This window comes from Bufo gargarizans, chromosome 5, assembly GCF_014858855.1.
Source record: "Bufo gargarizans isolate SCDJY-AF-19 chromosome 5, ASM1485885v1, whole genome shotgun sequence".
Classification (NCBI taxonomy): domain Eukaryota; kingdom Metazoa; phylum Chordata; class Amphibia; order Anura; family Bufonidae; genus Bufo; species Bufo gargarizans.
Genome location: NC_058084.1, coordinates 213460421 through 213604599, shown reverse-complemented (window position 1 = coordinate 213604599; position 144179 = coordinate 213460421). Strand labels below are relative to the sequence as shown.

The window sequence follows — 144179 nt, the reverse complement described above, 5'->3', positions numbered from 1 at the left end:
TTGCAGCCAGGGCGCCATCAGTGACATTGTACCTTATGCCTTTTTAATGGAGTGTGCAGTGCGTCGTGTCATTGATCAAGACACCGAAGAGAAAGAGCTAGAAGATGAGGAAGTCACAATGCTGAATAAATTCCCGGGGGGGCTACTCCATCTGAGACAAGTCAGCTGGAGTCTGAAGAGGAGGAGGAGGATGGTGGCTGGGTGGAGGAGGAGGAGCAAGAAGAGCAGGCTTTTCGGGGATCCCTTGTGTTGTCTGTGGCTGGGGAGAGGAGAATGAGGACGACATTCTCCTGGGCGATAAGCAGGAGCCAGGGAGCTCCACTGCTTCCAATTCCTTCATGCTCCAGTGTTTAAAGAGGGACCCCCATATAAAAAGCATAAAGGTCAAGGACCTGTACTGGGTGGTGACGTACTTAGACACCCGGTACAAACACAAAATGGCAGACATATCCAGCATCACAGAGGGCTGTCAGAATGCAGCATTTCCAGGCCTTGCTGCGAGAGATGCTGCATTCTGCTGTTGCGGGCACTGGCAGAGGAATTTTCACCTACAGCGAAACAGGTACGGGTACCAATCCTACCGCGCCTACAAAAAGTGGGCGTTTTAAAGATGTGTTGGTCACTTCGGATATGAGATCAGTCTTGCAGCCAACCCATTTACAGCCGCCCTCTGGATCCAGCCTCAGGGAACGCCTAGACCGACAGGTGACCGACTACATTGGGTTAACTGCCGATGTGGATGTTCTGAGAAGCTAATTGTTGGGGCCTGTAACAACAGAATCCAAAATTCTGTGCTGTCAGGTGAATGCCTATTGCCTATTGGTCGACAGTTACATATTTATCCAGTGACTGTACTGGCTGAAAGTTAAATTTTTTATCTCTAGCCACATAATTATACCCTATCTCACTCCTCTGCCTCTCATTATGGTGGCGTATGAACCGCATTCACCATAAGGACCTTTTAATGTCACAGGGTGACTGTGCCCCCCACCCCGTACTGTGCCCCTCACCCCGTACTGTGCCCACTTATACCCTGCATTGTGCCCTCTTACCACACTCTGTGCAGTACCCCTAGTCATTCCCTGTACTGTGCCCTCTTATACCTTTTATCCAGTCACGGTATGGCGGTGTTATCCGGTCACTGTACAGAGGTGTTATCCAATGTATGGCGGTGGTATCCAATAACTGGATGCCCATACCTGTATCCCTTTTTACCTGCCCACGCCATCCTTTTTTAGACCTGTCATGACCGGGAAAAATATGCAGATTGCGGTGCTAAGGACCTTTGCGCCACAATCTGTGTCAGAAATACGCCTAACAAGAGACGTATTTCTATATAATAAATGACCACGTAATTGTATTATTATTCAGGGGTAGGGCTAATATCTTTATATTATATAGATTCTAGTGTATTATACTGTGCCCTGTATTTCCCAGTAGAAAATGATCCTTGGGAAAAACAGTCTTCATCCCTGACCACCAGGACAGGACCAGGTAGCGCTCTGTCAGTACATGGCGGCCTCCCCTGTCCGCTCCGCTGCTCCGCTGTGTACTGGTGCTTATTCTGACACTAGGGCTGTGTTCACATCCTATTTTTGCCATCCATTTAACGCATACTAAAAAGTATGCGTTAACAGATGCCTCAGACTGATGCCGTACAGTGGCATCCGTTCACCATACAGTTCCAACGTATACATTTTTTTAAATAGACTCTGCAGGATACAGAAACGTGGAGTGCTGCACATTTTTATACATCAAAACGATAGGAAATAAAACATTTCTAGGCTCTAGCAGGGCACATTTTTGAGAGTTTCCCTTTAAGACACATAAAAATGGCCCCTGATTAAAATACAGATTTTTTTGTGGGAATTTTTGCCAATGATCCCCCTCTGGTATATCACTGTCCATGTTGTGGGACTATTTGTGCACTTCTAGTAAGTATTTGGTGGCTGCAAATATGACCTTTCAGGTTCGCCTGCCGTTAAAGTGAATGGGGCACGCCGCGAACGCCCGGTTCTCGAACAATGTATCGCAAAATGGCGAACGTGAAATGTCCCGGCCGATGTTCGTCCATCACTATTGATGAACCTATTACCATTTGTGCCTTGCAGTTAATTCCTCTTTAACCCCTTAGGGACACAGCCTTATTTCACCTTAAGGACCAGTCCATTTTTTGCAAATCTGACCAGTGTCACTTTAAGTGCTGATAACTTTAAAACGCTTTTACTTACCTAGGCCGTTCTGAGATTGTTTTTTCATCACATATTGTACTTCATGACACTGCTAAAATTGGGTCAAAAAAGTAAATGAAAATGCCAAATTTACCCAAAATTTGGAAAAATTTGCAAATTTCAAAGTTTCAGTTTCTCAACTTCTGTAATACATAGTAATACCCCCCAAAATTGTGATGACTTTACATTCCCCATATGTCTACTTCATGTTTGGATCATTTTGGGAATGATATTTTATTTTTTGGGGATGTTACAAAGCTTAGAAGTTTAGAAGCAAATCTTGACATTTTTCAGAAATTTTCAAAAACCCAATTTTTAGGGACAGTACAGGTCTGAAGTCACTTTGCGAGGCTTACATAATAGAAACCACCAAAAAATTCTAGAAACGACACCCCTCAAGGTATTCAAAACTGATTTTACAATCTTTACTAACCCTTTAGGTGTTGCACAAGAGTTATTGGCAAATGGGGATGAAATTTGAGAATTTCATTTTTTGGCCAAATTTTCCATTTTAACCCAATTTTTCCACTAACAAAGCAAGGGTTAACAGCCAAACAAGACAGTATCTTTATTGCCCTGACTCTGACATTTACAGAAACACCCCGTATGTGGTCGTACACTACTGTACGGCCACACAGTAGGGCGTAGAGGGAAAGGTGGGCCATATGGTTTTTGGAAGGCAGATTTTGCTGGACTGGATTATTTACAGCATGTCCCATTTGAAGCCCCCCTGATGCACCCCTGAAGTAGAAACTCCTTAAAAGTGACCCCATCTAAGAAACTACACCTCTCAAGGTATTCTAAACTGATTTTACATACGTTGTTAACCCTTTAGGTGTTGCACAAGAGTTATTGGCAAATGGGGTTGAAATTTGAGAATTTCATTTTTTTGCCAAATCTTCCCTTTTAACCCATTTTTTCCATTAACAAAGCAAGGGTTAACAGCCAAACAAGACTGTATCTTTATTGCCCTGACTCTGCCGTTTACAGAAACACCCCGTATGTGGTCGTACACTACTGTACGGCCACACGGCGGGGCGTAGAGGGAACGGAGCGCTGTGTGGTTTTTGGAGGGCTGATTTTTATGGACCGGTTTATTTACACTGTGTCCTGTGTAAGCCCCCCTGATGCACCCCTGGAGTAGAAACTCCCTAAAAGTGACCCCATTTTGGAAACTACGGCATAAGGTGGCTTTTTTTGGGACTATTTTTAGGGTACATGTGATTTTTGGTTGCTCTATATTACATTTTTGTGAGAGAAGGTTACCAAAAATTGAAATTCTGAAATTTCATCTCCATTTGCCATTAACTGTTGAGGAACACCTAAAGGGTTAATAAAGTTTGTATAATCAGTTTTGAATATCTTGAGGGGTGTAGTTTCTTAGATGGGGTCACTTTTAGGGATTTTTTACTCTAGGGGGCATCAGGGGGGCTTCAAAAGGGACCTGGTGTCAATAAAAAAGGCCATCAAAATCGGCCTTCCAGAAACCATGTCGGTCCTTTTCTTTTGCGGCCTCCCTTTTACTGATACAGCAGGTTACGACCACAAATGTGGCGTTTCTGTAAACTGCAGTATCAGGGTAATAACAATAAACTTTTGTTTGGTTGTTAAACCTTGCTTTGTTACCGGAAAAAACTGATTGAAATGGAAAAGTGCCATAAATAGCGGTTTTGGCACCGTTTTTTCTTTTTTTTTGACCGTGTTAATCTGGGGGGTTAGGTCATGGGGTATTTTTATAGAGGAGATTCTTAGGACGCGGCAATACCTAATAAGCCTACTTTTTTTTACAATTATTTAGGTTTTAGACTATATTATCCTTTTTGATACAAAAAATGGGTTTTTTTGCACCTTTTTTTGGGGGGGACCGTGTTAATCTTGGGGGTTGGGTCATGGGGTATTTTTATAGAGGAGATTCTTACCGACGCTGAGATACCTAATTTGTATACTTTTAATAAATTATTTTAGTTTTTACAATTTTTTGGGGTGTCTCAAGTCTGAGAACCAGTTTTTAACTGATGTCAGTGCTAAATTGGGATATAAATTTAATACTCCATGGAAGTGTGGTACTCCCTGAAGCAACCAATAATGCAGAGTCCCGGATGATCGGGGCACGTGTCACATTGAGTAGTGGTGTCCTTCCATATCCCCTTCCTGGGACACACTCTGCACCTTTTTTGGGTTCGTCCATTCTTTCCAGTATGGGGGACCACACCTGGAAAGTGTTGGCCAGGGACGATTCGGGCGCCTACAGTTCCCGAGGTACTCTGGCCTGCTCTTTCCCGGTCCGGTCCATAAAGATCAGGGCCTTGAAGCCTGCCTCATAGAACTGAAGGAATGTCCCTGTGTTGCCAGCGCTCCGGGACAGCACAAAAGATTTGTACATGGCAACCCGTACCAAGTAGACCGCAACTTTTTTGTACCATGCCCGGGTTTTGTGCATGGAATTATATGGCTTGAGGACTTGATCAGAGAGATCGACTCCTCCCATATACCGATTGTAGTCGACGATACAATCAGGCTTGAGGACCGTTACCTCGCACAGGGACAGGGGTGATGCCGTGACCATGAATTGTGGACAGTACAAGGACATCCCTTTTGTCCTTATACCTGACCAGCAACAGGTTTCCAGTGGTAAGGGCACGGGTCTCACCCCTGGGGATAGGTACCTGGAGGGGGAGGTCAGGGAGGCCGCGTTGATTTTTCCGCATGGTCCCACAAGCGGACGTGGATCTGGCGGCAAGGGACTGGAACAAGGGGATACTAGTATAAAAGTTATCCACGCAAAGGTGGTAACCCTTGTCTAGCAGTGGGTACATAAGGTCCCACACAAGTTTCCCGGTAACACCCAGAGTGGGGGGACATTCTGGGGGTTAAATACGGGAATCTCGCCCCTCGTATACACGAAACTTGTAAGTGTACCCTGAGGTACTCTCACAAATTTTGTATAGCTTCACACCATACCTCGCCCGCTTGGAGGGCACATACTGGTGGAAAATGAGTCTCCCCCTGAACGCAATGAGAGACTCATCAACCGCGACCTCCCTTCCAGGTACATAGGCCTCCATGAATTTGGCCCCGAAGTGATCGGTGACCAGCCGTATCTTATACAGACGGTCATGGGCAGGATTACCTCGGGGGGGACATGCTGCATTATCTGAATAATGCAGACATTTCTGGATGGCCTCAAACCGGGAGCGTGTCATGGCCATACTGTAAAGTGGGGTCTGGTAGAGGATGTCCCCACTCCAGTACAGCCTGACACTGGGTTTCTTGACCAGGCCCATATGCAGCACGAGGTTCCAAAATGTCCTTATCTCGGCTGCACTGACCAGCATCCAGCCACCAGGCGTGGCCAAAAAGGAGCCCGGGTTTTAAGCAACGAACTGTTGGGCGTACAGGTTCGTCTGCTCCACCATCAGATTTACCAGTGGGTCACTGAAAAAATGACAAAAAAAGTCATATTCAGTGTAGCCCACTGTGGAAATCTGGATTCCTGATTGGCCTACAAAATCAGGACTCACGGGCTCGTATCGCTCTGGGGTACACCAGACAAGTTCACCGGCAGGGTGCTCCGGTGGATTTAACTGGTGGACCGGAAAACTAGTACAAGCCCCAGAGCTGCTCGTACTAGGGTAGGCCACAGTTTCCCTAACATGGCGGTCCCCTTGCTCCGCCTGGCGGCGTCTCCGCTGCCTTGGGGGCTCATCATCATCGCTAGATGATGAGGAGGACGCAGATGACAACAGGAAAGTGGGGTCATACTCGTCCTCACTGGGACTCTCGGAGTCGGAGGCAAGCTGGGCGTATGCCTCCTCAGCCGAGAACGTCCGGCGGGCCATAGGGGAGTGTGTGTCTGCGTGTGTATGTGCGTGTGTGGAAATCTTTATTTGGTGTGCGTGTGTGTGGGGCCACTGGTGTTCACGAACTCACCCTAGAACTAACAGAAAAATAATTAACTAAAAAAAGGGCAAAAAATATGGGAAAAAAATTCTAAACCGCTGATCAACCATCCGAAGTTGATCAGCGGTGGGGTGTGTGATGCGCTAACAGTGGCCGGACGCTAAGAGTGCCGGCCACAATCAGCGTACACAAAAAAAAAGTAAAAAAAAAAATCCTGCCCCCAAAAAAAGTGTGGGGGGGCAGGGGGGCGGCGGTGATCGGAAACATACATGACGTACCGGTACATCACGTGTCCTTAAGTACCAGTCATGTACGTCATGTGTCCTGAAGAGGTTAATCCAATGATTTGAAACCCACATGAAATGTTACACCTTAGTAAGCTTTAAATCACTAGTTTAAATCTGTATTCTAAGGCTACATGCACACGAACGTTGTTTGTTTCCGTGCCCGCTCCGTTTTTTTTGCGGATAGGATGTGGACCCATTAATTTTAATGGGTCCGCAAAAAACGCGGACAGCCTACCGTGTGCTGTCCGCGTCAGTATGTCTGTTCCGCTGTACCGCAAAAAAAAAATTGTGCATATCCTGTTTTTTTCTAGTTTGCGGACAAAGATAGGCATTATTACAATGGATCAGCATGTTGATAGGATGGAAGAGGAGGAAGAGGATGAGAAAAGGAAGATTTATCCATATAACCTTTTTTGTGGTGGAAGGGGTGCATGGGAATACAGTGTATATAGTACATTAAACAACACATTTAAAGTGCCTATGTTCATCCGCTTTCCTCTGGTGGAGACAAGAAGTCTGGAGCAATCCAGGCCTTGTTCATTTTTAGAAGAGTCAACCTGCCAGCAGGCGGATACGCTTATGTGTTATAATGCCACCAGCAGCACTAAATACCCGCTTATAAAAAAATGCTGGCAGCGGTACAGGCCAGCACCTCCAAAGCATAGAGCGCCAGTTCGTGCCACGTGTCCAGCTTGGAAACCCAGAAGTTGTAAGGCACTGAGAGATCACTGAGGACAATGACACGGTCTGCTACGTACTCCTTCACCATCTTCCAAACGTTTTTCCTCCTTGTGACAGTAGGCCGCGCATCAGGGTGAGGGAACTGGCAGGGTGAAACTTTCCCAGGCCTTGGAGAGTGTTGATTTGCCTCTGTTGGAACTGCTGTGTGTCCCCCTTGTCTCCCCTCCTTGGTTGCCCAAGGAAGTACGGACTTTGCCGCCAGTGTTGTCAGCTGGAAATTTTGGGAGCAATTTTTCAACAAGGATCTTCTGGTATTGCACCGTTTTGCTCGTCCTCTCCACCTGATGAATGAGAGATGAAAAGTTCTCTTTGTAGCGGGGCTCAAGCAGGGTGAACACCCAGTAATCTGTGTTGTCTAAAATGCGTATAACATGCGGGAAAGGCAACCTAACATGAAGTTAGCCATGTGTGCGAGAGTACCAACAGGCAAGACTTTGCTGTCGTCATCAGGAGAATAACTCTCAATGTCCTCATCCTCTTCCTCCTCTTCTGCCCACCCACGCTGAACAGATGGAATTAAACTTCCATGGTGCTACCCTCTGTAGCGGAGGCAACCGTCTCCTGCTCCTCCTCCTCGTCCTCCTCTTCATCGTCCAATTCGTGCTGAGAAGACGGACAGAGGTTGGTCTGGCTATCACCCTGTGTAATGTCTTCTTCCCCCATTTCCACCTCTTCCACATGCAAAGCGTCCTCCTTAATTGTGAGCAGCGAACGTTTGAGTAGACACAGAAGTGGGATGGTTACGTTGATAAAAGCATTATCGCCGCTCACCATCTGTGTTGATTCCTTATTGTTTCGTAAAACTTCACAGAGGTCAGACATCCGTTCCCAGTCCTTGCTTCTCATTAGCGGAAGCTGACTGGAAAGACGACTACCATGTTGCAGCTGGTATTCCACTACTGCCCTCTGCTGCTCACAAAGCCTGGAAGACACGTGGAATGTGGAGTTCCAGCGCATGCTCACGTCGCACAACAGTCGGTGAGCTGGCAATTGCAAGCGCTGCTGTAGCGTTGCCAAACCGGCGGCAGCTATAGATGACTTTCGGAAATGGACACAGATACGGCGCACCTTCACCAGTAGCTCAGGCAAATTGGGGTAGGTTTTGAGAAACCATTGAACCACTAAGTTTAAGACGTGGGCTAGGCATGGTATGTGTGTGAGCTTGCCGAGCTCCAAAGCTGCCACCAAGTTACGGCCATTATCACACACAACCATGCCTGGTTGTAGGTTGAGTGGCGAGAGCCACAGCTCAGACTGGTCTCTTATCCCCTGCAACAGCTCTGCGGCGGTGTGCTGTTTGTCCCCTAAGCATATCAGCTTCAGCACAGCCTGTTGACGCTTCCCCACTTTCTGCAACACCGTCTGTGACATTATAAACCGCCAAAACCATCTTAAGCATGGATCCGCTTTCAGCCTTGACGGACTGCATGCAGGCTCTTTCACTGGAGGTTGCAGAGCTCCGTAAAACTGTGTCTCAGTTTCAGGTGACCGGTTCTGCTTGCGTTCATGGAGTTTGTTCTGAGCCTAAGATCTCGCTTCCGGATACCTTCTCTGGGGGTAGTGAGAATTTTGTTCGTTTTAGAGAGGCTTGCAAACTCCATTTTCGCCTACTTCCTCATTCTTCTGGTGATGAGGAGCAGAGGGTGGGGATAATCATATCACTGCTCAGGGATAACGCTCAGTCTTGGGCCTCTTCACTGCCGATGGGGGCATGGCCCCTCCAATCAGTGGATGAATTTTTTGTAGCTCTGGGTCAGATATATGATGATCCGGATCGTATTGCTCTGGCTGAATCTAAACTGCGTCTTTTATGCCAGGGTAAACAGTCCGCAGAAATATGTGGGCTAGGCACCCGCAGTCGAATGGCCAGACAGAGCGCGTCAATCAGAATCTGGAGACATATCTGCGCTCTTTTGTGGCGGAGAATCAGGAGGATTGGTGTTCTTTTTTGTCCCTTGCTGAGTTTGCTTTAAATAACCGTCGTCAGGAGTCCTCTGATAAGTCACAATTTTTTGGTGCATATGGGTTTCATCCGCAGTTTGGGACATTCTCTGGAGAGGGGTCTTCTGGTTTACATGATGAGGAGAGATTCTTGGCTTGATTCTAGGTGACCCTAACTCCCTCCGTATTAAGTGCAGGGAGACGGTGGTCGTGTCCCCTCACTATTATAGGGTTTTCAGGTGTCACTCAGTCTAGGTACGTGGACATGCAACTTTCTGTCACAGAGATCTTTGCATGGGCTGAGCAGTCAGAGAGAGCTCTAGGGCTTTAATAGGGCTCACCCTTTTATTCCTTAGTTTTGGATCAAGTCAGTCGGATCTTTATTTGTTACTTCTTGTTTTCTGCAACACCATCTGTAACAGGACCAGGCTGAGCTTTGGCTCTTGCCACTCAACCTACAACCAGGCATGGTTGTGTCTGATAATGGCCGTAACTTGGTGGCGGCTTTGGAGCTCGGCAAGCTCACACACATATCATGCCTAGCCCATGTGTTCCACTTAGTGGTTCAGCGAATTCTCAAAACCTACCCCAACTTGACTGAGCTACTGGTGAAGGTGCGCCGCATGTGTAGCCATTTCCAAAAGTCATCTATAGCTGCCGCCGGTCTGGCAATGCTGCAGCAGCGCTTGCAATTGCCAGTTCACCGACTGTTGTGCAACATGAGCACTCGCTGGAACTCCACGTTCCACGTGTCTGCCAGGCTTTGTGAGCAGCAGAGGGCAGTAGTGGAATACCAGATGCAAAATGTTTGTCGCCTTTTCAGTCAGCTTCCACTCTTCACAAGTGACGATTGGGCATGGATGTCTGACCTGTAAGGTTTTACGCAACTTTGAGGAATCAACACAGATGGTGAGTGTTGAGGAAGGGTTGAGACGCATGCATATATATACATATATGCATGCAAACACGTGCGTGCATGTATGATATATATGCATGCATTAATCACATTATAGGAGGATGTGCTCAGATGCTCCCAGCATCTGCGCACATCTGCCCTTAGCGGCCCACAGGGGCTCATGGAGGCCCTGTGGGATACATGTGCCCCTTATAATGTAGGGGCCGTGCCTGTGCCCCTTATAATATAGGGACCGTGCTATATATAGATAGATACAGATAATCTATCTATAAATCCCCCTTAATATGATGTGCCCCCTTATATATAGCCCCATATCATATAAATCCCCCCCTACATGGACCCAGATGCATCAATGTTAATGTGCCCCAAGCATTCACATTGATGTAATCTGAGTGAAGGCGCCAGGATGACCAGACAAGGTTCGGTCATTCTGGTGACCTCAAAGGATTCAAATTCTAATGAATTTGAATCCTTTTGTTCTAATTATCTGCAGCCCTGCTGGAGATAATTACGCATGATAGAAGAAGGGGAGAAGCCAGGGTTAAATGCCAGGGTTAAATGCCGGCGGCCCCAGCACTCCGGCAGTTAGGGTCAGGGCCCCTATGTAGAGGAGAGCGCGTCCTGCGCTCCGGACGAGGTAGGATCGGGACCCCCATCTGGAAGAGGAGCGCATCCTGCGCTTAGCAGGGCGCCTGACCGGACCCCCCCCCCCCTGCCGTGACCGGACCTCCCCACCTGGATAGGAGAGCGCATCCTGCGCTCAGGAAGAGGATCCCTGCCGGACACCCCTCCCCATAGGAGATCGGCGTTAACCCCTGGACACGAGCATAAGTATCACCCCCTTATTATCCCCTATCTACCCTTTTAACCCCTAATCCCTACCTGATTCCCCTGATTAACCCCTGACCCTCCACCACACAACCCTTCTCCTACACCCCTGATTACCCTAGTCCCTGCCCTGTTACCCTTGCTGTGCCTACCACCCCTGATTTGCCTTGATTGACCCCTGGTGGTTACCCTGGTCCCTGCCTTGCCTGATTCCCCTGGTTAACCCCTGCATTCCCCTGGTTAACCCCTGATCCCCTGGAACATTTGCAGGGTATACTGTGTAGCCCTGCAATACTGTATTTGTGTCGGTGGCCTGCATACACCCCTGCAGTGCCACCGTTAACCCCCGTTGTTACCTTAGGGATAGTATATAGTCAGGTGGAGTGGGTTGTTATATACTTGTATGTGTGAAATGTATAGTTAGTTTGTGGGTGGAATTTGGGAACGTGTAGAGTAGTTTAGGATTGTATGTTTAGTGCTGTATTGTTAGTATATTGTGTGCGTCAGGTATTAATAAATATTGTTATATTTGTACCCTTTGTGTAGCGTGTACTTGTTAGCGGTAGTTAGTACAGTAAGGCGCATGCAGCTAGTGTAGCGATTAGTGTAAAGCATAGCGAAGGTATATTGTGTTATTATTGTTATAAAGGTATAAATAGGTGGAGTCATCACTAGAGGGCTCCTCCTGTTTATGAATATTAATTATCGATATGTGCATAAATATTGGTGATTAATATTCCCCCTTTACATTGGCGAGCCAGGCCCACTGCTTGGATTTTGAAATCTGTGTTTGGTTTTGAGGTTAGAGGTCGGCTATCCTGTGAATTGTCAGGCAAGAGAGACGTGGTCAGCGGTCTGAGCGTCTAGGAGAGACGTGGTCAGCGGTCTGAGCGTCTAGGACCTGATAATTCGGACAGGTAACGCGACTCTTCCTCACAGCACCAAACGCAGATCAAAATCTTTAGCAGAGAATCTATGTTCTATCTGTGAATTCATATTTTGCTATTTGCTTTGCACGGTCACTACATCGCTTGAGTGATTGCGAGGGAGAAGAGGATACGTCACTGGAGGAGATCCATCTTCGTGGGAGCAGCGTACAAAGTCAGGCTGGTTGGGAAGAAGCGATCCGGGAAAATGGACTTCTTCCAAGCAGCTGCTAGGACGAAGAGGCACGGCCCCAAGGAGAAGATGGACGCTCATCAAACGGTGAGTATGGACTTCCCCACACTGCAACAGTTGAGCAGACACAGCACATTCAATCCCATCCTCCCCACCACATACAAGTCAGCAGAAATGCTGTGGTCCGATTTGTTGGCACAGGCTTGTAGTTATGACAAGCTTCGTGTGAACAAACGGATGGTGTTAAACAAGGCCACCAAACAGCTTCAGATGCTGGCCAAACTCGTTCATACGTTTGAGGCTAGCATCTGTAAGCCAAAGGAAGTGGCGCTGGTGTCTCAGTCAACGGAGACAATTCCTCCGGCCGTTCACTGCCAGTGCTGTGCCAATAATTCGGACCAGGTTTCGGCATTGCGGACACAGCTGGCGGAGAATGTGCAGTCTTCTGTTGACCGAGATGCGCAGGTGGCTAGGTTAGAGTCACAGTTAGTAGAGCTGCAGAGGCAGAAGGAGGAAATTGAGGCTAAGTTGACTCAGTCTTATACTGAGGTCAAGGCCTTCAAGGAGCAGACTGCCTCTACTAATGTGACGGTAGCCAAATTGAAGGCTCAGGTTGCTGTAAGCTCCCAGATTATGACTGGCATGCAACAGGTCATCACTAATTTGGTGCCAGCCCTTTCTTTTCCTGTAAAGCCAGGGTCGAAATCTCCCAAAACTTTGCCCTATGCAGGGCAAAAAGGGGGGAGAGTAGTCTGTGACAGGCCAAATCATCAGAGCAAGCCTGTCCAGACTAACAGAGATTTTTCCCTGACTTTGGGGAAAAGGAAGATCGTGAAAAGTGCCTCCCTGAGGATGGAGCAATTCAGGGAGCGCGGTTGCAGTGTGGACGGACCTAAGCCACACCGGGCAAACATCAAATGCTTTGCTTGTGGTGGCTTGGGTCATATAGCGAAGCACTGCAAAACACACAGGACAGAAAGCCCAATCAGGTGCTTCAGGTGTGGGAACAAAGGACACATTGCAAGGAATTGCCCTTGTGCAAGTAATTGCAATGTGTCCAGTGATGGGATGCAGGTAACAAATGGTGCAGCGGGGTCTAGTCAGCTTGGCCATAAAGGGGTTACCTCTCGGCAGCATCATCAGCGGCTGAGGGGTCAGAGTGGCCAAGCTAGGCTAGGCAACATTTGACACCCCTGTACACTGTTTGTTCCCTGTACATATCCATGTTGTGTGTTTTTGTTGTCTGTTGTAACGTTCTTCTTGATGTTAATGGTGGTCCTTGTCTATGAGTGTGTTCCACCAGGCTGATTTATGTAGTGTTGTAAGTCCCGTCTGCTGTCTTGTTTCATTCTGTGTCCCCTTGGAGTGGAGCAGTGTTATACTGTGGATCGAGAATGTATAGGTTCGCGAGCAGATAATGTCACACGGGAAATCCTGCTGGTCGGGAGAAGGCATAAGGACCTTCTCCATGCAGCACACAAAGGATGATGTGATATTATTCTGGGCAACCAGGGTCTCGGATCGATACAGATAACACTGTTGTGCTCAAGGTTTTCGGTAGGGCTGTGTTGCGCTGGGGACTGGGGCGGACAGACAACATTGGTGTAATGTTGTGCTGCGCACTTAATTCTAGTCCGAGCAGGTAGCACAGCTCTGATAGGGATTGGACGCAGAGTGTTTGGCAGCAGAGTGTGGACTGTGTTCTTGTGTTGTGGGGTCCTGGGGAGCCAGGGCATGCCTATGCCATTGGTTCTGCGGGCCTCCACAAGATGGGATCACAGGGGGAAATCAGCCTGGGTGCACATGAGTGGACAGGGATACGGTGCCATCGATAACAAGATGGTGCTTTGTCCACAGAACTCCAGTTATCCTAGTAGGGCGGCCATCCTTATCTGTTGGTGCAGAGGGATGTGTAGCAGAGGACGCGCTCCTCTGAAGGTAGGGTGTTCAGACACCAGTGTTGGGATAACGAGGGGTCCTGTGAGATAAAGGGCAGCCCACTACCTTTCTCTACCCATGGGTCAAAGGTATTGGGGCTGGGAATTTTTACACTTAATCGCACTGTTAGGGGAGAAATTCCCCTGGGAGCGCCTGGTATTTTCTTCTGCCATAGGTTTTATATGGAGCGATAGAAAAACCCAGGAGAGGCCAGCTACTCCCCCTGACACTCTTGGGAGGCTCCAGAGGATCCCACTGGATTTTGGCAACCAAGCGACCTCTGTGTTCTAGAGATGGAAGACTGTGCCACAATCCAGCGGGAGCAGTATTTAAGGCTCTGGAGGAAGATTCGGAGACGTTCGGGTGGAAGAACATATTATCACTTGTTTCACCCAGTGAAACTTCTTCTGGTTCTGGTGATCGTCATCTACAGTAGACTGTGTATCGTAGGGTCAAGGGACTTATTGACCAAAATACACCAGAACCAGACAGAACTTTACAGAACTATCCGGAGGAGGAGGCTCAGGACATAACTCAAACATTGTTCCTGTAGCCAAATATTGTATGGACACACTTTGTTTCCTATGAGGGTTCGGGACGTATAACCTGTACTACCCTGAAACCCCATAGCACATTGTATTTATTGATTTTGTTTGTCGGTCGATTGTGTACCCATAGACACTCTAGGTGCAAATGTGTGACAGCCTACATTTGACTGTACACATTTACATCCTATAGTCGTTTCCCATTGACACGGGGGTCTACGACCTACCTGTGTCTTTGGAGGTAGAGAGGAATGCCAGGTTGCATGAGTCTCTATGGGTACACACATAATGGAATTTGGTGGTGTTGGGAGGGACATGACATGTATTTTGTGTGAATGGGGATAAGGTTAGGACACGATAGGGACAGGCATCCTTTGTTGCCGTTTGCCACCTTGAACGGTGAAGTTCTTAAGGGAAGGGCTGGATGTGTAGTGTGGCGGAGGTGTTCTCCGCAGTAGAATTTAGGTACTATGACGTCACCGCTTAAGAGTCTGACCTGCCTTGTAAAGACCTATTAATCTGTCCACGGGAGAACCGCACCCTTCAAGATGGAAACGGATATTGGATTGAAGAAAGTTGGGACTGAGGTTGTGAGGGTGAACCCGCTCCAGATGCCTTGGAGGCGGGCCATACCTGAAGATCGGCAGAACTACCGAGAGACTGTGGGGGTGTGGTCACTCCAAAGTAGGGGTGGCCGACACCAAGAGACTGATCAGGAAAGGCCAGTTAAAGACTGTGAGGGTGAACCCGCTCCAGAATTGGGGGGGGGGGGGAACGATACCTGAAGAGCGGCAAAATTACCGAGAGACTGTGGGTGTGTGGTATCCTAAAGATGTCAAGAAGAAGACGATGTATCCGGTGGACGGAGGAGTAGGTTACGGTGAAGGGCAGGTCGGAGGAAGCTGGATTAGGGATGTCTAAGTACCTAAAGAACAGTGTGCACTACAGTTCTTCATGCAGCGACCAGTCCGCAGGGGCAATATGTGAGTGTTGGTGGGCCGAAGGGGGTAGTAGTTGTCTACTTACTGTTCTGTAGAGCTCCTTGGTCCGGTGTGCAGTAAATGGAAGGACAGCACCAGTTCCCCCAGGGCACACTCTGTTGTCTAGGGACTCCCGCCAGATGGTGGTAGAGGTGCTCTTGGTGTGTGGTTTTTAAGGCAGGGTCTCTGGTGTTTGTGACGCCAGAATCGTTAGATGCAAAGGTAGGTGGTAGAAAGAATGAGGAGTCAATGGTTGTAAACAACAGAACTTTTACTTAATTGTCTCAGGGTAGTCAGTACAGTTAATTTGTAATTAGCAAAAGTAATAATCCAAATATTAGCTCAGCTGTAATCCTTGTAACAGGCTTGGCAGAAATAGCTTGCAGAGTTTCCTTTCTAACAGGTAGGAGTGATTCCTTCTTATTTCTGTCTACACTATGTCCACACTCTAGCAGCCAGGTACTGCATATAATAACTTCTTACTTGTAATTAGCAATCCACAGTGCGGTCTCCCTAACGGCAGGCAAAATCCTCTGCTACATTATTTGTACAGGATGCTTTCATAAACTCTGGTCCACAATGTCCATAGAGGTACAGTTAGGTCCATAAATATTGGGACATCGACATAATTCTAACATTTTTGGCTCTATACACCACCACAATGGATTTGAAAAGAAACGAACAAGATGTGCTTTAACTCCAGACTGTCACCTTTAATTTGAGGGTATTTACATCCAAATCAGTATAGGAATAACATCAGTTTGCATATGTGCCTTCCACTTGTTAAGGGGCCAAAAGTAATGGGACAGAATAATAATCATAAATTAAACTTTCACTTTTTAATACTTGGTTACAAATCCTTTGCAGTCAATTACAGCCTGAGGTCTGGAACGCATAGACATCACCAGATGCTGGGTTTCATCCCTGGTGATGCTCTGCCAGGCCTCTACTGCAACTGTCTTTAGTTTCTGCTTGTTCTTTGGGCATTTTCCCTTCAGTTTTGTCTTCAGCAAGTGAAATGCATGCTCAATCGGATTCAGGTCAGGTGATTAACTTGGCCATTGCATGACATTCCACTTATTTCCCTTAAAAAACTCTTTGGTTGCTTTTGCAGTATGCTTTGGGTCATTGTCCATATGCACTGTGAAGCGCCATCCAATGAGTTCTGAAGCATTTGGCTGAATATAAGCAGATAATATTGCCCGAAACACTTCAGAATTCATCCTGCTGCTTTTGTCAGCAGTTACATCATCAATAAATACAAGAGAAACAGTTCCAATGGCAGCCATACATGCCCATGCCATGACACTACCACCACCATGCTTCACTGATGAGGTGGTATGCTTAGGATCATGAAAAGTTCCTTTCCTTCTCCATACTCTTCTCTTCCCATCACTCTGGTACAAGTTGATCTTGGTCTCATCTGTCCATAGGATGTTGTTCCAGAACTGTGAAGGCTTTTTTGGATGTCATTTGGCAAACTCTAATCTGGCCTTCCTGTTTTTGAGGCTCACCAATGGTTTACATCTTGTGGTGAACCCTCTGTATTTACTCTGGTGAAGTCTTCTCTTGATTGTTGACTTTGACACACGTACACCTACCTCCTGGAGAGTGTTCTTGATCTGGCCAACTGTTGTGAAGGGTGTTTTCTTCACCAGGGAAATAATTCTTCGGTCATACACCACAGTTGTTTTCCGTGGTCTTTCGGGTCTTTTGGTGTTGCTGAGCTCACCGATGCATTCCTTCTTTTTAAGAATGTTCCAAACAGTTGTTTTGGCTACGCCTAATGTTTTTGCTATCTCTATGATGTGTTTTTTTTTTTTTTTTTTAAGGCTAATGATGGCTTGCTTCACTGAGAGTGACAGCTCTTTGGATCTCATCTTGAGAGTTGACAGCAACAGATTCCAAATGCAAATAGCACACTAAAAATTAACTCTGGACCTTTTATCTGCTCATTGTAATTGGGATAATGAGGGAATAACACACAGCTGGCCATGGAACAGCTGAGAAGCCAATTGTCCTATTACTTTTGGTCCCTTAACAAGTGGGAGACACATATGCAAACTGTTGTAATTCCTACACTGTTCACCTGATTTGGAATTAAATACCCTCAAATTAAAGCTGACAGTCTGCAGTTAAAGCACATCTTGTTTGCTTCATTTCAAATCCATTGTGGTGGTGTATAGAGCCAAACATTTTAGAATTGTGTCGATGTCCCAATATTTATGGACCTGGCTGTATGTGGTAATGGACAACCACGCGTATAGTAGTCCGGCTGTGTCCAGGTGCTTTTAGGCTTCTCCCGGTCACTGGTGCAGTGGAGTCCATAAGCTAAGGCTTCTTCTATCTCCACTAGACTTTCTCTATATCCATAAATTCACTCTGGTCTGTGCTAGGTAGCTGTAAGGATGCTCTCCCTACTCGCTCAGCTTGGCCAGGGCCAAGGGACTAAAATTAGCAGCTACATACTGAACTTATATGGTTCTGCTCCTCATTCCTTCACTTACTTCCTCCCTTCTCTTCTGCCTTGGTACACCCTAAGATATAGATATATACATATATATATATATATATATATATATATATATGTGGCGCCAGCACCACCTAGGGGTGAATGTTTGTAATGACATGCTCAAATAAAGCAGCCTATTATATTGTGTGAAATGTTCTTGCCTCTACCAGTAGTCTACAACTGTAGTGGGCGGAGTAACTGGGTCGAGTGGCTTGAGTAACTGTTGTGTGGTTGGGGTAGCTGGAGTAACTGTGGAAAGGTTGGACTGGGGAGAGTAACTTTATGAAGTGGGCAGAGTAACTGTGTGGAGTGTTTGGAGTGAGTAAAAATAGTAAACATTACACTAACCAATTGATTGATCAAATTTAAAAAGTGCACATGGCAAGCTTGATAGAGTGAAAAATGCATGATTTATTTATATAGCAGATTTAATTGCAATGTTGTTGCCAAAAGTGCTTCACAGTTACATTAAAACAAACATTTATAAAAACATTAGCAGCTGATTTGTGTAGGTGGGCTTTAAAATAAGGGAGTGGCAGCAGTTTAGAAATCATATCCTGATTTTTCAGCTCACACTCTAGCTTTTGTCACTCTGCTGGCTGCTCCCACACCTGGGTTCCTATGGCAATTCACTCTACAGCAAGGGCAGAGAAGAGTGGTTAAAAACAAACTGCTTCAACTTGCTAACTTCACTGGCGGTTGCCATCTTCAAACGGTTGTAGTTTAAAAATTATAAATCCTACAGCGAAGAGTAGGATTTTATATTGTGAGAATCAAAAGACCCAGACCTACATTTTGATTCACAGTATGCCTCTGAAATATTAAAAATAAAAAGCACAGTCGCAGTTTAGAAATTGCCCTTCAAATTTGAGGTCGCTAGAGTGGAGTTTCAATGAATGTCAATGGGCGGCATGTGTTGCAAACAAATAATCATATTGTGAAAATTATCAGGACTATTTTATGGCTTAGCCGTGGACATTTTTTGGTGGCAGCAGGGATAGCTGAACGTTTTGATATATTATTTGTGTAGGTGGACTTGAAAATGAGGGAGTGGGGGCAGTTTAGAAATCATGTCCTGATTTTTCAGCTCACACTCTAGCTTTTGTTAGCTCCTACTCCAGTTTTGAACATTCCGCTATTCATTCCTATGGGACCAATTTCTCCACAATAACGCAGATATTTCATGAACCATTCGGCGAAACGTTCCACAAAGTAATAGCATACCAATCGGGAACAATCCACACGTTTCCGTATATTACTGTCTATGTAGTGTAAAAACTGTGGGAGGAGTTAGGGTGGTAAATTTGGCTTTAATAATAAGAATATATATGTGAGATAACAGTACGTGGTCTTGCCATGCAAGAACACTTAATTACAGTTCACACAGAAATACATTGACATGGTATAATGCATGTGTCCAAAGTTATACAGGGCCCCACAACCATCACGGAGTGGGACACTGCATTCGCAGTACCCCGATGGTGGGGATAGACTTTCTTGAGGAGAATTGGCACACAAGGCAGCTGGTGCCAGTGCAAGGTACCAGAGGTACAGACGTAGTCAGCAGGCCAAGTCATAACCAGGAGCAACAGTGCAGGACCGAAGGATGAGGCAGAGGCAAAGTCAAACAAGCAATAGGTCAGGGCAGGTGGCACAGGTACAGGTCAGCCAATCTCGGTCGGCAACAGGAGAGTCGAGGAAGCAGGCTAGGATCAGGTATACAAGAACACAAGCACAAATAACAGCAACCTTTGCAGGACACAAGGACCTTCGACACCCAGGCACCTGGGAAGGGGGCTGGACCACTTATATAGGTGCAGGAGGGCTAGGATTGGTCAGCACAGTCACATGTGCTATACCTATAAATTACAGGAAGTGATCTGCAAGGACAGAGCCCAGGATGCAGCAGTTAATGGAGAAACACTGGCAGCAGATGACCGCCGAACAAGGAGCCTGGGACCGCGACAGTAAGAAGGGGAAAATCACAAAATCATTGCATTTACATGGGTGAATAAAGCTGTTATACTTTTCATTATCTAGGAGTGCTATTGATTCCTTTATTATATAAGCAACAGATCGTACATCGAGGTCTGTAAATGCTGCCATCCTTCTGCATTTATTTTTCTACTGGGTTTTGTTCTGCTTGGATTTGATATGTTACTTTGTTTGTTATGTCACTATAAGGTGTCATAGCCCCACTATACCATTAACGCTTATAAATAATATACCCATAATTAATAAATATATATATATATATATATATATATATATATATAAAATTTATAAATATATGTGATATATATATCCATATATTTATATATGTGATATATATATATATATATATATATATACACACACACACACACACACATATATATTACTATGCAAGCCTTCTACAAGATCATTAATAAATATATTGAAGAGAATAGGGCCCAATACTGACCCCCTGAGGTACTCCACTAGTGACAGTGACCCAATCTGAGTATGTACCATTAATAACCACCCTCTGTTTTCTATCACTGAGCCAGTTACTGACCCACATACAGACTTTTTCTCTCAGTCCGAGCATTCTCATTTTATATACTAACCTTTTATGTGGTACAGTGTCAAATGCTTTGGAGAAGTCCAGATACACGACATCCATTGATTAGCCGCTGTCAAGTCTAGAACTTACCTCCTCATAGAAACTGATTAAATTAGTTTGACATGACCGATCCCTCACGAAGCCATGCTGATATGGCGTTATTTGCTTATTTCCGTTAAGATACTCTAACGTAGTATCTCTCAGAAAACCTTCAAACAGTTTAACCACAACAGATGTTAAACTTACCGGCCTATAGTTTCCAGGCTCTGTTTTTGGACCTTTTTTGAATATTGGCACCACATTTGCCATGCGCCAATCCTGTGGGACATTCCCTGTCAATATAGAATCTGCAAATATCAGAAATAAGGGTCTGGCTATGACATTACTTAATTCTCTTACGGGGGTGTATGCCATCCGGTCCTGGCGATTTGTCTATTTTAATCTTTTTAAGTCGCTGTTGTACTTCTTCCTGGGTCAGACAGGGCACTTTTAATGAGGAATTTATTTCAACATTCAGCATGTCATCTGACAGTTTATTTTCCTCAGTGAATACATTGGAGAAAAAAATATTTAACAGCTTTGCTTTCTCCTCGTCGCTTTCTGCGACTCCCCCCTCATTAATCTTTAAAGGGCCGACACCTTCAGATTTATACTTTTTAACATTTATATAATTGAATAATATTTTAGGGTTAGTTTTACTCTCTTTGGCAATTAATCTCTCGGTCTCTAGTTTGGACGCTTTTATTTGTTTTTTACATGTTCTATTTTTTTCCTTACAGTTTTTCAGTGCTTCCGTGCTACCTTCCTGTTTTAGTGTTTTAAATGCTTTCTTTTTGTCATTTATTGCTTTCTTTACAGTTCTGTTTATCCACATTGGTTTCTTTTTGTTCCTTAACCTTTTATTCCCATACGGTATGGTATGTACCTCTCACAATGAGATTTTAGGATGCTTTTAAAGATATCCCATTTTGTGGCTGTATTTTTATTTGTGAGGACTTTATCCCATTTAGTTAGGCCTATGGCCTCTCTTAGTTGGCTAAATTTAGCTTTTTTGAAGTTTGGTATTTTTGTTCCTCCCTGTAGAAACGCTCTTTTGAATGATAATTGGAAGGTTATTACTTTGTGGTCACTATTTCCCAGGTGTCCCCCGACCTGCACGTCTGTTGTTCTGTCAGGCCTATTGGTTAATACTAAGTCCAGTATGGCCGTCCCTCTAGTCGGGTCCTGAACCAGTCGGGAGAGGTAATTGTCTTTGGTTATTGCCAAGAACCTGTTTCCTTTATGAGCTATACAAGTTTCAGTTTCCCAGTCTATATCTGGGTAGTTGAAGTCCCCCATAATAACCACCTCATTATGATTTGCCGCCTCGTCAATCTCATTTAGTAGTAGATTTTCTGTGGACTCTGGTATATTAGGTGGTTTATAGTAAACTCCTATTAGTAATTTATTATTGTTTTTAGCGCCATGTAGCTCTACCCACAGTGACTCCACATGTTCATGACCCTCACTTATATCTTCACGGAGTGTGGGCTTTAGACCGGACTTTACATAAAGGCAGACCCCTCCCCCTCTCCGGTTTTGACGATCCTTTCTAAACAGACTGTAACCCTGTACATTAACTGCCCAGTCATAGCTATCATCCAGCCATGTCTCAGTTATTCCCACTATGTCATAGTCCTCCTCACACATCACTAATTCCAGTTCACCAGTTTTATTAGTCAGGCTTTTGGCATTAGTATACATACATTTGAGAGGTTTATGTATATTTTTTACCCTACACCTTTCCTTCTGAACTGTTCTAGTTCCTCCTTCCATTCCTCCCCCAGTCCCACTACCTTGCCCCCGGTCTCTATCTGCACTATCTTCCCATCCTATAACATATACTTACCTGAATCAAGCATCCAGCTACGTCACCGGACTCTCCACCTCCTTACCAGCGATGCCGGAGTCTTCTCTTCCGGCTGTAGGGCTGACGTCATCGGCGCAGGCGCACTGAGGAAGGAGCAGCCAAGCAAGTATCCTTCTCTCAGAGTGCCTGCGCCGAATGAGAACCGGTACAGCACAGGCGCGGGATTTCAGCTGCAGACAGGGCCAGCAGAAGGAGGAGAGCGCTCACTGGCCCTGTCAATCAAGTGGAGGAGGGGGCATTTTTTTAGACCGAGGATGCGGCGGCTACCAGCAAGTCCGCCCAACTTGCTGGTAGTGAAGAAATTAGCATATCACAAAAGTACTATTTTTAAAGAATTTAAAGCACAGCCAGAGGTAGGAGGGGTATATATGGACATTAGCAATTATATTAGGTCCAATACTGAAAATTGCTGTTTGGGGGGTGACAGAAGGCCTTTAAAAGAAAGTGGTTGCCGAGAACCAACTTCACAAGCATTGCAGACTAGGCCTGGAAAAGAGTCCCGGCCACCTGAGAAGAGTCCTGGTTATTCATGAATTCCTGCTCTCCCTGCCCACCTGCTGATGATTGAGTCTTCTACCTAGTTTTCTCCCTTTCTCTCTAGGAGAGAACTGCCAATGATCAGCAGATGGACGGGGAGTGCAGGAGATTATGAATAACCATGACTCTTCTCAGGTAGATTTGACTCTTTTCAAGGTCTGGGCTGCAATAATTAAGATGCCGGTTCTCGGCAACCACCTACTTTTAACTCATGAGTGACACACTACTGAAATCAGCATTTCTATCACAAATTTATGCTGCCCTCAGTGAGGTCAGCATAAAGTTGATGACAGGTTCCCTTAAAAAAAAATTAAATTTACTTCTAAACTTCTAAGCCTTCTAACTTCCTGAAAAAATAAAATGACATTTACAAAATTACGCAAACATAAAGCAGACATATGGAGAATGTAAAGTAATAACTATTTTATGAAGCATCACTTTCTGTCTGAAAAGAGAGAAATTTTAATTTAAAAAAATAGTGAATTTCTCAAAACTTTTTGCAATTTTTTTTTTTTATGCATAAGGGTAAAACGTATCAACTCAAATTCACCACTAACATGAAGTATGATGTGTCAAGACAAAACAGTCTCAGAATGGCTTGGATAAGTAGTCATTACCAGATAAACTGACACATGTCACATTTGAAAAATGGGGTTCCTGCATTTTGTCTAAACAGAGAATCCTCCACCTACCAGGTTTAAAGTTATCCCCAAAAATAGAGTCGAACACATTAGATGCAATGAACCAAGAAAAATGTATAAGAGAGAACTGAATCTAACAAATCGATTTGTCTCATTAACCAGACTTTTTCTCCTGTGAGATGAAGAAGCGCCCACCTGCCATATGATTGACAGGGCCGGACATCCGATCCTGTCAATATCCTTGTTGCGCAGCTGCATATGCTCAAATCCAGCTTCGGGGGCAACTACTGCACATGCGCCACTACCCGTTGCTCCCAAAGGTAAATTGAGTCGCTAATCTCCAGTATAAAATCAATGTCTTACACTTAGAAAGCAGTTTCTTCAAAAAGACTGTAAAGAGGAATAAAACCTTTTTAAGCCTCTTTCACATATGCAGTACAAAAATGGCCACCATACGAAGTACTAAAATGCCAGAGTGATACCTATAACCAAAATGATCCCATAGTTTAATATGGAGTCCAATTTGCATCCAGTGACATCAGTTTTGCTACCAGCCCCCTCACGGAGCTGGACCAACAATGAATGCAACATTTCTTTATGGACACCAGACAAGTGCACAAAGGGCAGAAATTAGTGTAGGGGAAAGTATATTGAAGAGGACTGGTAACCTCTCCTAACATGTCTGTTCTAGTAACGATTTAAATTTCCCATGGATTAACAATTCTCTAGCATGCTTCATATAACTCTATGTTGTGCTGCTTCCCTATTATTCCTACTTGACACTTATGAATGAATTGTCAGCAGTCTGCAATGAAGGTCAGTTTGGGACCAGTTGAGGGGGTGTCCCTGCACAGCCTGTCACTGACAGCACTGATTGAACAGTGTCAGACTGTAAAAGGGACACATCCCCAACTGGTAACAGCCAGTTTAGCTTTAATTCACAGACTTCTAGCAGGAATAATAGAGGAAAGGCAAACAAAGATGCCCCAGAATTGTTATTACATGTTGAATGTAAATAGTTACTAAAATAAACATGGCAGGAAAGGTGGCAGGTTCTCTTTATATAATATAAAACATGAATATGAGTATGCCTGTATCACAGGTTATAATAAAAAATAGTAAAAAGAAAATATTGACCAAAGAGAATGGAGTGCAATACAGATGTGTGTTATGGAAGTGTATCCACTGTCCTACTAAACAGATTTCACCTAGGACTACTCCTAAGGCCCCTTTCACACGAGCGGGTTTTCCGCACGGGTGCAATGCGTGACGTGAACGCACAGCACCCGCACTGAATCCTGACCCATTTATTTCAATGTGTCTGTGTACATGAGCGTTGTTTTTCACGCATCAGTTCTGCGTTGCATGAAAATCGCAGAATATGTTCTATATTCTGCGTTTTTCACGCAGCCCTGGCCCAATAGAAGTGAATGGGGCTGCGTGAAAAACGCATTGCATGCGCAAGCAAGTGCAGGTGCGATGCGTTTTTCACTGATGGTTGCTAGGAGATGTTGTTTGTAAACCTTCAGTTTATTATCACGCGCATGAAAAACGCATCAAAACACATTGCACCCGTGTGAAAAAACTGAACAACTAAACGCAATCGCAGACAAAACTGACTGAACTTGCTTGCAAAATGGTGCGAGTTTCACTGAACGCATCCGGACCTATTCCGTCACGCTCGTGTGAAAGGGGCCTAAAGGCCTTATCTAAGTGGCCACATAGTCATCACCCTCTAACCTCTAGACAGGGAGGGCACTAACCTATAGTTGAGGGAGGGAAGAACAGACTCAAAATGAGAAACAGGCAGAGATCAGGTCTGGCAGCAAAGGGTCAAATTGAGAAACAGGTAGAGATCGGTACATGAGGAGGCAAACAAGATAATGGTGCACCTTTGAAAAAAACTAGTTAACTAGAACCTATTGCTCAGGTACCCTCCTACAGGAAAAGGTGCCTTAAATAACCTGGGGTGGCCAGCTACGGGACGACATAGATTAAGGTGCATGTGCGTTGTCCCTTTAACAAAGGTAGTGTGCACCCTACTTGCAGTGAGAGGGGTGACAGGTGTAACTTAGCAGCGCTACTCTAGTAGTTAGACCCATTATGCTGGAGAGATAACAGGGGCAGAAAGATGAGCATTCCAACGGCCATACCCACAGCGAGGAGTGAGGCAGCAGGCACAGGCCAGCAGTATAACAGCCTCATATTAGATCCTTATTAAGGACATTACTGGTACTGTTTAAGGCTACATGCACCGTGTTTTTCTCTGCGTCCGTTCATTTTTGTTTTTGGCTGATCGGATGGTTACCCATGCATTTCTATGGAGCCATTAAAATTGCGGTGTAGTCAACCATTTATTTTCCGCGTCCGCTGTCCGTGTTTCCCATCCGCAAAAAAAGTATTGCATGTCCTATTCTTGTCCTCAATAACGTTTTGCGGACCCACTGAAGTCAATGGGTGTGCAAAAAAAGTCTGATGACCAACAGAAGCCATCCGTATGTCACCGCATCCGTTTTTTTGCGAACGGTTGCTGGGAAACCTGTATGTATTAAATTTTAAGAATTACAGCCTTCAGTTTTTTGGGGGGGACCGCAAAAAAAGACTGAAGACACACGGAAACACAACCTACAAAATTTGCGGACAAATGGAACGGATGTGGATGTAAAAAAAACAGGAACACGGATCCGTCGTGTGCATGTAGCCTAAAGGGAACCTGTCATCAGCTTTATGCTGACCTCACTGAGGACAGCATAAATTAGTGACAGAAATGCTAATTTCAGCAGTGTGTCACTCATAAAAGTAAGTGGCTGCTGAGAACCAGCATCACAATCATTGCAGCACAGGCATTGAAATGAGTCAAATCTACCTTAAAAGAGTCATGGTTATTCATAATCTCCTGCTCTCCCTGTCCTTCTGCTGATGATTGGCAGTTCTCTCCTAGATAGAAAGGGAGAAAACTAGGTAGAAGCCTGTCAATCATTAGTGTTGAGAGCGAATATTCGAATAGCGAATATTAATCGCGAATATCGCAACTTTGCTAATTCGCGAATATTACAAATATAGTGCTATATATTTGCTATATCGAATATTCGTCATTTTTTAACATCTGAAAACATGATTCCTCCCTGCTTCTTTCTTGTGGGTCAATGAGTCATTGGCCCTCAAGCAACTTAAGCAGGAAGGAATCATGTTTTCATATGGAAAATAAAATGACGATTATTCAAAAAAAAACAAATATATAGCAATATAGGGAATATATTCATTATTTTGAATATTTGTCTTTTTTTTTTCCAATCTGTACGGTCGTTCGCATACTCCTCCCCGACAAATGTCTCCGTCACCTTGGGAATGCCTGTGGGTTAGAAAATACCATCGGATCTGAGTTTTCCCTGAGATCGTGAAAACTCAGATCTGATGGTATATTGCAAACCACAGGCGTTCCCATGGTGACGGGGACGCTTGTTGGGGAGGAGTATTTTAAATCATTAATATATATTCGCTATAATGCTATAACTTCGTTTTTTAGAATATTCGTCATATTCTAAAACACGAAGTTATAGCAATATAGCGAATATTAGTGAAATACACATATAGACTGCAATTTAGCTAATATAGTGCTATAGTACCATATATTTTTTTTCAATAGTGTATATCAAAATCTGAACTTCAGAAGAGACCAAAAAAAATTGTAATGACCGGCAACACGCACAGGGAGGAAAACAGGGAAAGCCCTGCCCAAGGGAGAGGGAAAGGTGGTGACCCCTAACTCACCTTGCAGCTGGCACCTGACTGCCCTGACGTCCCTAGACGGGTTCCTCACCCGTGCGGCGATCACGTGCCTAAACCCTGGCTTTCCCTGAAATGAGCCCTAGATAATGAACGGGCCGGTGGGATCGCTAGTCCTCACCACTGCACTAAGAGGGAAACACCAGGGAGAGGACAGACAAACACAGACAAACACAAACACCCAGGTGGACGGCAACAATTGTCCGCAAAGGTCCAACAGGGATCCGGAGGGTAGCGTTCTAAGGCAACACTCAGAGAACACAGCAACACAGCTCCAGTGGGTCAGAATAGATGTCCAGGCAGGAAGCTCTATATCTGGCAACCAGAGAAGTGTGAGAGGGGAATATAAGGAGGATTGGGAGTGCTGGACAAGGAACAGCTGAGAGAAGGAGCTACGGATCCCTGAGTGAGCCAAAAGGGTTTGTAAAGCAAACTCAGAAAGCTACAATAAGGAAACTTCCCTATCTGACATAGAGCGTGCAGCCAACCGCTGCGACCTCCTGACCCCGGGTACAACGGAGTCAGGCGTGGCTCTTGACACCCTCGTGACAGTACCCCCCTCTCTACGAGGGGCCTCCGGACACTCAGGACCAGGTCTCTCAGGATGAGAGGCATGAAAAATCTGAACTAGCCTGTCGGCGTTTACCTCAGACGCAGGAACCCACATTCTTTCCTTGGGACCGTAACCTCTCCAGTGCACCAGATATTGGAGAGAGCGGCGGACCCGACGAGAATCAATAATTTTGGATATCTGAAATTCCAAACTACCATCCACGACAACAGGAGGGGGTGGCAGCGGTGACGGTTCTAGAGGTGGAACATATTTTTTGAGGAACGACTTATGAAAGACATTATGGATTTTAAAAGTCTGAGGTAACTCCAGGCGAAAAGCCACGGGGTTGATGATGGCTACAATCTTGTAAGGACCAATAAACCTAGGACCCAGTTTCCAAGAGGGAACCTTCAACTTGATATTCCTAGTAGACAACCACACATAGTCATTCACTCCTAGGTCCGGACCTGGCGACCGTCTCTTATCAGCCATGCATTTGTATTTACCTCCCATATTTTTCAAGTTAGCTTGCACCTTCTGCCATACTGATGAAAGAGATGACGAAAACCGTTCCTCTTCGGGAACCCCAGAAGACCCCCCCTCTTTGAAAGTACAGAATTGGGGATGAAAACCATATGCACCAAGAAATGGTGACTTGCCAGTGGATTCCTGACGGCGATTATTTATGGCAAACTCAGCTAACGGTAAATATGACGACCACAACTCTTGGTTTTCAGACACAAAACATCTTAGATATGTCTCCAGGTTTTGGTTGGTACGCTCAGTCTGTCCATTCGACTGAGGATGGAAAGCTGAGGAAAAGGACAAGTGAACCCCCAAACGGGAACAAAAAGCTTTCCAAAATTTAGAAATAAACTGGGTTCCCTGATCCGAAACAACATCGGAGGGGACCCCGTGAAGCTTCACGATCTCACTGACGAATACCTGAGCAAGAGTTTTAGCGTTAGGTAGTGCGGGTAACGCAATAAAGTGTGCCATTTTGCTAAACCTGTCCACTACTACCAAAATCACTGTTTTACCCGCAGACAAAGGTAAGTCCGTGATAAAATCCATAGACAGATGTGTCCATGGTCTATTGGGAATGACGAGTGGTAATAGAGACCCTGCAGGACGTGTATGTGAAACTTTTGCGCGCGCACAGGTAGAACAAGAAGACACAAAATCCAATACATCCTGACGCAACCTTGGCCACCAAAAACGACGAGACAATAGCTCTAAGGTTGCTTTACTACCCGGGTGCCCAGCAAGTGCCGAATTATGATGTTCCTTTAATAATTCGAGACGTAGGTTCAACGGTACAAACAATTTCTCTGAGGGGCAAGAGACCGGGGCGTCCCCCTGGGCCTCTAACACCTTCCCCTCCAAAGCAGAGTGTACCGCAGAGACAACCACTCCTCTTTGTAGAATGGGTACCGGATCACTCACATTACCCCCTCCAGGGAAACAACGAGATAGTGCATCAGCCTTGGTATTCTTTACCCCAGGACGATAGGTAATTACAAAGTTAAACCTGGTAAAAAATAGCGACCACCTAGCCTGTCTAGGGGTGAGACGCTTAGCTGATTCGAGGTACAGCAGATTTTTGTGGTCCGTAAACACAGTGACGGGGTGGACTGCCCCCTCTAAAAAGTGACGCCACTCCTCAAACGCAAGTTTAATAGCTAACAGTTCCCTATTGCCAATATCGTAGTTCTGTTCTGCTGCAGATAGTTTTTTAGAAAAGAAAGCACAAGGACGCCATTTGCCAGGAGACGGACCCTGAGACAGTACAGCCCCCACTCCCACCTCTGATGCATCGACTTCAACAATAAAAGGCTGAGAGACATCAGGTTGGACTAGTACAGGTGCTGAGGTAAACCTCTCTTTTAGAGAGGAAAAAGCAACTTTAGCGGCGTCAGACCATTTAGAAAAATCAGTCCCCTTCCTAGTCATGTCAGTAAGGGGTTTTACGATCACCGAATAATTTTTAATGAATTTCCTATAGAAATTCGCGAAGCCCAAGAACCGTTGTAGTGCTTTGAGGTTCTCAGGAAGATCCCAATCCAAAATTGCCTGGACCTTCCTAGGATCCATACGGAAACCTGACGCAGATAAATAATAACCTAGGAATTGTATCTCCTGAACGGCAAAAACACATTTTTCTATTTTAGCATATAATTCATTCGTCCGTAGGACCTGTAGTACTTGTCTGACATGCTCCTCATGTGTTCTCAGATCAGACGAATAAATTAAGATATCATCTAGGTATATTACCACAAACCTGCCGATTAGATGACTAAAAATGTCATTAACGAAATGTTGAAAGACGGCAGGAGCATTGGTCAGGCCGAAAGGCATAACTAGATTTTCATAATGCCCCTCAGGGGTGTTAAAAGCTGTTTTCCACTCATCCCCCTCTTTAATACGAATCAGATTGTAGGCCCCCCTAAGATCGAGTTTGGAGAACCAGCTAGCACCCGCAATCTGGTTAAACAGGTCAGGAATGAGAGGAAGAGGGTATGGGTCTCGGATGGTTATCCGATTTAATTCACGAAAATCTAGGCAAGGACGCAGGCCCCCATCTTTCTTTTTAACAAAGAAAAACCCTGCAGCCACGGGTGAAGAAGAGGGTCTGATGTGTCCCTTAGCCAAACTCTCGGAGATATAATCCTTCATGGCTTGTCTCTCTGGACCTGAAAGATTATATAACCTGGTCTTGGGTAATTTTGCGCCGGGAATAAGGTTAACCGGGCAATCATAAGGACGATGAGGTGGTAACTTCTGACAACCCTTTTCAGAAAAAACGTCCTCAAAGTCCGAAACAAATGTAGGTAGGGTAGCTATGGAGGCGACTAAGCAATTGCTATTTAAGCAATTTTCTCTGCACGGCTCACTCCACTCCAATATCTCCCTGGCCTGCCAATCTACCACTGGATTGTGCGCTACCAACCAGGGAAGACCCAGCACTACCGGAGCGGGAAGCCCCTCCAGAACAAAACATGAGAGCATCTCGTTATGGTGGTCCCCTACCCGAAGGTGTAAATTATGAACGATGTGGGTGAGGTTTCTCTGAGACAGAGGAGCAGAATCTATAGCAAATATGGGAATAGGTCTCTGTAGTGTACAGAGAGACAAACCCATAGTGCGGGCAAAATGGGCATCTATCAAATTTACCCCTGCTCCACTGTCTAGAAAGAAAGAAATAGTCTCTGTCTTATCACCAAAAACAATAACCGCTGGCAACACAAATTGCGATGTACGTATGGAGGAAACGTATACCCCCCGGCTGACATCCTCCACACAGCCTGGGTTTAGTAGTTTTCCGACGGTTTTTTGTTTCTGAGGAAAGAAGGACAGACATTAATGAAATGACCCCTCTCCCCACAAAAAAAACAACCCCCACGCCTACGGCGAACCTCAGGAGGACGGACCTGACGAGTAGTTCCTCCTAGCTGCATAGGCTCGTCTAAGTCCGTACAGACTAACTGCTGCTTGGGAGGGGTTACCAATGGCTCCGGTTTTTTCAACCTGTCCCTAAGGCGTCTATCTATACGGATAGAAAGGGACATGACTGCATCAAGGGAAAAGGGGGTCTCATACAATGCAAGCGCATCCTTAACCCTTTCGGATAACCCAGAGCAGAACTGACTCCTGAGAGCCGGGTCGTTCCATTGGGTATCCGTAGCCCACCTACGGAAGTCAGAGCAATACTCCTCTACCGGCCGCTCTCCTTGTAGGAGTCTCCGTAATTTTGATTCAGCCGGTGCGACTCGGTCAGGGTCGTCATATATGAGACCCAAGGCCCCGAAAAACTCATCCACTGACCAAAGAGCCTGGGAATCAGTAGGTAAAGAGAACGCCCAGGACTGCGGGTCCCCTGCAGCAGGGAAATAACAACACCCACCCGCTGTTCTTCATTACCAGAGGAGTAAGGACGCAGTTTAAAGTATAGTTTACAGGCCTCACGAAAAGTCAAATACTTGTCCCTTCCCCCAGAAAATCTGTCAGGGAGAGGGACCTTGGGTTCCGCAACAACCTGGTTACCAGTAGCAACCGCTGGGCTTGCGGTCTGTTGTAATTGCTGCTGTTGCTGGAGGACCGACGCCTTCAATCCTGCCACCTCCAAAGACAGGCCATGAAATTGTTCGGACAGAGCAGCAATTGGATCCATACTGGATTCTAAGTAGATAAAATTATTATTATTTTTTTTTTTTACCTACACAAAAATAAGGGCCAGATATAATGTAATGACCGGCAACACGCACAGGGAGGAAAACAGGGAAAGCCCTGCCCAAGGGAGAGGGAAAGGTGGTGACCCCTAACTCACCTTGCAGCTGGCACCTGACTGCCCTGACGTCCCTAGACGGGTTCCTCACCCGTGCGGCGATCACGTGCCTTAACCCTGGCTTTCCCTGAAATGAGCCCTAGATAATGAACGGGCCGGTGGGATCGCTAGTCCTCACCACTGCACTAAGAGGGAAACACCAGGGAGAGGACAGACAAACACAGACAAACACAAACACCCAGGTGGACGGCAACAATTGTCCGCAAAGGTCCAACAGGGATCCGGAGGGTAGCGTTCTAAGGCAACACTCAGAGAACGCAGCAACACAGCTCCAGTGGGTCAGAATAGATGTCCAGGCAGGAAGCTCTATATCTGGCAACCAGAGAAGTGTGAGAGGGGAATATAAGGAGGATTGGGAGTGCTGGACAAGGAACAGCTGAGAGAAGGAGCTAGGGATCCCTGAGTGAGCCAAAAGGGTTTGTAAAGCAAACCCAGAAAGCTACAATAAGGAAACTTCCCTATCTGACATAGAGCGTGCAGCCAACCGCTGCGACCTCCTGACCCCGGGTACAACGGAGTCAGGCGTGGCTCTTGACACCCTCGTGACAAAAATTGACTATAAAAAAAAGATTATAGCACTATATTAGCTAAATTGCAGTCTATATGTGTATTTCACGAATATTCGCTATATTGCTATAACTTCGTGTTTTAGAATATGACGAATATTCTAAGAAACAAAGTTATAGCAATATGGCGAATATATTCATTATTTAGAATATTCGTATTATTATTTTTTTCAATCTGTACTGTTATTCCACTTTGGCATATTCCTCCCAGACAAGCGTCCCCGTTACCATGGGAACGCCTGTGGGTTAGAATATACCATCGGATCTGAGTTTTCACGGTCTCAGGGAAAACGCAGATCTGATGGTATTTTCTTGCGGGGAGGAGTATGCGAACAACTGAACAAATTGGGGGGAAAAAACTTGAATATTCTAAATAATGAATATAAATAGCCAACCAATAGGAAAGTTGCCTTATACAGTTAAAAGAAAATTGCAATACGTGAATAATTAAATTGAATATTATTCGCGATAAATAGAATAATAACGAATATTTGATTTCGACGAATATAAGACGAATATTCAATCGAATATTCGCGAAATATTGAGAAATTGAATATGGCACCTACTGCTCATCACTATCAATCATGGGCAAGGAGGTGTAGCAAGGAGATTGGGCAAGGAGAGCAGGAATTAATGAATAACCATGACTCTTCTCAGGTGGCCGTGACTCTTTTCCAGGCCTAGTCTGCAATGATTGTGATGTTGGTTCTCGGCAACCACTTACTTTTAACTTATAAGGCCTCTTTCACACAACCGTTTTTGTTTTTTTCGTTTACGGGCCGTTTCTTGCGTTCTGTATACGGTCCGTATATGGAACCATTCATTTCAATGGTTCCGCAAAAAAAAACTGAATGTACTGCATTCCGTTTCCGTATTTCCGTTCCGTTGAAAGAACATGTCCTACTGTACTGTATACTGTATATGCTATATGGAAAAACGGAATGGAAGCGGAAACACAACGGAAACAAAAAAACGGAACAAAGGATCCGTGAAAATTGTACCACAAAATACTGAAAAAAACATACGGTCGTGTGAAAGAGGCCTAAATGACAGACTGCTGAAATCAACTCACCTGTCTCTACTTTATTCTCCTGTTAGTATGGGCAGCATAAAGTTGATCACAGGTCCCCTTTAATAATCTGTTTGTACCAATCCTGTGACTTTTCATAGGCCTCATGATAAAATGTCTGGAAAACAGAAGAGTATAAAATTAAAAACCAATGCCTCATCCTCCCACAGTCAGAATGTGGGTAGTAGCAGCACCAGCCATCTACCCAGTAGTAGTAGTAGTACCTTCACGCCTTCACCCTAATTTTAATCTTCTGGGTCGTATTTTCTCACATGTTGTCATTATGAGTTTGGGCCACGCAGGCATGAGTAAAAATTTTGTCAACTTCTGCATCTCCACCCAAATTAAATTTTTCTGGCCCATTCCATTTGTTGAACTTCTGGCCATGCAAGCAGGAGTATGAATTGTATCATTGTTCCACAAATGTGATACACTTCTGCATCTCCATCCAAATGTAATTTTTCTGGGCCATATTTTGCCACATCAATGGGGAAGGGGCAGCTGTGCTGGGGAGAAAGATGGCTAGAAGGTTGGAGGAGTGTTTAAACTAGGGACTGGGGGGGAGGGTAATTACGTTATAGGACGGGAAGATAGTGCAGATAGAGACCGGGGGCAAAGTAATGGGACTGGGGGAGGAATGGAAGGAGGGACTAGAACAGTTCAGAAGGAAAGGTGTAGGGTAAAAAATATATATAAACCTCTCAAATGTATGTATACTAATGCCAGAAGCCTGACTAATAAAACTGGTGAACTGGAATTAGTGATGTGTGAGGAGAACTATGACATAGTGGGAATAACTGAGACATGGCTGGATGATAGCTATGACTGGGCGGTTAATGTACAAGGTTACAGTCTGTTTAGAAAGGATCGTCAAAACCGGAGAGGAGGAGGGGTCTGCCTCTATGTAAAGTCCGGTCTAAAGCCCACACTCCGCGAAGATATAAATGAGGGACATGAACATGTGGAGTCACTGTGGGTAGAGATACATGGAGCTAAAAACAACAATAAATTACTAATAGGAGTTTACTATAAACCACCTAATATACCAGAGTCCACAGAAAATCTATTACTAAACGAGATAGACGAGGCGGCAAATCATAATGAGGTGGTTATTATCGGGGACTTCAACTACCCAGATATAGACTGGGAAACTGAAACTTGTATATCTCATAAAGGAAACAGGTTCTTGGCAATAACCAAAGACAATTACCTCTCCCAACTGGTTCAGGACCCGACTAGAGGGACGGCCATACTGGACTTAGTATTAACCAATAGGCCGGACAGAACAACAGACGTGCAGGTTGGGGGACACCTGGGAAATAGTGACCACAAAGTAATAACCTTCCAATTATCATTCAAAAGAGCGTTTCTACAGGGAGGAACAAAAATACCAAACTTCAAAAAAGCTAAATTTAGCCAACTAAGAGAGGCCATAGGCCAAACTAACTGGGACAAAGTCCTCAAAAATAAAAATACAGCCACAAAATGGGATATCTTTAAAAACATCCTAAAATCTCATTTTGAGAGGTACATACCGTATGGTAATAAAAGATTAAGGAATAAAAAGAAACCAATGTGGATAAATAGAACTGTAACAAAAGCAATAAATGACAAAAAGAAAGCATATCATTCACTGAAACAGGAGGGGAGCACGGAAGCACTGAAAAACTATAAGGAAAAAAATAGAACATGTAAAAAACAAATAAAAGCGGCCAAACTAGAGACCGAGAGATTAATTGCCAAAGAGAGTAAAACTAACCCTAAAATGTTCTTCAATTATATAAATGTGAAAAAGTATAAATCTGAAGGTGTCGGCCCTTTAAAGAGTAATGAGGGGGAAGTCGCAGAGAGCGATGAGGAGAAAGCAAAGCTGTTAAATATTTTTTTCTCCAATGTATTCACTGAGGAAAATAAATTGTCAGATGACATGCAGAATGCAAAAATAAATTCCCCATTAAAAGTGTCCTGTCTGACCCAGGAAGAAGTACATCAGCGACTTAAAAAGATTAAAATAGACAAAATCGCCAGGACCGGATGACATACACCCCCGTATCCTAAAGGAATTAAGTAATGTCATAGCCAGACCCTTATTTCTGATATTTGCAGACTCTATACTGACAGGGAATGTCCCACAGGATTGGCACATGGCATATGTGGTGCCAATATTCAAAAAGGGGCCAAAAACAGACCCTGGAAACTATAGGCCGGTAAGTTTAACATCTGTTGTGGGTAAACTGTTTGAAGGTTTTCTGAGAGATGCTATATGAGAGCATCTCAACAGAAATAAGCAAATAACGCCATATCAGCATGGCTTCGTGAGGGATCGGTCATGTCAGACTAATTTAATCAGTTTCTATGAGGAGGTAAGTTCTAGACTTGACAGCGGCGAATCAATGGATGTCGTATATCTGGACTTCTCCAAAGCATTTGACACTGTACCACATAAAAGGTTAATATATAAAATGAGAATGCTCGGACTGGGAGAAAACCACTGTATGTGGGTAAGTAACTGGCTCAGTGATAGAAAACAGAGGGTGGTTATTAACGGTACACACTCAGATTGGGTCACTGTCACTAGTGGGGTACCTCAGGGGTCACTATTCTCTTCAATATATTTATTAATGATCTTGTAGAAGGCTTGCATAGTAAAGTATCAATTTTCGCAGATGACACTAAACTGTGTAAAGTAATTTACACTGATGAGGACAGTATACTACTACAGAGGGATCTGGATAGACTGGAGGCTTGGGCAGATAAGTGGCAGATGGGGTTTAACACTGATAAATGTAAAGTTATGCACATGGGAAGGAAAAATGCAAGTCAACCGTACATACTAAATGGTAAAACACTCGGTAACACTGACATGGAAAAGGATCTAGGAATTTTAATAAACAGCAAACTAAGCTGCAAAAACCAGTGTCAGGCAGCTGCTGCCAAGGCCAACAAGATAATGGGTTGCATCAGAAGGGGCATAGATTCCCGTGATAAGAACATAGTCCTACCACTTTACAAATCGCTAGTCAGACCACACATGGAGTACTGTGTACAGTTCTGGGCTCCTGTAAACAAGGCAGACATAGCAGAGCTGGAGAAGGTCCAGAGGAGGGCAACTAAAGTAATAACTGGAATGGGGCAACTACAGTACCCTGAAAGATTATCAAAATTAGAGTTATTCACTTTAGAAAAAAGACGACTGAGGGGAGATCTAATTAATATGCATAAATATATCAAGGGTCAGTACAGAGATCTATCCCATCAGCTATTTATCCCCAGGACTGTGACTGTGACGAGGGGACATCCTCTGCGCCTGGAGGAAAGAAGGTTTGTACACAAACATAGAAAAGGATTCTTTACGGTAAGAGCAGTGAGAATATGGAACTCTCTGCCTGAGGAGGTGGTGATGCTGAGTACAATAAAGGAATTCAAGAGGGCCATGGACGTATTTCTGGAGCTTAATAATATTACAGGCTATAGCTACTAGAGAGGGGTCTTCCTCTGGATCAACTTGCGGGATAACAGGCCGAACTGGATGGACAAATGTCTTTTTTCGGCCTTATGTACTATGTTACTATGTTACATGCCATTTTTGGGACTTCCAACTAGGCGAACATGAATTTTCTCGTTGTGCACAAATGTGGTGCACTTCTGTGCCCTCGCCCTCACCCGAATTTTAGTAACCACTTTTCAGCTGTCTCTGCTACAAGTAGCAGAAACCACAGCAGCCAGTTCAGTTTGGTAATTGTTACACGATGGACCAGTTTTTTACACCGCCACACCACCTACTTGTCTCGTCAATGCAGAAATGTGGTACACTTCCATGCCTTTACCAAAATTTTATTCTGCTGTATGATATTAGCATTTCTGGCTAGCTTTATTTAAATCAAAACAGTTGTTTAAAATTGTCTCCTTCTCTAAATGACTGTGGCCTTTCCCTGGCGCATGTGTTCCCTGACCCCATAGACTTCTAAGGAGGCAGACTGGAACATTGGCCTGAACTGGCCTTCTATGCTCTCAGTTTTCTCTTGCCCATCCTCCATTGTCATCTCAGAGAGGGTTTTCAGAGTGGCAGGGATAGTTGTAATACCCAAACAGACCAAGTTGTCCTCTGCCAGTGTATAAAACATCACTTTTGTCAAAATGAATAAGGCATTGATACATGAGGATTTTCAGACTCCTCTGGCTGAGGCCGATGAATAGATCTGCTCTCGCTGGCTGCCTGCCTACCATTATTTTCCGTATCATTTGGCTAGTGCTGCCATCATGCCATTGTCACCATCATTTTCTGCACCTTATGGCTGCTGCTGCCATTGCCAGTCTGCAGAATCCCAATAGTAAAATGTTGCAGCCTATTGTATAAGTGATCCAAAAAAAAAAAAATGGTCAAATTCCTTAGGGTGCCCCTGACGTGGTATTTTCTTAAAAAAATTCTCAGCTTAACTCTTAGAGAACCTTGCGATTTTCCATTTTGCATTTTCATTTTCACCCCCTGCCTTCCCAGAGGCATAACATTTGACTTTTCTGTTCTTGTACCCTTATGAGGGCTTATTTTTTGCATGGCAAGTTGCACTTTTTAATAGCATTATTTAATATAGCATATGATGTAGTGGGGAGCTTTGAAAAAATTACAAATGGGTGGAATTGGAAAAAAATGCAATTCTGCCACAGTTTTATAGTTTTTTTTATGACATTACCTATGCGGTAAAATTGACCTGTTAACTTCATTCTCCAGGTCAGTATGATTACAATGATACCACACGTATATTTTTTCTTGCGTCTTAATACTGAAAACATAATTATTTTTTCTTCTCATTGCCATATTCTGACCCCTACAACTTTTTTGTAGTTATGTGTAAGATGATGTCTGAGGGCTCATTTTTTGCGGCACGATCTGTACTTTTCAGTGATAGCATTTTAAAGTATGTGTGGCTTTATGATAACTTTTTATTACATTTTTTGGGGGAGATGCAGTGACAAAAAATGGCCATTTGCCGTATGGGATCAATTATGTTATATTTTAATAGTGTTATCGAGCGCGACAATGCCCAAGATGTTTTTTTTTATTTTTATTATTGTTTATGTATTTTTATTTTGGGCAAAGGGGGATAATTTGAACTTTTATATTTTAATATTTTCAAAAACTTTTATTTTTTTTAACTTTTTTTTAAGTCACCCCGGGTGACTAGAACTGCCAATTATTAGATTGCCTATTGTGTCTTGCAATGGCTATGTAGCCATCATAAAACACACAATTTACTGTATACCATTGCAGTTCTGCCACCATCTGGCCTGTATTGGTATATACCAGTGATAGCTATCAGAGTCTGCTTGAGTCTCCGTGCTATTGCAGGCATATAACAGGTTCCTTGATCTCAGCCGGGGAATGCTGTTACGGGCGCGGAAGGTGTCTGAGGTGGCATCTGAGGTGTTAAATCTATGTGATCAGCCTTATGCTGTTTGAAACAGCAGAAACCCAGAGGGCTATGGCGGCCTCCGCACACGCAAGTGGGCGCCACCTTTAGATGTCGCCAAGGGATTATTACAGTACCAGGAAAGTGTATGAAACTAGACAAATCTCATGTACACTTTGCGTTTTTCTTAGGCGCAGAACCTGCTGTGTGGATTTTGAAATCTGTATCATGTCAATTGTTTTCCTTGTGCAGATTTCACCCTTAAATTGTGCGGATTTGTGTGCTTTTTTGTATGGTTTTGAAGCAGAATTCATGCAGATTTTCTGCACACAAATTGGTACCATGTGCAGGTACCCTGAGGGGGGACTGAAAGCTTACAAAAAATAGTTTCTTAATTTTATGTATAAAAAATAAAGAACAAATAAACATAATTGGTATCAAAATGGCAAACTTTTAAAATATAAATGTCGTTATCCTGCCCCCTGAAAAAGATTAAATAAAAAGTGATCAAAAAGTTATATGTACCAAATAACTACAGTTTGTCCTGCAAAAATAAAGCCCCCACATAGCTCTCTAGATGGAAATATAAAAAAGTTATAGGTGTCAGAGTATGGCAATGCAAATAAAATATTTTTTTAAAGGATTTTTGGGGTCATTTATCAAACTGGTGTAAAGCAGAACTGGCTTAGTTGCCCTTAGCAACCAATCAGATTCCACCTTTCACCTTTGATTTTCCAAAGGAGCTGTCAATATTGAAAGGTGGAATATGATTGGGCAACTCAGCCAGTTCTACTTTACACCAGTTTGATAAATGACCCGATTTATTTAAAAAAAAAAGTAGTAAAACATAAAAAATATATACATTTGTATTGCTGTAATCATATTGACCCACTGAATAGGGTGGTCCTGTCACTGTTAGGGTACATGCACACGTTCAGGATTCATGTGCGGAGAATCCGCACTGAAATCTGCAGGTGTCCGCAGGCAAATCTGTGCGGTCAATCTGCATCAATTGGTGCGGATTTGCATGCAGATTTGCGTGCAGATTCGGTGTGGATTTTACTAAGTGAATGAAGAAAATCCGCACCGAGTTTAAAATCCGCACGGAAAAAATCTGCATCGTGTGCATTGAGAATTTCAAATTCTCATAGAATACAATGTACATGACCTACGGTGCGGATTTTCTGCATCCAAATCCGCAGGCAATCCTGATCGTGTGCATTTAGCCTTAGTGCGCAGGGAATGCCGTAAAAACAAAACCCCAAAAAACAATGATAGAATTGTAGGGTTTATTTTTTTTTTATTCTCTGCAATTTTTTCTGTATTTTTAATACTTGATACAACTTGTCCTACAAAAAACAAGCCTTCACATGATGTATCATGTGAACAGAAAAGGTAAAAAAGTTATGGCTCTTGGAAGGTGGAGCAAAAAAAAAAAGAGACGACAAAAATTGGCCTAGTTCTAAAGCTGTTAATATACATATTGACATTTGTAAGGCTGGAGTCACATATGCATTTTCTGATACAGTTTTGAGCTAAAGTCAGTGTGTGAAAGGGTTGTTCCCCTTGTGGGACTAACAAATTCATAAAATATTTACAAGTAATTTAAAATAACGCGGGGAAAAAAAAATCTTTCATATATCGAAAAGTAAAAATGAAAAAGGTACACACAGTGGGCATAACCAAATCCTAAACTTAGATGTATTTTCTAATGACCCCATATACGGTTGCATAAAATGGGGTGGAATATATATAAAAAACACCATTCCACCAGTTTTATGGGGATTGTTATACCATTTCCTATGATGTAAAACTGACCTATTACTCAGGTCAGTATGATTAGGGGGATACCACATATGTGCTTGCTCCTCCTCCCATTGGTTGCTTGATGCACATGGAGGTTACTAGGAGCAGCACACCATATGTGCGGCGTCTGCGCTCCTGAACATAGAAGCCCAACGGCTTAGGTAGGTTTAGCGTAGGACCCGCCTGACCTGAGACCACCTTGACGTTCGGTAGGCGGGCTTAGATGTGTTTTGATCAAAATATATTGACTAAGTGTCTCAGACATTATCATATCAGAGTGAGGACTTAGTCCATATATAGTGCTTGCATCTGCTTTAATAAGTGCATTATTATCTTATTTCTGTGGTTTTCTTCAATAATATGGCCAGGGACATCCGAAAATTTGTATCATATCGTGCAGGATGTTTTTATCTTAGTTTTTTCTGTGATTTTTTTGTTTATGTAGTGTTTGCTTGAGGGAGTGGCACCTTCAAGTGTGAATGCGCACCTAGTATCTTGGGAGTAGCATTCCTCTGCACTTTTGCCCCCCTCCCCTATCCAATGAGTGCCTTAATTAGGTGGTACATATGGCTGTGCTTGCTCCTCCTCCCATTGGTTGCTTGATGCACATGGAGGTTACTAGGAGCAGCACACCATATGTGCGGCGTCTGCGCTCCTGAACATAGAAGCCCAACGGCTTAGGTAGGTTTAGCGTAGGACCCGCCTGACCTGAGACCACCTTGACGTTCGGTAGGCGGGCTTAGATGTGTTTTGATCAAAATATATTGACTAAGTGTCTCAGACATTATCATATCAGAGTGAGGACTTAGTCCATATATAGTGCTTGCATCTGCTTTAATAAGTGCATTATTATCTTATTTCTGTGGTTTTCTGCATTTCACATCACAGATGAGGACCCATTCACTTCAGTGGGTCCGCAAATCCGGAGATGCAGAACGGAAACACGGAGCTGAACACTACGGAGTGCTTTCTGGGGTTCCGTTCCGTGCCTCCGCACCGCAAAAAGATACAACTTGCTCTATCTTTTTGCGGAACGGAAGGATCGCAGACCCATTCAGGTGAATGGGTCTGCGATCCCCATGTGGCTGCCCCACGGACAATGCCCATGCATTGCGGACCGCAATTTGCGGTCCAAAGCGCAGTCACAGGCTTCACACGGTCATGTGAACAAGCCCTAATACTGAAAAATAAATTTACTTTTCTTTTCCTTACCATACTCTGACCCCTTTTGTAGTTATGTGTATGGAGCTGAGTGAGGACTCCTTTTTTGCAGGGCAATCTGTACTTTTCAATGATACCATGGGGTGTGTACGTCTTTGTGATCACTTTTTATAAAAATATTTTTGGGGATGAAGAGACCGAAATACATTTTGACTTTTTTTTTCAGTTTCACCATTTGCAGTATGGGAAATATATTGTTTACATATTTTAATTTACATTTTGGAGAAAGGGGGGGGGATTTTAATTTTAAGATTTTTTTATAATTAATTATCAGATTTGAGAATTTTACTAAACTAATATACAACAGCATCCTGTCACACAGGAGGACAGGGCCTACAGAATACATGCTCTGAAGGGTTAAAAGTCATTAGTGCTGGGGGCTAGTTTAAAATAGCAGACACCCAGCAGCTATGGCCGACACTCCACGTGCCTTTGGGTGCCATTTTTAAATGCCCGTCTGGTCAACGTAAAGTTACATTGGGTGGTCGGGAAAGGGTTAATGTTCAGACATATTAAATTATCACATTTAAAATGATCACAACCTGTACAGTGAATGTCACAAAAAAATCAAATAAAAAAACTATGCCAGAATAGCTGATTTTTTTTTATTTTTTTTAACCTCTCCTCCCAAAACAACATGATAAAAAGTGATCATTTTTTTTGTATGCAACCCTAAATGGTGCTAATGAAAAATTACACTCATCCTGAAAAAAAAAAAAAAAAAAAAACAACACTCATACAGCTCCATCAATGGAAAACATTTCAATCGTGCATGCACGGTCCAATCTACTTCACTTTGCGAGCTCAGTTCTAGATGAGGGTCCCAGGTCTTATCCTAACGCTATGACCCAATGTATGAGATGGGCTAAACCACTTAAGACCTAAACAGGCGTGGTTAAGAATAATAAGTATATTGTAAAGATTCAGTCTAATACTAGTCACTACTCTGCTAGCTCGTATATTCTGAATATTTAATATGTATCACTACTACTCTATGTTTTCTTTGCTGTAAGGACACAATTATTTTAGCAAAAAAAAATTGTTTGGCCAGTTTTTTCACCTTTACGTTGATATAACTGTATAGAGCTCTTGGGGTTTTTTTGTGTGAGAAATTAAATTTATTGTCACCACTAACAAGAATAGCGTGGTGTTAAACAGGCAGGAAGTGCTCAAACCCATATGCAGTGGTTCATCTATACAGGGGAGCAAATCCTGCACTTGTGGCCCGTTGCTAATGGCAATCCCCAGCAAAAATGCATACAGTACAGGATGCCTAGCAGCGGACCACAAGTACCACAATAAACATTCTATACAAGATAGCAATTATGTGGCTGTGATAACCAATATAACAATCTAATAACAACAAGGACAGTTGCACTCTGCGGTCTTCCTAAGCCCTCAAACTGATGTTAAAATTGAGAGATTAGCAAACATGTCCTACCAGGAGGACATGTCTGAGCCCGAGCACCGCGCCAAGGTTTCTCAAGCAGCTCGGGTCCTAAAACTCACCTACCTGTGCCGTATGGGCAATACCAGGGGCCAGTGGGCGAATTACAGGAGTGTGAGGTCCGACTCACAGACAACTCACCAGTTAATTCCAGCATCTACCATGCTAGCAATGGGAGGAGGAAGGAGTCTGCGAAGTCCCACTCAAGACTGGCTGGTATGGCCTAGGCTTCACAGGTGCACCTAAATGTAGCCTGTGGATGGAAAACAGACACATTTAAATTGGAGTTTATACACCTCCATATACAAGAAAACTAACAAGAATAACGTGGTGTTAAACAGGAAGGAAGTGCTCAAACCCATATGCAGTTGTGCATGTATATACAGGGGAGAAAATCCTGCACTTGTGTCCCGTTGCGAATGGCGATCCCCAGCAAAAATGCATACAGTGGAGGATGCCCGCAGCGGACCACAAGTACCACAATAAACATCCTACACAAGATAGCAATTATGTGGATGTGATAACCAATATAAGAATCTAATAACAACAAGGACAGGTGCACTCTGCGGTCTTACTAAACCCCAAACTGATGTTAAAATTGAGAGATTAGCCGACATATCCTACTGTGGAGGACATGTCTGAGCCCGAGCACCGAGCCAAGGTCTCTCAAGTAGCTCGGGACCTAACACTCACCTACCTGAGCCGTATGGGCAATACCAGGGGCCAGTGGGCAAATTACAGGAGTGTGAGGTCTGACTCGCAGACAACTCACCAGTTAACTCCAGCATCTCTACCATGCTAGCAATGGGAGGAGGAAGGAGTCTGCGAGTAGAGGCTGGTATGGCCCAGGCAACGGACCACAAGTGCAGGATTTGCTCCCCCTTTGCACCTAAATGTAGCCTATGGATGGAAAACAGGCACATTTAAATTGGAGTTTATACACCTCCATATACAAGCAAACAAGAATAGCGTGATATTAAACAGGCAGGAAGTGCTCAAACCCATATGCAGTTGTGCATATATATGTACAGGGGAGCACCTTTTTTTCTTTTGAGGTTTTTATCCTATGATTTGAACATAAAACATGCGCACAGTTACAGTAATTTTCCAAACAGTGAATTTTTTGTTTTTATTCAGAAATGCTACTGGATCTATTTATTTTATGAGCTCTACTGGTTATTCTTGTACCTTGTTAGACAGTTCTACTTACAACAACCTTCCAGTCTAGTTTTTGCAGTACTGTCAGTTTAAAAAAAATAGGAATCCCTGCATGCTCTTTTAGCCAGAAATTAAAAATTCTTGGCAAAAATGGCCTTTCCAGATTTAGTAAGCAATGTGATGTAATGCATGCATAGGCAACAAAGGCCATTGTCCCATGCATTTTAATTATCAATTTAGCTAGATGATCCATTTATACTACATAAAGCTTTAAGTGCAAAGTGATGTCCAGAACTTCCAGTAGACACCCTTGGATGTTGAGTGATTTATTCTTATAATATTCATATTTATCTAAAAAATATCATAGAGAACCAATATAATAAAAAGCTTTTCCTCTCCACAAATGCTCCTCTTTGAATTAAACCAATTTCCTTAGTCACTTACAGACCTTTAGACGAAATGAAATCTTAATGACGTGGATGCTATGCATAATTATTTGTATGTATACAATCTTCCACACAAAATCTATCCTCATTAGATTATAGAGGCTTTTTTCCATGATGCTGCAGTTCATCATAAACATTCTCCCCCTCTGTTGTTCATTCTTGCTGTGAATTTCACCTTCTCTAACATTGTTGATTTTATTACACGAGAATCAGGGCAGTGTAACCAAGATGCAAGAAAGTGAAAACAAATTCATATCTTAATAAAGCTGATTTACGACCAGTACAGGTGGTAGTTAAAGGGACTGACCCAATACAAACATTTATCCCCTATCCATAAGCTAGAGAATAAGTATTTGATTGGCATAGACCCAACCTGGGGTGCTTTCTGATCAAGAGAACGGAGACCAGTATGTTCTCTGCACATGCTGCCACTCCATTCAACTCTATGGAATTGCTGGAGAAATAGCCCCCCGTCTCCCTGCACCCCTGCCAGAGGATATAGTGCAAATGCTAATGACCGCATTATGGAAGCGATCGTTAGCATGCAGGAGGCATAGGAAAGTGAGAACACCACTGCACTAGCTGTACTTACCTTCCCTGGTCTTCTTCCAGACCCTGCTCTGTGTCCTAACATGTATAGTGTGGATGTAGTAAACGTAGGTATGTACTATGACCTGATGCTGTGTGCTGTCAGATCACAAGGCGGCGGAAAGAAGACTAGGGATGGTGAGTGAATCTGCCAAGTGGCAGCGCCGTCCAGAGCTGGAGTGGTAAGTTTATTTATTTATTTTAAACGTCTGATTCGTGGTCTAAAGAAGTGTAGGCTTGGGGGGGGGAGGGGGGAAGGGGTCTGAGCTGAAGCTAATGAAGGCTGGAGAGGGTCCAATGGGGGTCTGATCTGAGGCTCTTAGTAGTAATTAATGCTAGGAGCATCAGGTACTTATGCACTTGGCTGGCAGCTGCAGTTGCCTTCCTTAATTCAGCTGTATCGCTGTCCTCAAGACACAATGGTTGAGGGGTTGGGGCTTATCTGAGGCTGGGGGGGGGGGGGGTCTGAGCTGAAGCTAATGAAGGCAGAAGAAGCTAATGGAGGCTGGATGGGAGGCTGATCTAAGTCTAATGGAGGCTGGGGAGATCTGATCTGAGGCTGGGGAGTCTGAACCAAGGCTGATCTGAGGCTAATGGTGGCTAGGGAGGGTCTGATGGGGGTCCTATCTGAGGCTGGGGAGTCTGATGGGTGTGTGATCTGAGGCTGATGTAGGCTTGGGAGGCTGATGGAGGTGGGGGGCAGATCTGAGGCTGAGAAAGGAACAAAGACAGAGACAGTTGCGAGGCAGAGGCAGGGACAGTGACAGGGAGAGTGAAAGATGGGTAAACCCCTCTCTGGTATGAGCTTGGCTGCCATTAATGCCAAATAAAGAACTAAATATATTAAATTCTCAACTTAAAAATTACACTGCTATATTTAGCAAAAATTGTGCCTGTACTATACTGTATATAATATATGTAACCATTTTGCTGCATGAATACAGCACATTCGATTTTCTTTAATTTAAAGCACAATTTCTGTAACTTACCCCTAAGTAAATGATATGTTTGACCAAATATAGCAGTCAAATTTTTAAGTTGAGAATTTTGTATGTTACAAATATCCAAATGCTCCTCGGCAGCAAAAAGGTTCCCCAACCCTGAATTAGACACATCACTTATCCTGTGGATAACTGATAATCCTTCGTAGTGGGATACTGGAAAGGCTTTTTTTAGAATATACCCCACTTTCTGGACTGCCTGTCTCCACTCGCAGAGCTACCAAGGGGGGTGAGGGAGTATGACCTCACTACACTTCTCTACAATACATGGTAACAATGCAATACTGGCAGGGGCGGACTGGCCATAGACCCTCCAGGTAAATTTCCCAGGGGTAAATGCTCAGGGGGTCACATGAGCCCAGATCTCATGCTCTCAGTAGTAATCAATGCTAGGAGAAGGGCTGCTTTTGCAATGAGGCGAGATGAGAATCGCGCCTCAGGCGACATCTTGTGTTGCCTTTGAAGGGGCGACATCGGCACAGCCTGTAGCCGATGCCCCCCCTTGCCAGTGGTGCTGTACTTTTCCCTTTGTAAGATGCATTGCATTTATTTTACAGTCTGATATGGGGAATCTGAGGTCTAATGGAGGGGTCTGAGGTCTGATATGGGGGCCTGTAATCTAAGGGGGCCTGGAGGTCTAATAGGCAGACTGGAGGTTTAATGGGGATCTTATATGGTGGTCTGGAAATATAATGTTTGTCTGGAGGTCTAATGGGGTCCGATATAGGAGTGTGGTCTGAGGTCTGATATGGGGGTCTGAAAGGCCTGGTCTGAGGTTTGATACATGGGGGGTTTGGTCTGAGATGGGGGGGTTTCTGACATGGAGGTCTGATCTGTGGTCTGACAGAGGTCTAAAAAAGGTCTTTTCTGAGATGGGGGGGTCTCATCTGAGGTTTGATATAGGGGTCTGATCTGAAAGGTAAGGGGGTATTTTTTTTGTACTGGTGCACTCTGTGTGGTACCAGTATTTTCAGGGGAACTGTGCAATATAGTATTGGGGAGCACAGTGGGCACATCATTAGGGGTGGCAGCATGGGGTGTTCAGAAGGTGGGAGGATGATGGAAAAGTAGGAAACTAAGATGTCCGTTTGTCAAACTCTGCAGAGAGAAGAGATGGCTGAAAGAAATGATCATGGTGGTCGGGTTTGAATGGAGAAGATGAGACAAGAGAGTCTACATCAGAGAAGAGACATCACTGGATGTTCTGTAGTGCTGTAATGTTTTCTAAGTATGTCTTTAAAGGGGTTGTTTTCTTTTTTTTCTTTTCATACAAGCACTGCCTTCTCTGCTCTGGTTACCTACTCACCACTGCAATTGCTGCGGCGAGCAGGTAAACCGGGCGGAGAAAATCAGCTCTCATATGAGAGCTGCCTTCTCTTCAAACAGCTAATTGGCAGGGGTGACATGGGTCGGAACCCCCACCGATCTGGAGGGAATAAGTTAAGATGAGAATTTATCAGTCAGGTGAGGTTTCAATTCTTACCTCAGGCAGCAGAAAGGCTAGGTGCACGCCTGCCCCTGAACACAAAGCACTGAGGGATAGGATCAGGCAGCATAAAAGCTAGAAGAGGCCCTGGCTAGGAGCATTGTGCACGTAAAACAACTAAATAAATCAGAAATAGTTCAGGGAAAAAAATACGAAAGCTCTGCGTTTATTGGAAAATTAAGATGCAATGCACCTAGTTGACCCTCAGTTGACTAAGTTCTTTTCACATTGGGTAGTAGGATGTATAAAAAAGAAAAAAAAAGATAAAAAGGTAAAAAAAAAATATATAACATTTAAAAAACTACAGATTGCCCTGCAAAAAATTAGCCCTCGCATCGCTCCATAGAGCCAACTATAAAAAAAAGTTATGGGGGTCAGAAAATGGCAATGCAAAGCAAAAAATCTAGTTTTTAATTTTTTCATTATTAAAACATAACAAAATCTATATAAATGTGCTTTTGCAGTAATAATTCTGATCCAGAGAATGAAGGGAACAGCTCAGTTTTATCGTATAGGGAATGCTGCTAAGATGAATCCCATAAAACCATGGCGGAATTTATCTTTTTTTCCAATTGCAGCCCTTATGGCATTTTTTTCCAGCTTCCACAATATCGTATACAATATTTAATGGCACCAATAGAGTGCAACTTGTCCCAAAAAAACAAAAACTCTCATACAGCTATGTGAATGAAAAAAATAGAAATGTTATGGCTCCGGAAAGACAGGGAGTAAAAAAAAAAAATTAAACCACAAAAATGGAAAATTGCAAGGTTCTGAAGGGGGTTATTCTCACCATGGGCATTACATAAATATGTAAATCTTGCAAAAGTTCCATATTACTTTAACTATAAGTGAAAAACAGTCACTAAACTTAGTGACCAAATCCATGTTTTCGTCAAAAGGGATTTTTACTTTATACTGAACTATAAACGCCTGATGACCGTGGGTAAGAACCCCAGTCCCCCACCTGAGCTCAAAAACAGGGATGAACAACCAGAAAAACCTGTCACTGCTCATCAAGTTTAGTGTATAGTGACACCCAGTGGCAATAAGTATAGTTTGCTTAAAGCACTTAAAACCAGACAGCTGTATTTTTTTTCTTTTTAACATTGGAACATTTCACTACTGTTAGAAAGTAGGATGTTTTTGAAGCAATTTGCTCCAATTAAATTTTCGCCTGCTATATGAAGCCATACTTACATAGCATTATCGCAGCCCATCTATAAATTTAAAAGTACATTTAAAGCTTGAACATGGACATTTTCTTGCCCCTTGTTGGTGTTAAGTCAAATATTGCAAATGTTTTAACAAATTTATTGTAAATGTTAACTTGTGCAATTTATGCTAAAATCAAGTGTTGGCTGAATAATAAAGGATGGCCTTTCACTCCAAAATAAAAGATCAAAGAGACTGTAAAAGTAAAAGACAGTTTTCATGTCTACAATTGGTTGTTTATATTAAAGGGGTTTCCAGGATTCTTCCAGTAATCATCACCTTGGCCTATGCAGGTTCATGATTGAATATAATTTTATTCCAGTCATCTACCTTCCATGTTTGCTTCTCTTTAGCTTACAGTTTTTCTCTTTAAATGTTAATGTTGGTTTTTATTTGACTTTTCTATATGTAAATCCTATTTTATTTAGTAAATTTTTTTACCGTTCTGTCATACACAGAAATCCTGATTCTGCCCATTTGTTTTGTTGTACAACTTCTATGTTCAAGGCATCTCGGTTTGGGTTTTTCATCCTAATATTTTCTTTGGCCTACCAATATGTTTCCCTTTTATTAGCCTTCCTATTTACTTGCATCAAATTCTACAGCCAGCTTAATAGGAACAACATCATCTTTTGCTGCACTTCATTTTAAATTTGCATCCTTATGGTACAACCACACATGGAAGAAAAGCTTCCGATTTTCTGAAATGGATTTCTGTTTGAAAAATCCAAAGCATTTTAAAGTGGATCAGACTTAGGCCTCATGCACAAGACCGTGCTGTTTTTTGCGGACCGCAAACCACGGATCCGCAAAAAAAGGAAGCCGCCAGTGAGCCTTCGGCAATTTGCGGAACGCAACGGGCAGCCCATTGTAGACATGCCTATTCTTGTCCGCCAAACGGACAAGAATAGGACATGCTATATTTTTTTGCGGGGCCTCGGAACGAAGCAACGGATGCGGACAGCACACTGAGTGCTGTCCGCATCTTTTGCGGCCCTATTGAAGAGAATGGATCCGTACCAGAGCCGCAAAAACTGCAGCTCGGATGCGGACCCGAACAACGGTCGTGTGCATGAGGCCTAAAACAATGTGATCCAAAATTATTTTGCACATAACATGTCAATATATGCTGTGGATTGCAATGCAGAGGGTGAAATCGGTGGCTAAATCTGCAGGTAATCCATGTGCATTTTTCCGTGGATATTCCTGCAAATCTGTGACAACATCCAAGGCAGATTTTGTGTTACAAGAGGTGTCCTGTGGACATAACCTTGAAGGTGTTATGCCATGATTGATGCAAATAAGAAAATGACTGAAAATCAGACACAATATAGTATATGACAATCTTTTTCAAGAAAGCTAAACACAGCCCTGTACCTAACATGGATCCAGAGAGATCCCACCATTCATTACTCTAACTGCTCTGCTCAATTCTCTACAGTCTAGCAACTAAGGAGGTGTGTCCATTCCCAGTGGGCGCCTTTCCTGCTGCATCTTTCTTCCTATGACAGCTTATGGGGTATTATCCTTTCTACTGCAGCTCTCTCCCTACGTACAGCTGTTGGCATTTGAAGGGTGGGACTATGCATGTGTGACCACCTCCGTAGGTGGACATGCACATTACTATAAAGATTACTTCATTATAACAGCACACCCGGTATTTAAAAAGAATATCTCACAAATAGAGCATTAAAGTAAAGTACAAAAATAACTAGGTTTTTCTTGCTGAAGTATATTAAAATAACATCAAACGGTGGCACTTTAAGGAGTTCTAAATTATTTTCATTATTGCAATGCACAACTCTCTTGCTGGGGCCATGTTTGCTTTCAGTCAACTTGTACACCTTGTTAACCTCTGTAAGGCTACTTTCACACTTGCGGCAGAGTGATCCGGCAAGCAGTTTCGTCGCCGTAACTGCCTACCGGATCCAGCAAAACTTATGCTAACTGATGGCAGGATCCTTATCGGTCAGAAAAATGCATTGAAATGCCGGATCAGTCTTTCCGGTGTCATCCAGCAAAACGGATAAGACATAAAAAAAATTCACCTTTTTTTTTCAGTCTGCGCAGACCGGAAGGACGGGTCCTGCATTCCGGTATTTTGAATGCACTAATGCATTCAGGCAAGACATTTTTTGGCCAGAGATAGAACCGTAGCATGCTGCGGTTTTATCTTTTGCCTGATCAGTCAAAATGACTGAACGGAAGACATCCTTGATGCATCCTGAACGGATTGTTCTCTATTCAGAATGCATGGGGATATACCTGATCAGCTATTTTCCGGCATTGAGCCCTTTTGACGGAAGAAAAACGCTAGTGTGAAAGTACCCCAAGTCCCGATTTTGGACTTGTAATTTGATTTTCTAAAACAAGTTACAAGGCGATTCAGTATTTTTCTTCTACTTAGTTTGGATAAAAAATATATTGTATTAACATAATCTGCACTCATTTCAGGTATGTTTCAGAAAGCCAGAAACAAGCACTTCTGCTGCATGATCAATTTCCGATTGTGTATCAGACAAGGAGTATGCTTGTTTATGTTGTTTGTTGCATACGATTTTGTCATTACTTCATATTTAGTAAAAAATACAATGATAAAGTACTATAGTTATGTGGTCAGATTCTTTAGACTTTATAACATCAAGCGTGAATCCAGCGATATGGTTTTAAAAATTACACAAAACTACATATTAAGGGTACTTTCACACTTGCCAGAGTGATCCAGCAAGCAGTTCCGTCACCGAATCCGGCAAAACGTTTGCCAACTGATGGCATTTGTAAGACTGACCAGGATCCCGATCAGTCTTAAAAATGCCTGACCAGTCAGAAAAATGCATTGAAATGCCGGATCCGTCTTTCCAGTGTCATCCAGCAAAACGGATCCAGCATTAATTTTTTTCACCTTTTTTCCGATCTGCGCAGACCGGAAGGACAGATCCGGCACTAATACATTCCTATGGAAAAAAAATGCCGAATCCGGCATTTAGGCAAGTTTTTGGGGCCGTAGATAAAACCGTAGCATGCTGCGGTTTTATCTTTTGCCTGATCAGTCAAAATGACTGAACTGAAGACATCCTGAATGGATTGCTCTCCATTCAGAATGCATGGGGATAAAACTGATCAGTTCTTTTCCGGTATAGAGCCCCTAGGACGGAACTCAGTGCCGGAAAAGAAAAATGCTAGTGTGAAAGTACCCTTAATCTGTGGTGCTGTTTAGTTTTTTTTTGTTTTGGCTAATTCCAGACATGACCGCACCTACAACAACCCATTAACTATAATGGGATACGAGTTTGTGTTCTAGATTCCATCATTCTGCTTAACAAAATGCCTCTGGATGCTGCATTTTGGTTTTTTTTTCTGTTGGAATCTGCAACTAGGTCTCCTGCCAGAATCACTGCTGCAGACATTTAGCAAAAGGGTCAAAATTTTACACAATATGGGGTGGTAGTAGTAGTAGTATCATAGTATTTAACAGAAAAAATAAAATAAAATAAAATGAACATATAATGTTTAGAATATATCTCTTTTCAATTGAAAAAAAAAAATCTAGTTCTACATATTATTTGAATTAACTTTTTGTTCCCTGGAAAATTTATAATAAAAGTTTTAATATATGTGGAAATATGTTTTCCTTTTCATTTTGCAGTTAAGGCTTCATTTAAATCTCCATAGAATATTACGTTCTTCTGTTCTGTCATAGAAACAGGAAAACTAAATTCAAGCCATAAATGGATCTGTCACACCGACAGTGCCTGATAGACCCTATTGACTATAATGGGGTCTTTTGGGTTTCTGTCATGCGCCCATCATCTTCCCAGACTACAAAATGCAGCATGGTGTCTGGCATTAAGTGTTATGGCTCTTCATGACCTGGATTCTAAAACTCATCAAGAGATCAGTTATTGTCATGAAATGTTGCACCCAAACATTTCTCTTTCAAATCGGCAGAAAACATCTCATCTATCCTATGCCACAAGGGATACAATCTCTCCCAAGCCCTAAACCATGAGACATGTCGACATTTACTTTACAATCTTACTATAAACCCCTTCAACACCCTATGTGAGGGTACTTACTCTTTCACTACCCATCAAAAACCAAGAATCTTACCATAAAGCTCCTTAACTACCCTAAATGTGAATAGTCATTCCTTTATTAGACAATCGTGGTAAATTCAAAGCATAGGCGATCAAGGTTAAATCTTAGAAAAATGCAGATACCAGGAGGGAAGAACACATTATATATGTACACTGATAAACACTAATGAAGAAATGTGTTCTAAACCTTTGTTTTAAGTTAGTGCTAAAAAGAAAATGATTCACTGTAGGCTACATTTTACTGGATTTTATTACACTTCTGTACATAACCTATATGGATTTGAACCCATCCGAAGAAAACGGTATACATTCATGAGAAAGCTTCCTGACCAACTTTAATACAGATACAAAAAAATAAGCAAACAAGGGGAAAAAGTTGAATAAATTGGAAAGGAAAAGGTTATTAAAGGGATTCTGTCACCTCTTTTTAACCTATTGAGTTGCGGACATGCACGGCTAGATCGCCGCTAACATGTCCGCAATATACCTGTCCCATGGTTGTCGAGTGGTTTTATTTAGGGGAAAAAATGATGTTATATATAAGTCAATCAGCCTAGTAAGGAGCCCAAGGGGCTGTACTAACCGTTCTGAAGCCCAGCCACGCCCCCCTGTAGCCACGAATCTCCTCCTTGCTCAGAAAGTCAGATTGCCATGAGCTTGCGCATGCGCAGTTCCTTCTCTGAGGCTGATGCCAGCACAGGGAAGGAACACTATGCCGGCACTGCGCATCGCGAGATCACGGCAATCTGACTTTCTGAGCAAGGAGGAGATTCGTAGATACAGGCGGTGCTGGGCTCCTTCACAGAGGAGCGTGGCTAGGCTCCAGAACGGTTAGTACAGCCCTTTGGGTTCCTTACCAGGCTGATTTACATATATATAAAATCATTTTTTAGACTCAATAAAACTACACAGAGCTATGGGACAGGTATATTGCGGACATGCTAGCTGTGATCTAGCCGTGCATGTCCGCAACTCTATAGGGTAAAAAGAGGTGATGGAATCCCTTTAAATGTTGTTGGGAAAAAAATTGCTATATGCATACGCCCTTAAATATTTGGATTTTAGTTAGCTGTTGAACAGCAATTGTAACACAAGATTTTTTAAAAGATTAATACAATTATACAATTTGTCAAGACAGATTGACTATGTTTCCTGTAGACCGTTTTAAAAACATCATATACTACTATTCTGTTAGGTATGTTATATTAGCAACGTCGAGAGTGAAGAACTGTGCTTCTGGTATGATCTCCTTACAGTTATGTAATCCTTTGCTGTAGCAAGGATTGATATCCAGGGGATCTGGGAGCAGGATATGAATCAGTGACATCTCACCATGTATGGCAGACTTAAGGCACTATTACAGACACTATTACCAGCTTGTATTGGCAATCAGCCGATCAACCATCAGCTGATTGATATCTTACATCAGGATCAAAGATGCCCGATTATCAGCAGCACATCTTCCTGTGTAATCAGGGATGTGCTGCCGATAATGAATAGAACAGACTGAAGGAGGAAAAGTTAGCGGTAACTAGTTTGGCACATGCGCAGTACAGGAGTGGAGATTGCCAGGATAGATTGGGAGACAGCTGCACTGTGATTAATAGTTCTGGTCTCAAGTCCTGAAGCATCAGATAGCCATATATGTAATACATTTGAGTAATGCTGGACAAATGGGGGCTTCCCAACTGTGTCCTGATGGCAGATGCCAGGAGAGAGAAAGATCAGGCAATGGAATCCCAACATGCCTGGCTTATAAGACTCCTTACGCAAACTAGGCACTCTCCATAAGGTGAAATAGTACCCCCCACCATCCCCCGCAAATCCTAATGAAGGCCTTTCACCCAGTTATGAGAGTCCTTCACTGTAATGAGGGTCAATCAACTCAAAACAGCTATCTACAGATGAGGTACTGGCTTAGCTATTATCCAAGTTATGCCACAAGAGCACAGAATTATAGGATAGCTAACTTACATCTGGGGCATCACAGGTTCAGCTTTTTGTTTTTGGAAAGAGAGCTAATTTGCATACTTTATCCTTTTGTTCTCATGAAGATAAGCCTCAGACGTCGAGCAGCGGTTTACTCCCTTCTCTCCATTTGAAACACATGCACAATGAAGAGTCCCAGATTTACTTATCTTAAAGATGGCGCAAGTATAGACAGGCTTTCTAGACCTGCACCACATTTATCACAGTGGCTCTGACTGGATTGTTAGTTTACTTTGAGACAGATGTTTATGCCACAATTGTGGTTCAAAAAAGGTACCAGAAAAAAAAAGTGTAGAAACCCTAGATGTGCCAAACTGTGCCACTTTTTAGACAGATTCTTCGCACAGACACATTAAACTGAGTCAGAGCATACATAGAGAGAAAAAGCAGTCCGCTCAACACACAACTCCCTAAAGTCAATTGCAAAGATATTTTACATTGCTGTGAAGCGTGTAGACCAATTGGATGAAGTCCTTTCCCTCTTCTCATGTCTCAGCACGAGACGATACTGTATGCTTACACCTGAGGCTGGCGCAAAGTGAAAAAGAATGCTGAGACTTGGATCACATTTAGTAACATGGTGTGCAGCAAAGAAATATACCAAATCAAATATTGTACCTTTAAAGTATACTTCTAATGGTGCAGAATTGTCTGCCAGAGAGATGGGAAGTGCCAGCATTCCGTTATCAAAGGATGCCAAAAGCCTCTCCAGCAAAGTTACAATTGAACAGCTGAAAGTATGCTACCATTAAATAGCTGAATGTACACGCTAAGGCCTCCTGCAAACGACCGTATGGTTTTCCGTTCCCTTTTAAACGGATCAGTTTTTCAGTTTTTTTGTTTCAGTAGTGTTTCCGTTTTCTTTTGCCGTTCCGGTTTTCCATTTGGTTTCCGTTTCTGATCCGTTTTTTGCGGACCGGAAACAAAAGCATACAATAATGTTTAAACAGTAAGCGCGTAAAAAAAATTGGGCTGGGCATAACATTTTCAATAGATGGTTCTGCAAAAACGGAAAGGATACAGAAGACATACGGGTGCATTCCGTATGCACTCAGTTTTTTTTGCTGAACCATTGACTTGAATGGAGCCATGGAACGTGATTTGCGGGCAATAGGACATGTTCCATCTTTGAACGGAATGGAAATACGGAAACGGAAGGCATACGGAGTACCTTCCGTTGATTTCGCTGACCCATTGAAGTGAATGGTTCCGCATACGGACCGCAAAAAATATATATGGTCGTGTGCAAGAGGCCTAAGGCAAATGAAAAGTAAAAAAAATAGCAGGCAATGTCTCATTTGTGTCTACTGAATATGCAAAGAAAATACAAAAACAACATGCTCATACAATTAGAGTTTATAGAACTGATAATTGTAGAAAAAAATAATACTGAATTTCAAGATGCTATTACATATTCTTCGTTAACTAGAAAACAGTCAAAATATTGCATTATATTCTGATTTATATCGCTCTTGAGCATATACCAAATAAAAAGTAGTGAAAGCCTATTTTACATGTCTGGAAAATCATCACAAGTCATGATAATGTAACATTAGTTGCACATACAGTATCTGAATAACAGACGCAGTTCAAATAATTCTTATATACCTGCAGAAACTGAACTGAATGATTCCATGTTAAACAAGACTCATATGAAACACCCAAGATGCAATGTTGCAACTTATAAAAGGCTTTGCTAAAGAATGGGGGAGTACATTATCTGAATGCACTGAACCACAGCGGTTGGGAAAACATGGCTGCATACATGTCTGGTAGAAAATCATTAATACTAATTTAGCATTACAAAGGACAAAAGGTCAAACTGATCAGCTGTATTGAAAGTGTGTTTTTAGTACTCATGGCAGTGTTCAATGCACATAATGCTACAGGACGATGCTCTCCCCTCCGGTTTATAGAGGGGGCTCCCAAGTAAAGGATGTTTCTATCTAAGTCTGTATGCTCTAATGGGGCATATAGTTAGGGACTGTTCCCTTGGTATAACTTCTTAAATTTCAATACTTTAAGTCATACAACATATGTATGTAAAATGACTGGTTTGTGCAAGCTAAAGACTGACCATGCATGTCCTGACATTATGCTGAAAATGATGAGGTGTACAAAGCTTCAGATAAAAAATAAATAAATCTCTGCTTGAAAAGCTTATTCATATTGTTGCACGCTCTTAGGGTAGGTTCCCCCTTCCAGCAGGCTGTTCTGGCAGAGAACACCCTGTCTGAGCTCACCGGATCTGGCCTAGCCGGATACTGCGATTCACTGCCGGACCCCATTGACTATAATGGGATCCACCCACTTTCCGGCAGGAGTGTCGGGTTTCGGCCAGAGAAAAATTGCTGCATGGCTGTGAATGGCACTAGCCAGCTAGGCCAGATCTGGTGAGCTCAAGCAGGCTGTTGTATGCCAGAACAGCCTGCTGGATCAGGAAATGGAGGCATGAACCTACCCTTAAACTCAAAGTTTCCAACTGACTGCTTTAGCTACCTATAATAGCCGAGTCACAACGAGAAGTTTTGGAATAACAAATAAAAAGCACTATCAGCCTCAAGTGAAAATTGGCATGACTGTACAATAATTTCACTGATTAAATAAAAATTGAAGAATGGAAGACGCGTTTTTTTTTTCTGTTTATGAAGAAAAGAAAAAGTTGATTGTGCTTAAAATACCAAGACAAGCCAGTCATAATAGTTCAGGGACACAGACATGTTTAAGATGAATGAAAACCTGAAGTATAGTTTTTCAGACGGCACTATTGAAACTGAAACAGTTTGCCCTTCCCTGCATTTAGGCCTGGATAGCAGTTAGTATGCAAGCTAGTTAACAACTTGTGGGGGCCCCTCAGGTATAAGGGACGTGAAGAATGTTGTTATGAATGACCAAGCTGATGCCACAAGTCCAGGGTGTGCAACTGCAGGGGCATCATCCGCCCTCTCTTCGGCTCCATCATCTTGAATGCCTTCATCCATCCTATGCTCCTTTGGTTGAAAACAAACATAGGTTAGAAAGAATACATTCTAGAAAAATGCAGTACCCCCGTGCATACAATAGATTGTCTTCAAAAAACACTTCTTGGTATTTTTACAATCCATCCAAAAGTAGAAGGAGAAGTATAAGTCCTTCCTTTAGATTTACAGTTTAAATCCACTTCTGGCTTCAGTTGAAATGCCTGCAGCAAAATATGCCTCAAAGTCTCAGCCCAAAAATTCTTGTGTGTGCCATGTGACCGATGGATATAACATCACATGCTGTGGAAGAGGTCACAACAGTTGATCAATGTAGGTGCTGGTAGTCAGACGCTGACCTATCAGATATTGATGACCTATCCTGAGGATAGGTCATCAATATTTAATTCCCAGACAACCTCTTTAATGGACTAGCAGCAGCAAGTAACTTGAACTCACAATACAGTGAGTAGCCGAAACAACAGTGTGCATTGATGTTGTCACTGCAATATCAAGAGACGTAGGTGCAAGTCAGAGGTTTATGCAATATCTAAACGTGGCAAAACCAAAATGGTAAAGTTAGCCAAGTAGTAATAGAAATAGTAACTTACATTCACAGGAGTTCATTGTGTACTACTCACAATTCAACAAGATTTACAAGGTTCATTAAAACAATTATAAGCATGCCCACCCAAACAATGTTCTACTTCTATGGGTTTTTGCATAGTCGAGTCACATTATTGCAACCACTACCTACTTTCGACATAAACAGCATGAGGGAAGTCATGTGTGGTGAGCTGGCTTGGAGGGTATATAAGGTGTGTCAGAGGCTGTCGGCACACATATCCCTCGTTGCCGTCATGGGTGAAAGGGGAGATTTATCAGAGTAGCAAAAAGGGATAACCGACTTTCGGGCCAAGGGTGGCAGTATTTCTGAAACTGCGCAGTTGGGAACTGTCCGCATGCTGCAGTGGCAAAATTGTGGTGAGTGGACAAATGGCACCATTGCGAATAATGGATCTGGAAACTGCGAAGAACCACGTGCCACTGATGTGAGAGGTGAACATTGCCCATCAAGGTTTGCGAGGGCGGACCAACACAGTGCAGCAGCTACAGTGCAGCAGCTCACTGCCAAAATGAACCCTACTGCGTATGGGGCTCTCTAGAAGACAGGTGGTAACTGCACCTCTGCTCACAAAGTTGCATCGGTAGAAAAGGCTTCAATTTTCCTGCAGTATCGGAATTGGATTTCCACCGATTGGCAAAGGGTTGCCTACTCTGATGTGTCACGTTTTCTGTTTTATCGAACGGACAGACGTTGGCACGTCAGTCGAGAAACACCATAAAACAAACATCCTGCTGGAAGAACACAAGCTGATAGTGGCAGTGTCTGGTCTGGAGAATGTTTTGGTAGCATTCTCTGGGCCCACTCATCTATGTAAAAGGCACTCTCAACCAATCTGTGTATGAATCCATCCTTGCAGATTGTGTAAGCCCATACATAATGATAATTTTGCCTGGGGCGGATGTGATCTTCCAGCAAGACAATGCAACATGTCACATGGCTAGAAATGTCCAACACTGGTTGGAATGGCATAACCAAGACTTCCAAGTACTACCCTGGCCCAGTAATTCCCCAGACTTGAACCCAATTGAGCATCTGTGAGACAACCTTGATTATAGTGTTCACTCTATGGATGCTCCCTCATGCACCCACCAGCAGCTGTGGGATGCACTGCAGTCAGCATGGCTCCAGATACCCCTGACAACCTACCAGGACATTACTGAGTCACTCCCATCTGGTCTAGCTGCTGTCCGTGGTGCACACGGCAGTAACTCTGGATATTAGCTGGTGGTCATAATAATGTGACTCGACTGGTGTATAAAGCAAAAACTAGATTTAAATCTACAAAGATTTTATTTAATAAGCTCATACAGGTTTTCACATACAGTGGCATCACAGTATTATTGGCAAATTAGTCTGTGCATCCAGGAGCCTCACACAAAAGCAGAGAAGCTACACACCATCTCCAGAAGATCGTTGTTGTTTTCTCGATCCTGAATGACATCTGCTTCTTCTCTAACCTGTGGCTGACCATCTTCTTGTCTGAATGGAAACCATCCAGCCTGGTGCCTGTGAATTAAAATGAGGGTATACTTTTTAACATTTGCTGCAACTACAGATGGACGATTTACCGTACATCACTCCATGCCTGTACACATCACTTTCAAAAAGGAAAAAGAAAAATCAGCCTTGCTAATGTCTTTCTCTAGGGGTCTCTGGCTACCATCAACATATAGATCAGGTACAGTAAAATAGACATATCCCACATGCAGTCAATGTAAACAGTCCTTCCATAAGCTATGCTGTGCTCCAGTATCTTTCTGTCATCATAGGGACATAGTTTGGCCCAAATGAAGTTTACACATTATAGAGTTATGCAAAAAAAAAATTAAAATGTCCATCTTCATACATGTTGTGTTGGGTTCAGTATTTGAAGATACAAACGAACAACTCACATTAACCCCTTTTACCCCGGGACAGTTTTCGCCCTTCTGCCCAGGCCATTTTTTGCAAATCTGACATGTGTCACTTTATGTAGTAATAGCTTTGGAACGCTTATTTAGCCAAACCATTCTGAAATTGTTTTCTCGTGACACATTGTACGTCACGATAGTCATAAATTGAAATCAATATATTTCACCTTTATTTATGAAAATAGGTGGCAGCAGCGGCAGACTGCTTCCTTCTCCCCTATGCTGCTGAGGGAACATGAGCGCGCCGACAGCGCTCATGTTCAGAGATACTAGACTGCGCAGAAACGCAGGCAAATATTGAAAAAATGGAAATTTTGATACCCAATCGATACCGGGACAAAAGTATCGATTGGGTATCAAAATTTCGATACCCGCAACAACCCTATGAGGTGACGGTTTGATTGGCACTATTTGGGGGGGGAAGGGGGGCATACACGTTTTTGATCGCTTGGTGTAGCAATTTTTGTGATGGTGTTCTTATTTTTTTTTATTATGTTCAGCTGAGGGGTTAGGTCATGTGATATTTTTATAGAGCAGGTTGTTACGGATGCGGCAATACCCAACCTGTCTACTATTTTATTTATTTTTTCACTTTAGCACCCTAATAGCAGTTTTGAAGCAAAAAAAATAATCATATTTTAGTGTCTCCATTGTCTGAGAGTCGTAGTTTTTTTTATTTCAGGTAGGGTCTAATTTTTTTGCGGGATGAGGTGACGGTTTGATTGGTACTATTTTGGGGGCATACGCCTTTTGATCGCTTGGTGTTGTAATTTTTGTGATGTAAGGTGACAAATAATGACTTAAAAAAAAATTATTATTTTTTTTTTACAGTGTTCACCTGAGGGGTTAGGTCACGTGATATTTTTGTAGAGCTGATTGTTACGGACGCGCCGATACCTAATTTGTATACTTTTTTTTTTTTTTTTTACATTTATCACCCATCGGGTCCCCGCCACAGCAGCGCGGGCAAACGATGGGCTCCCTCACCCGCAGCAAACCCCTTCTATGTCGCGGTCAGGGCTGACTGCGGCATAGAAGGGGTTAATCCGATGCATCAGCTTTTATAGCAATGCCGGCAGATAAAGCAGGGGCCCGTTCCAGTGCCCGCCTGATCACCATGACGTACTATTACGTCAAAATACGTATTTCATGACATAATAGTACATCCTATGTCATGAAGGGGTTAATGTCGATATCCTAACTGGCTGGTATATAGGCAGCATTGTAAGTGTGCTCGCTGAGGATTTAAATTTTGTTCAGCACCCTGGCCTGATACAACTTAGTAGTGCTGCTGAAAATATTACATGCGTTTCATAGACAACCCCTTTAAATAATTTAATGTGCAGTAAAAGTCACATTTCACTGTTAATTCTGACAGGTCTCTAACTACTCACATTTAACCTAGAACACTTAGTACTTTTTAATGGATACAATTTGAACTTTGAGGTGCAACTCACGCCAACAGATGTAACCCTTTATTTGTCATAGTGAAATGCTCTATTCAATGCCATATATTGGAGATTCAATTTCCAAAACAAATTGAATGTAATACATTTATTATCTACGGATATATCTGAATTTATTATTTTAGCCATCTATCTATGGTGACTGGGTCTATACTTACATGTACACAAGTATCATAGCTCCCATAACCATGACAAAGCGGCTAAAGGAAGAATAGAAGTACACAATACTGAGGAGTATAGCTGCTCGGGATACCGTGTACATCCAGTCGAGCCAATCACGGTTAATATCCTCTTCATTCATTACAGGGCCTCCTTGAGCATTCATTTGGACATTCTGATTTGCCTCTGGTGCAATGTTTGGCGCTGCTCTTGGAGGGTTCGGCGGAGGTCGTTCAGGATTTACAGTGGGAGTGGCTGGTGGCTGTGCCACTACATTACCAGGTAAAACTTGGCTGGAGGCAGCTGCTTGACTGCATGATCAAGAGAGAAAACAGGTTATGACATAAAAAGTTCTATGATGTAAAATCTGTAACAAATACCTAAAGGGAAACCGTATTTGTTAAATCAGAAATGCACGTTACATACAGAATAAAAAAAATATTAAATGCAGAAAACGACATCTATTTGTAGTTGAGCTTGCTGCTTGACCCAACTACCTTATTGACATTTTTAACCTCCAGTTTTGTGCTCTTACATAGCGCATTGCAGTCTAACCTACTTGATTCAAGAATAGGATACTGGGTCGATGGCACAGAATCTCCCTGAGGGTTCATGCACGCGACCGCAAGTAGTTTGCTGTCCGGAAAAAAAGGATCCGCAAATAATACAGATGATGTTGCGTGCATTCCATATTTTGCGGAACAGAACAGCTGGTCCCTAATAGAACAGTACTATCCTTGTCCGTAATGCAAACAATAATAGGACATGTTTTACATCTTTGCGGAACGGACATACGAAAACGGAATGCACACGGAGCAACTTCAGTTTCTTTGCGGACTTGTTGAAATAAATGGTTCTGCATACGGTCTGCAAAAAAACGGAACTGAATACGTTTGTGTGCATGAGCCCTAAGGCAACTTTACTTGATAGCCTGAGATACTGCCCCCCCCCCCCCCCCCATACACGGTTAGTCTTGATATTGTGACGCTGGCAGTAAAGGGTTGTCCCGATATCTTACTAGTGCTAGCTATGTATTCCCAGGTTGCTATGAACTACTATGCCCAGTATACTCTTGTGTAAACTAATATGCTCAGTACGCTGAATGCATTTCTGCACTCTTTTAGTGTCTCATCAGGAGAGAGCAGAGGTGAAGCAAGGAGCCCATTATACGAGTATGCTAGAAGCCGCCACACCATACAGCAGGCATGGCCAACCTGCGGCTCTCCAGCTGTTGTAAAACTACAACTCCCACCATGCCCTGCTGCAGGCTGATAGCTTTAGGCAGTCTAAGCATGGTGGGAGTTGTAGTTTTGCAACAGCTGGAGAGCCTCAGGTTGGCCATGCCTGCCATACAGCATTAAAATGTATGGCCTCTGACGAGGTGAAGTCAGTTATTCCCAAAGTCTTGCGAGACTTCGGTGAATAACTTCAGTATTTGATTTTTAACCTGGAAAACCATTTTAAAATTTGGATCCAAACTATGCTTAGGTTCCAATTGGTACCTCAGAAACAAGTTTTAAAATGGTTTTCCACTTTAATACAATACACACAAATACCGAAGATGTTCAACAAAATCTCGTAAGACTTCAGGAATAACTTACTTCGCCTAGTCGGAGGCCATACATTTTAATGCTATACAGAGACGGATCTCCGTACAGTATTAAACCGAAGTCGCCGCATAAAGTGAAAGTACCAGTCACACAGCTAGAAAAAAAAACAGTTAAACCTTTTGTGACAGAATTGCTCAATATTTTTAATAACCCTAAGTTCACACCTGAGCATTTTACAGCGCGTTCAAACGCGCTGTAAAACGCTCAACACGTGAAAACCAATGCTTCCCTATGGCCCTGGTTCACACTTGAGCGTTTTACAGCACGTTTGAACGCGCTGTAAAACGCCCGACGCATAAACAAGTTCTTGAGCTTTTTTGGGGGGCGTTTGTCGCGCGTTTTGGCCCATAGACTCATTGGACAACACTGCAGTCAATCACACAAATGCGCGTCAAACGCGTGTTTACTATTGCAAAAAACGCGCATAAAAAAGCGCGACAAATACGTGCGTAAAACGCGCATCTCAGAAACGCTCAGGTGTGAACCCAGGGTAAAGGCCAATAGAAAAAATTATTTTTAGTAAAATGCAATCAAACAAAATTTGCCTCCAAAAGGTGTACATAGCCTTTAACGTTTTCTATCGGCAGTTATTTCCTTTTCATGGTAAGAAACTTATACCTTCATATCTTTTCGCCATGATATATAGGATAGCTGACTTGAATGAACAGTCTAGCCCAGGGATGCACAACCTTTTCTGGTCAGAGGGCGACATTATCAAATTGAACCAATCACATGGGGCATGGTAAACTTGAAGGGGTATTACAATCTGAGAAATTTATAGCATATGAAAAGTTTTTGCCATAAGTGTTTGACAGATGCCAGGTCCATTCCCAGGAATCCCAACTACTGGGAGAAGGAGGGTGCCCTTCTCCTCATTCACATTCCATGAATGAAGAACATGCATGCATTTTTGTGCACTGCTGGAACAGTCAAGTGTTTCACTAAGGGTCAGCCCTTAGAAACACCAATTTACATTGCGCTGTATTGCTAATGATAAGGTTTCACATAGACTGTGATGTCTTCCTCCGGCCACAAGAGGCCACTGTGTAGCTGAGTAAGTGAGAAATGAAAGTTGTTGCTTCCAGAGGATGTCAGAGCTGAACTATGTGGATGCCTGCACCTGCAATCTAGAGAGAGAGTAAAAGATCGCGCTGGGACAAGCAAGCGACCGGATGAGGACCCAGACTGCACCTGCCTTCACGTGCCAGACCAAGACAAGCAGCTACCTGCAGAACTGTGAGTGTGCACCAATGGTAATCTGTGGTAGGACATAGAGCAGGAAACTTAGTGCGTTTTAGAAACGTGCCTGGTTAGCAGAGGCAGACAGGAGAATAGTAGAGGGGAGTAGCTTGCATTTTTTTGCGTTTGCTGTTTAGAGCGCATTTTGTTTGGAAGTTCAGTTATCCTTCCTGTAAATTTATGTAAACCTGTTTACACTCTGTCATTTGTCGATTAACAGTATTGTGCTGATGCACCAGATGCGCAATCAGATTTTCAGGCCGTTATATTTTGTCCTTTAATAAAGCCGGTATCTGCTTCAGCCTCCTTGTCTGCTGTACTGTATTTGAATCTGCTGTACTGTATTTTCCTCCCCTGACTGCTACAAGTGGTGCTGCAAGCAGGGTACAGTCAGAGATGGAGGCGGCTGAAGGCAATGTGAATGATGTTAATGTGAGTACCTCAGGCAATGGTGGAACCCCTGCAAGAGCACTCCCTATGGGCACGCTGTTTAACTTGATGCCCAAATTTGATGGCTAGAACATGTCACTGTCTGACTGGGTGACAAGGTTGCAGAGCGCTGCTGGGATTTACAATGTCAGCTCAGAACTACAAGTAGAAATCTGGAGGGTGAGGCCCGAAGAAATACATTGAAGAGATCGTGTGATTCCTGGAAGAAATATACAGTGAAACTAGTGCAAGGCACCTCTGGGCAAAATTATTTTACCGGATTCAGTGGGTAGACTAAGGGGTCTCACAATATGCGACGGCACTACATAAAGTATTGGCCGAGGTACAGAAGAAAAAAAAAAAGAAGGCAAACCGGCATGGGACCTGTTGACCGGATACTGCAGGAACAATTCATTCTGGGGCTCTACAGCACTCCCCTGAAACAGGCCCTGTGGGAACGAGTCAGGGTGGACTCTACCCTAACCTTTTGACAAATATTGACAGAGGCTGTGGCATGAAGCAAAGAAGAAAGTTATACTTCTGGAGTGATACGGACCCAGACCGTCACACCCCTCGGGGTTACTAAGAATGAAGAGGGTCTGGTCAGGGTGGTACAAGACTTGCAGAGCTTCCTAAGTGCTATACAAGAAAAGTTGACCCCATGGGTTTCTACACCAGAATATCCTCACCCTAATTCACCTTCTCACCAAGTTCCTCAATATCTTCCACTGAGGCCAGTCAGTCAAGTCCTAAGGGCACCCCCCGCACGCAGGCAAAGAGAAGGCCATCAAGAGGCACAGTGTTGGCGGTGTGGAAATTAGACACTTTGCCAGAGGGTGTCTGAGTGATCCGGCTGGACACCCAGAACCACCGTTAAACTTCCGGCCCACGCAGAAGTGGGGCGTACTGCGAGAGAAGTGAAGAGCCAAGTTACCCAGCATGGCTCTGAACACCTGGTCATAGGGTGTCCCACTATACGAGCTGAATTTGAAGGTGTGCCCGTCGACTGCTTAGTGGATACCGGGTCACAGGTGACGACTATTGATGAGTCATTCTTCAACCGTTACTTTCAAGCGCTGGCCAAGCCAGAGCAAGATATATTGGTCCGGGTTACAGCGGCTAATCAACAGATCCCTGTGGCAGGAGTCATGTGGATGAATGTAAAGCTATGTGGACAAGAAGTGGGGAGAAAAGGTATCCTGCTGGTCCCCGAGACGTTCAAATAGGATGTACCAGCGATAATGGTCATGAATATTCTGCGAGAATTGGACCAGATCATGTTCACTAAACAGGGACCGGGTTATTGGAAACAAGCCACTCCGCACAAACACACCCAGAAAGCCTTTCAACGGTTGATCCAATTCTGTGGGGCACAGAAGAGTATCCCAGCACATCAGTCTGTGGGTACTATCCGAGTGCTGGGAAGGGCTACCCTCACCCTCCCCCCTGGCCAGGAGATTGTACTGACACTGCCCGTGGGAACCTTCCACAAACTTGAAGGTATGGAGGTGATCATTGAACCGGTGGGCCTAGGGGAGCTAAGCTAGGATGCCCTTGTGGCCCGGACACTGGCAGTGATCCAGAATGGACGAGTACCCATAAGAGCTGTGAATATGGGACATCTAGAAGTCTCCTTGACGCCGGGAGTGGAACTGGCTAGTGTGTACCTACATCGGGGAGAAGTACCGAGTCGGAGAGAAGTGACTCTAGCTCCAGTAGGTGATGCTGTTTGGACCCTGGCAGTTACTGCCAGCGCAGAAGAGGCGCTGACCCCAGAATGGAATGGGAAAACCATCTTGGACCAAATGGAGATAGATGTTAAGGCTCTCAGTTCGGACTGCTTGCAAGCAGTTGAAACCAGGCTGTGGGAGAACCAGGCTGCGTTTGCCCACCATGCCAATGACTTTGGCTGCACATATGCTATCACGCATGAGATACCAATTCAAGAGAGATATCAGCAGATTCCGCTCAAGTTGTACCAGGAAGTGAAGACGTTGTTGAAACACATGATAGATTCCGGAGTGGTGCTGGTAGCCAGAGCCCTCGGGCAGCCCCAATGGTGCTTGTCAAGGACGGCACAATTCGATTTTGTGTGGATTACTGGCGGTTGAATGTGTGCACCGCGCAAGACTCATACCCTCTGCCTTGCATCGTGGAGTCTGATGGCTCTAGGATGGGCAAAACACTTTTCCACTCTGGATCTAGCAAGCGGCTACACCCCATACATGTTACTGTTCAGAAGAGCTGGTCAGGAAATCGTTGAATTGAATTTAGAACAACCAGAGGACCTAATAGAGGCGGTCGATCCTCCTTCAGCTCCGGCCGGCTCGGCGCATGCGCACTAAGGCCCCATTCACACATCCGCAATTCCGCTCTGCATTTTGCAGAACAGAATTGCGGACCCATTCATTTCTATGGGGCCATACGATGTGAGGCCCGGATCCGGAACTGCGGACCCTCACTTCCAGGTCCACAATTCCGATCCCGAAAAAAATAGAACATGTCCTATTCTTGTCCGCTATTGAATAAGCATATTCTCTTAGTGCCGGCAAAATGCGGAACGCACATTGCCTCTGTCAGTGTTTTGCGTATCAGTGGATCCGCAAAACACACATGGATGTGTGAATGGACCTTAATTATGGTGAGGCCGATGCCCACCGCAGGGCATTCAACGTACAAGCGCTCACCATTGATTTTAGCAAAGGACAATGCTCACCAGCCAGCCGGAGCTGAAGGAGGATCGTGACATCACAGTGGAGGGGTCAGGCTGTATGGTGCAAAGTGTGAAAAGTTGCAGATAAAAATGTACTGACCCAAAACTAAAACATAAAATATATAAAACTTCCTATAGAATACAGAAATCTTTATTTATGCTCCAAGGTGCATGTTATTCAAAACACAATGGAGGAATTCCTACATTCTCAACAAAAAAATATGTATAAAAAGTACCCCAAAGTGGTTCTAATCGAAATTACAACCTGTCCTGCAAAAATATAGCTCTGTTGCTGGAAAGAAAAAGAAAAAAATGGAACAAAGTCCTCAAAAACAAAAATACAGCCACAAAATGGGATATTTTTTAAAACCATCCTAAAATCTAATTGTGAGAGGTACATACCTTATAGGAATAAAAGGTTAAGGAACAAGAAAAAAACTATGTTGATAAATAGAATTGTAAAGAAAATGACAAAAAGAAAGCATTTAAAATCACTAAAAACAGTAGAGGAGCAAGGAAGCATTGAAAAACTATAAGAAAAAAAATAGAATATGTAAAAGGCAAATCAAAGCAGTCAAACTAGAGACCGAGAGATTAATTGCTAAAGATAGTTAAACTAACCCTACAATGTTCTTCAATTATATAAATGGTAAAAAGTGAGGGGGGAGTTGCTGAGAGCGATAAGGAGAAAGTAAAGCTATTAAATATTTTTTCTCCACTGTATTCATTGAAGGAAATAAACAGTCAGATGAAATGCAGAATGTAAAAGTAAATTCCCTGTCTGACCCAGGAAGTACAGCGGTGTCTTAAAAAGAGAATAGACAAATCGCGGGGACTAGATGGCATACACCCCCGTATCCTAAGAGAATTAAGTAATGTCATAGCCAGACCCATACTTCTGATATTCAAGGACTCTATACTGACAGAGAGTGTTCCACAGGATTGGCGCAAAAACTGAGTTTAACATCTGTCGCTGGTAAACTGTTTGAAGATTTTCTAAGAGATGCTATCTTGGAATACCTCAATGAAAATGAGCAAATAACGCCATATCAGCATGGATCAATGAGGGATCTGTCATGTCAAACTAATTGAATCAGTTTTTATGAGGAGGTAAGTTCTAAACTTGACCGTGGCGAATCAATGGATGTCTTATATCTGGACTTCTCCAAAGCATTTGACACTGTACCACATACAACGTTAGTATATAAAATGAGAATGCTCGGACTAGGAGAAAATGTCTGTATGTGGGCAATTAACGGTACATACTCAGATTGGGTCACTGTCACTAGTGGGGTACCACAGGGGTCAGTATTGGGCCCTATTCTCTTCAATATATGTATTAATGATCTTGCAGAAGGCTTGCACAGTAAAATATACATGTTTGCAGATGACACTAAACTGTGTAAAGTAATTGACACGGATAGAGGACGGTATACTACTACAGAGGGATCTGGATAGATTGGAGACTTGGGCAGAGAAGTGGCAGATGAGGTTTAACACTGACAAATGTAAGGTTATGCACATGGGACGGAATAATGCAAATCACCCGTACATACAAAATGGTAAAACACTGGGTAACACTGACATGGAAAAGGACCTAGGAGTTTTGATGAACAGCAAACTAAGCTGTAGAAGCCAGTGTCAGGCAGCTGCTGCCAAGGCCAATAAGATAATGAGTTGCATCAAAAGAGGCATAGATGCCCGTGATGAGAACATAGTCCTACCACTTTACAAATAATTACTCAGACCACACATTGAGTACTGTGTACAGTTCTGGGCTCCTTTGAACAAGGCAGACATAGCAGAGCTGGAGAGGGTTCAGAGGAGGGCAACTAAAGTAATAACTGGAATGAGTGGACTACAGTACACTGAAAGATTATCAAAATTAGGACTATTCACTTTAGAAAAAAAAAACTGAGGGGAGATCTAATAACTATGTATAAATATATCATGGGTCAGTACAAAGATCTCTCCCATCATCTATTTATCCCCAGGACTGTGACTGTGATGAGTGGACATCCTCTGCGTCTGGAGGAAAGAAGGTTTGTACACAAACATAGAAAAGGATTCTTTACGGTAAGAGCAGTGAGACTATGGAACTCTCTGTCTGAGGAGGTGGTGATGGCGAGTTCTCTAAAAGAGTTCAAGAGGGGCCTGGATGTATTTCTGGAGTGTAATAATATTACAGGTTATAGCTACTACAGATGGGTTGCTGATCCAGGGAGTTATTCCTGCCTGAATGGGGGTTGGGAATGCATTTTTCCCCTTAAAGGGGTTGTCCAGGTTCAGAGCTGAACCTGGACATCCCTCCATTTTCACCCCGGCAGCCCCCCTGACATGAGCATCGGAGCAGTTCATGCTCCGATGCTCTCCTTTGCCCTGCGCTAAATCGCGCAGGGCAAAGGCATTTTTAGGAGTTCCGGTGACATACCGGGCTCTCTATGGGGCTGACAGGCAGCCCGGTGACGTCACCGGCACTGATGGGCGGGATTTGGCTCTGCCCTAGCCAGTAAAACGGCTAGGGCAGAGCTAAAGCCCGCCCCTCAGAGCCGGTGACTTCACCGAACACACTGCTGGGCGGAAGTTACCGCCCGGCAGTGTGTTATTGAAAACACAAGAGCCTGTGCCCTGCGCGATCTAGCGCAGGGCACGGGAGCGCATCGGAGCATGAGATGCTCCGATGCAAGGCTCAGGAGGGCTGCCGGGGTGAAAATAAGGGTATGTCCGGGTTCAGCTCTGAACCCGGACAACCCCTTTAAGTGAGGAAAATTGGCTTCTACCTCACAGTTTTTTTTTTGCCTTCCTCTGGATCAACGTGCAGGATAATAGGCCGAACTGGATGGACAAATGTCTTTTTTTCAGCCTTATAAACTATGTTACTATGTAAAAAGTGAACGGGAGCAGCACTGCTGAACCAGCTCTGTCCACTATGCACAAGAGACTGAACTGTAGTCCGGGCGCCGAAGCAAGCTACTGCAGAACAGCTGATCGCTGAAGCGGGGTGTCGGACCCACACCGATCAGATATTGATGACCTGAGGGGTGCACTTAATACATTCCCTCATTTGAATTTCTTTGCCTTAGGCCCCTTTCACACGAGCGAGAATTCCGCATGGGTGCAATGTGTGAGGTAAACGCATTGCACCTGCACTGAATCCAGGCCCATTTACTCCAATGGGGCTGTGCATATGAGCGGTGATTTTCACGCATCACTTGTGCATTGTGTGAAAATCGCAGCATGTTCTATATTCTGCATTTTTCACACACCGCAGGCCCCATAGAAATGAATGGGGCTGGGTGAAAAATCACATAGCATCCGCATGCAAGTGCAGCTTTAATGTGATTTTCACTCATGATTGCTAGGAGATTATGTTTGTAAATTGATTAAAGTCAATTTACTGTATTATTTTTCATTATAACATGGTTATAAAGGAAAATAGCATTCTTAATACAGAATGCTTATTAAGATGTTGCTTGAGGGGTTAAAAAATTAACTCACCTCATCCACTTGATCGCGCAGCCAGCATAGTCTTCTCTCCTCTTCTTTGTGGACCTGCAAAAGGACCTTTGATGACGTAATCGCGGTCACCGCGTGGTGAGCGGGATTACATCAAAGGTCCATTTGCAGGTCCTCAAAGAAGAAAGAGGACGATGCCGGCTGCGCGATCAAGTGGATGAGGTGAGTTAATTCTTTATTTTTTTAACCCCTCAAGCAACATTTTACTAAGCATTCTCTATTAAGAATGATATTATTTTCCCTTATGACCATGTTATAAGGGAAAATAATAACATCTACACAACACTGAACCCAAACCCAAACTTCAGTGAAGAAGTTCGGGTCTGAGTACCACATTCAGTTTTTTATCACGCGCGTGCAAAACACATTGCACCCCCGCGAGAAAAACTGAACGCAACGCAATTGCAGTCAAAACTGACTGAAATTGTTCGCACACTCGCGCGGGTTTCCCGCAATACACCTGGGACGCATCCGGAGCAAATCCGGGACACCCGTCTGAAAGAGGCCTTACAAGTGCATAAATCTAATACATGGAATAGAAGAAGTGGACTTGCAAACAAATAACGAACATAGCCTAACTTTATGAATTGTAAGAATGCAGTAAATGCGTGAACTCCTTCCTATACACACAAACTTACTACACATGTAAAAAGAAGACGACATGAACTTACTACTGCATGTAGTACTGTCGTGCATATACTTGTTGCCACCACATCATCTGTAAGGGGGTGAAGGCTGAATAAGCAGGAAATCCCGCTGGTGGTGCTTGTGCAGGAAGATTTCCTACAGATCTAAGGAAAGTATAGCTGTTAGTCTGACATTAAACAGGGTTTCCAGATGTGTAAAATAGATGGTCTCTCCTTAGGACAGATGGTCTGACTCTTGGCACCCACATGTATCAGTCGTTCGGCAGGCTTACTATTTGTACTGCCGAACTCCATACTTTTAGTAGCTGGGGTGCAGGGTAATGCAGCTTTGTGCCATTCAGTTGAGTTTTCTGTTGTACGAACAGTGTCCAGACTGATGTAACAATGAACAGGTTGCAACACTCACCCCTCTGCCAACGGCTGATTGTGGGGGCAGCCAAGAGTTGGATCCCCACCTATTTAATATATCTAAGAGCGTATTCTTAGCATAGACCATCAATTTTAAAAAGCTCAAGTAGAAAATGCAAAAAGAATCCTGTACAGCGGTAGTAAAAAAAAAAAAAAAACTGCACGCACATCATTATACTGGACTTACGGTTGTCTGTTGTATGGAAATGAGTGGTTGTGCATGGCATCTGTATATGTATGAGGATTATGGCGATGTCGTAAGTTTTCCTCGGTTCTAGAGTTTGATGGTGTGGATGGCATATCTCGGCTCGCAGATACAGGGAGAGATGATCCTGAGTGTTCTGAATTCTGTAAAAAGAACATCCGAATTTAGAAATGACCGACACGTGGTAATAAAAAAAAAAAATATATATATATATATATATATATATATATATATATATATATATATATATATATATATTAAAAAATTGTAAAAAGGTTGCACAAATAATAAAAAAAAACTAAAAAACACAAAAAGAACAGAAAATTCTCTGGTTTATTAGTGTGACTGCTCTTACACTACAACAAAATGGCCTAGCTGTTTTAATCCCCTGTTCACAAAAGAATCTTATCTCTCACCAGTACATCTGTTATATGCCCACATTAACTCATTAGCGCCTATGACACTGTTGGCTCTGTTACATCATTACATTCAATAGGCACTTGACACACTTATATAAACCAGCCAAAGCAGTACTGCAGTGACATAATGGATGACTTCAGCCAATTTCAGACATATATCTAATTCACTGCCAGTCGCTTATCATTCCTCACTAATCTCCTCTGTGCTTCTTATGCTTGACTGGATAACATATAGCAGACATCTTATCTGTCCTCATTTCATGTAGTGACCCAAAATACAAGTCATTACGCGCAACAAAAAAAAGCTTCCCCACTTGAAAAAATATAAAATCAAAATCCCTAACAGGCAGTCATGAGCAGTTCTTTAGGGCATGTCCTCACAAACCGGTCAAAAACCCACTGTGGACTTCACCCTGCTGCATTTAAAGGGGTGACATCTATGGCGAAAATCTCATCCATTTTGCTGCAACTGTATTCTGCTGCTGATCTTCAGCCTACAATGCAGAACGGAAAATCTGCGGCATTTCCGCAACGTGTGAACCAACCCCAAACCCACATGTACATGGTGCAGAAAATCTGCAGCCTAATACAGTAGCAGATAAGACATTTTTCACGTAGAAATTGACCTGCAGTGCGGATGTCAATTGTTTGCAAGGAGATTCAGTGAAGATGTCATGGTTTGCAATGTAAAGGGTGTTATCTGGTAGCACATGCAGACTTTGGTGTGGAAACACAGAGAAAAACGCAAGAAAATCCAAGCAGAAGCTCAGCATAAACTGCAGTGCTGCATGCATGCACCCTTACGCTGGGTTCACACCTCAACGTTCGGTATGGAGCGCTCTGTATGCGCGATTGTACCGGCATTTGCAATCGCGCATACAGAGACAAGCGAGCACACATTGTCGCGCGTTCCCGAAAGTCTATGTACGGGAACGCGCGACAAAACGCCTCAAAGAAGCTCAAGAACTTTTTTTGAGCGTCGGGCGTTTTACAGCGCGATCGTACGCGCTGTAAAACGCCCAGGTGAGAACCATTCCCATAGGGAATCATTGGTTTCTCCTTGTTGAGCGTTTTACAGCGCGTAGGAACGCGCTGTAAAACGCTCAGGTCTGAACCCAGGGTTATAGTGCAGGACCAGGAGGAATTTCAGGCGTTTCGCCTATCCGACAACTTACTGATCTACTGCTGGTGTTGTCAGTTGCAGCGCTCTCTCTGCTGGTGCTTGGTTTGGGGGAATTTGGTGGGGTCCTGGAGGCACATACTAAATGAACCATGTGATATTCATCTTGCTGAAATGAGAAAGAATAACAGTCTAAGGGCCCCATTCACACAGTTTCTGCCACACTTGCCACAGACCCACAGCGGCTTAGCTCCATCGCATGCCACAGCTTTAACCGACTGTCGTACAATGAGCCATTAATAGATACATCCTTGACACGGTCCCGGCTTTTATCGGCTGGGCCTTAAAGGGGTTGTCTCACTTCAGTAAGTAGCATTTATCATGTAGATACAAGCCACTTACTAATATATTGTTATAATCCATATTGCCTCCTTTGATGGCTGGATTAATTTTATACACTGCTCTTTTCCATGGTTACGAGCACCCTGCAATCCATCAGTGGTGGTGATCGTGCTTGCACACTATAGGAAAAAGCACTAACCTATGTGTGCACCTATGGTCCAGGCCACCAGAGAGGCTGATGCTTTTTCCTATAGTGTGCAAGCACAACCACCACTGATGGATTGCAGGGTGGTCTGTAACCATGGAAATGAGTAGTGTATAATGTGATGGAAAAATGAATCTAGCCATGAATCACAATACATTAGGAAGTGGCTTCCATTAACTTTCTCTACATAATAAATGCAACTTACTGAAGTGAGACCATCCCTTTAAACTGCAGAGCTGCCTCCCACTGAAGACAAAGGGAGGCAGACACCATGCAGCCACCGCTGGAATTTTGGCGAAGTGTCCACGCCAAAACTCCGGGGCAAAATCTGCTGTGTGAACAGCCTCTTAATCAGAAAAATATTACACACGAAAAACATCTCAGATCACCTCACTGTTGGCGATTGTACATGCAAATGAACTGCCACATTCAAATGCCACAGGGTGAACAAAAAGCACAGCACTAATGCCAGTTCTTCTGACATAAGATCTCTTTCACCAATTTACAATAACCATCACTCGATAAGTGCTAAATACAGTCATACCTCAAGTTACAATATTATTTGGTTATGGAATGACCATTGCAAGTTGAAACCATTATAACTTGAGTCCATAACTCTATGGAAAACTGGTAATTGGTTCCAAAGTCCCAAAATGTCAACCCGAGATAAGAGAAAATGCAGATATAAGAAAAATAATATTCTGATAACTAAGGCATACAGGTCCTTCTAAAGAAAATTAGCATATTTCTTTAAAAAAAAAAATGGGGGTGGCCCCATGTTGTTTTTCTATTGAATGCATACTGTAAAGGACTCTGAAGAAGCTCCCATCCTCATCATAGAACGTGATTTCCAACTTTCCAACTTACAGCAGCTTTTCCTGACTGTTCTATGTAAGGACTTGCTTTATACAGGTCCTTCTAAAAAAAATTAGCATATTGTGATAAAGTTCATTATTTTCTGTAATGTACTGATAAACATTAGACTTTCATATAGTTTAGATTTATTACACACAACTGAAGTAGTTCAAGCCTTTTATTGTTTTAATATTGATGATGAAGATTAACTCTAAACACCTGCAAAAGATTCCTGAGGCTTTTAAAAACTCCCAGCTTGGTTCATTACTCAAAACCGCAATCATGGGTAAGACTGCCGACCTGACTGCTGTCCAGAAAGCCATCATTGACACCCTCAAACAAGAGGGTAAGACACAAAGACATTTCTGAACGAAAAGGCTGTTCCCAGAGTGCTGTATCAAGGCACCTCAGTGGGAAGTCTGTGGGAAGGAAAAAGTGTGGCAGAAAACGCTGCACAACGAGAAGAGGTGACCGGACCCTGAGGAAGATTGTGGAGAAGGACCGATTCCAGACCTTGGGGGACCTGCGGAAGCAGTGGACTGAGTCTGGAGTAGAAACATCCAGAGCCACCATGGGCTACAGGTGCCGCATTCCCCAGGTCAAGCCACTTTTGAACCAGAAACAGCGGCAGAAGCGCAGGACCTGGACTACAGAGAAGCAGCACTGGACTGTTGCTCAGTGGTCCAAAGTACTTTCTTCGGACGAAAGCAAATTTTGCATGTCATTCGGAAATCAAGGTGCCAGAGTCTGGAGGAGGACTGGGGAGAGGGAAATGCCAAAATGCCTGAAGTCCAGTGTCAAGTACCTACAGTCAGTGATGGTCTGGGGTGCCATGTCAGCTGCTGGTGTTGGTCCACTGTGTTTTATCAAGGGCAGGGTCAATGCAGCTAGCTATCAGGAGATTTTGGAGCACTTCATGCTTCCATCTGCTGAAAAGCTTTATGGAGATGAAGATTTCATTTTTCAGCACGACCTGGCACTTGCTCACAGTGCCAAAACCACTGGTAAATGGTTTACTGACCATGGTATCACTGTGCTCAATTGGCCTGCCAACTCTCCTGACCTGAACCCCATAGAGAATCTGTGGGATATTGGGAAGAGAAAGTTGAGAGATGCAAGACCCAACACTCTGGATGAGCTTAAGGCCGCTATCGAAGCATCCTGGGCCTCCATAACACCTCAGCAGTGCCACAGGCTGATTGCCTCCATGCCACGCCGCATTGAAGCAGTCATTTCTGCAAAAGGATTCCCGACCAAGTATTGAGTGCATAACTGAACATAATTATTTGAAGGTTGACTTTTTTTGTATTAAAAACACTTCTCTTTTATTGGTCGGATGAAATATGCAAATGTTTTTTGATAGCAATTTTGGGTTTTCATGAGCTGTATGCCAAAATCATCAATATTAAAACAATAAAAGGCTTGAACTACTTCAGTTGTGTGTAATGAATCTAAAATATATGAAAGTTTAATGTTTATCAGTACATTACAGAAAATAATGAACTTTATCACAGTATGCTAATTTTTTTTAGAAGGACCTGTATAAAGCAAGTCCTTACATAGAACAGTCAGGAAAAGCTGCTGTAAGTTGGAAATCACGTTCTATGATGAGGATGGGAGCTTCTTCAGAGTCCTTTACAGTATGCATTCAATAGAAAAACAACATGGAGCCACCCCAAAAAATAAAAATTTGAAGAAGTGATCAAAAAGTCATGCACACTCCAAAAATGGTATAAAAAAAAAAATGATACAGACTACGCTGTAAAAAAGGTACTCTTAGGCTACTTTCACACTACGCATACGCAGACCAAAAAGGACGGATCTGGCATTGCGGTATTTTTAATGCCGGATCCAGCACCTGATCTGGAATTTTTGACGGAGATAATACCCCAGCCTGCTGCAGTATTTTCTCCGTCCAAAACGCCGTTCAGTGACTGAACTGAAGACATCCTGATGCATCCTGAACTGATTCCTCTCCATTTAGAATGCATTGGAATGAAACTGATCAGTTTTTTTCCGGTATTGAGGCTCTATGACGGAACTCAGTGCCGGAAAAGAAAAATGCTAGTGTGAAAGTACCTTTAGACAGATATACAAAAAGTAATTGGGGTGAGAATATGGCAAAGTTTTTTTTAAAGCATTAAAACAAAAGAAAAACTATAAATATAACAACAACACGTCAGTTTTACCGCAAAGGGAGCACCGTGAAAACAAAACCCATAAAACTATGATTGCATTGTTTTTTTGCATCCCATAAAGATATTTTTTTTTACAGTTTCCACTACATCATATGGTTGTGTCATGAAGGGGTTAAAAGTTATGTCCTATGCAAATTATAGGGGATAACCATTAGATCTGTGGGGGTCCTACCACTGGAAATCTCACCGATCAATAGCCCCCAAATGAATGGAGCAGTAGATGGGGCATTGCAAGGGAGTTACAGAAAAAGCATTAACCCTTTCGCTACCAGCGCCGTAGTGATAGGCAAACATGGCAGCCGCTCACCAGTGCAGCGAGTGTCATGGCCAGCAGGTCTCTGCTGTTTCAAACAGCAGAGACCCGCAGCTAATTACCGTGACTGGCAATAATGCCGATCACAATAATTAAAGCCTTTAGATGCCATGAAGAAGTGAGATCACGGCATCTAAAGGGTGAAAAACCCAGAAGCTCACGCTTCCAGGCTTACTCTGTGGCCAATGAAGATGCCTGTAATTGATTTAAATGCGCTTCATGCTGCAGGCCAACATAAGAAATGAGAAATAGTAATAAATGCATTTTAAAAATCCCTGATTGTTCAAACTTAAAATATGGATTTTGTACGCTCACATACAAGCTTCCAAAAAGTATGAAAAAACATATATATATATATATATATATATATATATATATATATATATATATGACTAAAAACGCCCGTACTATTAAAATATAAAAGTATCTTTTAAATACAGTAAATGGCATAACAGAAAAGGGCCAATTTGCAATTTTTTTCATTTCTTCTCTTACCCCAAAAAATTTAATAAAATGTGATCAAAAAGTCATACACTCCAAAATGGTATCAATAAAAACTACAGATTGTCCCACCAAAAAATTGCCCCCATACAACTCAGTAGATATAACTATAAAAAAAAAAAAAAATTTTTAAAAAAGCTATGGGGGTCAGAATATGGTAATGTGAAAAATTTAGATTTACACTATTTAGACAAAAAACCTATACATATGGGGCATCGTTGTAGATGTTCTGACCCACTATTGCAAACTATAGCCTGGTATTCATTTCCTCTACATAATAAATGCTATTTACTGAAGTGAGACAACCCCTTTAAAGGTCATTTAGTTGTAGGAAATCATCTAAGCTTTTTTTCAAAACTGTCCACTGTTCCTGCTGTGACCACGTCCTGAGGAAGTCTATTTCACAGATTTGGGGTCCATTCACACGTCCATAGTGTATTGCTAATCCGCAATACACCCAGCCAGCACCCCCATAAAACTGCCTATTCTTGGTCGCAATTGCGGACAAGAATAGAACATGAAGAACATGAAGATCGGTGCCGCGCTCCGGAAATGCGGATGCAGACAGTACAGTGTGCGCTGTCTGCATCTCTTCTGGCCCTATAGAGAATGAATGGATGCGGATTCGTTCCGCAACGGATCAGGACCCATTCTACGGACGTGTGAATGGACCCTTACAGTTCTTACAGTAAAGAGCCTTGATGCTTCTGAAGACTGAACTTTTTCTTCTCCAGTCGGAGGCTTTTGATTAGATTTTACATGGAAGAGCTTTCCACCATATTTTTTATGCGTCCCATTTATATATTTGTATAGGTTAGGGACAGTTTACATCACTGTTATTTTCCTGTTCTTCTGATCCTGCAGAAGTAAGAAAGAAAATGGATCCTTAAAAAAAAGAAAAAGAAAAAGAACACAGATCCCGTGCATCAGTTAGGCACATTTGGCATCTGTTTAGACTATTTCCATCTGAAATCCATTTTTCTAGATGGAAAAAACTGCAGGAAAAAACTGCAGGAAAAAACTGCAGTACTGCATCCAGTAAAGGTGATGTAATGCCTCCTCTCAACATTAAATTAATTTCATTCTTTCCTCTTTACACAGGGCGACATAGCAGTCGGATGTAAGCGTTCCTTCCCAGCAATCGCCTGCTTGTCAATGAAGACCACCGCTTTAGCATGCAGCGATCTCCTCCACAGTATGGGCTAATGCCATCGCTCGTCCCTGACTGGTTGTTTGCCAGCGGCAGAGGCTGCTCACACAGTATGATTTGCTGCCGTGAAAAGACGATTTTTGTGTCCACATTAATTATTTTTTACCTGGGTAATCGGCAGCATTATTACAATGCTCGTTAGCGATTAACCTGCGGATTCTCGGCCCGTGTAAAGGGCCATTAATGCCTATGTACACCTTTAGGGGCATTTTTTTTATTATAGCATTGTACTTATTTTGAGTTAATCATTTTTTCAATTGGTCTTTATTAAAAATTTTGAGCACTTTTCACTGTGCATGGTGCTCTAGTAGCAGGATCTGAATTTTATCTCTGTTCCGTCAGGCAACTCAGCTGATGGGCTCCTTATTTCTGACCTTATAAATACTCATAGCTCAATTCTTCTCTTACTGATAAGCATGTGGCTTAAATAAGTGTTTATGACAAAGTGAAAGTACCAGTCACACAGCTAGAAAAACAGTTAACCCTTTGTGACAGAAAGGCTCAATATTTTTAATAAAGATCCATTGCAAAAATGATTTTTGTCCCTAATCAGTAATATTTTTCATGGGATAACCCCTTTCAAGTCATTGTAAATGTTTAGCAAATACTATAGAGTTCTAAACAGATTATTTATTTGGGGGGGGGGGGGGGGGGTCGTCTGTAGCATAAAGATACTATCTGAAGTTTCTGGATCAAAACACTTTGCAGGCAACAAACTCACAGGTAGAATTAGGAAGGCATAGCAATATTCTGAATACTTACTTTCCTGAGAACATCTTTCAAACGCAAGTGATCAAGGAGGAGTTTGCCAGAATACACAAGCCTTTGATCCTTGGTTTGCTAGAGGAAAATAAGTCTGACGTTACAGATAGCACACCAAGTACGACTGATTCTATGGCAACAAATAAAGCATGGTACAATTACTTCATAACAGTCCAACAAAAACACTAGTGTATAGTTGCCAATGTTTGAGGAAATTTAGGGTATTTGGGGGGGGGGGATGCTTGATCCACAAAAGCCAGGGATTTGGCTCTAGTTTTAGAACTCCTGTATTTTACCCCAATACGACCTGTTGTTGTCTTTTTACTCCAAGTAATAAAAATCTGAATTCCCTCCACACTCCAGTAAAACACTTTCCCCTAGCCTGGAGGTAGACACAGGTGTAGCTGCCAAGCTCATTACTGTGGGGATAAATACAGGGCTGAAATGCTCAGTGTCAGAACCTCAAAGCTAGTTGACTTGGTGGCTGAGTGAAGCCTGATCTCCCCTTGTTTTGTGAAATTAGCGAGGGGAGGAGACAACTATGTTTAGGTAGCACCCAGACGGGCAAGGAGCTTTGTTGTTTATGTTCTGTTTGCCATGAATTCACTCAAGTGTATAACTTGGATGGAAAAATGACGATTACTCTTACCGGTAATTGGATTTTCCTGAACCCACAACAGCACCTCGAGCACAAGGATCCACCCCCAAAGACCGGAAACCTGAAGTACAAAAAGGCAGAGGCTTTCCTCCCACTTCAGTATGTCTTTCCAAGGATGAGAGGAACTCTTCCAAAAATTATTAGCATCAAAACCTCCAATCAAGTTATGTATATATATTTTTGCACACCTGTGAAAAATTTGCACCAACCACCAACACAAACAGGTAAGGGAAATAAGGGTGCTGTCGTGGGTTCAGGAAAATCGAATTACCGGTAAGAGTAATCTTAATTTTTTCCATCAGCAACAACAGCACCACGAGAGTGGCTAACCAAGGAGACCCGTAGGGTGGCTTGACAGCAGAAAGCACCTTAGGAGCGAAGGTTAAATCAGAAGAAGAGTCTAACTGTAACCGGTAATGTCTGTAAAAAGTGGTTGGAAAAGACCATACAAGACGCTTACAGATATCTTCAAGAGAGATAGAAGCCCTCTCAGCCCAAGAGGTAGAAATAGCTCTTGTAGAATAGGCCCTAAGGCCTTCTGGATGAGACTTTCCTGAAGATGAATAATGTCAAAAGATATTGCCAAAGTATTTTTAGATGCTGTATGACCTTTACTTTTTCCCAGAAACAAACATCGAGGAAGATTTCCTCCAGTCTTTAGTTTTGGACAAGTACTGTATCAAACATCTCCTAACATCAAGACAATGAAAAGACTCTTCGTCATATGGAGGCCCTTTATCTGCGGATGAAAAATCAGCCCCTGAGACAGAAGGTTGTGGACTTCCGGAAGTTCCCATGGGTCCGTCACAGAGCAACTTTCTTAAATGTCTATATTTACTGTAATGGTTGGGACATTGTATATTTGAATAGTGATGCCTGTCCTATTGTCCCCACGTGTGTATTGGCGATTTCCCTTTGTCCTGAGAGATAATTGAATTACTCCTCGGTTGTCTGCAGGACAGAAGACATTGTTTAAAACTATGTATTCTCCTGCCTGTGATAATTACATCAAACCATTGTGTTTAAACTGTAAAGCTGTAAAGGATTGGCTGCTAGGTCATGTCCTCAGTTCCCAACCAGGTCCACGGGGGTGGTAACCTTGTTGGAAAATGTGTATAAGTCAGTCAATGCTTGTGTGATCAATAAAGAGTTCCTGCTTTACATTCAACATAGAGCCTCGTCTTATGTGTATGGGGATTGCTATACGCTGTATACTCCCCTGGCTATAACTAACTCCTAGCTCTTGTAAGAGCTGTTCCTGCTCTCTGGAATTAGGAGAGGTTCGCCCACTGGAGGCTGGAGCCTTGTCGTAGGTCCAGGGTGGGTAGGAGACGGTGAGACCTCAACCAAGCTTCGGCGGTTCGTGGGGTCTCCAGCGCTTACGGTGTTAAGTGGAGTTCTTGGAGTCCTCGGGAAGCACTAGGAGCATCATTCGACGGAGGTACCCAGTCGGGGTGCCAGGAGATCAGTTACAACTGGGAATCAAGGGAAAAGGAGGGAAGGCATAAGCCAGAGGGAAATTCCAACTGTGAAGGAAAACATCCAGTCCACATGGGAATCCTTCTGGAGACAGGGAAAATAATTTGTTCACTTTCTTGTTCTGACTTTTAGCAAAAAGGTCTATTGAAGAGAGCCCCCAACTGTCTTTTTGAAAATCCTCTGATTTAAACTCCACTCTCCCTGGAAAATCAAATGACCACTTAGAAAATCTGCCTGAACATCTTCTGTCCTCTTGATGTGAACCACCGAAATAGATCTTCAATTCTGTTCGGCTAACTGGAGAATCTCACCCATCATTAGCATCAAACTTCTGTTCCTGGTACCTCCCTGTTTGTTTATGTAAGAAACTACAGTCCTGTTGTCTGACATGACTTTGAGATGTCTGTTTGATACTAACTGGAGAACTTCCAACATCGCAAATTTCACTGCCATTAGTTCTTTCATATTTGAGGAGGCTGACTTCAAACTGCCCCTCCATAAACCCTGAATGGACTGGTTTAGAATATGAGCCTCCCAAACCCAGGGGCTTGCATCTGTTAAACACAAAAGATCCTTCTTCCTCCAAGGAGCCCCCTGAACCAGATTGTCCTTTATCAACCACAATCTTAGATTTTGTAAAGTACTATCCGATATTTCTATCTTTGTCTCTAGGGATTTTTTGCCCCCTTCCCATGCGGCCAGCAAGTCCCCCTGCAGATCCCTGGAATGAAACTGGGCCCATACAACAGCGGGAATGCAAGATGTCAGGTTTTCCAGAATCGACATACCTTTTCTCAAAGATATCTTTGGGTTTTCGGTCAAGTCCTGTTTTTTTCCTCTTAGTTTTACAATCTTCTCCACAGAGTCCGTGTACTACAGGGTCCAGGAGTAACCCCCAAAAATGCTGACTGAGGGTTCTCATCTTGATTTTTCTTTGTACAGAACCCATCCCATCTTCTCCAGAATCTGAGACACCACCTGTACTGCTCTTCTGCAGGACTCTGGTGTTTCTCCTACTAGTAAAAAAAAATAGTTTAGATAGGGGATAAAAAGAATGCCCTCTCTGATATGAGCCCCCATTTCTGATATCACCTTTGTGAACACAGTTGGTGCCATTGACAGTCCAAAAGGAAGGGCCCGAAACTGTAGATGTCTGACGACTCCCCCTACCTTTACCGCTACTCGGAGAAACTTTTGATGAGGCTACATGCACACGAGCGTGGTGTGTTTTGCGGTCTGCAAATCGCGGATCCGATAAACACGGATGGCGTCCGTGCGGAATGGCACGGACAGCCTTTACATATAAATGCCTATTCTTGTCCGCAAAGCACGGATAAGAATAGGACATGTTATTTTTTTTGAGGGGCCACAGAACGGAGCAACGGATGCGGACAGCTCATGGAGTGCTGTCCGCATCATTTGTGGCCCCATTGAAGTGATTGGGTCAAAAAACGGCGGCTCGGATGCGGACCAAAACAACGGCCGTGTGCATGAGGCCTAATCCTGATGAATAGGGAGATGAAAATGGGCATCTTAAGTTCAGTACCACCATAAGCAAATGGGAAAGAGAAGATTTATATTTTTATTTATATTTAAGCTGATCTTATAGTCTCCATTTAGAATTTTTTTTACGAGCATGAAACTATTTAGTTTTTTTAAATTTATAAACAGTCTGGTTTTCTCACCAAAAAGAGAGGAGAATAAAAACCTTCCTCCTGACCACTCGGAACCATTATTAGAACTTTCTTTTTTTTATCAACTCTAGAACCTCTCATTCTAAAGTCGTTTCCCCTCCAGCAGTTCTTGTGACCACAAACCTTACCGGAGGAGAACGAAATTCCAGCTTTAATTCCTGACCTATGGTGTCTAGGATCCAAGAACTGCTGGAAACTTGTTGCCATGCAGGAAGAAAATTTGCTAACCTTCCTCCTACATGCAATATGGTGTCATTGCTGGTTGTACGTTTTTATTTTTACCCAAGGATTGACTGAAGAAAAAAAACAAAAAACTTCCGCCTCTCCTTTGTGACCTAAACTTAAATTCCTTGTCTCTTTATCTCCTTCTCTACTACCTCAAAAGGGACGGTGAAACCTTCCCCTAGAAGAAAAAGCCTGAACCGGAAATATTTTCTTGTCATCTGCTGCTTTCTCTAAAAGCTCATCTAAAGCAGAACCCAAAAGATACTCTCCGGCACATAACCCCCTTTTTTAAAGTAAATCTCAATTCCAGCCCTTTAGCCATAAAGCCCTACGGGCAGAAGATCTAGCTGCTAACCTAATATAATCCGCCGAGGCATCCGCTAAACAATCTGCTGCTTTTTTAATGGTGGGAATCCCTGCTAAGATTTCTTCCCATTTGTTTTTAATCTGTCCTCTAATTCTGAAAGCCAAATAATTAAGGAATGGGCAGTACAAATGGACACAATAGAGGGTCTAAAAGGAAGATGTAGAAGCTTCTTAGGCCCCTTTTAAGAATCCATCCGCTTTTTTATCTAAGGGGTCTCTAAGAGAACCCATGTCTTTAGAGGGAAGACACTACCTCTTAGTCACTTTATAAATAGCTACGTCTATCTTAGGTGCTTTATTCCGAAGCTACTTGGGAAACCTTCCACAGTAGGATATGTTGGCTAATCTTTCAATTTTAACATCAGTTTGAGGGTTTAGTAAGACGAGTGCACCTGTCTTTGCTATTATTATATTGCTTTATTCCAAGAGGCACAATTAGGGCTGCAGCAAAAGATTATTTTAGCAATCAAGTATTCTACCGATTATTTTTACAATTAATCGAGTACTCAAATAAGAAAAAAAAGAATCCACTGTCATCAGACCCCCTGCAATCAGTCCCCAACACCCTTCGTTCTCCCCTGTGCAATCAGCCCAAGTGCATCAGTTCCCCCCAGTGCCATAGTCTCTGCTCCCACCCCAGTGCCATAGTCTCTGCTCCCACCCCAGTGCCCTCCTCCTGAAACCTGGAGTGCACAGTCATTGGTTGCTATGAAGCTGTGCACTCCGGGCGCCCGGCCATAGTCGTGCCCTCACCCCCTCGGTGTCACCAACTTATATTTCCAGCAGGGGCGCCGCCGACACTCCATCGTTCCGCGCTGCTCTGGGCCTGACGTCACAGGTCATAGCGTGCGTATGTCAGGAGGTTAATGCAGAGCAGGACCATGGATGTGCTGTGGAGTGTCTGTAGGCCCCCTGCTGGAAAGGTGAGTATTCCAAGTGCATTGTGGGCCAGCAGGAGACCACAGAGCGGGAGCAATAGCAAGCGCAAGCGCTTCACCCCAGCTCGGCGATCACGTGACACAAATGAATCTTCGATGCAAATAATTAGCAGAGGATTTTTTTGTGTCGAATTACTCGATTTAATTGAATACCCGTTGAAGCCCTAGGCACAATCCTCTTCCGAAAAGGGGTATTTCCTTTTAGTATTTTTACAAATATGAACCCTATCCCACTCCTTTAATCAAAGTCCTTACATTTTTCGGGACTGGAAAACATCTTTGATGCCCAATTTCAAGACGCCAAACATAATATCCTGCACAGACTTAGGCTCTTTTGAATCTTCGATACCCATAGTTGATTTCACTCCTTTCAATAAACGATCAATATCCTCAACTGGAAAAAAGGGTCTTCCCATTTCTCTTTCATCTTCTCCAGAAGAATAAGATCAGACCTCAGAAACAGGGGTTTTCAAAGGAAGGAAAACCCTGCTCCTTTTCCGAGTCCAAGGAACACAACATTTCTAACGGCTAACCCAGTCTGGGCTTTTGTTCTTTTCGTACTCCAGACTTTTTGTGGCCAGGAAAGAGCTAACCTCGGATTTGACTAAAGACTGAAGATTTTTATAAAAAGACGGCGACTCCTCTGCCACAGTCTTGTCAATACAGCCCTGACAATTTATTTTCATATTCAGAAGACAAAGAACATCTGCATAGGGCACACTCTTTATTCCTACTTTTGGCTAAAGCCTTTTTTGGGATATTATATATATATATATATATATATATATATATATATATATATATATATATGTCCAGAAGCCCCTCACCCCCCCTTTTGCAGGTACCAGAGCTGAAGTGGAAGGATGATTGTCCACCTTATCTTTTCTTTCTTCCTCCATAATAGCTTGCCAGCAAGTTCCACGCTCCTAATCTGGGCCGTCCAAAGAAACCCACCAGGAGACGTTCACATGCAGTGTTAAACTCCCATCTTAGCTGCCGGCAGCTACATCACGATTTCGCGCTCTTTATGCGCCTCTTCTGACATAATCACTCATCGCACTATGCCACATCCGGCACATGTGCGTTCCAGGCCTTGTTCTCAGACGCCTTTACTTCCTGTTAAGACACCAGGCTTCAGGAAGTAACCGCTCCTCCCCTGGGCCAGGCAGAAAGATGCCTATGGTGCGCATCCACGACACCAAGCAAAATGCCTCCATAATGCTCCAGAGCCCTCAAGACCGGCTACCGCACCTCTGCCGGACCTCCAGCGCATCAAAACATGCCGCCAACCACCATTGAACGGGGGAACTGCAGGTAAAAAGGGCACCCAAAGGAGAAGCAATGCAGGACCACAGGCTTCCCTCAGAGAAAGGAAACCATAGTGAAGTGGGAGGAGAGCCTCCGCCTTTTTGAACTTCAGGTTTCCTGTCTTTGGGGGGCGGATCCTCGCTCTCGTGGTGCTGTCGTGGGCAATGGGAAAATAAAGCATTATTTGGACTTTTAACCTGTTGAAACCTATGTTGTGTAATTAGATAAAACTAGGTCAGTGGCTACACCAAACTGAAAAACCTATGGCTAGGTGCCCAGCAACTATTATTTTAAATATATATAATTTTTCTATTTTTCCTATTTATTCTTAATTAAAATGTCATTCATTTTAGTTGATCAACTATAACATTATCTTTAAATTTTGTATCCTTCTCTCGCTAAGTTTGAACTGGAAATATAATAAATTATTAACAGTATCATGTACATTGTGGTTAATACACACGACCCTTGATATTTTGAGTGCCTATGTCGTGTAATGACTGTCCTGGCATACAGGCACAGACCCGTCACATTGTCCAGGACGGGTTCACATCGCTGTTTAGTTTTCTGCGGTAACATCTGTCAATGCCGGATCCTGAGAGACAGCCTGCTGGAACTAATAACACTATTGTAAATCTAGCCTTAGTGTATTTTTTTATTGTCGATTTCTGCTGTAACTGGGGTTGTAGTCCCAGGTACAGGGGAATAAAACCTACGGGACCTTGCTGCAGAGGAGACCTAGGTCTAAGACCCAGCAGCACCTGCAGTCACCTGGAAGCCCAGAGATCATGTGATTGATAGGACAGGGGCAGGAAGCATCATGGCCAGTGAATGGGAGCTGAGCTTCAGTACGCCAGCATAGCATGCAACACAATGTACAGAGCCTTCTGCTTCCACTCCACACAGCGTTAGCTTCTGGCACCACAGCAGCCCAAAACTGCTTTTCAGAGAATAGGTCATTAATATACAGGGCATGGAGAGCCCCTTTAAAGCATATAAAAGCAAAAATGTATTGTGCCCCCACCAATGCCCTGAAGCGGTCATCATTGGGATACAAGCTTTTACTGGACATCTGTATTGCGAGTAAGCCACTAGAAAAGTGCTATGGACAGCCTTGGGAAGGAATCCGATTTCTCCACAGCTCCCAAGACTTTGCATTGAAATGAATTACCTCTGACCATATGGATAAAGGTTCTCCAGAATGTTCAGCTAGTTTAATTGAAGAGGGTAGTGGGAAACTAATCCGTAGTTGCTACACAGTTAGGAGTTGCCCAAGCACTTACAAAATGTTAAGAAATCTACCACAGATAGCAGTTAGTATGCTGCCCATTTGTACTGAGATATAAGGTGGAGTTTGTGATGGCTTTGGATGTTGGTGGGGTGGGGATGTAGAAAGTGACTACTTCGTACATTTTACTATAGCGCTCAATGGTCATACCACTTACATCACACAACTTTTTGCATTATCACTGTACTGTGACATCATTGATTTTTTCCCCCCCTATACTACAGGTATACTACATAAAGCATACATGGTGAGCTTTCTATTACTTCTGTGCTATGATGTCATCCTGTGCATTAAACTTGTACTATGACATCACTGTATACTTACTATGGTGTAAAGGCACTGCATAGATTATTCCTGTACTGAGATATCAGTGGGTGTTATTCCTGTACTGTGACATTACTGTGTACAGTTTCCCGGGGTCCTCCAGCCACAACTCTCCCCGGCTCCGTTCTCCTTGTAGGTGCGGGTCCCAGAGGTGGGACCCGCACCTATAAGACAATGGAGGCATATCCTAGCGATATGTCCCCATTGTCTAAGAAGGGATAACCCCTTTAACCCTGTTCTGACATCACTGTGTGCATTATCTCTGTGCATTAAGGGAGATCAACATTTTCATGGTCTTAATTTTCTGCTGAAGGTGGTTTTGGTGAAGTGGGCCCACTGTTATGTGTCATACCCCTGAAATCAACAGTACTCACTGGTTTGCTGGGGTAAACCTTAGAGAGATGAGTTTTAAGCTTCTCCACTGTCCAGTCTAGGAAGCAGTTAATGGTTTGGTCATCATATTTCTGATTGGGAGCTTTAATCACCAAAGTCACAGGATTATCCATCACAGATTGATCCATGGCAATGTAAAACTAACTTTCCAGGTCCGTCCTTTAAGAAACCCCCAGTATTTCAACAAGCTTGCGACATTGTAACATCACACTGTGTTTTGTCTCATCACTGCATCATCTCAGACTTCAGACGTTATGGCAATCAAGGTGAAGAAATGTGGAATATGCTGAGCAGCCCCTGGATACTGTAATACTGCCCATTAAGAGTCCGTTAAAAGAAGTTATTCCTTGGAGAGCTGAAAAAAAAAAAAGAAGAAACATTCCGTAATAGATCTTGAAATGTACCGTAGTTTTGAGTAAAATTCAAGAGACACGCTTATTTCTGCCAACACTCAAGAACATATTACAGAATGGGCAAAAGGGGCAGATGCCCAAATGCATCCACAGCCACAGATGGCGTAAAAGCTGGCGTAATGGCTCAAAATTTGGGGCCAAAAATATGGCGACTTTTTGGAAGGAGGCAGCAGCCATGTAACCTAACTTCATCTGCATAAGACCTTTAAAGGCTATGTACACCTTTGGAGGCAATTTTTGTTTATGATTGCATTTTACTAAAAAGCATTTTTTCAATTGGTCTTTATTAAAAATGTTAAAACTTTTTTTCTAGCTGTGTGACTGGTACTTTCACTTTGTGCCGGTCATACTGAGAAATCATAAACACTTAGCTAAAGGGGTTGTCTGGGATCAAAATTATTTTTTCTAAAATAGTTTACTCACTATCACTGATTTTTCCCGCGATGTTTTTCGGTATTTTTTACACTGCTGCATGGCTCCTACGGTCCCCCACAGATTGATGACATTGATGTTTATTTGTGTGATGACTTCCTGCCACACTGCACTGTGGGTCCCAGCGTAGCGCGGCATCTCCTGGTTTCTACTGTCTTTCAACTAGTCCCTGCACCCGCCATCCTCATACATATTCTGCCTCCTGCCGCACATCGTCCACTCCTCCATCTATCCGCCCCCCTCATACATATCCCGCCTCCAGTCGCACATATTCCTCCCCCATTAGAAAGATCCATGCACAGTGATGTCACCGGACCAGAGGGGCATGGCTTAGCGCAATCTTTGCAAGTCTAGTTACCTCCCCTCCGTGCGCTCTGCATAATGACTTAGACTGACGGTGATGTCACCGGGTTCCCTGCGAAGCGGAGGAAGAGGCTTCGCTCGCCTGCAAGGGACCAGATACGTCACTGATTTTGCAAAAATAGTCACTTCTGGACAATAATTTGCAGTATCAAAATGGGGCTTCAGAAATATGTGGTGCAGGTAGGACATGCATGTGTGAAATATGTATGTCACTCTAGTACTATTACAACAATGCCCCCAATCCCGGACAACCCCTTTAAGCCACATTCTTATCAGTAAGATAAGAGCTGTGCTATAAAGAGTGTTTATAATGTCAGAGAGCAGAGATAAAGAGTCCGTCAGCTCCCCCACTGACTGAAAAGAGGGAATATCCATAGGCCGCTACCAGAGCATCTCAGCCGTGTACAGAAAAAATGATTCCATATTGTTAAAGACCAACTGAAAAAATTATTTTTAGCTCAAAATGAGTACAATGCAATAAGAAAATGCCCTGAAAGGTGTACATAGCCTTTAAGACCAACCCTGCAACATCAGCAGCAAATTGGCTTTTAAATTCATGCTTTAGGCAGTGTTCACATTACCGTTTAGTTTTCAGTTTTTCTAATCCCATATTCTGGGCATCTATTGTGCTCATTTTGCATCCATTTTTGTCAGTTCCATCAGAGATCAGTTATGTATAGAACTCCTAATCACTAGATTTTTCTCCTGTCTAAAATAACAGATCTCAAAGGGAACTGACAAAAACGGAGGCAAAATGAGCACAACGGAAGCTCAAAACAAAGAATCCGTTTTTTTTATTTTTCGGTTCTCTTGACGGATCAGAAGAACAGAAAACTAAACGATGATGTGAACCCGGCCTTCGTGGCAAACTTTCACCCTTTGGTTCACGCTTGCTGAGAAGGCAGAGTAGCTTACTACCATCTCCAAAATGCTAAATACATGGAACTAGACTGTATGCTGCAATGCCGCTTACTGTATTAATCGTGGCAATCATATGATGACTAGGGTTGCTCTTAGGCAACCCAGAGGAACTCAAAGATGAAGGGATTCAGACAGCATATTAAAAATCATCCATGTTGTGGATGCAGGATTTTGTCTCCACCGGTCCCTAGGACCCGTGTCCTAGAAGTGCATGCACTGAGGGCTAGTGTGGAAAAACAGAAGTGGGAATTGAACTACTTGTATGGGTCTGTGGTCAGTCCGCTGCGGACATGGATAGCACGCAGACTTCAAATACGCCCGTCTGAATCAGGGCACATATATGTCACATGCTACTAAACTGCTGTACAAGAAATCACAAGAAAAGCAGCAAAACCTTAGGGTACTTTCACACTAGCGTTATTCTTTTCTGGCATAGAGTTCCGTCCTAGGGGCTCAATACCGGAAAAGAACTGATCAGTTTTATCCTAATGCATTCTAAATGGAGAGCAATCCGTTCAGGATGCATCAGGATGTCTTCAGTTAGGTCTTTTTGACTTTTTAGGACGGAGATAATACTGCAGCATGATGCGGTTTTATCTCCGTCCAAAATTCCGGAACACTTGCTGGAATGCCGGATCTGACATTTTTTCCCCATTGACATGCATTAATGCCGGATCTGGCTGTGAGTGTTCCAGCAAAAAGTATCCGGCATTGTGGGCTGCGCATGCTCAGACGGCAAAAAATTTGAAAAAAAATAAATGCTGGATCCGTTTTTCCAGATGACACCGGAGAGACGGATCTGGCATTTCAATTCATTTGTCATATGGACCATCTGACAAATGCCATTAGTTTACACGCGTTTTAACGGATCCGGCAGGCAGCTCTGGCGACGGAACTGCCTGCCGGAATCCTCTGCCGCAAGTGTGAAAGTAGCCTTAGTAAATTTGAAAAAGCCATATATACACTAATAAATCCCCCAAACTATTCACCGTCGGACCAAAGGGCGGCCAGTCCAACAATCGCCCGTCTATGGCGGCCAGTCCAACAATCGCCCGTCTATGGCGGCCAGTCCAACAATCGCCCGTCTATGGCGGCCAGTCCAACAATCGCCCGTCTATGGCGGCCAGTCCAACAATCGCCCGTCTATGGCGGCCAGTCCAACAATCGCCCGTCTATGGCGGCCAGTCCAACAATCGCCCGTCTATGGCGGCCAGTCCAACAATCGCCCGTCTATGGCGGCCAGTCCAACAATCGCCCGTCTATGGCGGCCAGTCCAACAATCGCCCGTCTATGGCGGCCAGTCCAACAATCGCCCGTCTATGGCGGCCAGTCCAACAATCGCACATCTATGGCGAGCGACCGGATCTGCATAGACATTGCAATGCAGAGTTTAACATTTCCACTAATTTTACTGTATTTCTATGGGGTGGCCATTGTCACTTCAGTTAAAGGTGAAGACCTCAATGCCATCATGATGGCACTGGACAGGCACAGGGTCCTCCAGTGCAGCAGTCTGCCTGTGCTCGGGAACTGCTGCATGCACCATTACCTTCTAGCTTCTTGTTGTCGTCTCTAGAAACCCCCTCCAGTTCCTTGTGTCAGCTGAGGGTCCCTGCCTCGGACACAGCTGCACAAACAGGGAGGTATTGTGGACAGTCGTCTAACGGAATTACGTCAGCAAACTCCACCTGAGGAAGAAGCGCAGAGCCCTCCTCCTCCTGGCCCGCCGTCATTCCCACACAGCACCGCGGCTTGTGTGATCGGCCACGCATCACAAAGGCTACGAGCGGCTGTGCTGCTGTACAGATAGTGAACGCTAGAGGGCAGCAGCGCATCACTGTCTGAGCTGTAATCACAGGAGGGCTGGGGAGAATACACGGGGCACTAGTCCCTGGTGCCGTGCGGATTATATCAGCCGTGAGGCGTTTTATTACACCATTATTATATGAACACGTCAATTAGTATCCATTGAGGAATAGTGCATTGAGATAATAAGGGGCAGTAACTTGCAATGCTTAATATACTTAAGATTTAGCACAAGTGATGGATATTTTCGCCTCACATGATACCTGCTGGTTCAGATTATAGGGGCACTTACCATGGAGTCACCAGCACCCCTCAAAAACTGAGCTTCATCAGTCTAAACAGAAGCTCAAATCTCTTCTGTCCACACTTCACCTGACATTTGTGCACAAATACCTCCTAAAAAGATACCACCCAGTTTCTCACCACACCACACCAACTCAGTAATAGTGCCCCGCACACTGACAGCGCCCTCTTTGTATGACACACTGTAAGTGTCCCCTCACAGTAGGTATTCCTAATTAGTGCCCCCTCACAATAATAGTGCCCCCTTTGGGCTCTCTACAGTAAGAATGCCTTCCTTGTGTCCCCACGTTCCCCCTTTTTGCCCCCTCACATTAAGAATGCCCTCTTAGTTCTCTCCTTCAGGGCCGATCCTAGGGTCACAGGCGCCTGGGTGCAGAAATATTTCTGGCGCCCCCCACATGGGCGTGGTTATCTTACTAACTCCTCCCCTTTACAATGTTTCTATGGCAACAACTTCAGCCCCCAACTTCAGCCCCACCCCCTTGCAGTGTAGGGGCGGAGCCAAACCCGGAAGCACAATTGAGGGGCAGGGCCAGCCACCAGTAAGATAGGAAGGCTTCAGCCAACACACAAGCTTTGCAACAATATAGGAAGCTACAGAAAAGTCTTATAATATCCTCAGTGGATCTCAACCTCCCAATCCTCCACACCCTGTACAGGTCAGTGCCCCCGAAATTGCACTCACAGTTCTCCAGCAACTCTGGCAAATACCACCTATTCCGTACAGGGTGGGTTTACATCTGCGTTATGCCATTCCGTTATAGGTTCCGTTTCAAACGGAATATAACGGAATGGCCAGATGGAATGCAAAACGGAAACCTTTAAGGGTCCATTCACACGTCCGTTGTTTCTTTCCTGATCTGTTCCGTTTTTTGCGGAACAGATCTGGACCAGTTCTGTACCCATTCATTTTCAATGGGTCCTGAAAAAAAATCTGAAATTGAGCTGTCCGATTTTTTTCAGGAGCCATTGAAAATGAATGGGTCCAGATCTGTTCCGCAAAAAACGTAACAGATCAGGAAAGAAACAACGGACGTGTGAATGGACCCTAAGAGGCATTCCGTTTTGCTCTGTCCTAATAGAAGTTTATGAGAAAGCATAACAGATCAGTCTGGGTCCCCTTATGCAAGACGGACTTTGTTTTCAGTCTTGCATAACAGGAACCAGATGGATCAGTTTTGATTCCCATAGACTTTTAAGAGGACGGAGAGCAAACGGAAAGCCTCTTGCAGAGTCTGCACTGTACGAGAGAGAGATAGCAGTGGCTGTGAAGGGAAAAGTTCCAGAGCACAATGACAGCCCCAGAGCCTCTCTGCTGCCTGACCAACCGTATGCTGCCACAGCGCCAGCCCAGCCTGCAGGACATCAGAGAGGCCTGGGGTCCACATTATAGCACCACTACATTTACTTATTATCAAAAAGCATCATACATAACCAAGCAAAAGCCAGAATATAATAAAAGACAAAAACATTAAACTACATTTATAATAAAACAATTTACTTACAAAAGAAGCGATTCAGTCGTCTGCTGTACCGTCCTCTGCTTGCTTCCACTGATTATGTGCCCTCCTTTCTGTCTCTCCTCAGTGCGCAGGCGCACTGTTATGGGGGATCTGTGGATGACAGTATGACACACTGTTATGGGGGATCTGTGGATGACAGTATGACGCACTGTTATGGGGGATCTGTGGATGACGCACTGTTAGGGGGCATCTGTGGATGACGCACTGTTATGGGGGATCTGTGGATGACACACTGTTATGGGCATCAGTGGATTACACACGGTTATGGGGGCATCTGTGGATGACACTGTTATGGAACTTATGGGGACATCTGTGGGTGACACACTGTTATGGGGCATCTGTGGATGACACTGTTATAGGTGGCCGGGCATCTGTGGATGACACACATATATGGCAGGCAGCGCAAGCATCTTGTGCTATATAAATGTGTCATCAGCCACATATCACTTCTCCTCCCCCCCCCCCCCCCCATAACAGTGTCCCACCCTATTGTAAGACGTCCGTTCCTTTATGTAAGTGAGCTATTGAGCTTGTAAATAAACTTGTGCAAAGTATATGAGTAGTTAGTAACTACTCATATAGTTTGCAGTTTGCACAAGTTTATTTACAAGCTCAATAGCTCACTTAGGGCTCTTTCACACCTGCGTTATAGTCTTCCGGCATAGAGTTCCGTCGTCGGGGCTCTATGCCGGAAGAATACTGATCAGGATTTTCCTAATGCATTCTGAATGGACAGTCCGTCCTTCAGGATGCATCAGGATGTCTTCCGTTCCGGAACGGAACGTTTTTTGGCCGCAGCAAATAGCGCAGCATGCTGCGCTTTTTGCTCCGGCCAAAAATCCGGAACACTTGCCGCAAGGCCGGATCCGGAATGAATGCCCATTGAAAGGCATTGATCCGGATCCGGCCTTAAGCTAAACGTCATTTCGGCGCATTGCCGGATGCGACGTTTAGCTTTTTCTCAATGGTTACCATGGCTGCCGGGACGCTAAAGTCCTGGCAGCCATGGTAAAGTGTAGTGGGGAGCGGGGAGCAGCATACTTACCGTCCGTGCGGCTCCCGGGGCGCTCCAGAGTGACGTCAGGGCGCCCCAAGCGCATGGATCACGTGATCGCATGTACACGTCATCCGTGCGCCTGGGGCGCTCTGACGTCATTCTGGAGCGCCCCGGGAGCCGCACGGATGGTAAGTATGCCGCTCCCCCGCTCCCCACTACTACTATGGCAACCAGGACTTTAATAGCGTCCTGGGTGCCATAGTAACACTGAAAGCATTTTGAAGACGGATCCGTCTTCAAATGCTTTCAGTACACTTGCGTTTTTCCGGATCCGGCGTGTAATTCCGGCAAGTGGAGTACACGCCGGATCCGGACAACGCAAGTGTGAAAGAGGCCTTACATAAGTTACTATCTTATCTAATATAATCTATCACTAATCATCACTATTCAGTATTCACTAACTTACTGCCTGGGACAGTCAGGAGTCAGGACTCAGTCAGGAGGACTCCAAATGTATTCTCATCACAACTTAGTACAAGCCAGTTGGCACTACTAGGGCGCAGGGGCGGGCACTGGCAGGCAGAAGCTGGTGGCGTGACTGGCGTGGCACTGGCAGCAGTGCTCCAGTCCCGCTCTTCAATATTCAAAATTGGCGGCCGGCGGCAGCGTAACTGTAACGTGACGTGACGTCACTCACTACGTTACGTCGCAGTGAGCGACGTTACGCTGCCGGCCGCCGGAAGATGGGAGGCAGTGCCAGTCAGGCGGAGCACGGAGGCGGAGCACAGGAGGCAGAGCACAGGAGGCGGACTACAGGAGGCGGTCTCAGTCTCACACGTGAGTCACGTCAGTATATGTGTCGTGTGTCTGTGTCTGTTCTTTGTGTCACAGTGGGCTGGCAGGAGGCGGAGCGGAGCAGTCACAGACAGTGACAGGGGTGTGATGTGAATTGATTAGGCCATACCCGGCCGGCCGGCGGCACACCCCCGACCCCACTCGAACCCTGAGGCTGAGGCGGCCCGGCCCACCGGGCGGTCCGGAGGTGGTTAAAAAAAAAAAAAAGTCAAAAAAAAAATAAATCCCGGCGGCTCGCTCGGCGCCTTTCGGGTGACAGCGCTGGGGTGCGGGGCACCCACTGCACCCCGTGTAGGATCGGCCCTGCTCTCCTTACAGTATAAATGTGCCCTATGTGCCCAACACAGTAGTTATGCCCCGTTAGTGGCCCCTTTGAGTAAGAATGACCCCTTGGTGCCACCTCATGATAGTCTTTCCCCAGGTGTGTAGCTATAGGGGGTGCAGAGGTAGCAGTCGCTACCGGGCCCAGGAGCCTGAGGGGGCCCAAAGACCCTTGTGCTGCATAACAAGACACACAAAGCACTGAGGGAAGGGGGCCCAAGCCTAACTCTTGCACCAGTGCCCATGAGCCTTTAGCTACGCCCCTGTCTTTCCCCCTTAGTAACACACTCACAGTAGTGATGCCCCTATAGCTGTATTAGCATCGTTGCTCCGATGAACAGAGCACATCATCCTGGCTTGTGCCGCCTCCTGCGCAGCAGACACCATTACATCACTGCCTCATGCCTGCCTGCACCGGACGGGGAATGGGGGTGCCAGGGCTTTTCAACAGGATCTGCATCCAGAGGAGTTGACATTGGGACAGGTTGCCGCCCTTCAGAAAGATACATAAATTTGGGACTATCCCACTGTTCTCTCACTCACACGCATCGTGCAGAGAGTATAACCTGTTGACCAATAAACAAGTTAGACTACAAAGAACAGTCCTCTTATTTGGAAGACAGGAATGGTCTATGCTGAATGTCAGACTGCACACTGTGTGAACGCGTATGAAGACAGAACAGTAAAACAGATGCTAGTCACCAGCGATAGTGGATCTGACTTTACAGAGCTACCATCAGACACGTGGTTCTGCGTACAAGATTGTAGCGGCTGCCATACAGTCACAAGAAGTGAGAGTGCAACCCCCAGCAAGTGCTGCATGATCCAGACCACACTGAAGTCCGTTCCTACCTAGACTGAGTCTGCACAAAAGGCACACAATGTCCGCTAGCCAGGCATCATCATACAGGACCAGGTCATGAGTAAGCTGCTCTAGCAAGTCCTCAATAAAAGAAAAGGCTGCTCTCGCCTGTGCAGAAGCTGAGGCTGTAAAAGTAAGGTCTTCCTTCGCTGCACAAGAGATGCAACTAAAGAAAGAGCTAACCTGCAAGCATCAAAGAAAAAAGAGCACACCTGCAAGCGTCACTGGATGAAGAGACAGCACGCCTGCAAGCGTCAAAGGGAAAAAAGAGAGCATGCCTGCAAGCATCACTAGAAGAAGAGACAGCATGCCTGCAAGCGTCACTGGAAAAATCTGCCGCCGAGAAAGAAGCGGCAGCCGCAGTGGCCAAAGCAGAGTTCCTACAAGCCTTGGAGTTTCCCAAATCCGAGAAACACCGCCAAGTACTTGGGCCAGACCTATATAAACAAGATCCAACACAGCGTGTCTCAGAATACGTCCATCAGCAGATGATGACTATGATCCAGAATATCAGCCAGCCTATACAGAGTGTCAAAGATCCTACTTTAAACCACAGAGACAACGCTTACCTAACAACAAAGAACTTGTCTATAATAGATTCATCTCCCTCAAACACAAAATTTAGAGGACACCAGAGACGAGAGAACATTTCTTTACCTTCATGGAAAGAATATTCCAGAACAATCATGCAGAAATGGCACCCATGCTCCAAGACTCTGAGGAGTGTTGGTACTTGGTACCAGGACAGCTGCAAGGATTTTTGCCACCCTAGACAAAAGCAAATTTTGCCGCCCCCTTGACCCCGCCTATTGACCCCACCCTTTGACCCGCCCCTTTTTTGTCGCTCACCTATTTATACAGACTATACCCTTCATTGTGGTAAGGCCATGTTTTCTCTCCTCATAAGTGTCATCCACAGATCCCCACCCAGCGCCGCCTCCTAGCTAATTTAAGTGAAGTGAATAAATTAGCTAGGAGGTGGCACCGGGGGGCGTCGCCTCCAGCAAGAGTGCGCTCTACGCGGTGGCGTACCTTGCTTATGGGTGGCGCCGGCCCTGCTTGGTACCTGTATTCGGTGTGTATCATCCTAAAAAAACAGGGCAGGTACGAGTAGTATTCCACCCGAACAAAGGCATCTCGCTAAATGATGTCTCACTGTCTGGTCCAGACCTCGACAACAGACTTCTGGAGGTACTTCTCTTCTACAGAGATTCTGTAGCATTTATGGCCGACATACTGTACAACAGATGTTCCACTGCTTCCTAGTCAAGGAAGAACACAAACTACTTGAGGTTCTTCTGGTACCGCAACAACGACCCGAATGAAGACATTGTAGAGTACCGAATGAGAGTGCAAATCTTCGAAAACAGTCCTACCCCTGCAGTCGCTATCTACGGTCTCAAACATTCAGTCCGAGAGGATGAAGCAAAGTATGGATCAGATGTCAGATACGTGGACAACTGCTTGAAATCCACACCCACAAACGAGACCACAATCAGTTTCCTGAAAAGGGCTCAAGAAATGTTCGCTCTATCTAATTTGAGGTTGCACAAAATTGCCTCCAACAGCCGTGAGTTAATGGAGGCCTGCTCACCCCAAGACCATTCAAGTGATCTAAAGGACTTTGATCTTATCACCAACTCCCTTCCCATGCAGTGGAGCCTCGGTTTTCTCTGGAATTTAAAGGCAGACACGTTTACCTTCCAAATCAGCAAGGAAGAAAAGCCCTTCACACGTAGAGAGGTTCTGTCCACCATAAACTGTTTATATGATCCTCTGGGATTCATAGTGCCTGTTACTATCCAAGGCAAAGTGATGTTAAGAGACTTTACCACAGAGATGTCGGATTGGGACTTCCCGCTGAGAAAAAGGACCTGTGGACAGGTTGGAAGAAGTCTCTCAAAGCTTTGACCAGCCTTCACGTGGCGTGACCCTATGCTCCCATGCTATCAACTGAAGTCAAGATCCGCTCGTGTAAAAGACCCCTTATATGCTCAGCTTATCAGTAACAAGCATCTTCACTAGGGTTGAGCGTACTGATCTTCCAAGCCAAGATCCAAAGTCAATTTGCTTCAAACTTCGTTATTGCCGAAGTCTTGGGAGACTTTGGTCAATAACTTCGGTATTTGATTATTTAACTTAAGACAGATTTTAAACAAGTATCTAAAGTCGGCTTCAGAACCAAGGTACCAGTCAGTACCGAAACCTTTATTTTTGGCTTCTGCAGAAATTTCCTATCCTTGCTCATGGAACCGCCATCCAGACATACATGTAATGACAGGCATGTAATGGACTTTGTGTTATTTCCATTTTTTGCCAGGCCCATTGTAGTGAAAGGTTATACATACAGACCTAAAATCCGGATCGGCTATCAGTTTCACAAAAAGTAGATAATTTCCTTAAAGGGGTTTTCAGCTTTTTTTTTCTATTGATGACCCATTCTCAAGATAGGTCATCAATATTAGATCAGCGTGGGTCCGACACCAGCCGATCAGCTGTTTGAAGAGAAAGCAGAGCTCATACAAGCACTGCCTTCTACTCATTGTTTGCCTGCTTGCCCTCACAACTGCATTCACTTCAATGTAACAGATCTTTCCTATCCAAGTGAGTAAAGGGGCAATGTCCATAGAAGTGAATGGGGATGCCATAGTTGCAATTACACTGCTCTTCACTGCAGTCGGTAAGCAGGTTAACAATGAGGAGAAGGCAGCACTTGTATGAGTGCTGCCTTCTCTTAAAACAGCTGATCGGTGGGGGTGTCGGGAGTCGTCCCCCCACCCATCTGGATAGGTCATGAATAGAAAAGAAAACAGACAAAGCCTTTATGGAGATTCTCTTAGTAGTCTGCTGCTGCTGCCCTCCTCCAACACCCTGCACATTCCAAGTCCCACTCAGTTTAGCTTGGCGGCCAGTGCAGGATGCCACGGAAGTCCATCCTTCTCCTCCTCTAATTTTACTAAGATGTAGAGGCTGAGAATGAGACACTCTGGTCCACAGCACTGAAGTCAGCCGTACTCACCCTTGTTGGGATCTTTCTCATTGGACTGCAGTCTTCACTGACATGCTCTTCTCCTCTTCAAGTTCTGCCAATGCACTGCTCCACGCAATGAAATCTAAGGTAGAAAAAAATATTTTGTAATATACTATTAGCCCAAAAGGTAGAAAATGTAAGATGAGGGTAAGAAAGTCAACGAATCCTAGACATGACCTGAGCAGTACGCTTGGCTATTTTCAGTTTTAGTGTTTCGTTATAGAGATAAGTGGGACCAGCACCTAACTGACATTCCTCCTCCCTTCTTGGTACGGGTTACAAAAGACACAGGGAAGGATCTGCAAGGGGTATACCAGAGGATCCCTCCTCTCTCCAACACTCCTGTGGGTAATTAAAGGTCGCAACAATAGTGAAGCCCAGACTGCCACCGTCATGTGCAAAGATTTATTGTACTTACAACAGTATCTCTGATAAAAGGCATAAAACAATGGTATGCACATTTCAATATCGCCCGACCCGGGTTTCGCTGTCACGCTTCTTAAGGAGCAAACCCCACAGGAGTGTTGGAGAGAGGAGGGATCCTCGGGTATACCCCTTGCAGATCCTTCCCCGTGCCTTTTGTAACCCGTACCAAGAAGGGAGGAGGTGTATCAAGCGGCGCGGTTTTCCACTTTCTTGATTTACTTGCTTCTGTGATCTTCCCACATCACATTGAAAACCTGCAGCGCAAGATTACAGATACAGATACGTATACTAGTGACTTTTTTACTGTGAACCTAACTGACATTGGTGGAATTTTGTAGCAACATTGTAACGATGAGCCGGCGACGCGCTTTCTCCTTCCTGTGGTGCCAGCATCCTGCCTCTGTGCAGGAGCGAGGACGTGACCGGCGTCATCTCCATGGAGACCATGGGGCGTCATCTCCTGGCTGATGTGTGAACTGAGCGCCAATTGTGAGTAATGGTTTGGGTTGGACTTGGGCGCTCAGATGGTTTGGGCTGGACTTGGGTCATGTGACGTTGGCAACGTCACGTGACTCACTTGTTCCTGCTATTTAAACAGGCAGCCTGCTGGTCACAGGTTTCCTGTGATTAGTCTTTCAACCTCACTAGCGTTTGCCTGCATGTGTGTCTTTGTGTACTTGACCTCGGCTTGATTTTGACTCTTGATCCTGTGTTAAAGCTTTGTACTGTGTGACCTCCTGACTCCTGATGTCAGCTTGTATTTGACATTGATTTTGGTGTTTCCCCTGGTACTGACGTGATCTTCTGGTTCTCACCTCGGCGAGTTTGGACCATGGTATTGTGTTCTGCTTAGCGTTTGCTTCTGTGTGTTCTGTCCTAGCTTTGTTGTTTTCTCCACTTTTATTCCTCCCTATAAGCCTCCACACGTACTTAAGCTAGAGACCGCCACCCAGCTGTACACCGTCAGTTAGGACAGACTGTGCAAGTAGGTAGGGAAAGTGGTGTGGGTGGAGCTTAGGGCTGCACTTATCCCTACCATTTGTGACAAACATGCCACCAATGTCTAAGATTACACAACCCCTTTAATACTTAATTTTAATTTTTTTATTTCCTCCTTTGCTTCCAAGATCAGGAACTTTTTAATTTACATAGTCCTTTTTCTCAATAAGCTCTTCTGGTAATGCTCCGGCCCCCCTGTGTGGCGATTAGAGGAGCTTGTGTACGGCAGCCCATGACAGGAGGCTGCTGCACAATGTTTCCTACGGAGCCCCTGTCTGATAGGAAACTAGTAAAATCATTATAGACTCCAATGCTAGTTAACTGCAAAAATCTTATACGGGTCCGAAAATGGCAAAAGAAAATATTTTTTTCCAGTATCAAAACGTAAGAAAAACTATACATATGTGGTATCCACCAGATTTATACTGACCTGGAGAATCAAGATCACAGGTGAAAAAAATAAATGTACAACTGTGGCAAAGTTGTTTTTTTTTCCAGTTCCACCACCTTCGGAATTTTTTACCGCATTTTATGCAATATTAATTGTTTGCGTTGGAAAGTACAACTGGTTCTGATAAAACAAGCCCTCATACAGCTATGTGAGCGAAAAAAAAAAAAAAGTTAAGGCTCTGGGAAGGCGGAGAGCACAAAACGAAAAAAAAAAAGCCTCAGGTGTAGAAGGGGTTAAAATCACCATTTTCTGACAGCCATAACTTTTTAATATTTCTTTATGAGGGCTTTTTTGTGGGTGAACTGTAGTTTTTATTTGTACCATTTTTGGGGTGCGTGCAATTTTTTGGTCATTACTAGGGCCCATGCACACAACCGTATGACCTCCGAAACATACAGTCCGTGAGCGAGCCATATGTCCTGGAGCAGCATTGATCGTGTGCACAGGAGCGCACAGCATCATAGGTTATGTGGTCGTTGGGCTGCGCGTGAGACTACTGATCCATAATAATACGTTTTAGTAATCTATGAAGCTGTGTGCTCCCGTGCACACAATCAATGCCCCGCTCAAGGACCGAAGAGGGCATATGGTCGTGTGCATGGGCCCTTATTCAACGTTTTTAGTATTTTTATATTTTAATAGTGAAGACTTTTTTGTTTTTGTTTATTAATCTTTATATAAAACATTGGGAAGGGGGGCGATACTGTCTATAGCTTACAGTACATGGCAGCCTTCCCTTTCTGCACACTGTTCCGCCATGTACTAGTGCTTATTATGGCACATATAAGCGCACATCCTCTGCATATATAAAAGTAACAAAATAAGCAGTAGTAGATGGCATAACAGCAAGGAGGGGGGCACAGACAAGGTCCAGGGAGGTGCACACTGGGGCCAGGGGCACAGACAAGGGCCAGGGGGGACACAGATAAGGGCCAGGGGCCAGGCAGGTGCAGACAGAGGCCAGGGGGGGGGGGCACAGGCCAGGGCCAGGGGGTGCAGATAAGGGCCAGGGGCGCAGACAAGGGCCAGGGATGGGGCACAGATAAGGGCCCAGGGGCGCAGACAGAGGCCAGGGAGGTGCAGACAGAGGCCAGGGGGTCACAGGCCAGGGCCAGGGGGCGCAGATAAGGGCCAGGGTGTCACCACCAGACATCTGAGAAGCTCTGACAGACGTTCTTCAGAACCTCCTCCTTGAGGTTCCTTTTGTTTTGCTTTCGTTTTCTCATCTCGTTAGCCTCTCTCAGCTGTCATGTAGTTGCACTGATTGCATCCCTTTAAATCCCTTCCCATACTGCATCACTTTGCGGTTTATACAACTTCCTGGAGTGTCTGCATGCTGGATGCTACTACTGAGTCTTCTACAGATAAGTTTTGTTCATTCATTTGTGTTTTCCTGTTTGCTGGATCCCAGGTGACCCTGACTCCCTCCGTATCAAGTGTAGGGAGCCGGTGGCCGCGTCCCCTCACTATTATAGGGTGTTCAGGTGTTATACAGTCGAGGAACGAGGATATGCGATCATCTACCATTGAGATTTTTGGCATAGGCTGAGCAGTTAGGGAGAGAGCCAGGTCTGTTGCAGGGCTCTCCCTTTGGTTCCTTAGTTTTGGATCCAGATGGTTTTCACATGGACCCCGAGAAGGTCCGCGCTGTGCTTGAGTGGGAGCTTCCTGAGAATCAGAAGGCGCTGATGCGTTTTTGGGGTTTTGCCAATTACAGGAAGTTTATTTTTAATTATTCCTCTGTTGTTAAACCACTCACTGATATGACTAGAAAGGGGGTAGATTTTTCCTCCTGGTCGGTAGAGGCGCGTAAGGCCTTTTCTAATATCAAGGAGAGTTTTGCTTCAGCTCCCATCTTGGTACAACCTGATATTTCTCTGCCCTTCATAGTTGAGGTGGACGCTTCTGAGGTGGGTGTGGGTGCGGTCTTGTCTCAGGGTCCCTCTCCTGCCAAATGGCGACCGTGTGCCTTTTTCTCGAAGAAACTCTCCTCCGCAGAGAGAAATTACGATGTGGGAGATAGGGAGTTGTTGCCCATCAAGTTAGCTTTTGAGGAATGGCGCCATTGGCTAAAGGGAGCCAGACACCCTATTGCCGTGTTTACTGACCATAAGAATCTGGCCTACTTGGAGTCAGCCAAGCGTCTGAACCCGAGACAGGCCAGATGGTCTTTGTTATTTTCAAGGTTTAATTTTGTTGTCACGTTCCGCCCTGGGGTTAAGAATGTGAATGCGGATGCCCTGTCACGTTGTTTTCCGGGAGGTGGGAATTTTGAAGACCCAGGTCCCATTTTGGCTGAAGGTGTGGTGGTCTCTGCTCTTTATCCTGAATTGGAGGCAGAAGTTCAGGTAGCCCAGTCAGAGGCTCCTGATCTTTGTCCTCCTGGGAGGTTGTCTGTGCCTCTCGCTTTAAGACACAAGATTTTTAAGGAGCACCACGATACTGTCCTTGCTGGGCACCCGGGGCCAAGAGCCACAGTGGATCTCATCGCTCGGAGATTCTGGTGGCCGGCGCTTCGTAAGTCGGTTGAGGGTTTTGTGGCAGCCTGCGAGACCTGCGCTCGTGCCAAAGTCCCTCATTCACAGCCATCAGGTCCTCTCCTTCCGTTACCCATTCCTTCCCGTCCTTGGACACATCTGTCCATGGACTTCATTACAGACCTGCCTCGTTCCTCGGGGAAGACTGTGATTCTGGTGGTGGTGGACCGTTTTAGCAAAATGGTGCATTTCATTCCTTTTCCTGGCTTGCCCAATGCTAAGAAGCTGGCGCAGGCATTTATTGATCACATTGTCAAATTGCATGGTATTCCTTCAGACATAGTCTCTGATAGGGGCACGCAGTTTGTTTCCAGATTCTGGAAGGCTTTCTGTTCTCGCTTGGGGGTTCGGTTGTCATTCTCTTCTGCTTTCCACCCGCAGTCGAATGGCCAGACAGAGCGTGTCAATCAGAATCTGGAGACATATCTGCGCTGTTTTGTGGCGGAGAATCAGGAGGATTGGTGTTCTTTTTTGTCCCTTGCTGAATTTGCTTTAAATAACTGTCGTCAGGAGTCCTCTGATAACTCACCATTTTTTGGAGCATATGGGTTTCATCCGCAGTTTGGGACATTCTTACTGGTTTACCTGATGAGGACAGATTCTCCTCGTCTTTGTCATCTATTTGGCAAAAAATTCAGGATAATCTAAAGAGCATGAGTGAGAGATATAAGCGTGTGGCGGATAAGAGACGTGTGCCTGGTCCGGACCTGAATGTTGGTGATCTAGTGTGGTTGTCTACTAAGAATATCAAATTGAAGGTTCCCTCCTGGAAGTTGGGTCCTAAGGTTATTGGGCCTTACAAAATCTTGTCCGTCATCAATCCTGTTGCCTACCGTCTTGATCTTCCTCAGACTTGGAAGATCCATAATGTTTTTCATAAGTCCTTATTAAAACCTTATGTCCAAGCCATTGTACCCTCGTCTTTGCCTCCTCCTCTGATTGTGGTTGATGGTAATCTTGAATTTCAGGTCTCTAGGATTGTGGATTCTCGTGGTGGCTGCGGTTCTCTCCAGTACCTCGTTCATTGGGAGGGTTATGGTCCTGAGGAGAGGATGTGGGTCCCAGTGACGGACATTAAGGCCACTCGTTTCATCAGGGCTTTCCATAGGTCCCATCCTGAGAAGGTGGGCTCTGAGTGTCCGGAGTCCACTCGTAGAAGGAGGGGTACTGTCACCACCAGACATCTGAGAAGCTCTGACAGACGTTCTTCAGAACCTCCTCCTTGAGGTTCCTTTTGTTTTGCTTTCGTTTTCTCATCTCGTTAGCCTCTCTCAGCTGTCATGTAGTTGCACTGATTGCATCCCTTTAAATCCCTTCCCATACTGCATCACTTTGTGGTTTATACAACTTCCTGGAGTGTGTGCATGCTGGATGCTACTACTGAGTCTTCTACAGATAAGTTTTGTTCATTCATTTGTGTTTTCCTGTTTGCTGGATCCCAGGTGACCCTGACTCCCTCCGTATCAAGTGTAGGGAGCCGGTGATCGTGTCCCCTCACTATTATAGGGTGTTCAGGTGTTATACAGTCGAGGAACGAGGATATGCGATCATCTACCATTGAGATTTTTGCATAGGCTGAGCAGTTAGGGAGAGAGCCAGGTCTGTTGCAGGGCTCTCCCTTAGGTTCCTTAGTTTTGGATCCAGCCAGTCGGATCTTCATTTTGTGTCTTTTAGTTTTCTGTACACCTTCCGTGACACAGGGGCACAGACAAGGGCCAAGGATGGGGCACAGATAAGGGCCCAGGGGCGCAGACAGAGGCCAGGTGTCAAGGCGGACGTACACCCAGTATCAAAGACAACAAACCAACCAGGCTCTGTACGAGAGACAGGGGAAGGGTCACCTCCTAGCTTATCCCTGACCTCTTTCCCTGCACTGCTCAGCCCACAGTAGACCTTGAAGGTAGGTGTACTAGTGTCCTCCAGCCTGGGCTAACAAAAACCCTGAACTCCCTAAGATGGTGAAGTGGGGAGAAAGGAGCAGTCTGCTCACACAGAACCTGGATGGACAAGAAGACACAAACAACCGAACAAGCAATGACACTTATCTCTGAGAGCAGGAACAGACAGCCAACCTTCTCTCCAAACTTCCCAGACAGAATGAACAGTATAATCTGCTCAGGGCAGTGGGCAGTGTGCAATTTAACCTAAAGACCCCACCCAGTGCACCTGAGAGAGGCAGATCCAGCACGGCTCCAAAGCAATCACTAAACTCGTGCTGCTATCCTGGCTGACCTCTGCACATGGTCAGAGTGGGGCATGACACCAGGGCGGTGCAGACAGGGGTCAAGGGGGCACATACAAGGGCTAGGGTGGCAAACACAAGGGCCAGGGGTGCAGACATAGGCCAGGGGGCACAGATAAGGGACAGTGGTGCAAACAAGGGTCACGGAGGGGGCACAGATAAGGGCCATGGCCCAGGGGCGCAGACAGGGTCCAGAGAGGGGCCAGGGGGGGCACAGAAAAGGTCAGGGTGGTGCAGAAAAGGGCCAGGGGCGCAGACAAGGGCTAGGGACGGGGCACAAATAAGGGCCAGGGCCCAGGGGCGCAGACAGGGGCTAAGGAGTTGCAGACAGGGGCCAGGAAGGCGTAGCAGGCAGCGGGCACAGACATGGGTAGACGATGGAAGGATGATGATGGACAGGCCAGTCCCCCAATGTCGCCGGTGGCGCACTGTATGTAAAGGGACCTGGCCTGAAAAACTGTATTAACCACTTCAACCCCCCTAGCTAAAACACCCTTAATGACCAGGCCACTTTTTACACTTCTGCGCTACACTACTTTCACCGTTTATTGCTCGGTCATGCAACTTACCACCCAAATGAATTTTACCTCTTTTTCTTCTCACTAATAGAGCTTTCATTTGGTGGTATTTCATTGCTGCTGAATTTTTACTTTTTTTGTTATTAATCGAAATTTAACGATTTTTTTGCAAAAAAATGACATTTTTCACTTTCAGTTGTAAAATTTTGCAAAAAACACGACATCCATATATAAATTTTTCGCTAAATTTATTGTTCTACATGTCTTTGATAAAAAAAAATGTTTGGGTAAAAAAAAAAATGGTTTGGGTAAAAGTTATAGCGTTTACAAGCTATGGTACAAAAATGTGAATTTCCGCTTTTTGAAGCAGCTCTGACTTTCTGAGCACCTGTCATGTTTTCTGAGGTTCTACAATGCCCAGACAGTACAAACACCCCACAAATTACCCCATTTTGGAAAGTAGACACCCTAAGGTATTCACTGATGGGCATAGTGAGTTCATAGAACTTTTTTTATTTTTTGTCATAAGTTAGCGGAAAATGATGATTTTTTTTTTTTCTTACAAAGTCTCATATTCCACTAACTTGTGACAAAAAATAAAAACTTCCATGAACTCACTATGCCCATCACAAAATACCTTGGGGTGTTTTATTTCCAAAATGGGGTCACTTGTGAGGTAGTTATACTGCCCTGGCATTTTAGAGCCCAGATGCGTGAGAAGTAGTTTGAAATCAAAATCTGTAAAAAATGACTGGTGAAATCCAAAAGGTGCTCTTTGGAATGTGTGCCCCTTTGCCCACCTAGGCTGCAAAAAAGTGTCACACATCTGGTATCGCCGTACTCAGGAGAAGTTGGGGAATGTGTTTTGGGGTGTCATTTTACATATACCCATGCTGGGTGAGATAAATATCTTGGCAAAAGACAACTTTTCCCATTTTTTTATACAAAATTGGCATTTGACCAAGATATTTATCTCACCCAGCATGGGTATATGTAAAATGACACCCCAAAACACATTGCACAACTTCTCCTGAGTACGGCGATACCAGATGTGTGATACTTTTTTGCAGCCTAGGTGGGCAAAGGGGCACACATTCCAAAGAGCACCTTTAGGATTTCACAGGTCATTTTTTACACATTTGGATTTCAAACTACTTACCACACATTAGGGCCCCTAGAATGCCAGGGCAGTATAACTACCCCACAAGTGACCCCATTTTGGAAAGAAGACACCCCAAGGTATTCCGTGAGGGGCATGGCGAGTTCCTAGAATTTTTTATTTTTTGTCACAAGTTAGCGGAAAATGATGATTTTTTTTTTTTTTCTTACAAAGTCTCATATTCCACTAACTTGTGACAAAAAATAAAAACTTCCATGAACTCACTATGCCCATCACAAAATACCTTGGGGTGTTTTATTTCCAAAATGGGGTCACTTGTGAGGTAGTTATACTGCCCTGGCATTTTAGAGCCCAGATGCGTGAGAAGTAGTTTGAAATCAAAATCTGTAAAAAATGACTGGTGAAATCCAAAAGGTGCTCTTTGGAATGTGTGCCCCTTTGCCCACCTAGGCTGCAAAAAAGTGTCACACATCTGGTATCGCCGTACTCAGGAGAAGTTGGGGAATGTGTTTTGGGGTGTCATTTTACATATACCCATGCTGGGTGAGAGAAATATCTTGGCAAAAGACAACTTTCCCATTTTTTTATACAAAGTTGGCATTTGACCAAGATATTTATCTCACCCAGCATGGGTATATGTAAAATGACACCCCAAAACACATTGCCCAACTTCTCCTGAGTACGGCGATACCACATGTGTGACACTTTTTTGCAGCCTAGATGCGCAAAGCGGCCCAAATTCCTTTTAGGAGGGCATTTTTAGACATTTGGATCCCAGACTTCTCACGCTTTCGGGCCCCTAAAATGCCAGGGCAGTATAAATACCCCACATGTGAACCCATTTTGGAAAGAAGACACCACAAGGTATTCAATGGGGGGCATGGCGAGTTCATAGAATTTTTTTTTTTTGGGCACAAGTTAGCGGAAATAGATTTTTTTTTTGTATTTTCTCACAAAGTCTCCCTTTCCGCTAACTTGGGACAAAAATTTTAATCTTTCATGGACTCAATATGCCCCTCACGGAATACCTTGGGGTGTCTTCTTTCCGAAATGGGGTCACATGTGGGGTATTTATACTGCCCTGGCATTTTAGGGGCCCTAAAGCATGAGAAGATGTCTGGAATATAAATGTCTAAAAAATGTTATGCATTTGGATTCCGTGAGGGGTATGGTGAGTTCATGTGAGATTTTATTTTTTGACACAAGTTAGTGGAATATGAGACTTTGTAAGAAAAATAAAATAAAAATAAAATATCTATTTCCGCTAACTTGTGCCAAAAAAAAATGTCTAAATGGAGCCTTACAGGGGGTGATCAATGACAGGGGGGTGATCAGGGAGTCTGTATTGGGTGATCACCCCCCTGTCATTGATCACCCCCCTGTAAGGCTCCATTCAGACGTCCGTATGTGTTTTGCGGATCCGATCCATGTATCCGTGGATCCGTAAAAATCATACGGACGTCTGAATGGAGCCTTACAGGGGGGTGATCAATGACAGGGGGGTGATCAATGACAGGGGGGTGATCAGGGAATCTATATGGGTGATCACCCCCATGTCATTGATCACCCCCCTGTAAGGCTCCATTCAGACGTCCGTATGTGTTTTGCGGATCCGATTCATGTATCCGTGGATCCGTAAAAATCATACAGACGTCTGAATGGAGCCTTACAGGGGGGTGATCAATGACAGGGGGGTGATCAGGGAATCTATATGGGTGATCACCCCCCTGTCATTGATCACCCCCCTGTAAGGCTCCATTCAGACATCCGTATGTGTTTTGCGGATCCGATCCATGTATCCGTGGATCCGTAAAAATCATACGGACGTCTGAATGGAGCCTGACAGGGGGGTGATCAATGACAGGGGGGTGATCAGGGAGTCTATATGGGGTGATCAGGGGTTAATAAGTGACAGGGGGGGTGTAGTTTAGTGTAGTGGTGTTTTGTGGTACTTTACACAGCTACCTGTGTCCTCTGGTGGTCGATCCAAACAAAAGGGACCAGGTAGCAGGTATATTAGACGCCGTTACCAAAACAGCGTCTAATATACCTGTTAGGGGTTAAAAAAATCGCATCTCCAGCCTGCCAGCGAACGATCGCCGCTGGCAGGCTGGAGATCCTGTCTCTTACCTTCCGTTCCTGTGAACGCGCACGCCTGTGTGCGCACGTTCACAGGAAGTCCCGGCTCTCGCGAGATGACGCGTATATGTGTCACTCTGCGCAGAGCTGCCGCCTCCGGACCGCAGATCTGCGTTAGGCGGTCCGGAGGCGGTTAAAGAGGACCTTTTCATGGGTCCAGACTTTGTCAACTAAGTAGCAGAACATGTAGAGCGGCACCCAGGGACCCAGGGATCTCCCTGCACTTACTATTATATCTGGACGCTGCTCCGTTCGCCTGCTGTTGCCCCCGTTACCGTCTCCCGCCCTGTATGCTAATTACTACTCAGAATCAGAATACCAGGGAGGAGACATCAGCTTATCTCCCGGGGCGTTCCTTCTCCCTGGCTGTAGCGCTGTCCAATCGCAGCGCAGAGCGTCACAGCCAGGGAGAAGGTGAGTTTTTGTTTTCTCCATCGAACTTGATAATAATGGGATCTCAAACAGAACCTGGATTCATCATTAAAGATGATATGATTTCAATCTGGAGCAATCCAGGTTTCTCATTCATGACACTATTGCAAGTGATGGCCACAATGACTGGCTGTCAATTGTGGGTGGAATCATTGTATCAACCAACTAGTTTGACTTAGGGCTAACCCTAAGGGTGCTATCCTGGAATTCCCCTTGTAGTCACCCTTAAACCCCTATACAGTAATCTAAGCTTCACTTCTACCTCTTGGAATAGTCCTGATGTGGTTGACAGCTGGCCCACGGGGGTCAGAGACACTTATGCAAAGCACCGACGCATCATGCAAAACCTGTAGTTGGTTACAGGTCGAGGTCAGGGAACGCAAAGTTTGTGCGAATCTGTAAAACAGTCCAAAGTTTAGGGCAGTTAGGACATGGTCAGTATAGTGAACAGGCACTGCTCATGTTAGACAGCAGATAGTCATAGTCCAGGAATCAGGCAGAAGTCGATACTGGAGCAGACAACAGATTATAGGACCTTTGCAGGATTTAACAAATTACAAAATCTATTGCTCAGGCAGAGAATGAGACAAACAGTAGGGTATAAATAGCAGAAGCTGATTAGCACATTAGAAATGCACACAAAGCCAAAGGTGCACTGCACCCTGGAACTGCGACAGACACACGGCAGCAGAGGGCATGAGCTGCTGATATAACAGCAGGACACTTCCGAGCCGACGACATAACAGCTAAGTACCTGGAAATAATACAGACAGAGACAGGGGTGTGTAATGAAGGTGCCACCTGTGTTTGAATGGTGGGCAATGAAACCTTGGGAGGTGCTCGACTTTGTTGGCAGATCAAAGAATTCTCTCTACTAGTGATCTGTTTGGGTCGTCCAAAGCTTGATTGCTGTGTAAGTCCCCTTGAATGTGCCCTTATGTATTCACTGCCTTACGTAACACCTCCTAAGGGCTCATGCACACAAATGTATTTTCTTTCTGTGTCCGTTCCATTTTTTTTGCGAACCATATGCAGAACCATTCATTTCAATGGGTCCACAAAAAACGGAAGTTACTCTGTGTGCATTCCGTTTCCATTTTTCCGTGTGTCCATTCCACACAAAAAAAAATAGATCATGTTCTATTATTGTCCGCATTACGGACAAGGATACTACTGTTCTATTAGGGTCATACATACGGTCGTGTGCAGACAATTCATCAAAATGATAATCCTGGGGATGGCATAACATAGAGCCATAAGAGTAGGTGTTCTGGAATTATTATTAAATGGGGAATGCATGTAGCCATTAAAACAGGCATGTCAGGAGTGGTGACAGGTCATCTTTAACTCCTTAAAGGATAACTGTCACACTTAGACCCTAATTTCAATTTTCATATATGTAGTTACTCATAACATGATATTCCAGAATCAGTTACTATTAGACTGACTTACTGACAGTAACCAGAGCCCTCCCCCTAAAGGGTTAATCTCCTGCAGCACAAAGGGGTCCTCTTACCATATGTTGCTTTCATTTATACACTGAGCAGTAGTGATGTCCCGAATAGTTAGCCGGCGAATAGTTCCCGGCGAACATTGCTTGTTCGCGTTCGCCGCTGCGAGCAAACATATGCGATGTTCGGTCCGCCCCCTATACATCATCATTGAGTAAACTTTGACCCTGTACCTTACAGTCAGCAGACACATTCCAGCCAATCAGCAGCAGACCCTCCCTCCCAGACCCTCGCACCTCCTGGACAGCATCCATTTTAGATTCATTCGGAAGCTGCATTCAAAGTAAGAGGAGGGACAGTGTAGCTGCTGCTGATTCGATAGGGAAAGCGTTAGCTAGGGCATTGTTCTGTGTCCACAGACTCATCTGCTGTAAGGACAGTGTCCTGACAGCACCCCAAAAAGCCATTTTCAGGGTTGGTACATCAGTGTGCTTTTTTTTTATATATACATATATATATATATATATATATATATATATTGCAGTTGCCTGGCTGCCCGTGTGTGAGAGGCTGCAGGCTCAGTCACAGGCAGCACTGTGTGCACACCATTCATACAGGGTGTGACAGAAAATGCCTCGCAGATAAAAAAAATTATATTTAATATTTTACTGTGACATAATCACATTTGCAAGCCCGTGTGTATCAGGCCCACACAGACTGTACTGTGGCCACTAGCTAGTGGCTAGGCCTCCACTCATACCGTTACAGGGTGTCATTCACTCAAATACCTTGCAGATAAAAAAATTATATTTAATTTTTTTCTGTGATATAATCACATTTGCAAACCCGTATGTGTCAGGTCCACACAGACTGTATTGTGGCCACTGGCTAGTGGCTAGGCCTCCACTCATACCAGTACAGGGTGTCATTCAATAAAATACCTTGCAGATAAAAAAATTATATTAAAAAATTTTCTGTGATATAATCACATTTGCAAATTGCAAGGTCGTGTGTGTCAGGCCAACACAGACTGTATTGTGGCCACTGGCTAGGCCTCCACTCATACCGTTACAGGGTGTCATTCACTCAAATACCTTGCAGATAAAAAAAAATTCTATACATTTTTTTTCTGTGATATAATCACATTTGCAAATTGCAAGCCTGTGTGTGTCAGGCCCACACAGACTGTATTGTGGCCACTGGCTAATGGCTAGGCCTCCACTCATACCGTTACAGGGTGTAATTCACTCAAATACCTTGCAGATAAAAAAATTATATTTAATTTTTTTCTGTGATATAATCACATTTGCAAACCCGTATGTGTCAGGCCCACACAGACTGTATTGTGGCCACTGGCTAGTGGCTAGGCCTCCACTCATACCAGTACAGGGTGTCATTCAATAAAATACCTTGCAGATAAAAAAATTATATTAAAAAAATTTCTGTGATATAATCACATTTGCAAATTGCAAGGTCGTGTGTGTCAGGCCAACACAGACTGTATTGTGGCCACTGGCTAGGCCTCCACTCATACCGTTACAGGGTGTCATTCACTCAAATACCTTGCAGATAAAAAAAAATTCTATACATTTTTTTTCTGTGATATAATCACATTTTCAAATTGCAAGCCTGTGTGTGTCAGGCCCACACAGACTGTATTGTGGCCACTGGCTAATGGCTAGGCCTCCACTCATACCGTTACAGGGTGTCATTCACTCAAATACCTTGCAGATAAAAAAAAATTCTATACATTTTTTTTCTGTGATATAATCACATTTGCAAATTGCAAGCCTGTGTGTGTCAGGCCCACACAGACTGTATTGTGGCCACTGGCTAATGGCTAGGCCTCCACTCATACCGTTACAGGGTGTCATTCACTCAAATACCTTGCAGCTAAAAAAAAATCTATAAACATTTTTTCTGTGATATAATCACATTTGCAAATTGCAAGCCCGTGTGTGTCAGGCCCACACAGACTGTATTGTGGCCACTGGCTAGTGGCTAGGCCTCCACTCATACCGTTACAGGGTGTCATTCACTCAAATACCTTGCAGCTAAAAAAAATTCTATAAACATTTTTTCTGTGATATAATCACATTTGCAAATTGCAAGCCCGTGTGTGTCAGGCCAACACAGACTGTATTGTGGCCACTGGCTAGGCCTCCACTCATACCGTTACACTGTGTCATTCACTCAAATACCTTGCAGATAAAAAAAATTCTATTAAAAAATTTCTGTGATATAATCACATTTGCAAATTGCAAGCCTGTGTGTGTCAGGCCCACACAGACTGTATTGTGGCCACTGGCTAGGCCTCCACTCATACCGTTACAAGGTGTCATTCACTCAAATACCTTGCAGATAAAAAAAATTCTATATATTTTTTTTTCTGTGATATTATCACTTTTGCAAATTGCAAGCCCGTGTGTGTCAGGCCCACACAGACTGTACTGTGCCCACTGCCCACAACTTATATAGGGTGGCACAGTACCTTGCACGCATAAACCACTTATCTAAAAAAAAATGTCAGGCAGAGGCAGGCCACCCCGCAGGGGCTGTCGTGGTCGTGGTGCTGTGATTTCCACTGGCCCTGGAATAATGCCCAGTGTTCAGAGGCCACGTACCCTGAACCCCAAAAATTCGGAGAAAATAGTTGACTGGCTTACACAGGACACCCAATCTTGAACAGCTTCCGCTAAGAACCTTGACGCACCATCCTCCTCCAGCTCAGCTTTGGTCACCACTCTCCCGCCCGCCGCCACCACTACCACCACAGCCGCTTCACTTGATCCCTCAGTGGAGTTATTTACACATCAGTTGGATGAAATTAGTGATGCGCAACCATTATTGCCAGGGGATGTAGATAACAGGGATATGTCTCAGTCAGGCAGCATTACACACATGGACGTACAGTGTGATGATGATGATGTTGTACCTGCTGCTGCTTCCTTTGCTGAGGTGTCAGATACAAGTGAAGTGGTTGATGATGACGATGTGTCCGTGGATGCCAAGTGGGTGCCTGCTCGAAGAGAAGAAGAAGAGGGGGAAAGTTCAGAAGGGGAGACAGAGAGAAGGAGGAGATGAGTTGGAAGCAGGGGGAGGTCGTCGCAAGGAGCTAGTGGCACAGTCAGACAGCATGTATCGGCACCCGGGGTCAGCCAGACAGCACGCCAATCAACGCATGCTGTTGCCACCACCAGAATGCCGTCATTGCAAAGCTCAGCAGTGTGGCATTTTTTTTGTGTGTATGCCTCTGACAACAGAGATGCCATTTGCAACCTGTGCCAAAAGAAACTGAGTCGTGGGAAATCCAACGCCCACCTAGGTACAACTGCTTTGCGAAGGCACATGACCTCACATCACAAACGCCTATGGGATCAACACATGATGACGAGTAGAAGCAGCACACAAGCTCAAAACCACCATCCTCCTCCTGGTCCAGCATTTTCAGCCACGTCAACCACTGCTGTCCTCCTTGCCCCCTCTCAACCACCCGCCACTCCGCCTCTCACCTTCAGCAGTTCCATCTCATCTGCCCACAGTCAGGTGTCTGTAAAGGAAATGTTTGAGCGTAAGAAGCCAATGTCACAGAGTCACCCCCTTTACCGGCGTCTGACAGCTGGCTTGACGGACCTCTTAGCCCGCCAGCTTTTACCATACCAGCTGGTGGAGTCTGAGGCCTTCAAAAAATTTGCCGCTATTGGGACACCACAGTGGAAGGTACCCGGACTAATTCTTTTTTCAAATTAGGCAATCCCAAACCTCTACTCAGTGATTGAAAAGGAAGTCATGGCATCTCTGGCATACAGTGTTGGGGCAAGGGTACATCTGACCACTGATACCTGGTCTACAAAGCACAGTCAGGGCAGGTATATCACCTACACTGCGCATTGGGTCAACCTGCTGACGGCTGCCAAGCATGGAAAGTTGGTGACACCGCCACGACTTGCAGGCACGCCTACTGCCACCTCCTCTACTCCTCCTATTCCATCCTCTTCCATAACCTCCTCGGCTGAGCCCTCTTCTGCTGCGGTGTCTGGCTGCACATCAAGTGAATCCCCCCAGCTCCCCAGGGGCTATTCCACATCCCTGATACAACGGTGTCACGCTGTCTTGGGGTTGACTTGCCTGAAAGCAGAGAGCCACACCAGACCAGCACTCCTGTCTGCCCTGAATGCACAGGTGGATCAGTGGCTGACCACGCACCAACTGGAGATCGGTAAAGTGATGTGTGACAATGGAAGCAATTTGTTGGCGGCATTGAATTTGGGCAAGTTGTCACATGTGCTGTGCATGGCACATGTGTTGAATCTCATCGTACAACGCTTTGTGTCTAAGTACCCAGGCTTACAGGACGTCCTCAAGCAGGCCAGGAAGGTGTGTGGCCATTTCAGGCGTTCCTACACGGCCATGGTGCACTTTTCAGACATTCAGCGCCGAAACAACATGCCAGTGAGGCGCTTGATTTGCGACAGCCCGACACGTTGAAATTCAACACTCCTAATGTTCGACCGCCTGCTCCAACAAGAAAAAGCCGTCAATGAGTATTTGTATGACTGGGGTGCTAGGACAGCCTCTGCGGAGCTGGGAATTTTTTTGCTACGTTACTGGACGCTCATGCGCAATGCCTGTAGGCTCATGCGTCCTTTTGAGGAGGTGACAAACCTAGTCAGTCGCACCGAAGGCACCATCAGCAACCTCATCCCATTTGTTTTCTTCCTGGAGCGTGCCCTGCGAAGAGTGCTGGATCAGGCTGTAGATGAGCGTGAAGAGGAAGAGTTGTGGTCACCATCACCACCAGAAACAGCCTTGTAATCATTGCTTGCCGGACCTTTGGCAATGCTGCAAGAGGAGTATAAGGAAGAGGAGTCAGAGGAATGTGGCTTTGAGGAAGAGGAAGACCAACCACAGCAGGCATCCCAGGGTGCTCGTTGTTGTCACCTATCTGGGACCCGTGGTGTTGTACGTGGCTGGGGGGAAGAACAGACCGTCAATGACATCAGTGAGGAGGAGAAACAGGAATTGAGTAGCTCGGCATCCAACCTTGTGCAAATGGGGTCTTTCATGCTGTCATGTCTGTTGAGGGACCCTCGTATAAAAAGGATGAAGGAGAACGACCTGTACTGGGTGGCCACGCTACTAGACCCCCGGTATAAGCAGAAAGTGGCGGAAATGTTACCAAATTACTGGAAGTCAGAAAGGATGCAGCAGTTCAAAACCAAACTAAAAAATATGCTTTACACAGCTTATAAGGGGGATGTCACAGCACAACGGGAATCTAACAGGGGAAGAGGGGAAAGTAATCCTCCTCCTACCACGACCACGGCAGCAAGGACAGGACGCTTTACAGATGTGTTGTTGATGGAGGACATGCAGAGCTTTTTCAGTCCTACACATCGCCACAGCCCTTCGGGATCCAGCCTTAGAGAACGACTCGACCAACAGGTAGCAGACTACCTCGCCTTAACTGCAGATATCGACACTCTGAGGAGCAATGAACCCCTTGACTACTGGGTGTGCAGGCCTGAACTATCCCAGTTTGCGATAGAACTTCTGGCCTGCCCCGCTTCAAGTGTCCTGTCAGAAAGGACCTTCAGTGCAGTAGGAGGCATTGTCACTGACAAAAGAAGTCGCCTCAGTCAAAAAAAGTGTTGATTACCTCACCTTCATTAAGATGAATGAGGCATGGATCCCGAAGGGACTGACAGTGGGGGATACGTTTGACTAACAAAAGGCCTGATGACATTCCTTGGCCTCAAAATGGTCCCCACGCTGCTGTATTTAATGTCTGCATCCCGGATGACTTTCGTGAATTCTCCGCCACCAACTAGGGTTCAAGCCCTAGTTTTGGCTGGAAAACATCAATTTTCAATTTTTTGCAGCAGCGACTGCAACAATACCTAATTTTTCAGGCATGTGTACATGCCTAATTTTTCTGGCCTCTAGTGCTGCACTGTGGCTGCAAAAACAAAACAAAAAAAAGGCTCATACATGTGTCAATTTCCCTTCGTGATCGGTACCTTGTTGTGGTGAAGGGGCTTGAGTATCACAATGAAGCGATGATCACCTCTATGAGTGTGTTGGCAATGTTGCCACACCCCAGATAAGGCCGTTGCTTCATTATGATCAGACTAAAAGCGATCGGCTGGATAACTTTTCATAGAAAAAACATTATTTTTCTTTTTTTTTTAAGTTCTATGGGTTTTTAATACATAAAATAAACTATTAAGAGACATTATTATGATTTTTTATTAGAAATAATGCAGACAATTTAAAAATGCCCCATCAATTCCAATACAAAGCAAGTACAGAGCTCAGAACAAAATTATTTCAGGATGTCGTTAATTCGACAATGGTTAATCAATTCCGTCCCCGGATAGGGGACGTAACAGGGATTAAACTGATGAGAATAGTACTACAGAAAATACCACTCATATTGGGTGTGACAGTAAATTGCACGGCGCAGACGCAGTGACCGTGGCGTGGATTCAAACAAAGGGGAGGGAGCCAGCGTTTTTTTAACCATCTCCCCATTCGAAAAATCAATTCACCTTTCGGACACCCTTGGTATTGTACGTGGCTGAGTGGAGGAAGAAACCTTCAATGACATCAACGGGACATGGCTAGCTTGGTATCCAACCTTGTGCAAATGGGAAGTTTGCTGTTGGGCAAATGGACTGTTTGCAGTTGTTTGCGGTGCATTAAAAGGGGAGTTTGGTCTGTCAATGTCTGTGAAGCGGGCGTAACCCTTACACTACCTGATCGATACAACATCATACCTGATCGTATACACACACTGGATGTTTTAAACCACGTTTATGCCCTTTATGGATTAAAATCCAACTCTGCGTCAACTATGTATTTTTCCATGGGAGTTTTGCCATGGATCCCCCTCCGGCATGCCAGAGTCCAGGTGTTAGTCCCCTTGAAACAACTTTTCCATCACTACTGTGGCTAGAAAGAGTCCCTGTGGGTTTTAAAATTCGCCTGCCTATTGAAGTCAATGGCGGTTCGCCCGTTCACGAACATTTGCCGTTCGCGAACTGAAAATTTTATGTTCGCGACATCTCTACTGAGCAGATGGCAGAGCTCCCTTCCCTGGTCTGCGCTGCTTTAACTCTACTTCTCCAGCTCTGCTGAGTGAGGGAGCATCTGCCAAGCGCAGGGACCGTTAGAAGTGCACACAGCCCAGGCACAGTTATCAGCTGCTGGGGAGGACCTGGCTTTAATCATTCACTTACAGTCCCTGGCTGTCAGTAATGTGACCTTGCACGCAGCCTGCTTCTGCGGCCTCCGTCCTTCAACAGATAGACGGACCATGCCTAGCAACCCTATTTTAAGCACAGGTAAAAGTAGGCAGTACAGGGAACAAAACTGTGGAATTAAGGGGTAATTGAATACACAGTGAAAAGTTGAAATAGGGCCACCAAGGTGATATTAATCACCACAATCCAATACTCCCAAAAAAATATAAATAAAATACGACCGTTATACTTTAAGGACACAGCCCTATTTCACTTCAAGGACCAGGCATTTTTTGCAAATCTGATTAGTGTCACTTTAAGCGGTGATAACTTTGAAACGCTTTGACTTATCCAGGCCATTCTGAGATTGTTTTTTCGTCACATATTGTACTTCATGACACTGGTAAAATGAAGTAAAAGAAATTCATTTTTATTTATAAAAAAATACCAAATTTACCAAAATTTGGGAAAAAGTTTCAATTTCTCTACTTCTATAATACATACTAATACCTCCAAAAATAGTTATTACTTTACATTCCCCATATGTCTACTTCATGTTTGGATCATTTTGGGAATGACATTTTCGTTTTTGGGGACATTACAAGGCTTAGAAGTTTAGAAGCAAATCTTGAAATTTTTCAGAAATTTTCAAAAACTCAATTTTTAGGGACCAGTTCAGGTCTGAAGTCAGGCTTACATAATATAAACTGTCATGGTTTGAATCTCTCTGTGACAATCGCCACACCTATCTGCTTCCCAGCCAAGGTCTTGAACTAATCTCTGCTTACCTCATTTGCATAGCCAATCAGAGGGGGTTTTACAATTTACCAATTTAAAGAGGTGTTCCAACTGTCAATATGAATATATGTGATGCATTCAATAAAAAAAAAAAAATCAGTTTGAACTCACATACAGCCTGACTGGTGTTAGTTCTGTGAGAATTAAAACGACACGAGCGGTCGTTTGAGGCCGGATCATCAACGGCGGACCCAGCAGATATTGTGGTCACATCAGGGAGTGCCGTGAGAGCAGAATAGAGCGAGCAGGGGCTCGTTACAGAAACCACCCAAAAATGACCCCATTCTAGAAACTACACCCCTCAAGGTATTCAAAAATGATTTTACAAAAGTCATTAACCATTTAGGTGTTCTACAAGAGTTAATGGCAAATGGAGATAAAATTTCAGAATTTAGATTTTTGGGCAAATTTTCCATTTTAATCAATTTTTTCCAGTAACAAAGCAAGGGTTAACAGCCAAACAAAATGCTATCTTTATTGCCCCGATTCTGTAGTTTGCAGAAACACCCCATATGTGGCCGTAAACTACTGTACGGGCACACGGTAGGGCGTAGAGGGAAAGGTGCGCCGTGTGGTTTTTGGAAGGCAGATTTTGCTGGACGGGTTTATTTACACCATGTCCCATTTGAAGCCCCCCTGATGCACCCCTAGAGTAGAAACTCCATAAAAGCGACCCCATCTAAGAAACGACACCCCTCAAGGTATTCAAAACTGATTTTTACAAACTTTGTTAACCCTTTCAGTGTTGCACAACAGTTATTGGCAAATGGAGATGGAAAATTTGCCAAAAAATGTAAATTGTCAAATTACATTTGAATCAATTTTTTCCAGAAACAAAGCAAGTGTTAACAGCCAAATAAAATGCTATATTTATTGCCCCAATTCTGTAGTTTACAGAAACACCCCATATGTGGGCGTAAACTACTGTACGGGCACACAGTAGAGCGTAGAGGGAAAGGTGCGCAATTTGGTTTTTGGAAGGCAGATTTTGGTGGACTGGTTTATTTACACCATGTCCCATTTGAAGCCCCCCTAATTCATCCCTAGAGTAGAAACTCCATAAAAGTGACCCCATTTTGGAAACTACGGGATAAGGTGGCAGTTTTGTTGGGACTTTTTTTTAGGGTACATATGATTTTTGGTTGCTCTATATTACTTTTTTGTGAGGCAAGGTTACCAAAAATAGAAATTGTGAAATTTCATCTCCATTTGCCATAAACCGTTGAGGATCACCTAAAGGGTTAATAAAGTTAGTAAAATCAGTTTTGAATACCTTGAGGGTATAGTATCTTAGATGGGGTCGCTTTTATGGAGTTTCTACTGTAGGGGTGCATCAGGGGGGCTTCGAATGGTACATGGTGCCAAAAAAAAGGGCCATCAAAATCTGCCTTCCAGAAACCATATGGCGTTCCTTTCCTTCTGCGCCCTGTCGTTTAGTTATACAGCAGTTTACGACCACATATGGGGTGTTTCTGTAAACTGAAGAATCAGGGTAATAAATATTAAGTTTTGTTTGGCTGTTAACCCTTGCTTTGTTATTGGAAAAAAAACTGATTAAAATGGAAAATTTGCCCAAAAAATTGCTGTTTTGGCACCGTTTTTATTTTATTTTTTTGAACCGTGTTCATCTGGGGGGTTAGGTCATGGGGTATTTTTATAGAGCAGATTCTTACGGACGCGGAGATATCTAATAAGTCAACTTTTTATTTATTTATGTTTTACACTAAATTATCTTTTTATAAACAAAAAAAAACAGGACGGTTTTATTGGCACTATTTTGGGGGGCTATTACAATTTTAGTGATGTAAGGTGACAAAAAATTACCTTTTTTTCCACCGTTTTTATTTTATTTTTTGGGATGTGTTCATTTGAGGGGTTAGGTCATGGGGTATTTTTATAGACAGATTTATACGGACGTAGCGATACCCAATATGTATACTTTTTTATTTATTTTAGTTTTACTAAATAATATTTTTGAAAAAAAAATCTTTTAGTTTTAGTGTCTCAAGTCTGAGAATCTGTTTTTTATCCGATTGTCAGTGGCTAAATTGGGATATAAATTTTGTACCGCAACTTTTTTGTACCATGCCCGGGTTTTGCACATGGCGTTATATGTATCATATGTATGTGTATATGTATTATATATATCGGGCTTGAGGACCGTTTCTACGGTACCTCGCACAGGGACAGGGGTGATGCCTTTACCATGAATTGTGGACAGTACAAGGACATCCCTCTTGTCCTTATATCTGACTAGCAACAGGTTTCCACTGGTAAGGGCACGGGTCTCACCCCTGTGTATAGGTACCTGGAGGGGGTGGGTAGGGAGGCCGCGTTGATTTTTCCGCACGGTCCCACAAGCGGACGTGGATCTGGCAGTGAGGGACTGGAACAGGGGGATACAAGTATAAAAGTTATCCACGTACAGGTGGTAACCCTTATCTAGCAGTGGGTGCATAAGGTCCCACACAAGTTTCCCACTAACACCCAGAGTGGGGGGACATTCTGGGGGTTGAATACGGGAATCTCGCCCCTCGTACACACGAAACTTGTAAGTGTACCCTGAGGTACTCTCACAAAGTTTGTGCAGCTTCACGCCATACCTCGCCCGCTTAGAGGGAACATACTGGCGGAAAAGGAGTCTCCCCTTGAAAGCAATGAGAGACTCATCATCCGCGACCTCCCTTCCAGGTACATAGGCCTGTACAAATTTGACCCCAAAGTGATCGATGAACGGCCTGATTTTGTACAGGTGGTCATAGGCAGGATCACCTTGGGGGGGGGGGGGACATGCTGCATTATCTGAATAATGCAGGCATTTCCGGATGGCCTCAAACCGGGAGCGTTTCATGGCTGTACTGTAAACTGGGTTCTGGTAGAGGACGTCCCCACTCCAGTAATACCTGCCCATGTGCAGCACGAGGCCCCAAAACATCCTCATCTCAGCTGCACTGACCTGAGTCCAGCCACCGGGCCTAGCCAAAAAGGAGCCCAGGTGATGAGCAACAAACATTTGGGCATACAGGTTCGTCTGCTCCACCATCAAATTTACAAAGTGGTTGTAAGATCCTCACCTGCTTTGCACTCCAGGGGAACCAAGAGGGGTCCTCGTGGAGTTGCGGGACAGGTTATGCGTGTCTCTGATGCACCAGCGCTGACCCCTTTGCGAGCCAGTGCGGAGATGCGTTCACGTGGACATCGGAGGGGAGGACCGTCGGAGTCCCGGGGACAGAGTGGCCAGGCGAGTGACAAGACGCCGCGGCCAGGGTTGTCTCCGGTGTCTCCTGCGACTTCCGTTTCCGCATCTGGGTCCACGCGCTCGCATACTCGCGCTGAGTCAATCATGCGTCCGTGCGTACGCACGAGGGCAGGTTCGCAAAGGGATACACGGTCGCGAGTACGCTCTTCTTATGCACTTCGTCGACCAGTGGCGCATATTATACTGACTCACAAGAGCAAAGTGGATTAGGGAGCCAGCCATGGGTTAATCAACTTGTGATTGCCTTAGGCCTTGTACTCAGGTGCAGGGCAATTTGTTCACCTATGGTAGTGGACACTTGGCACCCTGGGATTGGTCAGCAGGCATTTAAAAGGAGGTCTCTCAGGGTGATCAGTGCCCACTGTTATTTTCCCTCAACCAGGTATAGGTCACAACTCCTAGTGACTGAAGACTGCCAGGAACTTTTTCCTTACAGCGGACCCAAGATCTGGAGCAGTGCAGTTTCTATGTAAAATTTCTCTCAGGGCGAGTGTCCAAAAAACTCCCCCCCCCCCCCTCACAACTGCTCGATGAAATAAGTGTCTCCCCATTGTAAAAAATGTGGAACCACATTGCACGGACGGTCACAGTGACGCACCCAGTGTCCCATAGACTCAGGCTCTCACTCACGGCAGGCTTCTTTCTCAGCACTGCTCCGGGCGGGCGGTAACAGGCAGGCAGTGCGGGCGGCGGTGCTCACCTCACTCACTGTACGTCACGCAGCGCGTGATGTACAGTGAGTGAGCGCCGCCGCCCGCACTGCCTGCCTGTGGGGGGACATTATTTTTAATAAGGATCACTATGGACATTATTTAGAATGGAGGCTGCTGTGGATGTCATTATAACTGTATAATGTCTGATAGGCCTAGTCCTGAGTTATATTACCCTGCCCTGTATAATAATGTACCCTGATACCCCTTAGTTATATTACTCCAGCGGGGTAATATAACTAAGGGGTATCAGGGATGGGTACATTATTATACAGGGCATGGGCAGGGTAATATAACTCAGCTCAGGACTAGGCCTATCAGACATTATACAGTTATAATGAGTAATGACACCAACAGCAGCCTCCATTCTAAATAATGTCCATAGTGATCCTTATTAAACTTAATGTCCCCCACAGTGACAGTGGCACCCCCCCCCCCCCTTATCAGATCCGGAATTGCGGACCCGGATCCGCAATTCCGATCCTGAAAAAAAATAGTACATGTCCTATTCTTGTCCCCAATAACGGACAAGAATAGGCATATTCTCTTAGTGCCGGCAATGTGCGGTCCGCAAAATGTAGTATTAATAACTAAACAATTAAATAATACACATATTGCATTGTCTACTTACCACCAGGACAATTAGATGATCTGGTCTCTGGCTGCAGTCTGGCTCTTGGTCTGGCTCTGCGGACTCCCTTGTCACTCTCTTCTCCCCCCCCTCCCTTGTCACTCTCTTCCCCCCCCTCCCTTGTCACTCTCTTCCCCCCCCTCCCTTGTCACTCTCTTCTCCCCCCTCCCTTGTCACTCTCTCCCCCCCCCTCCCTTGTCACTCTCTTCCCCCCCCTCCCTTGTCACTCTCTTCCCCCCCCCTCCCTTGTCACTCTCTTCCCCCCCCTCCCTTGTCACTCTCTTCCCCCCCCTCCCTTGTCACTCTCTTCCCCCCCCTCCCTTGTCACTCTCTTCCCCCCCTCCCTTGTCACTCTCTCCCCCCCTCCCTTGTCACTCTCTTCTCCCCCCTCCCTTGTCACTCTTTCTCCCCCCTCCTTTGTCACTCTCTCCCCCCCCCTCCCTTGTCACTCTCTTCTCCCCCCTCCCTTGTCACTCTCTTCTCCCCCCTCCCTTGTCACTCTCTTCTCCCCCCTCCCTTGTCACTCTCATTCTACACCCCCCACCCCCCTTGTCACTCTCATTCTACACCCCCCTTGTCACTCTCATTCTACACCCCCACCCCCCTTGTCACTCTCATTCTACACCCCCACCCCCCTTGTCACTCTCATTCTACACCCCCCACCCCCTTGTCACTCTCATTCTACTCCCGCCACCCCCCTTGTCACTCTCATTCTACTCCCCCCACCCCCCTTGTCACTCTCATTCTACTCCCCCCCACCCCCCTTGTCACTCTCATTCTACTCCCCCCCACCCCCCTTGTCACTCTCATTCTACTCCCCCCCACCCCCCTTGTCACTCTCATTCTACTCCCCCCACCCCCCTTGTCACTCTCATTCTACTCCCCCCACCCCCCTTGTCACTCTCATTCTACTCCCCCCACCCCCCTTGTCACTGTCATTCTACTCCCCCCATCCCCCTTGTCACTGTCATTCTACTCCCCCCACCCCCCTTGTCACTGTCATTCTACTCCCCCCACCCCCCTTGTCACTGTCATTCTACTCCCCCCACCCCCCTTGTCACTCTCATTCTACTCCCCCCATCCCCCTTGTCACTGTCATTCTACTCCCCCCACCCCCCTTGTCACTGTCATTCTACTCCCCCCACCCCCCTTGTCACTGTCATTCTACTCCCCCCACCCCCCTTGTCACTGTCATTCTACTCCCCCCACCCCCCTTGTCACTGTCATTCTACTCCCCTCTCCTCCTCATTTCCTCCCCCTTGTCAATGTTGTCACCTCTAATGTAGCGTGGCCGAGCTCTGTTCGCTCCGCGGTACAGGAGCTTTTGTTTCCTGTACCCGGCTGACAGGAAGTGCTCACTTAGTGTGCACTTCCTTTCAGTCCGGCCGGGTACAGGAAACAAATGCTCCTGTACCGCGGAACGAACAGAGCTCGGCCACGCTACATTAACAACTCAGCAGTCTGCAGCGCAGGCAGGCTGCGCAGCACTGAGCCGGACGCTCAGCATGAGGGGCGCCGCCGGCCGGCCGCCCGATCCTTTGCCTACATAACCAATTTTTTTTTTTGTTTTATTACCTCAACGGGCGCCCCCTGCTTCTGATAGCGCCCCGGGCCGCCGCCCGTCCCGCCCGCCCCTAGAAACGGCCCTGATCTGGAGTGACTCGACTGCCAAGTGCACAGCATCATTCAGCACTGGTTGGGACTATTCCTGGAATCTCCTTGCCTGGTTTTTTGTTATTATTCCTTGTTACCAGCAAGTGTCCTGGACGTTTATGTTTCTGGTGAATAAACACCTTTTTGCTTTCATCACTGGTCTGTTTGTTGGTGCCTTGCATTACAGTGGTCACTGAAAAAAAGACTAAAATAGTTGTATTCAGTGAAGCCCACTGTGGAAATTTGGATTTCTCGTTGGCCTACAAAATCAGGAATCACAGGCTCATAACGCTCTGGGGTATACCAGACAAGTTCACCGGCAGGGGGCTTCAGTGGATTTAACTGGTGGGCCATAAAACTAGTACGAGCCCCAGAGCTGCTCATACTAGGGTGGGCCACAGGGTCCCTAGCATGGCGGCCCCATGCTCCGCCGCCTTGGGGGCTCATCATCATCGCTAGATGAGGAGGAGGACGCGGATGACAAAAGGAAAGTGGGGTCATCCTCGTCCTCACTGGGACTCTCGGACTCGGAGGCAAGCTGGGCGTATGCCTCCACGGCCGAGAACATCCGGCGGGCCATAGAGGAGTGTGCGTGTGAGTGCGTGGAAAACTTTATTTGGTGTGCGTGTGTGGGGGGGCACAGGTGTTCATGAACTCACCCTAAACCTAACAGACAAAAAAAAAAGCTGCAGCACCCCTGGGGGGTCGAGGGTCACGCAGCTGTGCTGTGGACCCCAGACACCTGATTTAGGGTGATACAATCAAAAATTGGTTGTTTTTTTTTCTCACTAACTTTCCCTAAAATATCCCTGCCTAATCTAACCTGTCCCTAGCCTTTCCCTAATTACCTGGGTGCTGGAGCACATATGGGGGTGCTGGGGCACAGATGGGGGTGCTGGGGTGCTGGCTGGAGATCCGTGCAGCGATCCACATGCAGCGCTCCTCTCTCCACGGCACCCCGGACACAAAAGGAGGAGGAGAGGAGCGCTGCGGTAATTTGAACCTCCCACACCTGCAGCCAACCAATGAGAGCGATCCTGAGAGGTGATGTCACCATCACCTCTAAGGATCGCAGGATGGTGATTGGTGGTGTATTATCACACCACCAATCACCATCCTGTTCCGGAAACGCAGCAAACCGCAGGTCTGAATTGACCTGCGGTTTGCTGCGATCGCCGACATGGGGGGGGTTGCAGGACCCCCCCCGGCGCATTGAGCCAAGGTGCCGGGACAACATGCCGTACCTGTACGTCATGTGTCCGGAACAGGTTAAATACTTTTTTTCCAAGTAAGCCCGTGCTTTACAATAATCAGAGAGATGGGAAAATGGTTAGGGGTGTGTTGGTTCCATATAGCTTAACTCAGACCTAATTAAATTAGATTGCAGGTAATAGGTTATGACAACACTATATGATGGTGCTACCTTGACACTGTTGCTTATGCAGCTTTGCCCTAATGTACTGTATAAGGCCTTATTCACACATCCATGTCCATTTTATGTCAGTATGAAGATGTCAGTGAAGTGGCCATGCTGCATCCATATTCCACATACACTGCAAGGCTGACAAGGGATAACCAGAATATTTGCCACCAATGGTCCATAAAAACACTGTGTTCTGTCAGTGGTTTTAACAGGCCCATAGACTTCAGTTGGCGTGTTGAGTCAGGTACACAGACCATAGTAGTGCATGCCTCTATTGTTTTTCCACTGACCTTCTATGGAGAACATAGACAATACATTTCCATGAATCACTCACTATAAGGCCAGTTTCAAACTAACACTAAAATCTTTTGAGCGGGCTTGCTATGTCGGATATGCTGAACTCCAGCAGACTGTTCATCTGCCGGAATTTATCATATCCGGCATATCGGGAAACTATAATGGGACCAGGTGGGGATCCAGACTGTTTCCGGCATTACTGCCGTATTTCGGCCAGACAAATACGGCTCCCGAAACAGCCTGCCAGAAGATTGTATCGCTAGTGTGAAACTAGTTGTTAGACAGTATTTACTTTGTAGATAACCTGAGCAATGTTTAACATTGTGTACTGTGTTTTCTCCGTATGGCATGTGTTAGGAATCTCCTTACCTGGCCTAGTAGTAAAAGATCATTATCTTAGATACTAGCAATGTTAGAAGTATTCAGAGATAAGATTATATTTCAGTACAGTTATGCAGGGATTCATATGACAATAACATATCGCACAAAGGCGCTCATGTTACCACATTCCTCGTCTTTGCGGAGAATAAAAGGTACTGAGTCACTGTATAGTCTGGTTCCAGGCTATGGATATAGAAACTTGACTCATTACTTTTCCTACTTCTGTTCTGTAGCCAAACCATTCTAAACATTGTCACAAAGTATATGCATATTATCATGCTAGTCCAAGTCAGCAGAGCTTGAAATGAATCGCTTCCCTAATCTCCAAGAAACTCCCCAAATGGAGCCTCCGCTTACTCACCCCCTCTTTGTTACTTCCTTTCTGATCATTCTTGCAAGCTTTCACATTTTCCTAAAGAACCAAGACAGTACGTCAATTTGGTACATAATAACATAGGGTGACAAACCCAGGATTTTGAAATGACGCAGCAATTTTCAGTTTTTGCATTTTCGTTTTTCGCTATCTTCCTTCCCGGAGCCATATATTTTTTAGTTTTTCCATTTACATATGAGGGCTTGGTTTTTGCGGGACAAGTTTTACTTTCTAATGCCGCCATTTAATATTCCATACAATGTAAAAATGGGGTGGAATTTGAAAAAAAATTGCAATTCTGCCATAGTTTAATGGGTTTTGTTTTTATGGTGTTCACTATGAAGTAAAACTGACTTGTGCTCTTCATTCTCCAGGTCAGTACAATTATGGTGATACCACATATGTATAGTTTTTCTAAAACTAATTAATTTTTTCTAGCCATCTTCGTATTCTGACCCCATTTTTTATAGTTATGCCTCTGGAGGTGATGGCTCATTTTTTGCAGGACGATCTGTAGTTTTTCCTAATACCATTTTGGGGTGTGTATGACTATTTGATCACTTTTCATTAAAAAATTTTGGAAAGTAAAGTGCTAAAAAAATGTTTTTACTTTTATTTAGGTGCCCAATTGGACCCCAACTTGCAACCATCATATTGCAATTAGTATAGAATAATGGAATTTGCTCCATTATTCTATACATAAATCATTATATTGCAGTTTAGTGCTGCCACCTGCTGGCCTGAACTGTAACATACTAGTAATGAGCCTGGAAGCCTAGTACAAGCTCAGGTCCATTACTATGTATGAACTCCTTCCCCGATCTCCACTTGGGGGACGCATTCCTTACCTGAAAGTGCACACCGTGGCACACCATGGCATCAGAGGGGTTAAGTGTCTGCAGTCGGCATTACCGCCAATTACGGACATTAGCCGCGAATGTCTACTGTATGAAACAGCAGGCACCTGGTGGCTATGGTGCTCGGTCTGTTTCATCTTTAAAGACCTGACATCCACTGTAGTTGTACAGCAGATGTTGGGAAGGGGTTAAAATGGTTTTCCTGCCCTAACTAGAAAAATGCTGTGTAAATCTAACCTGTAGAGGGAAGACTGGTTGATCAACACTTACCATCCACATGACCTTCCAGTAGGATCCTGTCTGGAAGCACTCTTCTGTCTTTCTGGCTTCAGCAGTAGCGTTGAGCGCGACTATTCGAATTGTGAATTTTAATCGTTAATATCGCCACTTCGAGAATTCGAGAATATTTAGGATATAGTGCTATACATTCGTATTCGCGAATAGTGTTGAATGTGAATATTCTAATCGCTAATTTTTATTGCGAATATATTACTTTGACGATTTTCACAATCAAGTAAATAATGACTGGAGATCACAAATTCTAGAATTTGCAAAATTATGGCGAATATTTGGCCAAAAAATCACGAAATATCGCAAATTCGAATATTACCTATACCGCTCATTGCTATTCAGCAGTACGCAGAGCATCATCACTGAGGTCATTGTCGACTGCAAACAGTAAGACTTGTGTGGGCTGGCCTTCTTTACCAATGCCTACACAGTAAGATGTGCTGGGGCTAGCCAGTCCGTTAAATTGCTGGTATTTTCTCTGTGCTGCTTAGAGTCTCTGCTCTGACTCTCTATATGGCTTAGGAGTCCTTGCTCCGTGTCCCTATAGGGAGTCATGCTTCTGGGAGTCTGGAGCTATAACTGGCTGACTCCATATATAACGGAGTCAATATATCCATATCCAGATATTGTGCGGGGGTGTAGCCACAGAGGTCAATGCTGGCAAGAGGAAGATTTTCTCTTGTTAAAAACCTGAGTAGTATTTTTTCAAGTAATACATGTAAAAAATACTACTGAGGTTTTTAGCCAGAGGTAATTATCCTATTACTAGCATTGGGCTCTGTGGCTCAATGGTTAGTCTTTGCCTTCAATACGAAAGGTCCTGGGTTCAAAACCCAAAAGAGATTTAAAAATAGAGACTAAATAAAAGTTAAATACACTGGAGTGTATACTGACAGTACTTGGGGATAACCCCCCCTCATTGTCATAACACTGTGGAGTCAGCAGAGCAGGGACTCCTAAGTTCAGAAACTATCTTCTATTACTTTTACAGAGCAAACTAGGCTTCTGCATAGGGGGCAGTAGTGAAATGGGTGGAGGGGAGGGATTTTTCCTATTTTGTGGACATTTGTTTCTCCATAACAGCTAATTTATTACACCTGTAAACACATGAGGCTAGAGCGTCATTGTAGTCTTAGCGGTATGAGGCTGCTGCGTATGCAGTTTTGAGGCATCCCACGTGGTATCTGCGTGCTGTTCGGATCGCTGCCATCACACGTGGTATCAGCGTGACGTTCGTGAGAGCCGTCTTGCCTGAATTGTTTCTGCTTAGCAGCTCTCACAAACGGCACGTTGATACCACATGGGACATCATAATATTGGGCCGCACAAGCAGCGATACGAACGGAGCGCAGATACCACACGGGATGCCACAACATCATTATTGTTATTGGTATCATATACATACATATATGTATATATTTTTGGTTTTAATCAGCATTATTTCAGTGCTTTGATTGTTTACATCACTTCACATAGTCCTTTTAGTTCACATGTATTCACAGCTCTCCACATATGGGGTTCCCTACATCACTATTTGAGTCATGTCATATTCCTCATATATGTTTTCATTCATTCACCATGGAGGACGTCCTCTTCATTTTTCACTATGCACTTTTTTCACTGATATATGTTTTTTGCACATACCATTCCTATCACGATGTGTATTCTTTGCGCACCCCACATGTATTTATCATTGTTTTTCCTTTTCCAATTTTTATATTTATTTATTTATTTAATCTTATTATATATATTTTTTTATTCATTTAGTCATCTATATTAGATACAATCATGTACTATGAAGCCTTTTTATAATCATGTACTGTGAGACTTTATATAATATGTTGATTGTATAAATATTTGAATATTAATTGTTGGACTGAATGAACATATTTAACTGTGCATTATATTATATGTTGCTGCTGTGTACATACTGTATAATTTTATACACTGTTGCTATCATGTATAGGAGATATTGTGTGATTGATGTGTATATATAAAATTAATTCTGATGTATTCTATGATATTGGTTACTGTGTCTTATGATCAATATACACAGTGTAATCATGTATAATTATGTAGTGATGAGAGACAGCGTATAAGAGAGATATCTCTGTGCAAGCATGACCTAGCACTTCTCCTCCCCTGTGATGCGTGCAGATGATGCTCAAGAAGGCATGTGACACCTCCCACCTGGCGTCTTGACATCGGCCAGCCGCATGTAGTGAGACGTCACATGTCATGGGCGGTGCGAGGTGACGCCGGTTGGGGGGAGGATCGCATGCCGGACTACGTTTATCAGGTCCTTGCCACCAAACATCCAGATTACTAAAATAATCAGTGATTGAATGCAACTTGATTGGTAGGAGAGGCCTTTACAACCTTTGGTCCATGGTGATGGCGCAACCCCCTGACGAAGGCACGCCAAAACGCGCGTTGGGGTAACGCCATCCCGGTTTGGATACACTACTTTGCTTGATAAGTCTCCCCTATATATGTTCACTATTGTTTTTCTTGTCAGTACTCCGCTAGGTGCCATGGTTACACATGGTTTCCATATGGTCTAGCTACCTTTGCAGGTCTGACTGTTGTCACTTCCCTGGTAGTGACTCTCTTGTCCTACATAGGGATATTAAACATATTTATATAGGGGACTCTGCCATATATTATACAGATTTGTGATTGGCATGTATACAGTATAATTATTCCTAATGTAGTGTACCACCGGGATGGTGGTTTTTTCCTGCTGCTATTTCTTTTTAACATAACGTCTTATACAGTATGTATGTAATCATGTTATTTTATAAAGGTTATACACTTTTTTGCTTTTCTACCTTTGGCTTCGATTTTTGTAGGTCGTTGTTTTGTTAAAGGAGCTGGTTGTCACGGAAGGTGTACAGGAAACAAGACAATGCAAAATGAATATATGACTTACTGGATCCAAAACTAAGGAACAAAAGGGAGACCCCTGCATAAGACCTGGCACTCTCCCTGACTCTGCTCAGCCTATGCAAACACCCCAATGGTGGATGATCGCATATCCATGTACCTTGACTATATAACACCTGAACACCCTACAATAGTGAGGGGACACGACCACCGGCTCCCTACACTAGACACGGAGGGAGTCAGGGTCACCTGGGATCCAGCAAACATAAAATCACAAATGAATGTACAACACTTAACTTGTAGCAGACTGGGAAATAGGATCAGCATGCACACACACTCCAGGAAGTTGTATAAGCCGCACACTAATGCATTATGGGGAGGAATTTAAAGGGATGCAATCAGTCCAACTACAAGACAGCTGAGAGAGACTAACGAGATAAGGAACTGAAAACCAAAACAAAGAAAAGCTCAAGGAGGAGGTTCTGAAAGGCATCTGTCAGAGCTTCTCAGATGTCTGGTTGTGACACTGGTACTTTTTTGTACTCTATAATAGTTGACCCCTTTATATTGCCGCAACATGTGTTGTATTGACTCATTGTAGTTTTGGCATGGGAATCAACGTTGGTCTTATATCGGTATTCATCTATATATATTAACTGCCAACATTGCCTCTCCTTATCATCAATACTCAGCATAAGCAATATCTATGTGTATACCCTCTAAACCTCAATGAACATTCTTTGAATATATAGGAATATCATTTATTTATTTTTTTACTTTATATCCCGGGCAAGGAATATGAACTAAATCTATTAATAAGACTAACATTTTGGACAATTTTTTATACAAAAATGTTTTTATTTATTATTATTTTTGGAGGGCAATTATTTGTTATATTTATTTTGTTACATCTATTTTGTACTATCTAATATCTATACCTGTCATTGGGGAGTTGTCACTGGTTTATGGGAATACGTACGACATAGTGTGAGAGTCCCATGTATCACTGACAAATCCACATGAAGGAATATGACAATCCAATACAAAGGTATATTATCTAACCAAGAAGTAACATGTCTCTAAACGAGAGTTAGGGGGAGCCATAGATCTTATGAATTGGTCTTCACTTATATTTGTTCTGTTATACTAATCAACTGATGTTTTTTATATTTTTAAACAGTAAATTAAATATATACCATGAATACATAGAGTGTGATTCCTGTATGCAAGTGTGTCTACCAGACAGCATTATATTACCAAGTATTTTTGGCAGTGGGTTAGCCTTTGGCTAGAGCACCTTAATCCATAGTAAACAGAAGGGTGAGCCATTATATATTGTGTTTAGTACATGTTCTGTGTCAGTTTACATTGCCATTCTGTCATTTTATTCATGAATTAGCAAGCTCAGGATGAATCGTGCTATAGATCCCCCTGTCAGGTGAGTCAGACAGTGCAACATCTTGAAGTCTGTGAGGCAGTACAGTGGTACAGCCGGTCCCGATTAACGAGACCTCATGCGGCGGGTGTTTAGGCGGAACAATCGGCTCATCACAAGTTCTATCAGTTCTGGCTCAACAAACAAGGCAGTGGAGATGGCTCATACAGTCAGGTCCATAAATATTGGGACATCGACACAATTCTAACATTTTTGGCTCTATACACCACCACAATGGATTTGAAATGAAACGTACAAGATGTGCTTTTACTGCAGACTGTGAGCTTTAATTTGAGGGTATTTACATCCAAATCAGGTGAAAAGGTGTAAGAATTACAACAGTTTGCATATGTGCCTCCCACTTGTTAAGGGACCAAAAGTAATCGGACAATTGGCTTCTCAGCTGTTCCATGGCCAGGTGTGTGTTATTCCCTCATTATCCCAATTACAATGAGCAGATAAAAGGTCCAGAGTTCATTTCAAGTGTGCTATTTGCATTTAGAATCTGTTGCTGTCAACTCTCAAGATGAGATCCAAAGAGCTGTCACTATCAATGAAGCAAGCCATCATTAGGCTGACAAAACAAAACAAACCTATCAAAAACATTAGGCGTGGCCAAAACAACTGTTTGGAACATTCTTAAAAAGAAGAAACACATCGGTGAGCTCAGCAACACCAAAAAACCCAGAAGACCAGGTGAAACAACTATGGTGGATGACCGAAGAATTCTTTCCCTGGTGAAGAAAACACCCTTCACAACAGTTGGCCAGATCAAGAACACTCTCCAGGAGGTAGGTGTATGTGTGTCAAAGTCAATAATCAAGAGAAGACTTCACTAGAGTGAATACAGAGGGTTCAACACAAGATGTAAACCATTGGTGAGCCTCAAAAACAGGAAGGCCAGATTGGAGTTTGCCAATCAACATCTAAAAAAGCCTTCACAGTTTTGGAACAACATCCTATGGACAGATGAGACCAAGATCAACTTGTACCAGGGTGATGGGAAGAGAAGAGTATGGAGAAGCAAAGGAACTGCTCATGATCCTAAGCATACCACCTCATCAGTGAAGCATGGTGGTGGTAGTGGCATGGCGTAGGAATGTATGGCTGCCAATGCAACTGGTTCTCTTGTATTTATTGATGATGTGACTGCTGACAAAAGACGCGGAATGAATTCTGAAGTGTTTTAGTCAATATTATCTGCTCATATTCAGCCAAATGCGTTCACATCATGCATTGCACCCACATGGAATTCTCGCCTGTGTGAAAGGGGCCTTAGTATGTCTCTGTTCTTGCTCATAGAGGGCAGTGCTGAGTGAGGAACCCTCCCTCTATGATGTGATCAGAGCACATAGAAATGGATTGGCAAGATTAGACCGTTTTAACACTGACAATTTTAGATTTAAAGGGGTTGTTTCACTTGGACGTTGCTGACATATTCACCAGAACAGCTCCTATGACAAGAATAAGACTCGGTCTTGGGCCACTGTGAATGGAGAGGTGGTTAAGAATAGCCAAGTAATATTGTTGCCTATTTTTGAAACTTCTGTAGAAGTGAATGGAGAGAGATAGCATGCATGCATGGTCACCTCTCCATTATTAGCGGTGCAAGACAGGGCCCCATTCTCAAGATAGGTGTGGGACCTTGTAACAACACTTTCCAAGACTGCAGAAGTCAGCAATAGCTGTCGCCTTTGCCAAATTCTAACAATGGCTCTTGGTAGCTCAGATACCCCTAAGCCTTGAGTAGAGCAGAATTACATAACAACTAGATAGTCACAAGAAAATATATACACTCACCTAAAGAATTATTAGGAACACCTGTTCTATTTCTCATTAATGCGATTATCTAGTCAACCAATCACATGGCAGTTGCTTCAATGCATGTAGGGTTGTGGTCCTGGTCAAGACAATCTCCTGAACTCCAAACTGAATGTCAGAATGGGAAAGAAAGGTGATTTAAGCAATTTTGAGCGTGGCATGGTTGTTGGTGCCAGACTGGCCGGTCTGAGTATTTTCACAATCTGCTCAGTTACTGGGATTTTCACGCACAACCATTTCTAGGGTTTACAAAGAATGGTGTGAAAAGGTAAAAATATCCAGTATGCGGGAGTCCTGTGGGCGAAAATGCCTTGTTGATGCTAGAGGTCAGAGGAGAATGGGCCGACTGATTCAAGCTGATAGAAGAGCAACGTTGACTGAAATAACCACTCGTTACAACCGAGGTATGCAGCAAAGCATTTGTGAAGCCACAACACGCACAACCTTGAGGCGGATGGGCTACAACAGCAGAAGACCCCACCGGGTAGCACTCATCTCAACTACAAATAGGAAAAAGAGGCTACAATTTGCACAAGCTCACCAAAATTGGACTATTGAAGACTGGAAAAATGTTGCCTGGTCTGATGAGTCTCAATTTCTGTTGCGACATTCAAATGGTAAAGTCTGAATTTGGCGTAAACAGAATGAGAACATGTATCCATCATGCCTTGTTACCACTGTGCAGGCTGGTGGTGGTGGTGTAATGGTGTGGGGGATGTTTTCTGGGCACACTTTAGGCCCCTTAGTGCCAATTGGCCATCGTTTAAATGCCACGGACTACCTGAGCATTGTTTCTGACCATGTCCATCCCTTCATGACCACCATGTACCCATCCTCTGATGGCTACTTCCAGCAGGATAATGCACCATGTCACAAAGCTCAAATCATTTCAAATTGGTTTCTTGAACATGACAATGAGTTCACTGTACTGAAATGGCCCCCACAGTCACCAGATCTCAACCCAATAGAGCATCTTTGGGATGTGGTGGAACGGGAGCTTCGTGCCCTGGATGTGCATCCCTCAAATCTCCATCAACTGCAAGATGCTATCCTATCAATATGGGCCAACATTTCTAAAGAATGCTATCAGCACCTTGTTGAATCAATGCCACGTAGAATTAAGGCAGTTCTGAAGGCAAAAGGGGGTCCAACACCGTATTAGTATGGTGTTCCTAATAATTCTTTAGGTGAGTGTATGAAGCACAAAAGCAGACTGACAGGCAAAAAATATAGAAAAAAAGCCTCATTCACAGTCAGTGTTTGGTCAGTAATTTCCATCAGTGGTTGTGAGCCAAAACCTAGAGTGTAGGCTATACAGACATAAGCTATAAGGAAAAGATTTGCATGTTCTGTGTTTAGATTCGCACCTAGTTTTGGCTTACAATCACTGATAGAAATCTGACCAAAACAATGACGTGTGAATGAGGCTTAATAAACTCGATAGATGACAGAAAACTGCATAGGACAAGGAAGATGGAGTTTGACAATGGAACAGATGTCAATGGCATACAGGTGGAGAGCACAGGATCTGGGTAAGAGGAATAAAACCTAGTAGAAACTGACCCTGAACTGCTAAGTTCAACAAGACAGTAGAACATCAAAACCCAAACAGAAAGCTGAACTCACAATAAACATGCAACTACTATATAGACAGCAGTAAGACCGTAAAAGAACAGATCTCAGAATGCAATTAAACAAAGCCAATGGACTTGGATTCAGGACTTTGAAAACACAGAAGTTCGGGTTTGGGTTAGGTGTTGTGTAGATTTTATTATTTTCCCTTATAACATGGTTATAAGGGAAAATAATAGCATTCTTAATACAGAATGCCTAGTACAATAGGGCTGGAGGGGTTAATTTTTTTTTTTAACTCTTCTGTCTTCTTATTTGAGGAATAGGACCTTTCATGGTGCCACTGCGCTCATCACATGGTCCATCACATGATCTTTAACCATGGCGATGGATCATCTGACGGACCATGTGATGAGCGCAGTGACGTCATCAAAGGTCCTTTTCCTGTGCACAGCAAAGAAGAAGACAGAAGAGAAGCCGGGCTGCGCGATCAAGTGGATTAAGGTGAGTTATATTATTTTTTATTTATTTTTAACTCCTCCAGCCCTATTATACTATGCATTCTGTACTAAGAATGCTCTTATTTTCCCTTATAACCATGTTATAAGGGAAAATAATAATGATCGGGTCCCCATCCTGATCGTCTCCTAGCAACCGTGCGTGCGGATGCTTGCGATTTTCACGCAGCCCTATTCACTTCTATGGGGCCTGCATTGCGTGAAAAACTCAGAATATAGAACATGATTCTGAGTGAAAATCACCACTTGTGTGCACAGCCCCATAGAAATGAATGGGTCTGGATTCAGTGCAGGTGCGGAAAACTCTCTAGTGTGAAAGGGGCCTAAATCCTGACAGGTGTCACAAAGAGGGATAGAGGGTAGTGACCACTGGCTCCACCCACACCCCTGTCCCTGCCTACTTGCACCAGTCTTCCTAGGCAACGAGGTACATCTGGACGACGTTCCCTAGCCTGGGTAAGTGCGGAGGGGCATGCAAGACAAACAACAGATATGTCAGCAAGCCGAGTCAGAACCAGGATGTCGCTAAAGTGCAAAAGGATAATCAAAGAGAAGTCAAGTCCACGCCAAAGGTCAAACCAGGAGGAGACAATAAATGCAGAGAGCACCGGGGACGAAGTCGGGAACGGAGTCGGGAATCAAGCCGCATGTCACACAGAACGAGTTCAGGAAGAGACTGAATTCACAGGCAACCTGTGGCCAGCAGGCTGCCTGTTAAATAGTGGAGAAGAGCAGTCATGTGACGTAGCCAGCCATTCTCCTGAATCCAGCCGAGCACCGAGTGATCAGCTCGCGCGCTCAGGCTTACTGCAGTTGCCATGGACGCGAAGGACGCTGACTGCGCCAAGGGAATACGCGCGGCCAGATGCTCCCCGTCCCTCGTTGCTGTGGAGAAGAGGGCGTAGCGTACATCCCTGCTCCGTATGAACCGCAGAGCACTGACGGCGGTGAATGGGGGGAACCTGCCGTCGGCGCCCCGTGACAGTACCCCCCTTCTACTTGGGGCCACCGGACCTAAAGCCGATGGAGCAGGCTTGTGAGAATGATCATGATGAAACCTTTGAATCAGCCTATTAGCGTGAATCTTATTCATTGGTACCCATGATCTTTCCTCAGGCCCGTAACCTTTCCAATGAACTAGGTATTGAAAGGAATTTCGAACCTTCCTAACGTCAATGATCTTGGAAATGACATACTCCTCTTGCTCATTCACCAGCACTGGGGGAGGAGCACTTTGCGATGGAACCACGGGTGAAACATACTTTTTAAGCAAAGATTTATGAAACACATTATGAATGTGGATTGAATCTGGCAACTTCAACCTGAAAGACACAGGATTAATAATTTCGAGGATATCATACGGACCAACAAAACGTGGTGCAAACTTCCTGGAGGACACTCTCAGAGACAAATTCTTAGTGGACAACCAAACTTTTTCTCCGACCTTAAAGTCCCCTCCTTTGGAACGTTTTCTATTAGCATAGATCTTCTGACTCTCTTGAGCTTTCTCTAGGTTCTGCTGAACCCAAGCCCAAACTGTGCACAGTTCAGAAGTTACACTGTCAGCCTCAGGATTAGGTGATGGAACAGATTAAACAGAACTAAATCTCGGGTAAAAACTTTTGCAGAAAAAATTGCAGAAAAACTGAGAAACTCCTGTGGAGGAGTTCACCCTGTTGTTGATGGCAAACTCCGCCAAAGGGAGATATTTCACCCATAGTTTCTGGTTATCAGAGATGTAAGATCTTAAAAACTGCTCAACAGCTTGATTAAGGTGTTCGATTTGTCCATTTGACCCAGGATGAAAGGCTGAAGAGAATGACAAAGATATATCACATCTCTGACAAAACGCTCTCCAGAACCTGGAGACAAACTGAACACCTCTGTCGGACACAATATTTTCAGGAATACCATGTAAACGTACCACCTGTTCAATAAACACAGAAGCCAGAGTCTTAGCATCAGGAAGTTTGGCTAACAGAACGAAGTGTACCATCTTACTGAATCTGTTTGTAGAATTTTATACAAGCTCACCCGCGCTCCCTGATTCACTGAAATATTAGTTTCATACAGAGGATCGCTGCAAGGTTCACTGCCACGGTCTGCTGCGGTGACCGTAATGAGAAAAGTTAGTGAGGTCTGATTTGATTACAAATCAGAATCGGAACCTGCACTGATTCCAATCTGTATCCGAGTATTGGCTAACAGTGCAAGAGATAGGGGAAAAGAGTTTCACAATTTCTAGTGCAAAGACAAGAAAAGATGTGTTCACAGAAGTCTTTCTCGGTGGTTACCTTATTTGACAGGTAGTTTATCTGTCCGTGGAGTGTAATTCTTGTTGGATCCGGTAGGTCGGTTTACAGATCGCCTTCAAGTTCAACCTCTAGTGTGGGTGGTGCTCCGGCCGGCAGCAGATCACTCACACGAGGGAACCCTAGTTGGAGTCCGGGAGCTTGGCGTGTGACGTCATCGCACTGAGTATGGAAGCCTTCAGGGGACAAATTCAATCCGACGCGTTTCTGAGCCTAAACGGGCTCCTTCGTCAGGGATGTTGAGGTTTGTCAATCCTGAAAGTAAATAGGCTGTTGTTCCCATGGCAACTACTAGTTTGTTGGCGCTTGGAACACTTAACCCCATCCGATCCAATTAGTATTTTCTTTTATATTTATTCAAATGCAAACAGTTCGATGCCTTGATTGAGGCCATACGGGGCCAAGCTATTTAATTTAAAGATCCATTTGCTTTCCTGTTTTGACATTTCTTTTAGATAATCACCACCTCTTTTATTGGCCGGTACTTTTTCAATCCCTCCAAAGATGGATCCCATGAATTTACATGCATGATGTTGAGCATAGTGACGGGATAGTGGGTGTCCCTCAAATTTTTTGTGTATATTGTTCACATGTTCTCTGATTCTTATTTTTAATAGTCTTTTGGTCCTTCCCACATAGATTTTTTGACATGGGCATTTTATGAAGTAAACGACTCCTGCCGTGTTGCATGTTATATAATGGTTCAGTTTAAAAGTGGAGTCCTTTATTTTCAATTCTAACATGGGTCCTTTTGTGAATCTGTTGGTCAATTTACAGTTTGGGCATAGTTTGCATGGAAAGAAGCCCTTCTTCATATTGCATTTGTTTATGGATGATGTTTTTGTTTTAACAGAGGGTGCCACTAAGTTGGAGAGGTTGGGGGCCTTCTTAAATATGAATTTAGGATGCGGTGTTAGCATTTCGCCGATTTGTTTGTCCTGTTTGAGTATATCCCAATTTCGTTTAATGATATTCTTAAAGGTAGACGTGCCTTCACTATAGTTGCTAATGATTGGGATATCAATTGTTTGTGGGTGGTCATCAACTGTCTGTTTAGTTATCACGGTTTGTTTTGTCTGTAGTAGCGTGCGTTGGTCCAAGTTATTAAATTGTTCAGCAATTGGTAATAGGTTTTTGATGTCATATCCCTTATCTAAAAATTTCTCATTGAGTTTCTGTACTTCTTCATCATAGTCCGTGTCATTGGTACAATTTCTCCTAGCGCGTATATATTGACTTCGTGGAATATTGTTCAGCCAGGTAGGCAGGTGGCAACTGTCGAGGGGTATGAAGCTATTGGT

General features: G+C 44.2%; 1 protein-coding gene across 4 annotated transcripts; it reads right to left on the bottom strand.

Moving 5' to 3' along the window:
- Positions 1-57131: 57131 nt before the first annotated feature.
- Positions 57132-94276, bottom strand: HERPUD2 (HERPUD family member 2). Of its 4 annotated transcripts, XM_044294774.1 has the most exons (9): positions 93954-94273; positions 90257-90630; positions 81603-81680; positions 75272-75385; positions 73660-73820; positions 73089-73208; positions 62910-63221; positions 60773-60881; positions 57132-58780 (listed from the first exon to the last, which is right to left on the bottom strand). In XM_044294774.1, the coding sequence occupies exons 2-9, from the start codon at positions 90401-90403 to the stop codon at positions 58619-58621; spliced, it is 1203 nt and encodes a 400-aa protein (XP_044150709.1). In that variant the 5' UTR covers positions 90404-90630; positions 93954-94273; the 3' UTR covers positions 57132-58618. The 4 variants fall into 4 exon arrangements, with proteins under 4 accessions (XP_044150709.1, XP_044150711.1, XP_044150710.1 ...); XM_044294776.1 differs by lacking the exon at positions 75272-75385 and having other exon boundaries at positions 93954-94276; XM_044294775.1 differs by lacking the exon at positions 81603-81680 and having other exon boundaries at positions 93954-94275.
- Positions 94277-144179: the final 49903 nt, after the last annotated feature.

Coding starts and splice junctions, on each gene's coding strand:
- HERPUD2 (XM_044294774.1), bottom strand. CDS start 90,403: ATGGATCAATCTGTGATGGATAATCCTGTGACTTTGGTGATTAAAGCT. Junction 81,681..90,256: donor AGGTTTACCCCAGCAAACCA/GTGAGTACTGTT, acceptor ATTTTCCTCTAG/CAAACCAAGGATCAAAGGCT. Junction 75,386..81,602: donor TGAAAGATGTTCTCAGGAAA/GTAAGTATTCAG, acceptor TTCTCATTTCAG/CAAGATGAATATCACATGGT.